Source organism: Mytilus trossulus, chromosome 1, assembly GCF_036588685.1.
Source record: "Mytilus trossulus isolate FHL-02 chromosome 1, PNRI_Mtr1.1.1.hap1, whole genome shotgun sequence".
In the NCBI taxonomy this organism is placed as follows: domain Eukaryota; kingdom Metazoa; phylum Mollusca; class Bivalvia; order Mytilida; family Mytilidae; genus Mytilus; species Mytilus trossulus.
The window spans coordinates 61,759,087-61,893,208 of NC_086373.1; the positions used below are offsets into that span (position 1 = coordinate 61,759,087).

The 134,122-nt window shown below is 31.5% G+C and overlaps 2 protein-coding genes across 2 annotated transcripts; both read left to right on the forward strand.

Annotated features, from left to right (window-relative positions):
• The first annotated feature begins 62,483 nt into the window (after nucleotides 1–62,483).
• LOC134684756 (G-protein coupled receptor GRL101-like) lies at nucleotides 62,484–99,093 on the forward strand. The gene is made up of 7 exons (XM_063544097.1): nucleotides 62,484–63,153; nucleotides 64,772–64,896; nucleotides 65,595–65,655; nucleotides 67,041–67,103; nucleotides 95,782–95,880; nucleotides 97,297–97,404; nucleotides 98,798–99,093. The coding sequence occupies exons 1-7, from the start codon at nucleotides 62,580–62,582 to the stop codon at nucleotides 99,091–99,093; spliced, it is 1,326 nt and encodes a 441-aa protein (XP_063400167.1). The 5' UTR covers nucleotides 62,484–62,579.
• A 5,517-nt stretch (nucleotides 99,094–104,610) lies between these two features.
• Nucleotides 104,611–106,998, forward strand: LOC134684858 (protein kinase 4-like). The gene is made up of 2 exons (XM_063544206.1): nucleotides 104,611–105,365; nucleotides 106,134–106,998. The coding sequence occupies exons 1-2, from the start codon at nucleotides 104,611–104,613 to the stop codon at nucleotides 106,996–106,998; spliced, it is 1,620 nt and encodes a 539-aa protein (XP_063400276.1).
• Nucleotides 106,999–134,122: the final 27,124 nt, after the last annotated feature.

A 134,122-nucleotide genomic window follows, 5' to 3' on the forward strand; every position in this document is an offset into this window, starting at 1 on the left:
TTTTCATCTGTAATAAGCAACTACATTCGACGGTTTCCAATAGCGAATCATGAAAATACTAATTCTTTATTATAAAAGAAATGTGGTAGGGTTTCGTAAAATATTAATCCTCAAAACAGTTGTTTAGAAGTAACTGTAGTTGCTATTAAGTTATTTTCAAAGCACTGCATATTTGATATGAATGATGGAACGTTAATTTCAAAAGTTCCGCTATCACAACAACTGTAAATGTGTGAAGATCATGATCATAATTAAAATGTTATTGTTGAAGAAGATAATAACCTTCAGGAATACAATGTATACCATTGTGTGTGTATGGACTGTTGAACATTGCTTAATTCAAATTGCCAGTTATGTTATTAGTGCGTCGTTTCTTTTATAAGTTTTTGATCAATTATAAATATGAATTGAGATGCAATTAAAAAATCACTGAGTACAGATGTTGAATTTACGACTTCACTCAAAAGAAACTTGTCGATATGATCGATTTACTATTAATAAAAAATGTTCCTTTTGTAAGTTGAATTAGAAAATCAAATTTGTTAGTATGAACCTGGGATATTATATATTTTCTTTTGATCGCCGATATGCATGTTGCCTTAAATAAGCGATCATAACAAAAATGCATATTGCTTCGATTTCATTTTAAATAGCTGCACCGTAGATACTAAAGTTCGTTATCAAAAGGAATGAAAGTACCAAAATATATCACAAATGACAACAATATACACCCAACCAATAAATTCACACTTGAGGTACCTTATAATTATAAATGTATGCCCGTGTTAAATTTATATTATAATTAAAAAAATATAAATATTATTTATAAAATAAGGTTGTTGTTGTTATTGGTTTTGGAAGGCGGCTTACTTATGTAGTAATTGCGCCTTTAATTCATATAACATAAATATTATGTATATATACTTTCAGTCTTTAATTTATTTTTAGGATACGTTTTGGCGAGTAATTATATGAAACTTTGACGATCATTGTTGACTGAACTACTAGGAAATATATATATGTTGAGAAACAAACAAATAAAGTCAAAGTAGACAAAGTTGTCTTTTCTCTTACAGTTTGTTTTGTTATATCGCTCCTAATGTGTCTGTGTATTAACACATCTCTGGCTATCAATTGTTTGAGTTTTGGACGCATAGCAAGAAGGCACATCGAACAATCGAAATTTTTAAAACTATTTAAGAAATGACTGTAATTATTTGTCTGTCTATGAAAAAAATAACGTATGAACTGCGGCGCACACTAAAAGCGTGGCAGGTCATTTTAAATTGTGCACTACATTTTTAAGTTATTTCGAATAGACAGAAAAATATTAAAGCCATTCCTTATAATATCTTTAATAAAATGTTGAATCTGAATCTATAATTCGATTCTAAAATCAATTTTAATCCTGATAAAATCATGAAAAAATGTTGATGAGGTCGTTGATCACATGACAAAACTATGTCTATGAGCTGATACACGAAACACTGTCATCCAATTACACGACGTGTTACATCAAAAATTAATTTATTATTATTTATGAAAAAATACAATCCTCGATTAATTCATCTCAATAACAGAGGGTAACCTTTGCGTCAAAGACGTCAACAAACTGTCTAGTCTGATAAACATGGATACAAAATAAATCAACTTTTAAAACATATTTAATCTTAGAAAATAAATGTTTGTTTTGTTCGTTTGTTTCAATTTTTTTATTTATTTTTTAGTCATAACAACAACATATAAGATAGAATAGCATTATTTCGTTTTACATATTGATATAAAAATATGTTTTTGCTACATGTATGGACGATATCTTAAACTTTTATTAATATAATTAGGTGACTGCCTTCACGTATTCGACATATATACATATCATATAACTCATATTTGCATTCATATGTTACCTTGTAAACTAATCCATCAATAAATTAACATTGATGAGTTTAATAAGCAAGCTTACAAACACGCAACTTTTCTTTGTTAGCTTTTAATAAAAAGAAGTATTAGCAGGCTGCTATATATTTATATGTTCATTTTGTCGTCTAACAACCGGTTAACACCCAAAAATGTACAGTTCAAACTAATCATCGTGCAATTAAAATTTCTAATATGTCATGAACCACAAATTTTCAGGGGATAAAAAGTTGTAAATGCTTTGATCTTTTATATTGAATTAGGGTATATAACTTCAATAAAAGAGAAGCGATGGAAATGAGTATTAAGATTCATAAGTCGGACAAAAAACACAACAAATACAAAATGAACGCAAGACAACAACAAAAAATAAGAAATAATTCCGTCATGTCATGCTCTATGCTCATTTTAACATGGGTAGGCATTATATTTGTCGATATTTTACACTGAGCGATACAAAACACAACATAGAAAATAAAATCTGAGCAAACTCAAACTCTACCACACTTGATGCTTCATATGTGGCAACTTTCGTCTTATTACTATAAAAATTCATATGAAAATATGCTGTTAAGTCTACTTCAATAGATCACTTTCGAGTAGAAAGGGATGGATTTTCTCTAAGCTTGTTACTTTCAATGTAAGCATATATGCATCAAGATTGTTACGTTCAATGTAAGCATATATGCATCAACCCTCTATCAACATAAAAATCACTCATAATTTTAAGTTCATTGAAATAGGTAGGTTCAACCAAGTGCCTAAAATTGAAATGATTAAGGGAACAGATATAATTCATAAATAGGAGAACACAAACTAAAAAGCTAATACGATGTTCTTTTACTCGTCCTAAGAATTTTCTTTGTGTAGTCCGCCGCATGTAAATATTTTCCTTTATGTAGTCAGCCGCGTGTAAATAAAGGAACAAATCGAAATGAAGAAGAGCAATTGTTTGCTGTAAAACACATCCTTACTACTGATAAATATATTATCAATCGATTTGACAAGAATTCAATGATATAAAGATAAACAACTATCAACCAAAGTTAAAATGAAGTTGATGTAGGCAATAAAAGATAACCGTAATGCCTGCGATAATGCAAGTTTTAGAGAATATTTTTTTTGAATCATAGTTACGTTTTTTATAGTCTGATTTTCCCTCCTCTAACATGACGCTTTTTTCTACGTTTGAATTTCTTTTCATATGAAACAAAAATAATGGACAATTCTTTCAATTTGTCTTTTAGTGTTGAACTGGAAATATTCGTGTAAAGGGTACATGCACATATAGAACAGTAAAAATGTTCATAAATGTTGAGGTACTTGGATGACCCTGCAATATCACATTGTTTGTTAGAACACGTTCGGTTTATCTCAAATTTACGTATGCTTGACATATTCTTAGTTCATGCCGCGATGCTTAAATAAGTACAAATTGTCTGATTTAAAAAAAAATTCATTCAAACAAATCATATAATTGATGACGACAAAAATACCTGAATTAACAATGAATCTTTACGAATAATAAACTGATCTTATTTTTCCATAGAAAGGTATCGTACATGTACATGTAGCTATATGATTGTGTTAGTTTTGAAAAAAATATGTACAAGTCCTGAAGCTTGTTTAAGAAATATTGTGTGGACTTTAAGGGTTGTGAATCATTATTGACAGAATTTTGACGTGACGTAACGTATGAAGTTTGGTGGTAAATTGACAGTACTAATTTAGAAAGTCCTACTTTTGATGAAAAACAACATTACATAAAACAGCATTGCTCATATTTTATAATATTGAAACGAGGTATCCACACAGTAGACGATAGAGTATTAAATCCCTTTACGAAATGGATGTAGGAGCCTTTATGACACATTTTTAGAAGAAGAAAAGAAAGATAAAAAAGCAAACAAATGAATTAACTATATAAACAAGTAAAATATATTTATATTGATTAAAAAAGTTAATTCAATAAAGGTTTGCACAAAAAAAGACATAGTTTTGCTTTTGTGCATCCAATTGGCTGTTTAATATGTGTTTTCAAATGATAGAAACTTATATTACATAAAAGTGCAACAGCTTCCATCTAATATCAGATAACATAATATATCTATTTAGAATAATTTTATTAAGATATCAAATGCCCTTCAATTGATGCTTCAACAATGATCAAAGCACCTACTGCATAGTCATAAACATGTTTGTTTGCGCGCAACAAACACATCCCTGCCTCTACCCAAACAATCCCTCCTCCTTTCCTCCTTCACTGTTACAGTGGTGTACCAACACAACAATTTATCACATAAAATAATAACACAATGACACACATCACAAAATGTCTCAAAACTTAAGTTTACATTTTAATGTTTGATAAAACAGAACTTTGAAAGTGTGCAGTGAATATTGTGCTCACAACAGTTATTGTCATAATAATGTTTACATAAGACTTATAAAGAAATTAAGAAGGTACCAAGACATATTTTACAGTTCAATTTAATAATCATGAAGGGATGGAAATAGCACGGAAGTTAACATAGGATAAACAGAAATTGATAGTTTTTTTGGCGAAAGACTTTAACGCTTCTTTGCATTATAGTTCTTCTATTAAAGCATACAACACAAAACTTTGATCGTCTTGCTTGCTATGATTGCTTGAATGTTTTCAAACAATAGGAAGGCGGAGTTTCAATAAATACTGGGATTTGATTGCACAATAAAAACTGACATGAATTGAAGTTAATGTTTATTGTCCAAACTAATTCTAGTATATAGTAAAGAGACTACTTACCTATTATTATTTGCAACAGCCACAAATTTATAGCAAGCAAGTTGAACAATGGTTTGCCTTGCATGCTTTTATAGAGAGCTGTAAATTCTAAAAAAAAAAATCTTGTTGTCGTAAATGGTTAAATCCTCAACAAAATCTCGATAACTTTGTTTGAACGAATAAAGGTTTAAAATCAAATGTTCTTGGACTTTGATCCATTTATTAGCTTCCACCCTGAAAAGGCATGTAAGATGTTCGTATGCCGTTGCACCTTACGCACGTAAACTTTCACATTTCTCTTTTCTGAAGTTTTTTACCCAATTCATACGTGACTACCACAACACTATATTCATTTTGTGTGTCAATTTGTTCGACAAAATTCGATAAGTAGCGATTCTCTTTAATGTCAAGATAATCTGTCGCTTTCTAGATATATGCTTAGTATGTATTTCAGATGACATGGACTTCTTAACGTTGTGAACCTGCTGTCTTTCATAACTTTATTCATATACATATATTAATATATAAACAAAAAGCTGCAACTGGTATTTTTGCATTTAAAATGATATTCGTTGTAACAGTAATATTTGTGCCGAATGGAAACTGTGATTGTCAAAATCTTAAATTGCTTATAAATGTTGCTGAACCAAGTTTCGTAATCTGATCTCAATTTTCTGAAATGTGCAAGGTAGATAGACATTGATCTTTTGTTTTTTTTTAACTCCGTAAGTTTTAGCCAAATTGCTTGAACTTTTGCAATATTACAGCCGATTTCAATGAGTGTGTAGGCAAAGGTAATATCTTTGGTTATCTTGCTTGCTTGCTGAACCGAAAAGTAATTGTTAGGTTATGTAAACTACCATTCTTTAAGAGTAGTTTAGTCCGACATAAACATCTATTTGTCTGTAGGACAAGGCTTCTTTGAATAGAAGCTGGTAAACCTTACTTAACAATGACTCCACGGTTCAGCTAACAAGCTAGCTAACAAGCAAGCTAACCGAGGATATCATCTGTGCCTGCATACTCAATGGAACCGGCTGTAACTAAAAACTTGAATACATTTAAACCGACAGTGTTCATGTTTTTTTATGAATATTGTTTTTCCTATATATACTCTTGAAAATCATTTGGTAACATTTTGCCAAATAGTTTCAGAAAAGATGTTTTTGTAATTGCGGACGCCAAGTCAATTCATTTACCTCACACGGCCCCTCGACACCGGTCTGGATTGTTTTTAACTGGTATGGCCTTTTAAATTGAAATGTAGGTGTATAATTATTTTTTTTTAAACTTATATACTTGTTTTATACTCAATTGGTAGTATGAAGCTACGAGATATTTTAAAATTGAAACACAATTAAAAAAACAAACAGTAGTTGCAAATACTTTTAAATAGATTTTTATGGATAATGTACCCTTGTGTTACATAACAAAAATTAAAATTTTGCAGTTTCTCAATTTATTCGTGGACTGATTTTACCTTTGACATTTTTCTTCTTCAACTAATATATCCAAAACATATTAAAACAAAATAAGTATGCAATGCAATCTATAAAACGGTTTTCATTTGGTATATTATTTTGGTAACGGCGTTATCATATTAACCTCTTCGAATTCGTCTATTCAATCCAAAATTATAACTAGAATACACCCGCGAAATCGCAGTCATGTATTAAGTGATGATGTATATAAATTTATAACTGGAGGAAATTTAGGCAAGGTATCAAAAGTCTTAGCCTGGGGGTACCGTGTTGACAGAACAATTTTTGTAGCATTCCCCTTTTTTCTAAAGTCCGTTATTTTTCCGCCTGTGTTTCTGTATACTATGAATATACATTTACGCTAAAATAAAGTGTATTTTCTGTTTACTACCAATTCCAAATTTACTTACTATCCACGGAAGTCACCGCCATGGATAAACTTGGATTTGATTGTAATTAGCAAATACAAATGTACGCTTTGTTCAAATTATAAGGATGATAAAAGAATACAGAAAACGTGAACAAAATTGTCCCCAAAAACTAAGAAAATTTTAAAACAACGCTGAACGGAAGTATTAAATATGACTTAAAAGTCTGTCCGATGACGGAAACAATACCCGAACGTAATTATTTTCGTTTTCAACCCAAAATAACTCCAACTGAATAATGATAAGCGAGGGTGACACATGCGACTATGCATGGTACCCATACAACACAGCGTCATAATGTGGATGGAAGAGAAGCGACATACAAAATGAGGTCTTGTCATTCAATTGTACAGATGATACGGACATTTCAACAAATGTAGACCGAGGACTATGGTCCTTCTGTGGCCGACCAACGGCACAGGGTGTACTTTATTGTCGAAGGCCGTGCAGTGGTTTATATTTGCTAACATCAATTGTATATAGAGTGTGGTGGATAGTTGTCTCTGTTGCAATCATATCACATCTCAATAATTTTATACATTGTACAACTCACTTTAAAAATTAGATGATGCCAAGCAATAGTAACCAATATCCTAAATCAGTTATGACAAACCATTTTATTACTTATTATAACTTCAATATATCTTAAAAACTGTAAAGATATCTTATATATTTTATAAGATTTCTTAAATAATTGATTATGTATTATGTGTAACTCATATAGTGTATACAATATATGTCATAGTTTTAAAGAAATCGAATAGAGTTTATAACATATCTTATAGGAAAATAAAACGAGACATCTTATAAAATATATTAACTATGTTTGAAATATTTAAAAAAAATCTTATAAGTATAAGTTTTCATTTATCAAAATATCTATATACTTTAGCTAATGTCTTTCAACTTGAGGATGCATCTTATAAATTAAAGTAGATAAGATATCTAATAAAAAAAGTATGAGATCTATAATATATTGTTAAAAATGTCTTTTAAGATATATAAGATATCATTATGTTTATAAGTTATCTTATACACTATATGAGATATATCTTACACTATATGCGATTTCGAGCCTAGCGTAAAATTTTCTGTCATGTAGTTTAAATGATCACGTGTTTGTCATTATATATAAATTAGATCAGATCTTAAAAAATCATAGGCAAGATGGGTCGATGTTACTTTGTGTTGAACTGAATCAAAGATGCACGGGATCATTTCTGTTTTAATTTCTTGTGGGCTGTTAACGTTTTGCGATGCTGTAATTATGCCAGCATCACTCTTCAACGGTAAGATACATGTCTTTACTATTTATTAATTGAATGTTTATCAAAATAAGATTCAAGCCACTTTCTTTTATTTTCTGTGTATTCTAAAATACCACTGAATTAATTTGTATTGCTTAGTTTTGTGTTTTGTAACACATCTGAACTAAGATGGATATCAGTAAACATAGAAATAAAATGAGGGATGATTGCCATGGAGAAAACTCTAAACCAGAGACCAAATGACATAAAAAATTAAATCACAAAAATACTGAACTCCAGGGAAAAGTCAAAACGGAAAGTCCCTTATCAAATGGCAAAACTAAATGATAAAGCATATCAAACGAATGGACACCAACCTTAATGTTTCTGATTGGTGCAAGCGTTTTCAAATGTAGAAATGGTGGATTGAACCTAGTTTTATAGCGCGAACAAAAGTTTTAAATTTTCAACATAGATTCTTTTTTTCATCGTATCTTATAACTAAGATCATATGTATTTTACTGAAAAATTCAAGGTTTACCAACGGTAACTTTCATTTATTTATATTCGGAAATACGGAGTAAAAGTCATCTTTCATACATCTTGAATGGCTTTAAAAAAAGGTAAACATAAATGTGTAAAGCATTAATCAGTTATTGTATTGGCTTCATAATTCATTTGCGTGAAGCTTAAAGGTAGCAATCTTATTACAATTGAAAGTCTACAAACCCCACAATAGACTACCGAATAAATTATATCTTAGCACTATCGCTACAAAAGGATAGGGTCCCCCACCCCAAATTATTAACATCTACCTTCTAGTTCTGTTAACAAAATCTGTATTTGAAGTGATTATCACCATCGTACCTTTCGGCCGTTCAATTTCATTACCTGACTTACACGAAAATTTATTGGTTTTCTCGTATGACATTTGAGTTCGATATTTTTTGTTATTTTACTTTTTTCGTAATATAACAAATATCATTTTTTATTAGGCCCATCCTTAGACCAATGTAAACTATTCAAATGAAAACAAACATACAAATTTCTTTTAAGAAAACATTATATACATCAAAACTCATGGTTTTCATGTTCGAATGCATGTGTGTATACACCAATGAGATTAGAATACAACTACTAAAAAAACATAGTATAGAATTAATGCTCCAATTGAAAAACGCTGTTGATGAAAAATTTAGGCTTATATACACCAATTAAAAATACCACAGGTAATTTTTGTCTGACCTTTAGCATGGTTTATATAAAAGAAATATTATTGTTTGATAGTTGCTTAACGCCCTCTGTAAATAATTTTAAAAAGAACATGTCATATGAGCGCCAATGAGATTATCCATCCAAATCACAATGTATAGAAAATTAACCGTTATAGGTAAAATTGTGGCCTCCGACAAGTACCCTTAGTTAACACCGAACTGCAAGCTATGAAGTGACACATAATGACTAGTGACGAACAGTACAAACAAGAGAACTAACGTTCTTGTTTATATTAAAACAAATAGGAATGAGAAACACATATGACCCACACCAACAAAGGAAAACCACTAAACAGGAGGTTCTTGACTTATAAGGACAGGTGCTTAGACTATTTTTGTCTGTTTAATTATTTTTCAACTTATTGTTTGATCTTTGGTATGCATTTTGAGAATGACTGAATTAAGAACTAATAAATGTAATACCTGTTTTCCGCTAAAAAAAAATTGAAAAAGAGGGTTTTTCACTAGTCAATCGTTTCAAATGTAGGCTTAGTGGGACCATAGTATTTTATTTTGACCTTTTATTAGTATTGAATGCTGTTAATGAATGTTGCTTTATATTACAGTATAGGTTTACAAAAGTAATGTTGACACTGATATATTTTGACAGATAATAACTGCAAGTCTGATCTGTTTGGTGCTACGTATAAAGGCACGATCAACTCTACCATAAACGGTTTGACTTGTCAGAAATGGTCAGCCATCACTCCTCACAATCACAGTTATACATGGGTTGGAGACCATAACTATTGCCGAAGTCCAATGCTGGCTGATGAAGGACCTTGGTGTTTTACTACAGATAAAAATAAACGTCAGGAGTTTTGCAATGTCCCGCTTTGTGGTAATGTCAAAGATATTATGTTTATCTCGTGAATAATAGAAATCTCCCGCCGCGATATAGCGTGGGTCGGATTTAAAGTGCCTTATTTGTAGTCTTTTTAGTATTCGTATTATCATCTTTTTTAATCATGCCTATTACATGTTTAAATAGTTATCAAAGGTACCAGGATTATAATTTAGTACGCCAGGTGCACACTCATCAAAATATTACTGCTTTTTCTGTTTTTTATTATCTTAAAACAACTGGAAGCTCAATGCGACACATATTATCGGTATCAGATTCGACCCGAAAATTGTTAATAATTGTTTATATTACAACACAAAAGGTCCTGAAGTGATATACTTTTTGATAGACGCCATTGTTTTATATAAGTTATAAATTACCGGTTATCGTATTGGACCTGGTTCATTTAGATATATAGATAATCAGGTCTACTGCATACATTCAATAGGTTCAAACATTGTTCAATTTAAATATCAAACATATATACCACTTCCTACTATCGGAGATATAGCCACTTTTCAATATTTCATTTTCTAAAGGATTAAATTAGCCTGTCAATGAACACCGTTCAGAATTAAAACGTCAGCACTTTGAGAACATACTCACCCCTTCTCGTCCAATGAAAAGTCAGTGTTTTTCCCGCTCTAATTTTCATAGTACATGGCTTTCCATGCACTATGAAATGCTATACATGAATGACTTTTCATTGTAGGTTAATTATGAAAGTGAACTCTTAATATCTGCACTAACGAAGTGTACAATCACCTGAGGTATTCCTTGTGAAAAAAGCCTACTGATTAAAGATGAGATAAAAGATTATAACAAAAACATTTTGAATTTTAAAATTTCCATACATTTTCTAATGGTTCACATAATAATATACGGGTAGAATAAACAAAAAAATGAAATGGGGGTAACGATGTAGGTAAAATGATATTTATTTAATTTATATACCTAACATTTTAGTGAACTATTATTTTTTTTCTTTCAAGAAACAATGCCAGACTGCTGATACATAAAGCAAAGGATTTTTTTTTCGAAAAACACAATACATGTAAATTTATCAATAAAAAGTAAGCATCTAATGTTAAGTGGTCTGAATTCAAATATCTATACAGTCAGTTTTAAAATAATAAAAAAATCAAATTTAAAAAAGGGGATTTATATAGCATTGTGTGCTTTTTATAAATCAAAATATCTCAAGCTATGCGAGTATCAAATTTTACCTGAAGCATAAGAAAAACAATTGGTCCTCATAGATTATGTCAGAGCTATTTCATTCAATCCATTGAACTGATCATTACCTATGTTTTACATTCACTTCATTATAAAAAGTGAACTCTTATTTAGGTTTGGATATAACAATAAGAAAGGGTAATTTTGTAAGGTCACTCGAAAGTGTGAATAAGTTCTAAATTGGTCAGACAATACTTGGTAATGTTTTATGAAGATTTAAGCCATCGGCTCGATGAGATAATCTGATTTTTTTATAATCTTTTATTGCATTGTTTCAAGAACTTAAAAGGTTTAAACTAATTCATTATTTTAATTTATTTCGCTTAACTGTTATTTTGTTTTTCTTAACATTGTAGTTGGAAGTCCGTTTGAAGAAAGGAAATGTAAGTAGTATAATGAATATACAGCTTGATAATATTTGATATAAGAAAAAACAAATGTTGTGTAATGGCCAATGATACAAATCTCCTCCAGAGACCAAGATAACATAGAAGTTCACTAATATAGGTCATTGTACGGCCTTCTTTTATTTTGTTGACTTGTCTCAAGCTTATCAGACGAAAATTACAAAACCGTTTACCACCCTATAACATACTAGAATAACACTATCTCTTAATTATTACTTAACTTCCAACTTCAGTAGTTTATAGCTATTGCTTTATATATATTTATTTTTGACTTTTGTGGTTTTTTTTAAACTTTTTTGAAAAAATTTAACTTTTGAACAGTATTTTATTTTAATCCACAAACGTTGAGAAACATAATCGACAAAACGATACAAATGGTCAAATACACGAAAAGAAACCCACAGAAGACAAGTTACTTTCTGTTGACATCCTTCTTTCCTAAATTGAAATCGTTCAGCTTTGATTTGATAAAATGGGAATGATAAAATGTCAACTTCTGAGACAGACTTTAATTCTATCGCACAATTCATTGAATACAAATATGCCAGGCAAAAGCAGTATAGTCAATATGTTTGACCCCGTCTCTTTATCGTGTTCTTCTTTATTTAAGACCACCATTCATTATATTAACATGCAAAAAAAGTTTCTCACATACGAAATTTGATTAGTCCCTTCATGAAACAATGAAAGAAGTACTGGAATATTTTAAGCTGTGTATACAGCAAAAATAATTACTAATTACTATTTAAACTAACGTCGGAAATTAAAATGTGATATTAAAGCAGATGCGTCGTATTAATGAAAAGTAAATGTGTTTAAGCAGTTTGCATATGCAAATTAGTGAATCCTCAATTGCATATTAGAGCTGTAATATACGGATGCAAAATGCTAGGATGGATACTTAAAGTGTACGAATCGGATTAAGAGGGAAAGTCAAAATTATTGCACGTCATTTTGTACACATTGACAATCATAGCCGTTCTTTTTATTTTGATATTAAGATGAATTTTACGTTGACATTACAAAACTGCACAAAGACTGAAAAGTTTGAAATGAATTCTTGAAAATCCATGTTGTATTGTAATAGTCATAAAATCAAATTCAAGGTGACAATCTGAATTTAGTCCGAACTGAAAATTCCTTTTTTTTCCTTTAAATCAAATTCTTTAACTTGACAGCAAAACAACAAACTACTACAAATTAACCTGACATAATGTTATATATATATATATATATATTTGCATTAATGAAATAGCTGGTAAATTTGATGAAAATACAAGTTGATTTGAAAAAGTAATAACATAGTGTAAAAGTGACAATCCGAAATTAATCCAATATGGAAAAAAATCTAGCTTTTTTACCTCTTAATTAAATCCTTAAATTTGACAACAATACACTGACATTTCACATCAATATATAACTCAAATAGCTCTACAGTTTAATGAAAATCCAAGTCGATTTGAAAAAGTAATGAAATAATTTAAAAGTGTAACTTCAGTCGAACTGATAATTCTAGCTTTTTTTTTACCTATTCATTAAATCTCTTAATTTGACAGCAATAATCCCAACTACAAATTATCTAGCATTCCATCAATCATCAATGTATAATTGAGATCTGTAGAATTTTATGAACATCCAATTTTATCTGAAAAAATAATTGAAGGTGACTATCTGAATTTAATCAAAAACTAAAAATTCTAACTTTTTTCTACCTATTTATTAAATACCTTTAATTTGACAGCAATGAATCAAACTAAATGATAACCTAAAATTTTATAAGATCAACACATAATTGAGTTATATGGGCTGAATCATGATCAGACCAGTCGATAATTAATTTGAAGGTCAAGACTGAGCTTAGATCAAACAGGTCGAGATTGATTGAAACTGGAATGATATTGGTGGAAACAGGTGGAGACTTGTCGAACATTTGGCGAGACAATTTCAGACAATAAAAAAATCACCAAGTACTGAATCAGATCATAACGCTAAACAAGACCAAACTCGGGTACAATTAAGAACAGTTAAATACTGTCGAGATTATGTCTTATCAAGTAAATTATGTGATCAAACCTTTTTGTAGAACACTGAATAAGGCCTTAAGACACTGGGCAGTTTGTAGTGGCATTTACAGACACATTATATGCTATTCAGGTCTCAGACAGGGTATATACTGTGACATTCCCGGATTAGAGTTTATATCCCCTGAGCCGAAGGCGAAGGGGATATAAGCCCTAAGCCGGGAATGACACAGTATATACCCTTTCTGAGACCTGAATTACACATATATTACGGATTACCCCTGACCCTGACTTAATATTATTTTCCAGTGCAGGTATTTGTTGACAACACATATATAAGTTGAAAAACCCAACCTGATATGTTAGGCATACGTGAAGGATTTTCTAATTTGCTGTGAACATAATTTTATCGTGTATGTAATAATTTATAATAACACTTTTAACATTAGATTTAAGTATTAAACGTGTTAATTGCGTGATTTTGTATCAAAAATGTATTTTTGACTGAAGCACGTCATTATTTTCCCTCTGTGAGCCTCTGACAGTCTGATAGCTTTTGACTACGTCACATAGTAACCAGTGTTATGATGACGTTTTTGAGGTTCCAATTGGGGATAAAAACGTCGTATATTCCCCGACAGTTTCCTGAATATATACTGACATCTCTGTGTTTTTATCCAATCACAAACCTCGACACATTTGTAATCCGTAATATATTTTGATATCATTTCGCGAAAGTACTTATAATTTCGAAGAGATTCTGAACCTATAAGGATAATATGTATTCTCATCATGCGAAGATTTTAGGAAATCGCCATTTGCGTGTCTTTTTAATTTTAATTTTAAATCTTATTTTATAGGAAGAAGAAATTTTTAATCATAATGTTTATAAATAAGCATTTTTAATCATAATATTTATACATAATCAATTTTAATCATAATGTTTATAAATAAGCATTTTTAATTATAATGTTTATAAATAAGCATTTTTAATCATAATGTTTATAAATTAACATGATGTTGTTGAAAGTGTCATATTAAAATTATTGGTATTTAATTATATTCTTTTCAGGCAGAAGATTTGTTTTAAACCCACAGATTCACATAAAAAGGGATGGGCCTTCGATTCATTACTTACAACTAATATAGCATGTATACCCACTGTCAATTTAGACGTTATATACCTATTTCATGAACCTGTATACTTTCTCCTTTATTTTGCTTTTTATTGTTTGTAGTTCAAAACTTGCACCAAGACGTTTAGTTTATGCGTAAGACATAATTTGTTGATAGAATGAATTTCGTAAGATACGCTCATTACAAAATGTTTCAAGATAGCGACTTGTATAGACAGCAAAGAAACTTAAAAAAAATGGCCATCGACTAGACATAGCCAAATGAATATTGCTCGATTCTTTGTACACTGTACAAGTATACACCGAATGTATAAAAGCGTAACTCTTTATCTACTGCCAAAAAAATCCAGTTCACTGTCAGATAATAGAATAATGTGGAATTCCAAAGGGTTCCTTGGCGATGACAGTTTATTTAAGAATTTTGAGTTTGCATGAACCTATTGTATCGTCCGTTTTTCTTTAAAGGGGTATTAACTGTCAAATTATTGTTCAGCGGCTTGACTTAAATTCTCATAATTGATTTATAACCATGTAAAACATTTATTCAAATTATAAAATAAAACTGAAATAAAACACTTTCAGGGCATGGGCTGGATTAAATGTAGCCTCGTTTTGTGTGTTTTTTAGTATTGGCGGTATCTGATTAACTATCAAGTTGACATTCAAAGACCTTAGATCGCGCAATTGGATTATTCTATGTCTGTTTAATATCATATTATAGATAAAAGATATATGTTAATTATCCTTTTCACCTGTATAAGAATGACTTTTATTTGGATCGAATCATTGAATCAAATTTGTTACACTTTCACTGTTTACATTCTGTTCCTTTAAAAATCCGAACACCCACAATGTATGCCTAATCTATCTCTAGCTAAGGGGTTAAATTGAAGTTCGAACGAATACGAATCCAATGAGGTCTTAATTTGACAGATATAAACATATTAGCTGCTAAAAGTGAATTATTATTTCACTATTTCACTTTCATACATGATTGAACAAAAACAAATAATCATACTTTAGATTTTTTTTATATATCTCGTAGCTAGTGCAACTTTAAAAAATAACTTCGAGTTATGATTCGAATTATGCGGAAATGTTCTTACAATAGTCGTTCTTGTGTATTGTATACGTCAAAGCTGTATCATGTTATTAGTTATTTTAATGAAATATTTTGCGGAAGAAGAACGTTTTGTTATATATTCTCGATTTTGTGTTTTCAGTAGAAATAAGATATCTAATAAATATTGAAAAAGATTATTAATCCAAATATTAAATAAAGGCATCAGCAATTTTCAGTCATACTTAGCTTTATAAAAGCTACGATAACATGTTTATCTTCCTTTCTCAATATAACAGTTTTTAACTTTCCCAATCAAAGTATGAAAAAAGAGAAAGTCTTCAAAGTAACCAGTTCATGAATATTAAATAATGTTTCAGTTAGATATATAAAAAAATAACCAAATGTTATCATAATATCAATAAGGGGTACACAATAAATTATTGAAAATGAATATTTATACTCTCAATAAAAAATTATAGACAATTTCACAGCAAATTATCATCTAGCAGGATAATCACTCAGAGCTACCTGTGAACTGACTTTATCAGAATCTTTTATAATTGAAAAAAATATTAAACATATCTTTCATGGTATACATGTTTCTCAAAAATGCCTACCAACTGGCACAATAAAACAATACTTCAAATTCCAATAATGATTAAAAAAAATCAAAATCATGATTGCATTTGCAAAACATCAGAAAAGAAAATGGAATGTTATCTACATGTACACATAACATATATAAAATTATGTGTTCTTTTGTATTTTATGAAACACTTTTATATAAAACAGTCATATTCAAAATTGAGATCTTTACAAAATACACCAACCTTAAATCTTCAAATAATTATTCTTGTTCACTTTTGATAGTAAAATTCATACAATTGAAGTGAGCAGTTTTGACCTGTACACTAATTACAAGAATGAAGTAAATACTATTGTGTGATATCTGTATTAAATATTTGGGCATAATGATCAAACTGTATCATAAATATGATTTGATAAAATATACAAATGCTATTATAAAAATTCTCTTTTTTTAACTCTATTTTATAATTATCTTTCAATTTCACTTCATTTACTGAACTCTATCATGTCTGTACATAGAGAGACAATTGAAAAGTAAAAAATGTTATTTTTGACACGTTAAATTTAAAAAAAACTAAATATATTGAATGGAAGCAACACGTTATAAATGTTAAACGTCCAGAGCGATTACTGGTTTTAACTTCACCATGCATGCACTCCTAAAGCCGAATATCTGATCGTCAAGGATTACAAGAAACCAAATAGTTGAAGGGCTTTATCAACAAAAAGGAGCTATATCAATCTCAGACAAACTTTGGAGGATGGAGTTAAAACCCAAGATTCTTATAAATTCCAAATTTCTTAAAGGAAACTTTTAGAAAGATTTGTGATAATCATGTCAGACCAAAGAACTGTCTACTGACTGATGATTCCCTCGGGGACTGATAAATTTACATATAATAAGAATGTTTAGTAAGCTTATTTATGTTTGTTGAAGTATACCAGTTGCTGTGAGACTTATATTGTAGTCACTCCACAGTTAAAACTCCACATAGGAATATTGCGAACATTATACTTTTCTTATGGTGTTCACTTAAAGAAGTATACCTTGATTGTTTTCAAGAGTAAATCTATAAAGATTTTGTTGTTCTCCTCATCATGTGTATGTTAGAACTTTATAAAATGTATTGAAAATTAATTGCTTTTCATCTAAATTTCGCTATACATATTATAAATAGTCATTATATTTATTATGAATATTCATAACCATAAGGCAACGTGTTTCAGGTAAAAACAGATTCAAATATTTCGTACTATCAAAGTTTGCCTTTGGTGCCTGTGATCAACCTCATTAAAGTTTAGATCTCAAATTTCATTATGCTGAATTGTCACAAGAGCGGAAGTTCCGATTGAACTGACTTTTAATCATTATATTTAGGTATTTGACATTATTTTTTTTAATTAAAAACCATTTACAAGAGACATGAACAACACGAAAAAAACTAAATAGTAAATAACAACCCGTTTTTGTTAATTTAAATTCAATTTGTGTTACCATTTCAAATGCCAAGATAGATCCATACTATTTTATGTGTTTTTAGGTGAATGATGTTATGCACATTGGACTTCCTTATCTTTTCTCAATTCTCGTTTAAAAAGTTTACAACTTCTTAATTTTAATTTGACAAAACTTTTATTCATTTAGACTGTCCTGCTGCAAAATGCTTTAATAATGGGTCGTTAATACTGCAAACGTGTACCTGTCGTTGTCCCACTATGTTTACTGGAATATTCTGTGAAACAGGTATGGAAACTTTAATTGATTTATTTGTGGGGAACGTGTATTCTACTTGTGGATCATAACGGGTATCCAGGATAATTACAATTCAGTTTGATATCAAAATTTATTATATAAAACATTGAGATAATGTCAGGGATACAGATTATTGTAATATTTAAATATAATTACTGTTAAACAATAGATATATACATAGCTTGTGTTTAAACTATACACGTAAAATGTGTTCGTTATTAAATCGGTATGATTGAAATATGTAAACATATCTTTAAAATAAATAAACTAATCTGATAATTAATTTTGCAGAAATAAAGTTGACGCAATGGCCAGAGGGAACATATGCCCTTCATTCTTCGATGTTTGGATGTCCAGAGAGTAACGAATACGGATGGTCTACAGGATATATCAATTTAACACTGGTCGAAAAGTCAAGGAACTTCATTTGGAACGACGATGACCTGTTTACATTTGAGCCACATATTCTTGGTCCATACACACAACATGCTATGCAGATGAACTTTTGTGTTATGACGTCGAACGTGACAATATTATATGATAAAGATGATGATGATGATGGAGTCAACCGAACATGGCCTTCTGGAAATTACTGTATATACAGGACTGGTGGGAAGTGTCCTTTTGGTAAGGGTATCTTTAAATTAGACACATAATTTGCGTCGTTTTGTTTTGAATATAATCCCTTTAAAAACCCGACTTTAAGGCTTTGTATCTTTAAAACAGTGTACTTGTAGTTTCAATCCATATTAAGACCATAAATTCTGAAACCATGATTCCTCTTTACATTACCTTTATTAAATAAACTACAACAGCGACTAGGCATCAAGATGATATATTCCTACTTTGAATTTGTATTTTAAGTAAATTTAATATTGATTCCTAGTACTTGTTCTGTTGATACTTATTTAGAAAGTTTCGATAACAATTTACAATCAATGAGAACAACACAACTAAGAAAAAACTAAATTGTATAGTTAGGTTATATCATCAATAATTTTAGGCATAGCAAGCGACGCTGGGTGGCAACTCTGGTCTTTCGCAGTTCACAGTTCATCATCTTAATTAAGTGTTACATCAATCTTTTGTTTGTCTTTGTTATTTGTTACTTTTATTGTTTCGTGTGTATTTTTTTGCTAATATCCATTTGACATGGCTTACTACATATAATTCCCGACATTGTGCTACCTTGCTACGGTAAATTTTTGTATTCTTGTCTTTCGTTTTTGATTATGTGACTTCTCTATATGCCTTTTTGTTTATCGTTATAGAATTATTTATTTGTTTTTAAAATTATTAAGATAATAACACAATGTTGACTGCTGCTTTTTTTTGCCTATAATGTCTGTTTGTTTTGTTCATACATTGTTGTCAAAAAAAGGAATTTTAGTGAGAGATTGAGCTAATTATAAATCATTTTGTAAATCCAGGTTTGTGATACTGGAATATAGCAGTGGTTATTCATTAATTTGATGTGTTTGATTTTTTTTTTATTTTTCGATCTTTCCGTTTGAAATTTTATGGACGTTTGTTATATATGTTATTTTGCCTATTAGATGTTTCTGTCTTGTCACAGTCCCTGAAAACTTGCTTGTATTAAATAAGAACATCGGTTTATTTTCTTTGTACTTTAACACAATATTGACACTATTTCCCTGCATATAAGTGCTTAAACATGCAACAGGCAATTGTTTTCGTCTTTTTTATAAACGGTTTATTTGGTGCAAATAGTTATCAAAGGTACCAGGATTATAATTTAGTACGCCAGACGCGCGTTTCGTCTACATAAGACTCATCAGTGACGCTCATATCAAAATATTTATAAAGCCAAAATAAGTACAAAGTTGAAGAGCATTGATGATCTAAAATTCCCAAAAGTAGTGCCAAATACGGCTAAGGTAATCTATGCCTGGGATAAGAAAATCCTTAGTTTTTCGAAATATTCAAAGTTTTGTAAACAGGAAATTTATAAAAATGAACACATTATTGATATTCATGTCAACACCGAAGTGTTGACTACTGGGCTGGTGATACCCTCGGGGACGAAACGTCCACCAGCAGTGGTATCGACCCAGTGGTCTAAATAGTTATCAAAGGTACCAGGATTATAATTTAGTACGCCAGACGCGCGTTACGTCTACATAAGACTCATCAGTGACGCTCATATCAAAATATTTTTAAAGCCAAAATAAGTACACAGTTGAAGAGCATTGATGATCTAAAATTCCCAAAAGTAGTGCCAAATACGGCTAAGGTAATCTATGCCTGGGATAAGAAAATCCTTAGTTTTTCGAAAAAATCAAAGTTTTGTAAACAGGAAATTTATAAAAATGACCACATTATTGATATTCATGTCAACACCGAAGTATTGACTACTGGGCTGGTGATACCCCCGGGGACGAAACGTCCACCAGCAGTGGCATCAACCCAGTGGTGTAAATAGTTATCAAAGGTACCAGGATTATAATTTAGTACGCCAGACACGCAAGTCCCAGCATTACTGTACCGTTCACACATAATGAATTGCAGACAGACAAGAACTGTTTAGTAGCTCTTTAGACAACTCAGTTTGTTGATGTTTTGTACATGTGATAACAAGTTAAGAACAGTTAAAAATGAACTGAACAGATAGTCATTGACGTCTAGCCAATCGACTAAATAGCACTGAATTTACTGCAGATAGTTCGTATGAAAATTGACTGCAATTTAAGACTAAAGAATAAAAAAAAAGCAATTTTAGACTTAAAATAATTTCATAATTTACAAGTCTGTCTTTTTGGTTAACTTATGTTTGTTTTACTCTTATATTATAATCTAAAAAGTACTTTTAATATTGCGTTATAGAAATCATCATTGATGAATTCGCTCTTTGTGTAGTATTTTTGTATTTTTGTAGGTTTTAAAGAAGGAAGTTTAACCATCCGTGGTTATAATCATAGTTTGGGCGGCAACCTACCATACATAGTATTTGATTCTTTCTCGAACTTCGCGCTTGGTTATTGCTGTAGGGAAGATGGAAATGTCGATCAGTCAGTAGATCTTCCTAGTGAATTTCCTTTTATCTTATATCTGGTAGGTATATTGGAACTGAAAAAAACCCAGGTTTTACCATTGCACTACTTTTAAATTGTTTCAGCAATATGTATAATTTCTTACATAATCACGATTATTGCTGATATTTACATGTTTAACGGACGCAATTTACGTTGCAGAAATATTGAAAGATGATCAACTTGTACAATGTACAAAGGGTAGACTAATACAAACAGAAATTATGGATTCCGATATCAATATATAGAAAATATGAATTACGAAACACATTACAAAAAGAGAGGTGGAAGATCATAAAGGGATTTTAAAACTCAAAAGTCGCAAAAATTGGTAATGCCGTTGTAACAACAAAAAGATATCACAAGACTAACAACGGTTTACAAAACAAAACACAGAAAAACAAGGACTGACCGACACGGACCACACCTCGTACCTTGAGTGATTTCATTTTCTCCGAAATGGTACACATATCTACCTCTACATTTGGAACATTTGACAGACCAACAGAACCGAACCCAAAACTATGTGAAATTAGATTTTTCTAAAATAAAAAGAGACATTTAAGAAGTGAGTAACATGATTAAGACCCGGCTTAGTATATTTCAAGGATTACATTTTGATTGGTTAACGCACGTCGTAACAAAACCCATAGCCCCTGCGTGTTGCTAACCCATATACCCAGACCCAAACGAAACGGACGAGTACCGTACAAAACAGACGCTACTGGACGTTCGACGGACATTTCATCCGTTGGACGTCCGTTCAAAGTTTTGAACATGCTCTAAATTTTCCAACTCACAGAACGGACGTCGACGGATAAAACGTACGCAAAACTGACATGCAACGGATATGGACGCACGTCTATAGCTAACGGATAAGAACGGACGTCTAACGGACATGAATGGATTGAAAAAAAGTTGTCTGTTCGGCATTCGTTCGAGCTATCTATTAAGGTGTGACCGAGGCTTTAGGCTGCCATGATGATCAACGTCGACGCCATACCGTTTATGACGTAGCTCTATAATCATTAAGCGTCAAATTTGAGCCATTCCAGTTTCACGGTCTCTGGATAAACAACGTCTTATATTTGACTACCATACACTCCGGTAAAAAATTGTCATATTCCGAAATTTCAATATAACCTCATTTTAATAATGAAAAAAAAACGTTGCTTTCAAATTACACTGTGTGGTTCTTTAACAATCGTCGCAAATGACTAGGACCGGGAATAAATTCGTTATATACGTTAATATCTGCAGATATTAATATTTTCACACCCGTTGGTACCCTGCAGTACACCCTTAGTTTTGCCTCACGGTGAAATTGGTCTAGTCAAGGGAAGGTATAGTAATGCAAAAGAATGTTCTTTAAATTGAGTTCGTTAAGAGATTTCTTATAGTTTGTCTCATGACTTGATACACAATAGCCTTGCTATCGCTATACATATGTAAAAGTTATGTTTTTACAAATCTATGTTCCACACAAGCAGATTTCATATATTCTATGTCTGTTTTATTTGGATAATATTTTTATTGATTTAATTTGTTTATTTTTTAGGGGCCTTCCTCCGAAAAATGTCAAGAAATCGATAAAATGGACTGGACATTAGACGAAGTTTACCTCCCTTACGACAATGATTCTCTGCTTCATGGATTGCTCCCTAATTTTCTATCACATCCTACTCATACTTCTCATATTGGTTTACCTTTATGTTACTATCAACCAACAAGTAAGTATTTTTATGTAACCGTTTATGAGGGTCAGCATGGGAGTCCTTTATATCTTTAATTTTCGACCAAATTTTTCTTCATTTTTTTTTATCTAGCCAGTTAATTACTATACTTGAAACATATGCTCCCCCCACTTTTTAGTCATTATTCATTGTCATGTTTTCTCTATTTTATTATTTCTCTATTTTATTATTTTCTATTTTATTTTTCTACCTGTTTTGCCTTTTGCCTATAATTATAATTCCAATCTTTAAACCCAAATTCTCTTGTATCGAATGTAATCATACAAATGATAAAATGCAGTATATTTTTTTCATAAAATAAATAACCTGGCAAAGGACATGTTATGAAAATATGTGTGTTTCATGTAGTATACATTTTATTTTCATAATAAAAGAGTTTATGGAACAAATAACACATATTTGATTTTGATACTATATAATAACACAAATTCGATCAGAGAATCCATATGTCAGTCGTATTCGAAAACATTTGACCATGGCTTCAGATTATCTATTTATGGCTTTAACTTTTTTGTGTATAGCGTAAGAAGGGTGTAGAACATTGAATGATAATTAAGAATGTCCTAGAATGTAATGCAATCTAGATTTATCTATTTTGTTTGCTCTAATTGTCAGTTATAATTTGCAATTTGCCTTTGGCAGGCTTTTATTGTGCATACGAACATTATTTTAAGAATAAAATAACAAAAATAAGAAGGGTTATAATCATATTTTGTAAAATGGCTTTGTTGGAAAACTTGCATGATGATATGTTTAGTTGTTTACATATTGCGTCAAACATTTGTCAAATATGACTTTCAAAAGATCAGTAACTTTTAATGAAAACCAGACAAAGTCAAATATAGAAACCGAGTCTGCATTTAACATTTTTGACAAGAATATAAAAGTTTATAATAGTTTGAAAAACAAATACTAGCGCTGGTGCATGTCATGTAGAAAATTGCTTTCATTTCTTAATCTGATTTCTGAGAGAAATATACACTCGAATTAGATTCGTAGCAACCTCAGAAATTGTTTCTTTAGACACAAAATTTTACAATTCACATTTTGATTTAAATATATATGTATCTTAATATTATATTCATTTCGTGATATACTGTATTAAAACTTAAAACGCGTCTCGGCAAATAGTAACATAGTATATGTTAGTTAAATTTCCATCTTTTATGATGATCGTCGAAGATAGAAAATTTATGAATATATAGACGGTACCACATTTATCTTATTTTTATGTTTTATTTAAAACATAGGCAAACGAGAATGTATGTATAAAACTGACAATGGTGCCTCTTATAATGGCCATCTAAATATCTCAAAATATAGAAAATCCTGCGATTTATGGACAGATGTAGAGTTGACCTTTGCCACGAATACACAATGGGTTGGAGAATTTGAAAACAACTTTTGTAGAAAAACAAGAATAAATCCTCCGAGTTGTTATATTAATAATAACCGATCGACATGTGATATTCCAGAATGTGGTGAGTATTTCGAAGAAATAGTTCGTATTAATATGTACAACAATATACAAAATTTAGAAAAACGAATATATCAAATATTCAATAAATTGTATCAGCCCTGCATGTATATAAGAAAAAGAGTAGGTCAGAATTAAACAATCTGCATCTTTAGAATAGTTGTTTTAGTATTTTATCTACAATGATCACAAGCATTGTCAACCTTGACGTTTAAACCCCTAGTGGATATTTAGCGCTCGAACCCAATCTAAAATGTCTAATTTGACTAAACGTTTATTCCGAAACTCATTAATTGTTTTTGTAAACCTTTCTGTTCTAACGCAAACAAACAATTAGTTTATTTAAAAATAGTAATTTCAAGTTTGCAGCTGTTACTAAAAGAGGAGGCATGTATCAATTTTGTTTAATCTTTGTATGTATTGCAAATTAAATTTTTATAAAGAGCAGCAAAATATATGTATACATGAAATGTGTTTCCAGGAAAGAAAAAAAGGCTTTCAAAAATCTACAGGTCTAACATTTTATACTATACTAATCAAAACGTAAGTTCTGTGACTGCATTTTACAAAACTTTACGACATATAAATTTGCTAATAAGGTACCAATGCTTCTGTAATATGATACTATATATATATTCATATATAAAATGACTGAATAAAGAGTCAACGATTAATATTACAGGGCGATGAATCATGTAATTATGATACAGTACACTACAAAATATAATATATAACAAGTCAAAAAGGGTACAACATCACCATAAAATATCAATAAAATGATCAAATATTTAATTTTTCGGATAACAAATACATGTATCCTTCTTCAGTAATACCACGATGTAAAATGAATCAGGTCAATCTGTTCTATTCATAACACTATCACAACCTTGAAATTTATACAAATAAAAACAGTTTAAGCGAACATCAGAGACGCTGGTCTAATTTTAAAATTTCCAAACACGGCGCAAAGACTGCAAAAATATGCCAAAATAGAAATAGTTATTTACGATGTGAACTGTCACAACTCTTAATTTCCAAAGGTGATGACAGATAAGATGTTACGACAACTGCATGGATAGCACATGTATACAATTATACGAACTTTCTGACGGAAAGTTCACAATATTAAAAAGCATTGTTAAAGGTACGTTGTGTGTCAGAAAATATAAAGAAGTGAATTACATAAGAAACATACATGACTGGGAAAAACTTTTGCAGTATGTCGTATATTTAACTAGTTTACCATTACTTACAACAAGATATAATTGAATATTATTAAGAGCTACTGCATGTACAACTGTGCTTTACTTCGAAAATTGTTGAACGACTATCCACTCATTAAACACTTTCACTATCATTTTGAATGCAATCTCACCAACTTGCTGATATCATGAACTAGGTCTTTTAATACATTTGATTTGATAATTGTCATGTATAAATCTGCATGCAGATAAGCTTTGGTATGGAGCCAAGACCTACAAGATCATGTTAAATTCTATATGAATAGAACTTGCAGTTAATCTATTTATCTTTGTTTTCAGAGAAAGTCAACTTGCAAATATTTGGGAAAGGAAGAAGTTATAATGCAGCCAAACATAATGAAAGAAATATGCCGTCATATGTATTGGATGGCTTAATTCGTATGTTATGAAGTGACAGTTTTAAGTAGCAGAACAAATGAAAGAAATCATCAGAACACCTAAAACAACCCCCAAACAGCATGAAAAAACAAACTTGAAAAAGAATTGATTTACGAACCACTTCATTGAAAAATAATGACTACTCAATATGGAACCCTAGAAAAACGGTTGATCCTCCCATGTGCTTAGGAACAGGAAGCAGATCCTGATCCGCATATGGCACCGTTTTGATCCTTTATTCAAGAAGCGTCATTGTAATCAGCAACACTCTAACAATGAAAGCATGATTGTGAAATCAAGCTTTGGCATATCTCAATATCTTGAGAAATATACTCAGTATACTAGAGAAGCTTTAATTCTCCTTACATACATATAGAATGCTGAAGTAACGTCTTTTGTGGTAAACTTTAGTTCTCATCCAACTGTCATTGTCAGTTTGTTAAAGTGGGTCACAATAGGAGACATATTAGACTGTAACTGTGTATCCTTTATTTCAAGTTCCATACCATAGATGCGTGCAGCGGAGTATTGCAACTTTAGATTACTTATAAGGAAGACATTATTTTTGTAGTGAAACATGGAAAAGGTTCAGAACAATTTTTTTTTTACCTGCCAAAATCAGCTCTTACATACAATCTCATTCGTATGAAAAAGATACAAGAACGAGGATACAGATATTTTCCATAATAATATCAATTATCCTGATTAACAATAATTTCTCGCAATTTGTTTGTCTAATATTGTCCTTTTAAATTTCAGTACAATTTTTATAACGTCAATTGGAATTATCTCCCTTATTTATTACGTCAATTGGAATTATCTCCCTTATATCATTGACCTAATAAAAAAAACAATATTTGAGTTGCTTTATAGTCCTAATATTTTTAATCTTTCACAGTGTTACATTTAATATCTAAAATATATGTTGCTACTTGCATTGTCCTTATATTGAATTTGATGTAATATAAAATCAAATCAGGATGAATTGGTTACACAGTGTTCAATTGTCCTCATACGGAATTTATCAGCTGAATGAAATTCAATTCGGGTCTGGCTTCGCCTCAAACATCTTGGTGATGGCATTTAAATAAATATTTTAACGAGAATCAAAGTGATTTTTACAAAATATTGGTATGATTTATTTATTTCGCTCTTAATTCTAAACATCTTATATTGAAATAAACAGGTCATGGACCATCATATGTATCCGAGAGACCATCTTCTAAACCATGGTTCTTACTTAACCTTGAACAGTATATTGAAGTGCATGCAATAGTTATTCACCGACAGAAAGGTAAGCTTATTTACATAAACGTGAAACGAAAAAGATCAATTTGAAATCGTTCGACTTAGATACCATGATTCCCACAGATACTGCTCCAGTTGCATTTCAACAATTATTTTCCAATTACAAAATGTATGATCGAAAAGTTAGAAAAAAAATAATAATATGAAAACCGAGACAAGAAACATTAGAGTTGTGCATGAGGAAAAACATTAATAAATATGAGGCTTCAAATGCTATATAAACGTCACATTTCAATAAAACACAACCTTCAAATGCTATATCAACGTCACATTTCAATAAAACACAACCTTCAAATGCTATATCAACGTCACATTTCAATAAAACACAACCTTCAAATGCTATATCAACGTCATATTTCAATAAAACACAACCTTCAAATGCTATATCAACGTCACATTTCAATAAAACACAACCTTCAAATGCTATATCAACGTCACATTTCAATAAAACACAACCATCTCGGTATGCAAGTACTGATGTATCGTGAAATATCGATCAAAAGCACTTGTCTTTGAGTTTACTTTGCCATATATATGTTCTTTCAATTTTGTTCTGTGCTCATCGATTCCAATAAAACTTAATATGCTGTTAATGTTTATGAATATATCTACACAACACGCTTGCGTTTGCTTTCAGTCCTTTCTATTGACCAACCCTAAGCCATGCTCTTATCACACAATGGAAAAATGATGTTTGAATATGAAAATATAAGAATTCGATAATTCCGACAAATGCAAAGAAATAAATATTGGAAATGGCTCCATTTGGGAAGCTACTCGCTAGGGGAAAATATAATATGTGTTAATGAAAATTACTACGACAGTTCCTGTTAATTGTGAGAAACGTATTCCCGTCTGCAGTAAGGAAAAACATGCATATTTGTTTTTTATATAAAAGAAAATGTTCAAATTAAAGATTAGATTATTACCAATCAAAATCCAACCGTTTTGTATTAAATATTATTTATGAACAGATACAAATTAATTATTTTTTTATTGCAGTATGGTACCCTTTAAACAACAGATATGTGGGGACGTATGTTAGTAAACACCGATGGGACTTCCTGACATATGGAGCATACAGATGTGACGATAATAGAAACCCCTGGAAACACAAAATATTTCGCTTTCAGTGTAAACGTCCAATTATAGGACAATATGTAGGCGTAAAGAACTATGACATTACTGACCCTGGTCATGAAGAAGGCTTCTACCATTACTTTGAAATAGACGAAATACAAGTTCTTGGAAGATGTAAGTAACGCTTTGCTATTTTAATAGGTTTAACACGAATTAAATGCAGTATATATGTTAGACTCAGATCGACGTCCGGCCTATAATCGACGTCTGTTCCTCAAATCGACGTCCGTCATCAAATCGACGTCCAAACCTGACATCACATTCTCAAATCGACGTCCAATATATTAATACTCTAATCAGACGTCATGTATTACCATAACCACGTTTGGTTGATTTTAGTCGTATTTAATCCATGTTCAATATCGCTAAATAATAAATTACTGGACCTAATTTACACTTATATATGTACAAAAATGTACATGTTTTGTAGGGTACTGATGACAACTAAAATTTCAATCATTTATACATACTTTCTAAAAAAGGTTTTTTCCACCAGAAATAGGTTACATGCATATTAATGTTTATCTTGTTTAAAAGTTAATCCATTGGATATTCAGACTAGTGAGTCATTCCTATTCATAATAATAATAAATGATAGGCATGTATGTGTATGTCAATGAGAAAGCAACCCAAAGACACATCAAACGACATCTAGGAGCATTATGCAGGCTTCCACAATAGAGAAAATAAAGAAGTACACCCAATTGGTTTGACAGTGTTATAATTTGGACTCTGTGAGTATTTTTCAGCAAATTTCTGAGTTTTACACCTGGAATCGTATATGCAAGAAATTGACATTATGTTTTTATGTTGTGCTGTTAAACCACTGTTCTGGGTTTTCGATGGTTTATGTCTGTCATATTTGGTTTTCGGAATTGTTTTTTATGCCCCGTTTATGGGTATTATATTTCTGTGCGTCCATTCTTCCGAACATCTGTCCGTTCGTCCGTCCGTCTGTTCCGCTTCATTAAAGTTTTTGGTCCAGGTAGTTTTTCATGAGGTTGAAGTTCGATCAACTTGAAACTCGGTACACATGTTCCCTATAGTATGACCTTCCTTATTTTAATGCCAGATTAGACATTTTATCCCATTTTCACGGTCTACTGAATATAGAAAATTATAATGCGGATGCGTCATCCGTGTATTATGGACACATTCTTGTAATTATTAATAAGACGGTTATAAATTTATTTGAATTGTTTACATTATTCATGTCATACCCTTTTATAGACTTTGTGGTATGTCTTTTTTTATTGTTGAAACTGTACGGTTGCCTAAAATTGCTCAAATCCACTTTATTTGAATTTTGGTGGGTAGCTGTCCCATTGGAAATCATACTGTGACATCTCTTTATTTTTATTTTATCTCAAAAATTCTAAATTTGATATTACATCCTGTTTACATACTTAGTTTCGTTTTAAATAAATTTAGAAAAATACTTTTTTTTAAATAGGTCTTATTTGTAACACATAAAGGTCTAGTGGTTACAGCTGCTATCGGTCTAGTTCGATTTTGTAATCTGTGTCCAGAACGGACGATGATTAGAGAAGCAATACATGGGATGTCGATTAGATAGGCATAAATTTGGAATGTTAATATATTATGACGTCAGATTTGGACTTCAACTTGAGGAATGGACGTCGATCTAAGTATCACATATATAATGAGACAAGGCATCAAATTCACTTATTATTTAGTGGCGCATGCAGAACGCTAACAGGACGCGATGAACGTTTCGACACACTCGTTCTTGGTGTTTCGAGAGTTGACGTGAAAATAATTTTTGTCACTTGAATCAAGTTTTTGTCTGTTTACCTTCAATTGTACCTTCTTAATGAAGGAACGATTTTTTATTATCGGTAAATATTGTTGCCTCGTATTTACCATGTTTACCGCAAAATCAACGCATGTGATACAATAATAGTTTACAGTTGTTACCAGTGACAAATTAATGGCTGTCAGAAGTAGTACTAGTCTCTTCGACTGACTTCAATAAACGTGTGTCTTTGCGGTTTTTTTTTCATTTTTTTTTTTTTTGCTTTTCTTCCTTATATATATCTTATTTTTTCATAAATAGATCTCAAGAAGACTTTAGATTTGAAAGAAGAGTGGTTTGGTATAGTTAAACAAGAGAGCTTTCTAAATGATATTTATTCATGAATTAATAACTTACACTGCAGCTTATGAATAAGTTACAAATAAAGAACAAATAACTATAAAATAAAGAACAGTCTTTATTATTTCCATTCACAAACCTACGACACTACAGTATTTGTACAAGTATTTTCCTTTTTCAGTTCGTCTTACTTATTGTTCATGTTCTGCATCAAAGCATCAATAGTTCTTTGCTGTACTGTTCTTATAAGTAATTAGAAAAAGAAATATACGCCGGCATTTACAAAATATTATAAAGCAGTAAAGCAGTTGTAAATGTTGCTTTTACAAATTAATAATGAAAGACAACTTTGAACAACTTCATCTAGAAAACAATATCATTGCATCGTGATGAAAAGTTACTTATATATTTGTAGAGTAGCTTTATCTTTTCGCCAAGTATATTCAAAATCATTGTCTATTATAACGATCATGGAATCGTTTGACAGCAAATTAAAGTAGTTTAACTCAATGGAAAACTCATATAATGAAATAATTTGAAGATATTTGTAATAATCAAGATAATTGGTAAACATAAATATAAATCTTAGTTGCTGAGATTTAAAACAACGTCAAATAGATATTTAAACAAAATAGTTTACCAGTATCTTTATCATCTGGAACACAAACACTGGCCATCATTTTCGTAAAGTAATGACATTTCATCTCCTTATGCAAACAATCACAATCCGCAATTGCCGCTATTCTTCTGTCATTTTAATCATGAGATCGACATTCTTTTGATAAAATGTTCAATGTTTTAATTTGTTGATTATAATTTTAATATTTTCTTAATAACATTAGCAACAATGTGCGGACGGCGACTTGGACTAATTACTGGTGACGTCTATGATTATCAGATTGAATCTTCATCACATAAGGACCATGAACATCAATTTACCTTTGGTCGTCTATTCCGTCCTGAAAATGGTTGGTGTGCAAGATCTATTGATAATGCCCCATGGTTTATGGTAAGAAACATACATTATTTCATATCGGTTAAGAATTAGCTTCTCTTATTGAAAAGGGATTATATGATATTCTTTATTCCTCAACAATAAGTTCCATCGATCTTTAACAGAACAAAACGGCCCAGAAAATTGGTTGTTAAAGCTAGGTTGACACACTGCCGATCAGATCAACTTGATGATCCCGATTGTCCAAATTTCCACGACCAAGCTCAACCAAATTCTTGATCGGGCCTGTTAACGACTTCTACCCGACCGCCATCTGACTGTACACGATCTTAACTCCACCATTCACGATTCCTAAATGATCCCATCACGAATTCATCCCGACAACAAAATGAATACATATTCGATCATTTCGATCAATTCCAATCTTTACACTATCTTTACTCGACTATATAGACCAAATCAACTATTCATGATCTCAGCCTGATCTCGACCATACCAGATCGTATATGGATATTTAATTTTATTGGCAGTTCTTCATCTTAATCAGATGACTCTATGACGATAGTGATGATAAAGCCTTTTTTTAAAAGAGGTATGTACTTGCTTGTCATTACTCAAATTTTCTTTCATAGCTATTATTTCAATGAAAGAAAGCAATGTGATACCTAAATTTGAGTAATTTTAAACATTTTTTTGAGTTATTACAAGCAAGAAAACGTTTAGATAATTGATTTAATGTTAAAGTTAGAAAGGAATGCATCGTTTCAACTAACAAACGACGAACGACAAACTGTAAACGCATTAGAAGCGAGTTATTAATAATTTCTGTGTTATTTGGTGTTCTGTGACGAGCTGTCTCATTGGCAATTGTACCACATCTTCTTTTGAAACCAACTTTGAAATATAACTTAGTCATCAGCAGTCTAATAATGAATGTTATTGCACAATTACTTTGAAATTCATATTTGAAAAATCCACCGCTGCCAAAATTGCAGGATTTTCTTCCCTTCCAGAACACTTGAAATCTTCCCAGGTTTTGTTGGGTTACGTTTTGCTAAGTTTTTATTGTTCTATGTTATGTGGGCTGCTGTTTGTCTTCTCGTCGGTTTTCGTTTTTTGCTATGGCTGTGTCAGTTTGTTTTCTACCTTTGAGTTTGATTGGTCCTTTGGTGTCTTTTGCCTCTCTTTTAAAATGTTACCTCTCCTTGCAAAAGTTAAGACACGTACTGTACATGGAGGGATTTTTGTACAGTTAAAAAAAAATGTTGCTTATATACTTTAGCGGAAGCAGAGTTATGAGAGTTAATCAGATCTGCACATAATTTTAGTCATGTGTTCTTGTGTATGGCCGAGTAGAGATCGAAGAGTGGTCGAATGTGGTCGCGAAAGGATCGAGTATTGGTCGAATTGGTCTGGGATAAAATAAATATAGAAGTCGAAGTGATCTGGAAGTGATCGGGCATTGGTCGAGTTAATCTGGAAATGATCGGAAATTAGTCGAGCAAAGGTCGAAATGATCGAGTACTGATCGGTAAAATTTGTGTATTCCGTCCAAAGTCGATCTTTACACGATCCTTTCCCGATCAATTCGACCGTAAGTCGACGAATTCTCGATCTCTTCTCGAGCGAATTGCTTCTCGATCTTTACTCGAATGTTTTTGAAATGTCAAAAACTCTCGGGTAGAAAGTCAGATCGATGAAGGGCAAGGTAGACTATCCCGAGCATGCTTGTCGATTGAGTCAGACCAGTCTCCCGATCACGTAATTTGTCTTGATCGAGTTGATGTGATCGGCAGTGTGAACCTAGCTTAACAGACGTGCACATGCTAATGACCAGTAGAGCGTGTTTCTCTCTTTAGAAGGATTTCCCTTTAATCATACTTAACTGAAGAACTGGTCAATATCGTGATACATAGACTGTCTGTAGGCTCAGTCCTTATACTGGCTTAGTCAATACCAGTCTTGTTTGCTGTCAATATATTACGATAATGACCAGTTTTTCAATAACTTTTATGTTATTATCTCCTGCTATATACATGTACTCATCACCCATCATACGATATTACACTCACTTAAAATGTCGTTAGCACATAATTGCTAAATTAAAGATCAGACGTTTATATTGGTATCTAATTAATTATCTTAGATGGCGATAACTTCCAAAAATATATTTATTTTTTCTAGGTTGATTTGATAGTGCCCTTAAAAATACAAGGCGTTGAGCTACAAGGGATAAAAGCCGGGCAAAATGTTAAACTTATAAGTACCTTCAATATTTTACACGGAATTGATAGGAACAGTCTTGCTACCTACGAGGACCCAAAGGGAACAATAAAGGTTAGTTGTGTCATCTAAAGTTACATGACCGTTTATTGGGTGAAAAGATGGCATACCCTTTTATTCATTTATACCGTTTAGAATACGGTAAACATGGTCAATTTCTATAATTTCAATCAAATGTAGAAAAAACAATCATATATACTAGGATTACTATTATGTACGCGGAGCGTCTAAAAGACTTTTCAGTGGCCCTAGATTCAATGAAGAAAAAAAGACCCAAAAAAGTACGAAGACCTGAGCATTTAGGACCAAGAAATCTGAAAAGGTTTTTCAAATACAGCTAATGTAATTGATTCATAATGATTGTATAGAAAAACAAAATCAAATTTTTGTTAACATTTAATTTTTAATATAACCATATTAATGATTATTGATGTTATCAAAGACTTGCTGAACTCTGATAAGAAACCTTAAGCTTGTCAGCATGATCAATAATAATAAACCAGAATTTCTTTCTGAAACGTGGTTTATAAATGGAAATGGATAATATGTCAAAGAGACAACAACCCGGTCAAAGAGCAGAAAACAGCCGAAGGCCACCAATGAATCTTCAATACAGCACCCGGAGGCTTGATTCAGGTGGCCCCTAATCAATATTGTGAACTAGTTTGTAAAACAAAACTTAGAAATATATAAAATAAACTAATGAATGATTTTTGTGGTTTCTAGTTATTTTTGAAAGCCAAATACATAATATATTAAGGAGAATAACAGTTTACAGGAGGATAAACAAACAGTTACACCAAATTATCGTAGATTCAATTTATATGAGAAAGTTGTTATACAATAACAACAAAAAATACAAACTTGATATAGGTAGGATTCCACGACTGGTAATTGATAGTAACGAGAAGTTGCGTCGTTCTTGTAGTATAAAGAGTCATAACTAGTATCGGTGTGGGGAAGACGCTTCACCTGGCAGGCTAAAAATTACCAAACAATTTGAAGCCAAATATTATATAGGTACAAGTGAGACGATCAAAGTCCACAATCGCTGCTTAATAAAATAAACAAAATTGAAAAATATGTGAACATTGTTATAGTAGTATAAGGAATTGCAAATAATATCAAAAATGTCATTGAAGATAAAAGGAAACAACCAGACTTTAGTTTGCTCCATTTGAAATGAATGTTATGCAGAGACACTATACCGTGAACCGAATAATATAAAATAGGGAGGTAGGAATGGTATGCTTGAGAATGTGACAACTATTCAGCAGAGTCCAAATAGCAATTCAGTAATTATAGGTCACTGTACAGCATTCAACATGTGCAAAAGTTTACACTATACTTCAACATGACAAAATGTACAAAACTTCAAACGAAAAATCAATGACGGCCTGATTTATGAAAAAAAACACTAACGAAAAACGTTATAACCGATATACCAAACATTTAACAACATCAACAATCGTGCAGCGAGTCACAGTCTTGGCAAGAAAATATTAAGAATGGGGTTCATAAAAAATTATGAGTGCTCAATCAATTCTTTAACTACAACAACAGTGCACCATACAAACAACTGTCAAAATCCGATGTACTTATAACATATAGATCGATACAAGGAAAATTAAATCAACTGAAATAAAACAGAAATATACAAAATAGCACGAGCCAATGTTTTACACTGAACCCAATTTAGTTAATTATAATCATTTTCTTTTCTCTATTCAAACAGGCGTTCAAAACTGATCCCTCAATAGGAGTATCAATTCAGCAGTTTGTATTTCACACAGAGATTTACAGCCGGTACATAAAAATTGTCCCAATTGAATACACAGATGCCTGTTTAAAGCTAGAAATAATTGGCTGTCCAAAACAAGGTAAGAGCACAATAATTAATGTGTAAAACAATGCAAATGTGTGGTAAAATATACTTATTTAAACATAAATGAATTAAACTTTTTTTCAAATGATACTATTTAATCATTGCATATTGAAAGTCTATAAATTCACATTGTAAAAACCAGACGTATAACATCTTTAGTAATCGGAGATCAAACTTTTATGCCGTTTCTTTTGATACACGAGAATGAAAGGGATACTTTAATTAAACAAAATAAGGGAAATGTCTACTAGTGAACAACCGAACGAAGACAAAAGCCAAAAGGATAATTTAGGCATGTACGTCTCCCAAAAGCTGTCAGTATGTAAATTTATTGTTCAACCTTTTGATCAAGCTATTTTGTATGTAGTTAAATTATAAAAAGTTACAGATCAAGTCTGACAATTGTTACGTTTGACAATTTTGACAGAAGAAATTGCTACTAATAGTCACACTAATATTTCATTAAAATATCTGTTTTCCGAACGATTGTTTTTACACAGCAGAATTATTGGCAACATATTTTAAGTACGTTATCATGTAATGTTTCTGTTTGGGCAGAATTTGTTTCCCTAGAATGTGAAATGTGTCAAAATAACGTAAAATTATCTGTTGTTCCAAATTTTAGATGTAATGCCTGAATTAATTGGTATGTACGTGATATATACTCGAATCATGCAGAGTTATCAATAAAATCAGAGTTTCGTTTTCCAGTTGGACTAAGCTAATCTTCCAGTTAAATTAACAATATCCTCGAAATTTCTCACCATTGTCATGGGCAAGAGCTGTCAATATTTACAGATAAACGGTCCAAAAGCATTTATGAACAAATTGAAATTTGCAATGAACTCAATGTAAAGGAGACAAACAACACAGAATAATTTATGTGTTAAGTCATACAATCTTTTTGCTGGTATATAATATTGCATATCCAATAAGTTATCAAGTATTTGTTACTTGTCGCTGATACCTATTGAATATTATTATTTATTCATATCAATGACTTAAATAATCATATTTTAAACTTTTATCACTTTACAAAAAGGTTGTCCTTGTGGTGAATAGAAACTTCGTCATTAATTTGAATGTTTTAACATTTTTTCATAATTCTTATTTACAAATATTAGTCATTATCTGTCATTTTTTAGCAAGACGTGATCTTTGGTGCAAAAGTTACAAATACGATTTAGGCTTTGAGGTTCTGCCATACCATGCGTTTTGGATGGAGGAACACCATGATGCTCGTATGTGGAAACAAGTTGTCGATATACAGCAATGTTTTGGACACTGCCAAAATATAACATGCCTATCCTTTACATTTAATGACCACGATAAATCATGCTTAATGCATTTTGGTCAAAGATACTCACGACAATTTCAAAAGTGGTGGGTTGATAAACTCAATATCGATAACGTCTTTTACCAAAGATTGTGCTTTAAAGGTAAGATTTATTCTTTTACATTCAAATTCTAACTTAGAAAGAATATTTAAAAATTCGGAAACGATACGAGGCGGAATAAAAATCAAATCTATAAACTGAATACAATCTGGCATAATTTTGGTCTAAAGACACGAAAAGATATCCAATCATAAAAAAAAATGTAACTATGCAAATAAGCTTGACTGTTAGAAAGTTTAGCTGTTTTTATTTGAGAGCCACTGCTGCGTCTTGTGAAGATAAAAATAAAAATTGTATACAAGTAAGATAAAATACTTTTCAATCATTCCACAAAACATTAGAAATTAAGCCATAATAAAACGATCACAAAATTCATTTTAGATAGCAATTAACAGTGGTCCCACAATTTGGAAGATTTTTCAAATGTCAAAGATATGGTGCATTAAAGTTCTGTATAGACGGATGATGACTTATTCAGCTTTCACAGTTTATTTATAAGATCATCAATAAAATTGAGAATGGAAATGGGGAATGTGTCAAAGAGACAACAACCCGACCAAATAAAAAACAACAGCAGAAGGTCACCAACAGGTCTTCAATGTAGCGAGAAATTCCCGCACCCGGAGGCGTCCTTCAGCTGGCCCATAAACAAATATATACTAGTTCAGTGATAATGAACGCCATACTAATTTCCAAATTGTACACAAGAAACTAATATAAAAATAATACAAGACTAACAAAGGCCAGAGGCTCCTGACTTGGGACAGGCGCAAAAATGCGGCGGGGTTAAACATGTTTGTGAGATCAAGTTTATTTTCATATGTTCTGTGGCATATTTTATTTGTTTAACTGTCCATTTATTCTTATTTGGTTTTGTTTACAAACGCATTATCACATGAACTTTCTATGCAATTTTTGGAAAAAATGACCTGATTTAATTTCTTGATACTCTCCACATCCTATATAGCAAAACTTGATACAAAATTATTGCAGATTGTTGCCATGGATCCGCCTCCAAATTACATTGAACCATTTTTTCTACTGAATATCAAATCTATGAATGATACTGCTTTTATACTTATGCTAAAACATACGACACAAACAGTAAGCTTAATGTGTAAGAAAGTAAGTAGAAGGGATGGGTATTTTTTGATTTTATCTGTACAATGCTGGTGTATTCATGTTATTTAGAAAGGTCAGGATGTCTGTTCTACATGTTCCATTTTGTAAAACGTCGAGCTGCGCACGTCAGAAAACGTCCATAACGTCATGTATCTTTGATATTCATACAGCACCACATCTTATTTATTATGAGCAGGTGATAAATCATTTTACTATATAATTAACGCATGGTAAAATTGGTAGATATTATTTCAAATTCATTCTAGGATAAACATTAATGTCGATGAGTCGTAAAATCAATGATGAAACTGTTGTACTTGATTTTTGTTTTAATTGTTTATTGCACATGTACAGAGACGTTATTTTTTTAAACTCGTAGTAGTTTTACTCATTTTTCACTAGATTTGACTTTTGAAAATATTTACAAAAAAAAGAAAAATACTAAAATACTTAACTCCGAGAAAAGAGGTAGGGCCAATTTGTCGGGAATTTTTTTCACAGAAGAGCCAATTTCAAAAAGTGCCGACAGAATAAAAATTTACTATAAAAACAAAAATAGAAGTGATTTTGAATCAATATCTCGATTTACATATATTATCATATGTGTGATCAATAGTTAATTTAACCCTCAAAAAGTATGAAAGTCCAGTATGCGGAATTTCGGGTGTTTTTAGATGGGAAAAACAGGGAATCCACCCAGAACGACATTTCAAACCAATTTTTTTTTATGACTGTTGTAATTCATACTACTTGTTCCCTCAAAAATATAATTGGTTTAGTGTGTCCTTATTACATAAAAAAACATTTTTTTAAGAAAAAATTGTAACATCGCTAAAGTGTAGCATATCGCTCCTTAATAAAAAAAAATATATGTGTAAGCATCGCCGTGGCTCAATCAGTAGCGCACAGAAATATACAGGTAAAGAATGTTCGGTGTCATTGAACTGTGAAATTGATAACAATGTAAATAAAAACAAACGTGGATTATCAATTGACAGAATTGAAAAGGATAAATGTAATACAAAAGGAAATGTACTTTCAGAATTTACTTTTAGTAAACCGAATTACAATGATATCTTATCTGATACATCTAAATGTGTACAATCATGTGATAGTATGAAAGAAAATAATGACAAAAGTAAACAAATATTTCGGAAAAAACTTGCAAGTGATATAAAATTAATTCCAAAATTTGTTTTGAAACAAACATGTAGTCGTAATGAAATATTGATCGGGAAAACATTGCGAAACCGTCTGATATTGTTTCATTTTGATGTTAAAGAGTTTGAAGTAATCGATTACGGTGATCGAGGTTACTACAAATTTAACAAAATGCTGACAGAAGATTTTCGTGATGTAAGAACTATAACAAAACTGATGACTGATGATGTGAGAAAAGGACTAGATGAGATGATAGAATTTGCGACAAATAAAAAACTGTAATTGTTTTATTATTTTATTATATGTTGATTTGTTAGAGAGATAGTTTGTATGGTGTTTGTGAGAATGTTTGTATGACTTAAAATAGCTGATGATTGACTCGATATTTAATACTTCGAATTTTTTATTGCGTTGTGGAATGGAATATCCAGCCCAGTGCGAACTACATTTTCTATTGTATTATGCCTTGTCCTCTGTCGGAAAATAAGAAGTCATAAACATTTTTCACTCTTATTTTTCTTTGTATTCTGTGTAAGCTTTTTATCAATTTGAATGTATGTGCTGAATAGTAGATGAGCATGATAAGAGTGAGTTAGAATATAAGTATATGACTATTTTTCTATAGGATATGATATGATATATATATATATGAGTCTATTACCAGAAAATTGTGTTCGTGACAAATATTTCACGCATATGTATCGTAAATGTAAAACATTGAATATGATTCTTTTTCAAAGAAAGGACAATAATTGATAGTAGTGTTTTCATTGATGTGTAAATAACTGTATTCTGTGATATGTATATATAAATTGTGAATATAATAAAGATAAAAAAAAACGCACAGAACTACTAATGAATGATGATTTTCAAGAAAGGGTTCGAATCTCGCTAAGAATATTTGCATTTTTTGTGTTGTTATACTAAATTTTAATGTCTCTATCATACTTTTCGTTTGTTTGCCTAATTCATAGAGTCATTCTGGTTCATTTTGACTATATAATTTATTAGTATATCATTTTTCATGTATTAAAGAAAAGAATATTGTATCGCTTATTGTGCGCATTCATATGACTGACCATACTTTTGAGATACTTTCTATTCATGTGTTTGCATTTATTACATATATTCAAGGAACAACTGCCGTCATACTGATGTAGGTGCCTGTAAATAACCAATAACACGAGAATAAGCAATGAAGCCCAAATGTTGTGGGTGTAATATACACATAACTTAAAATAAGGTCATTGTATACAAGTTTCAAAACAACATAAACAGTTTTTCGAAACCTTTTTTGAACATGGTATTATATGTAACAAATGTAGTCAACAGCGATTTTGTCGCCAATTCACAAACTGTGTAGATACTAGCACTGAATTTTTTACCACCGTCCCTACACCGTTACCAAAGTCATTAGAAAATAAAACAACACAAAAGAAAAAATCAATTACACTACAAATCGTGGTTGTAGGTAAAACATCAAGAAGCTGTAGCATCTGTATCACAACGAAGGGCCGATTTATTAAAATCCCAGAAAAGCCAATATAACATGTGTTTGTAACACAGGGTGATCTATCACCAACTGATGTAAGATATTCTCCGGTTAAAATATATACATGTATTATCTTATCTTATCTTATAGACGATAAAACCTTAAAAGACTAGGATAAATACAGATATACATATATTCAGAATGAGAAAAATACGATTTGAATTTGTTCGATATAATTTGGCTCCTTAACAAGATACGTGATATGGTACCTTGCATAAAGGATGTTAACAATAAAATAAATCAATATTAAAAAATCAATAGTCTTGGCCTTTTTTTTGAAGGAATACCTGTTCAAGGTATGAAAATAGTTGATGTGACGTTTCTTCATGTACTATAATTAGCATCTATCGGGCTATTTTAAAATATGATTTACCTATCTTATCGAATTGAAAAGTTTCGGACAAATTGGCCCTACCTCTTTTAATTACATATACAATGTCTTTATCTTCTCTTTCAGAATTCTTAGAATTTAACGAATGTGGCTCAAAAATATTTCTGAAAAACAAGAACGAAACAACAATTTTCTCTCCGAGTTTTCCATTGAATTATGGTCAGGGAATAAATTGTGTTTGGTCTATTGAGTCTGACAACTATGTGGAGATTGAAATTGTCTACATCAAATTACAAGAGAAAATTTTGGTGAATGATCTGCAAAAGGTCAGTATGACACATGTATGACACATGTATGACACACACACAAAATTTTACCAAAACTCCATAGCATTAAAAATAAATTGTACGATTTCAGACAGAAAAGAAGCAGCGCTGTTTCAGCAGACAATAAAATATACCTCATTGCTACTAGTTACCAATAATGTGGCTTACAGTATGTTTGTTTCATGGCACGATATACACATGTAAATTTAGCCATCAGGAAATTTTTAGAGTCGAGTATACCTTTTTTAATTAGAGTTAGATATCCCAAATTTATAGTTTGACAACTAGCTGTTGTTCTCATAATAGATCGATTCGTTTATTTTGTGTTTGTTTATTTCGATTTGTTCGTGTGCTAAACATATCGTCCTCTCATAAAATATATAAGCCTCTGTTTTAAATGCACAATTCTGCAATTTAAGTGGGTAGTGTTCCAAATATAGAGATGTATGTTGACTATAGGATCATTTAATGTATATAGAAAAAATGAATTTCCGATAGCAGTTTGAATATTCACCCCTGAGGCCGTTTTGCACCTAAAACGAACGCAGAACTTCCACAGAAGTATTGTACCATAATATAAAATCAAATATGTTGCAAAAGTTACAACTTAAAAATGAGCCGTCAGAAATTTAGATACCAAACGGCAAAGGCCAAAAGAAAATAGAAAAACGTGTTACTCTTGTTGTAAAACTGAACTTATTGTGCATATTGACCAATATAAATATGTCAGTGATGAAAAATACAAAAAAAAACATCTAGCAGTTACCTTAATTAATTAACAGAAAATAGTGTTGATAACATGTATAATATCCTATCTGTACACCACCCTCATATAAGTCTGGAAAGATTTTAACATAAACTATTCAATATCAGCTGTCAAAGATATATTTTCTGCCTGCAAAAAACGCGTACAAAACTACACAAACAGGAATAATTGTTTAACGTTACAATCATCATGTTCATTGTCGTGTCGAATTTCCTGTTCCATATATAATAACGACACTCTGGTTTAATCTAACAAGTAGACAACAATAGCAAAATATTACACAAAAACACACGACACCACACCTTCTGGTTTGGAAAAGTCCTTGTCTCACTCTTTCGTGTTGTTCATAAAAAAAAATGACAACGCCATAACGAAAAAATACAAAACACAATATAGAAAATCAAAGGCTAATCAATGCTAACCCCAACTCAAACTGAGGGGTGTACCTCAGGTGCTCCAAAACTGTACATCGCATCTTTTATTTCTTATATAGTAAGAATTTTTTTAGTCTGAAAAGGGCATTCGTATATTAACTGGATCTGAAAAGTCCAAAGAATAAATCATTCAGTCGTGTTTAGCTTTTCAGAAAATAAATTTAATGCGGTAGAATCAGGACTGCTAAGTAGCATTTTAGACGAATCAATATGATATTGATCTGTCCAAGTAAATATAACCCCCTAATCAGTTAAATAACTGATATTAATTGACGGTTAGCAACCAATCTGAACAGTGCTGAATATACTGCAGTGGTTAAGTATGAAAAATAAGTCAAAACATGAAAACGACTTGATAATTTATAGATCGGTCTTTCAAGAGCTATTCAGATCTTAATAACCGTTTAAGATCAAAATTATCTTACAAAATTTATAATTTAGAATACCAGACGCGCGTTTTATCTACAATAGACTCGCCATTGATTCTAACCAACAACCTCGCTGTCTTTACCAAGCTGGATGGAGTATCCACATCTTCACTCAATGTTTTAACCATTGTCTGGAATAATAAAGTCAATTAATTTTCGTTAACGTTTTTGGTCGTTTGCATTACCTTATACATTTTGTATACGCAAATGGTAATGTCTACAGTTAAAACGTTAATAAACATATTTGAATAAGCAAATTGCAAAAGTGCAATTTATTAGTTTATACTTTTCGTTGTAAATATTGCGATCATGCAACACTAGTTTATAAGTCGCAAATTACACAGGTTGATGAATCTGAAATCTTGTTTTTGCATTTAAGATGGGTGTGTATGACATAAATCCAGGAGAATGTGAAGACACCTTGAGTATCAGAGACAAGAGTGGCTACACAAAGAATATTCTTCCATCCGATACGAAATTAAATGGAGTCAAACTAATATCGGTATCAAATGAAATGACGATACAGCTCACCACTTGTTTTCATTTAGAAAGAATTGATGCAAAAGGTTTTGAACTGAAAGTAGATATGATAGGTATGTGCCATTTTGTTTAATAGGTTAAGAAGGTAGGACAAAAAAAATATTCAAAAATAAAACAAATTAAAACATCTCCCCAAAAAAACGACAAAAGAGGGACAAAAGACACCAGAGGGACAGTCATTAATCGAAAATAAATTGACAACGCCGTCGATAAAAATGAAAAAGACAAACAGGCAAACACTAATGTACATGATACACCATATAAAACTAAAGAGTAAGCAACACGAACCCCTCCAAACACTAGAAGTGATCTTAGGTGCTCCGGAAGGGTAAGCAGATTCTGCTCCAAATGTCACACCTGTCGTATTGCCAATGTTATAACAAGTCCGGTAAATGGACTTTTTTGGCAGGTAAAATTCATGAAAGGAGAGGGGTTTGTAGTTACGACGTCAGGAACATATCCGATATCATTTGTGAAACGGTAATTCCATAACGGTCAACCAACTCGTGATGGCGTCCGTAAGATTTCAGAAGGGATGGTTTCAACCTCACCATTTAGAACTCTCGGTTTTATAGATATATACCTCGTATGCAGGTGCTGCTGGAATGTTGCTACTTAGATATGGAAAGTTCACATTAGGAATGCTGAAAACATCTCTTTTGTCGTAAATTTTGCTTTTCAACCGACCATCATATTCAATTTATATATGAAAGTCAATATATGAGGCCGACTTCATTGTATCTGTAGTATCCTTCATCTGTAGTTCGATGGGATAGATGCGTTCAAAAAAGTCACCAAATTTTCAATTATTTAGTGAAAGAACATAATTTATATCGCGGAAAGTAGAGTTAACGGATATTGCTAACTTCCTATCTTTCTTCCTAAGAAGTTCCTGTATTTAATCAGCCTCATAAAATCACTGAACAAGTCGGCAAGAAAAGGGCACAGTTGGATGCTGTGAGAATGCCGACGTTCTGTTGAAAACACATCCACCGAACGTAATGAAATGACAAAAATTGAAGAAAAAAGGAACAACAGTTCACAAAACGTTACATAAAATATTAACAAGAGTGCATACGCCGAAATGTCTCGCCTTCTTTACTTATCATTGATATTATGTTGATAGACCTAAAAATTAAGCTTAAATACAACTGTCACAAAAACTCAACATTATACCAAGAAAACGTAACATTGATCAATGAACCATTAAAATGAGCTCAAGTTCAGATGAACCATGCCAGGCAGACATATACAGCTAACAATTCTTCAATACAACAAATACAGTTTGACTTATTGCTTATAAATTAAGAAAAAGAAACCAAAACACTTAACACTTAACAATTAGCAATGGACTGTGAAAATGAGGTCAAGGTCAAATAAAACCTGCGTAACAGACATACATGTAAAGATCATGAAATATTTCCATACACCAAATATAGTTGACTTAATAAAGTATTAGAAAAATAGACCAACACTCAAAAACTTAACTTTGACCACTAAACCATGAAAATGAGGTCAAGGTTAGATGACACATGTCAGCTAGACATGAACACCTTACAATCATTCCATACACCAAATATAGTAGACCTATTGCATATAGTATCAGAAAAATAGACCAAAACACAAAAACTTAACTATAACCACTGAACCATGAAAATGAGGTCAAGGTCAGAGGACACATGCCAGTTGGACATGTACACCTTACAGTCCTTCCATACACGGAATATACAAGACCTATTGCTTATAGTATCTGAGATATGGACTTGGCCACCAAAACTTAACCTTGTTCACTGATCCATGAAATGCGGTCGAGGTCGAGGTCAAGTGAAAACTGTCCGATGGGCAGGAGGACCTTGCAAGGTACGCACATACCAATATAGTTATCCAGTTACTTATTATTAGAGAGAATTTAACATTTCAAAAAATCTTAACTTTTTTTCAAGTAGTCACTGAACCATGAAAAATGAGGTCAAGTACATTGGACGTGTGACTGACGGAAAGTTCGTAACATGAGGCATCTATAAACAAAGTATGAAGCATCCAGGTCTCTTACCTTCTTAAATATAAAGCTTTTAAGAAGTTAGCTAGCGCCGCCGCCGCCGCCGGATCACTATCCCTATGTCGAGCTTTCTGCAACAAAAGTTGCAGGCTCGACAAAAATTGGGAAATATCAACACACCAAATAGCGAATGCTCCAAAGGTTTAATTTGAATTGGTCTACTAATGACATTTTGTAGTTTATCCCTATTCCTGTTAAAATACATTGATAAGTTCTATCGAGGTTCGAATTTATGAATGTTTCATAAATGATTAAAAATGATAAATGTTTAAACAAAAACGGCACAAATGTAGTTCATTAACCCAGGCAAATATCAAACGTTTGATTATATCAACCTTTAAGACGACCTGATTTGGTACAAACATCTATATTTTAAATACATGGTGAGTCAGACACAGGTTTGACCAGCTGACGAAGTTGTATTTTAAACACATTGTACATTTTGTACAACTAAAGACACAATTAGATGACTTAAAGTATCTTACACTTGACGGTTTTTGTTAGATCCTGGTCCTATTGAGACGTAAATTATGATTTGTAAGTGTTGATTTCCAAAATGATTTCACATGGAATATTGTTGATGTTTTAGGGTTAAATATGTATTAATTATGATGAATGTATATACACTCATCAGACATACATTTTCCCTGATATTGTCAGTTAAAAGAATGATTTTTGGTACATATATTGGATTTCGGAACTTATGTTAACAGATGAGATGGTCTCAGTATTGTTATTTTCTCTTTCGTTATAAACACGGATATATGTAAATATGGTACCTCTAAAGGACAGAAGACTGTCAGAAATGTTGCATCTACCCATAAGTGCTGTTGACGCATAACACTCAATAGACATCTTGTAAATGTTGATAATTCTTTTTTTTAGATTTACCTGCATGCGGCGGAATAGATAGTTGTTTTCAGACATGTGACCAGCATTCGGCTTACATATTTACGCCAGGGTTCCCAATAGCTTATCAACCGGGAGACGCTTGTTTTTGGAAAATAGAGGGAGCATATGGTCAATATATAACATTCTACATTATAAATCTAGATGTGTCGGATGATTCCTCATGCGAAAAGTCCTTCATTTCTGTTAATGACATTGACCTTCAAGGACGTAGTAAAAGTTTAGGAAAGTTTTGTAAGAGCAGTCGGCCTTACAAGGTATTGATATCAAGCTGGGAGAAACTATATATTGAATTTAAAGCTGCAACTGATTTACAAGGAAATGGTGGATTTCTCGGGAAATATGAATTTAAGTCCTTTATACAGGAAAAATTTGATTTAGGAAATACTAGTAAGCACACATTGTCGTAAAAATATATTCAATTCTGTTTATTTATTATCAAATCTAAATCAGTTCTTGTATAATTGGTCTAGTCAGTGCTTGTTTGTGATATTGTGTTATACACATCAAACGAAGGTCATGTTCTTCCTGAAAAAAACTTGATAGTGATTATAATTCAAAAATAAGAATCTCGAATTAAAGAAAATAACTTTTCAAACATTTTTCGAATCATTCATGATATACCTTTCAACAAGAATTCAATATTCAAAAAGAAAAATAAACAATTGAACTTGAAAAAATAATTTAGAAGATGCCTTGCATTCAACCTCAAATATAACCACAATGTCCTAAATATAAATTTTTATAAACGGCTGCTAACCTAGTGATAATTACGTGGCTGCGTTAAACGTGAGTAAAAATGATGTTGACTATGCACTGCTTTTTTATTTTTCGTCAAATGTTATTTTTTTAAGGTTGTGAAGAAAATTGGTATATGTTTAAAAACAGTTGCTACGGGATGCAGAGGAAGACGTTTGGGATAACATGGATCGAAGCGGAGAGTGAATGCGTGGTTCAGGGAGGACATCTTGTCAGCATAGCCGACCAATCAGAAATGGAATTTATTCATTACCTTGTAACAGTCCTTAGCAACGACGCGAGTGAAAATCGTGCATATATAGGTTTTTTATATGTTGCTCTTTATGGTTAAAAGTGCCAACATGCTTTAATTAACATAAACAAAAATTCTTTGACTCTTTAAAATTAATAGTTTTAAACTTTGTGATGTAACGTGTGTAATGTTGTTCAAGTAAATATTGTGACTCGAAGAATATTGTATTTTCTTTAGATTATATTGAAATGAAAATGTGAGCGGTTTTTGAAAACAATTTATAAATTACATCTTCTGTTTGAAGCTGTTAATAAATTCCAAAATTTTTCTATATAACTAAATTGTTCGATAAAAAGATGGGTTCTTATTGTGTGAGAAAAAAACAAAGGCATAAATATATAAATTGTTCATCCGACTGCAACTAAATGTGTTCATTCAGTTTTGCAACTATTTCCTTACGTATATATACTCATATTAGCTATCAAGTCTTCATATTCGCCATTTAAAAATTATATTTGAAGTTTCAAGAAAATATGAATATTTTAACATTATCAATAATATCAGTACCATCCATTTGATTAAAGAAGCTAAAGAGGCTAAGGGATGTCATCATAAAGCAAGTATTTCACTTATGTACATTATTTGCATTTTCTTTATAATAAAGGGTTAAGAAAGAAGACGAACGGATATAATATTAATGATTACATTTGGTCTGATGGTAGGCCAATGACATTTACATCATGGTAAGTTTATTTGCATTTATCTCTTTAAATCATCAAAATTCTACTAAAACTTCCTAGGTGAGGTAGTTTGGCCTGACCATACCACTAACACAGAGGATGTTTAATACAATAGCCCTAACGAACCCTGTCAAGTAAATAGTTATGTCCAAAAAAGAAAACATCGGCAGAGGTTGTCTTTTGTCATATCTTACTTTTTTCACATCAACCTTTTCACACATTTTACAAAAATATTAGTCGATTTTTTTTCATACGGGTAAAATCGATTTATTTGCTTTTGAAAAAATATATGACAGATACAAAGAACATTCAAATGGCATTTTTGTCACTTATTAATATATATATTAAAATGCAAAAAAAAAATATTGATTAAATATTGAAGCACAAAATTACAGGTGAGCGATTCAAGCTCTTGAGAGCCTCTTGTTGGTAAATGTCGTCAAAAAAATACAATTGAATTTGCTAGAAAAAATTTATATCTGTTATACCCTTTTGATGAGATTTTTCTTGTCATCGTTGTAAAAATTATAAATTCGAAGACACCGAGGAATACTTTCCGGCAAACAGTCGTTCATTACAAGGATAACCTGCAATTGTCGATAATAAACATAGTAATGTGATTGAAAGTAAGAAAAGTTAACTTAAACTTGTTAAAAAAAGTAAAAAAATATATACATGGAAAAAAGATAAGAAAATACCGTACTCCAAGGAAAATTCAAAACGACAAGTCCACAAAAGCACACAAAATCATCAAATGAATTGAAAACAAGTGTCATAATTCAGACTTGATTTTAGGTATATGACCATGTATGAAGAACAAGAAGTGTCATTTTATATAAATTAATCTTTTGTACAATAATCTAAAAGCTTTCGTGATAACATCAGGATTATAATAAATATGATGCTTAGTTTAATTTGTATATAATGACACTATGGTAAACGTTTAATAACATTAATAAATATATCTTGTTCAGACCATCTTGGTTCCCATTCTACCATACTTGTATAGATATTTACTATTTTCTTTTCCCATTCGACTAGGTACTATGATCCTACTTCAGGGATGCAACAGCCGGATGGTTTAGAAAATGAAAAATGCTCAATAATTGAGTTGTTTAGTATTCATAACATGAACGACTGGCATGATGTTGCTTGTGCTTATGATAAAATATCCAATTTCATATGTGAAATAAGTCAGGACTTCGAAGTTCAAGGTAAGATTTCTTATACTTTTAAAATAAAAAAAAATAAAAAAAGCGAGAACATGTTCTCTATACTATAGCATGTTTTCAACTTTAGATAACACAATAGACAGAAGCCATTTAGATAGGCTGAATGTATGTGAATTAATTATTTATTTGATTTATTTCCTTCTAAACATCGATCGAAAATACTGTATTTGAATTTAGAATGTGAAGCATAATATATGTACTCATATATATTCTAGACGTGTATAATACTTGTATTTCGACTTTAAACCATTAATGAATGTAGACATTGAAATAAGGAGATATTGGAAAAGATCAGAAACATTTGTCTGAAGCCTTATATAGGTTCTGTACTTGCGGAGAAAATGATTTTACCTTTAAACGTACAGAGCATGGTATTAAATGTCCCTTTCGTCAAAACATAACTACGTAATAACCTATCCAATATAACCAAATGGTTGCACACATTAGTCAGGGTTTTACTGCCAAATGGCGGAAATATAAGTATAAACATTTCGCTATTCCCCAGTTGACTCTTAATGAAAATTTAAAAAAAAAGATATTCAATTACTGGTTAACATCAAACATGCATTTTATCGTGTGTTTTTTTTTTTATTTTGTGATGTTATACTTTTGTCTCGAAAAAAGGGAAAAGGTTTGGTACCATTAAAACATATTATCCCGCTGTAAATGTTTGCACTTGTCCTATGTCAGGAATCTGATGTAAAGTTGTTGTTTGTTTATGTAATATATACGTGTTTCTAGTTTTTATATAGATTAAACCGTTGGTTTTCCCGTTGAATGGTTTTACACTAGTAATGTTGGGGCCCTTTATAGCTTATTGTTCGGTATGAGTCAATGCTCCGTATTGAAGGCCGTACATTGACCTATAATTTTGTACTTTTATAAATTGTTATAAGAATGGAGAGATGTCTCATTGGCATTCACACCACATCTTCTTTTATCTTTACAGCATTTTATTTGAAAAACAATGCTTCTTAAACTGTTTTCTATTTGATAATATTTTATTGATAATCAAAATGTGGGGTGTTTTTTTCGCATGTCTTTAGATGACATAAGAAGCACGTGGAGACATGTCCCAACACAACAAGCAGATGCTTTGTACATATGCGAATCTGGTGAATACATCTTAAATGCGTTTCTATGTGACTCTGTGGAGGACTGTATATCTGGTGATGATGAGCGGAACTGTTGTAAGTATTCGCTTGAATCTTTCTAACAAAGATAATGTTTGAAACAAACACTTAAGACACAATTTTGTCGAAAATTGAGATCCAAATGACAAAATTAGAACATAGTTAAACATGTTAAATGCACAACTTTTAGTTATTGCCAACATGCATGATTACCTTCATAAAAAGAACCCTGAACATAATTAGATAACACCTCCTGAATTTTATTTCAGCATCAATGGATATTGGGGACCAGTTTACCTGTGATGATGGCAGCCGTATATCAATAAGTCTTTATTGTGACTTCATACATCATTGCAAGGACGGGTCAGATGAAAATGCTTGTGGTAAAAAGAATTAATTGTATGCATGCAGTCTGTTTATTAAATTAAAAAAAAAATAGATTTTTGGAATTATAGGTACTTTTGGTTATTTGTTCATCATACTGTATAAAGTCAATTGTCGTGAATGTAAATTACGGATTTTAATATTTACGGAAGGAAAAATGTTATAAATGCATTTATGCAGACTTTGGCAGATCCAAGAAATCAAATATAAAAAAAAAGAAAAAAAAATCCCTCGAAAAATAAATTCAAATTGAGTACATCGGAAATAAAATTGTTAGCGTCAATTCCTTAGTATTACAAATGTTAATCTATTTAAACGAGAACATGAACGACCTAATATATTAACTACATTGTAAACAAACAAAAAATGCAGTGGTATCAAAAAATGGTTACGGAATGACAAATAATTTGGCAATCCCAAAAATAAAAAAAAAGAAAATGAATATCAACAATTATGTTAGTACCGAAACACCGTGTATTAAAATAAGATATTTTATTTATGACTGAAAATTCTATACTTTTATGACTAACTGATTATTTTCGACTAAACTTTGGTCATTTATTTTTAGAGAGACGAGCATGTTCACCTCGTGAATGGCAATGTACCAACAGACAATGTGTAACCAACCAACAAAGATGCGACTTTGTGGAAAATTGTTTTGACAAAACAGATGAAATTGAATGTGGTAAATGCATGCATAATTTATTTTGAAAATCAATTATTAATCGAATGTGTTGACCAGTTGAAGCCTGCATGTGGGTGTGAGATGTTCTTGCTGAGTCGGAGTGCCATTGATGGCGTTATTTTGTGTTTCTAAATTTTGGTTGGGTTTTATAGCTCGTTTATACAGTCTCCGTTCCCATTCTTAAGTTGATTTTGTTCAGAACAGATATGCGAAATCCAAAAGACTTAATTCAATACAATTTCTTCACGAATAGTCCCAAATGGAGTCGTTTTAAAAAACTTAAAAACATTATGGTTTGCTTTGCGACTTTATCGTCGATATTATTAACCTTAAAGCTTATGATTGTTTTTAAAGGTCATACATAAATGTTTTAGAAACCTGTAGATTGGACAGTTTTCAATGTTATGATCAGCAATGTATACCCTCAACAAGAGTTTGTGACGGAATGGTTGATTGTAGTGGACTTTTTCACGAAGACGAATCTGAAGACTGTCTACAAAAAAGACAACATACTTGCAAAGATTGGTGGGCCGGCGGGGAAAAAAGGAATGGAGCATACCTTATCGATTTATATCTTAATGGTAAGTTAGTATACTAGTAGTTGTTTTGTCTTTTAGGAGACCAACCACTAGTCAATGATCATTACAGTAATAGAGATTTTCATTTCCGATTGTTGATTATCCGTATTTTAGATGGTTCCTCATATTCGATGCCACCATCTTATGGTGTTTATATGATTTCATTATTTTCGATTCGATCGTATATGTGACAACGAATTTGATGGTAACGACATAAATCTGTGAAACATTATTACACTTGGTATTTTTTTGAATCGCAAACGTTTTACTGAATCTAATTATCGGTAGGAGGAAATTATTTGTAAATACGAATGATTTAATTTTCAATGTAACACGTCTTCTGATTGGCTGACGTTATTTTGTTATCAGCCCATAGACATAATTTAGTCATGTGACTGTCACGTCGTCGACGTTTTTTCATGGTTTTCTAAGGTTTAAAATTACGAAATAATTCCTTAGTGTCATGCTCTATGCTCATTTTAACATGGGTAGGCATTATATTCGTCGATATGTTACACTGAGCGTTAGCGAGGTGTAAAATGTAGTCAAATATAATGCATACCCATGTTAAAATGAGCATAGAGCATGACACGAAGGAATTATTTCGATTCTAATAGGACAAATACAGTTTTTTTATAGGTCGAAGCGTACGAAAATACCGTAAAAATGTTTGGCTTTTCCCGTTTCCTCCCCGAGGAGTCTGTGCATTACATTTCATAATTGATAACTACGAGCAGGGTAAGTATATGTTGTTTTATGAAAATATATGATAAAAGTTTATGCTAGCTGCTTAAATGTATAAATTTAAAAGGATACCGATGGACATAACGTTAATATACACAGTAAGTTCGTGCGCATGTGTCAAACATATTTTTTTATGCTAATTATAGCACGGATTTGTTTACAAAGCGTAATAAGGACATCATATTAGAATGGAACTTAGAATTAAATGATAAGAAACGACTGTGATATTTTTTGTCTATTCGAAATAACATACAAATATGGTGCACGCTGTTAAATAACACGCTACGCGCGTTATTCAATTTGAAATAAATGTTTTATGTTATTTCTTCATAGACAGAAAAGATATTACAATCATTTCTTGAATAAACATGCAGGCGTCATATTCTTTAAGGTATGGAACATCCAATTTGCTATGATGATGTTGTATAAAATGCACTCAAAAATGTCGTCATTCAGCTAAATGCTAACCAAACGTTTAAACAAAATTAATCAAAAGGGATTTTGCTATGCTACTATTGTCAACGAATATAATCTACCGAATAAGACTATTTACCGGGTTTGAAAAAAACACGAGACACACGACGGGCGCACAATGTAGAGTATGATCTTCTTACCATCCTTGAGTACATGTACCTGAGGTTATCCCCAGATTTTGGTAGTACCGTGTTGTTAAGTCTTTATGTTTGAATGTCCCTCGCGTATATTTGTCCCTCTTTTATAAAAAAAAAAGTATGTATACTTGTATTCAACGCTTCAGTAACTCAGTAATTCATACAGCTTTTGCTCCCCTCTATCATCATTCAATGAAATATCCCGAGATAGTCCGAAAGGTCGATTATTTAGAGTAATGTCATTCTATGTGATATATCTTTTGCACGACCGATGCGTTAAATAATATATGTTGCCTTTCCTTTAGATAAGACAAAAATAATATGAATTTGATATTTAATAAAACAATCGATTTTTTTTCTACTTTAAATAGATTAAATCCTGGTTTTAATGGCGTTCAAAAAGTATTTGAGTCAATTGAATCTTCTTTATTGATAGGAGCATTAATCATTCAAAGTAAAAAAAAAATGCATTTTCGATACATATGTTTCATAGAATTGAGATGTATCGCTGATTAAGAATTGAAACAATAAAATTTGAGAATCCTTATGATTTATTTAAATTTCCAATATCTCAATTCAAATACTAATTATAAGCACTTAGGATAATATCTACCAATTATTTTACTTTCCATTTGACAAGTGATCCGTCAGTACGACTTATGATAGGACGAACAACAATTTTAAAAATGGCAACGAAAACAAGGAAAAGAGACAAGAGATCGGCGCGTCATCTGAACATGTGTTACTTTTTAGTAATTTTAAATTTTCATTTTCATTTGCATTCAAAATTAGTTAAAATACATAAATATAAGATTAAAACTTATTTTCGCTATGCATCGAAAAGCAGCTGGTTTTATCAAGTTTGCAACCAGTCTACCAATTTCAAAGGGAACAGATTTGTGTTCCAATTGAGTAACACCAAAATAGTATTACAGATAGGCATATAAAATATATGCCATATTTCAACAATGTTAAATTTAGAACCAGACGTAATACTAAAAGTTTTAATGAAAGTCCAACACAAACAAAAGTAATATTACGACCCCTTACAATAAGTTATCATGACGTCACACGCCGTCCACTTTAAGACTTTGAAATAGTCTTCTTTTAGTTTACAAAAATCCCCAAGTTTGGCTATATTTATTTGTGGACTGGACCAGATTTATAGGACTGATGATATATTTTTTTACCTTTCAAGTAAGGGATAAGGAAACGTAATATAAGGCATTGTCAACTCTGAAATAATGCTAGCACCCTAAAATTTCCTTTGTTTAATCAGTACTAATCCAAGAACACTTTTTGTGTAAACTGTAATTAACCTATTGAGGATTATCAATATTTCTTTTTGATTTGCCCTTAGTGCAATGCTTTAAGACAGATCTTGATTTGCCCTTAGTACAATGCTTTAAGACAGATCCTACTTAATTCCATTTACTTCATTCCTGATAATGTTGACATGAATATTGAATTATTCGTTTTTTTAGAAACAGATTATTTTCATATGATATTAATAAAATCTGTTTTCAAAATCTGTTCAGAAATATATCAGTGACACTCAACGTTTTGTTCGGAATTTTTCTCCTCGACTTCGACATTAATTCATTTTACGCTTAGCAAGCTTACATGTAGTATCTTTTTCGAGCCATATATATATATATATTTCTAATAACTTCTAAAGGATATGTGCATGTTTGACGGCACTTGAATAAATGATGAATAATTGTCTATTATCTTAAATGTACCTTAGATTTAGTAAGTTACACTGTAAACATATATTTACTCATAAGTAGCATGCTCGTTCCACTATACTTCATTATTTCCAATACAGTTGACATAATTGAATTATACCTTGTACATGACCTATAGAGAAAGCTGTTATAGGCTGTGCCTGTTGCTCAATCCTTTTCATATCTTAATGAATAAAATATGTTTAAAATCAAGTCACTTGTGGTATAGTCAGAATTATAGTTTGTTCCAACAATAGGTCAAAGTCATTGTGTTGATAAAAAAAAAAACTCTTACTCATAAAGTATTAAATTGAATATTATTAGTTACATAGTGTGTTAGTGACCTCATAAGGTATATATGAGGTCATTAAATTCCATATGGGATTTCGCTCTCCGAATTCCAATAACCACTTGTTAGCTTTAAATGTGTTATATGAATTTATTTCAATCTTTCGTTGTCTGTTAAAACCTTTAAGATATTTTTTCTCTCAGTACAGTTGTGCATTTCGAAAGGGACGTTACATCTATATTAACTGTGTATTGAAAAGCCGGGCCTACCTACTAACCTAATATGGAATATACACGGTCTCTACACGGTTGCTTTTAACCAATCATTTTTCTAGAAATGTACAGGAGGTAAGATAAACATACTTTCATATCATTATTGCTGGAGATACAGTTCGTATTGAAAATTAACTGTCTTCTATGATTGTAACTATTTACACTTAACCATTTATTATTTTAGAAAGTGCTTTGGTAGAATGCATATTCCAAGAGTCAAACGATCAGATTCATATAACAACAGTAGTCCACCATGATAATGAGGAAACGGTTACTTTAAGGAAAGATTTAAAAATAACGCCTAAATATTTTGCTAGTGATGCCCATATCATTAAGCTAAAGCAATTAGAAAAATGCCAACAGGCCATTGAAGTCAAATGTCATTTCTCACAAAGCAAGATGTACAGATCATCGCTAGATGGAGTAGAAATACACAATAAACAAAATCAAAGCAACTGTGGATGTCCGTTTGTCGGAAACTGTAATTATCAGACCAACAAGTAAGATAAATTTGTATAGTATAAGATTAGGAAATAAAGAGACAAACCCATTCACGGGTTAATCGCTATATCTTTTTCAAAGGACAACATGATGATAAAAAAATAGTCGGAGATACGACCAACCAAAACACCGTTCAAACCTATGATTGCGTGGGATAAATACCGCTATTTTTATAAGAGTGCATGTAACAAATTTCGTTGTAGAAGGGTCTAAATACAGCACAATCAACATTTTCCAAAGACCTTAAGAGTGAAAAAATATATATTTTAACAAAACGTATTAGACTAGCAGGTCGAACAACTGATGTTCCTAAATCCTCCGGAAAATGTTGTTTGTGATGTATTTAGACTCTTCTACAACGATGTTTTTACAGCAGTTTTAATCTAAAGGAGCTATTTTGTGGTGTTTTCCTTTATGTCGGAATCGAGAGAAAAAAGGAGGCAGGAACACCACCAAAAACTAGGGGTGATCTCAGGTGCTCCGGAAGGGTAAGCAGATCCTGATCCACATGTGTAAAATAGGGACAAAAGATACAAATTATTAGGGTATAGTAAAAACCATTGTTTATAAAAAAAAAACATTTATAAAAAACAACTTCATTAAGGCGACACCATTAGGCAATTAATAAAACGAAGTAAAGCAGAACAAGCTTCAGACATTCGTCTTACACAGAAATAAAGACTGAGTAAAACGAACCCAGTCTAAATCGAAAAAAATCATATGTGTCGAAAGTGTCAGGAAATATTTCCTTACTATTCACATCCGTCATAATGTTCATGACAATCAGTGAAATGTATTATTCTGCAGTGTCAAAATAATGCAAATAGGTCTGGATTACGATTTGAACATTTCTCAACAAGCAAAACAAACAGGGATTATGTTTTCTTTATCAAGCCAACAATGATATCTATACTGAGAAAATTAACAATAATATTATTATCTGTAAGTGTATTTCTATGCTCATCAACTCAATGCTCTTCAACTTCGTACTTTGTTTGACCTTTTTGACTTTCTTGGATTCGAACGTCACCGATGAGTCTTTTGTAGACGAAACGCGCATCTGGCGTATATACAAAATTAAGTTCTGGTATCTATGATGAGTTTATCTATCATTAAGTACTCATGGTACTGTAAACTCAACTTATTTTCAAAAAATACCATCCACTTGTGACATTTAATTGTTTTTGTAACAATGTACCATTTTGCGTAAACAGTATCTACGTTCTGTTGATATATTTTTCTATCCTGACTATAATGTATTTGTATTTTGTAGTTGTTTTATAGACAGCACATGCAATATGTTTACTTTTGAAGGTGCTATTGTGATAATGAACCACATTCCTGGTACTTAGCTGATGATAACGAAATAAGATCAGATATTGGTGTTCTAATAAACAATACTGATCTACCTGTTAAAACAATACAGATACTTGATGAATGGAAATCAAATGTCGATTCCTACTCTCAAGTTCATCTAGGGCCATTAAAATGTGAAAAAGGTATCTTAAAATCTAAATGAAATATTATCAACATTATCATGAAATGGTTTGTCTTATCAGTATCATTAATAAATTACAATTGCAAATAAATTCCAATTTAGAATAAAATTACTGTATATGAATATTAAGCGAAACTATGATATAAGCACATAAGAGCTCAACATAATGACACATAAACCGCCATAAGTTCATACACAGGTGTTCAGCATCAATGCAATACGTCAAACCGTAAATACTGTCATGTATAGAATCAGCTTTAAAATTATTTGCTGAAACTATGAGAAATAAATCGTCAACACTTGCCAAGCCTTGGATATAAGTTAATATGATTTTCATTTGTTTGGACAGTCGAATACATTAATGTTTAAGACAAAAAATATAATACATTTCAAATATTTTTGTGATACAAAGAGCTACATGTAAGGCCATTTTCCCTGGTGTTCTTTTTTTCGATTAGATAGGTAAATCATGTATAAATAGTACATGAATATACATCACATCATTTTTTGTAATACCTTGAACAGGTATTCCTACATAAAACAATGCCAAGACTATTGGTTTTTTTAATCGATTTTCGATTTTGTTTACAAGCCCTATGCGCATAAGGTACCATTTCACGTATGAGCATGAATTGTCACATCATTTTTATTCTTTTATTAACAACAACAACACATGTAAATGACCAACAGATTCATTCGCTTTCTGGTTGTTTTTTTAAGAACCCGTCTGTTTTATTGATTCGTGACAATAATGTGTCAGTTGATCAATCTTTATTTCTTCTTTTTCGAGGATTACAATTATTTCTATAACTTCTCATACACACTATCTTATATTATTTGATACATCAAGGCACTCATGAAAGATAGTGTAGTATTCAATAACCATTTACACTATTGATAAACATGCATGTACTGCGAGTACTCTCAAATCGTATTTTCTTGTTAATTCGACCTGTTGATACTGTTTATAATGCTTTTTTGTTATTTTATATTTATATAGATCTTGTCTGTACACCAGCTTTGATTATTTGTAAAATCTTCAATTTTTCACTTATTCTTACAACATTTGTATAAACTTCAAGATTATATAAAAACGGTTTTTTTTCTAAAGTGAACATTGATTGGTTAAATATTTCTCAGTGATGTCCTGTGTTTGAATTTGTTTGTTAGCTTTTGGGTCATGAATGTTTGTCTCTAATATTTAATTAACTGTGCATTTGTATTCAGATATCGCAGATCAAATTTATTCGTTAATTGAGTAATCATACGTTTTTTGATTGAGTTAAGTCTGCCAATTGATATTTTATCGTATATTTTTTTCTATGATGTGATGTTATGCTATTGTTTTAGAAAAAGAGAGAAGGTTTGGATCCATTAAAACGTTTAATCCCGCTTCAAATGTTTGCGCCTGTCCTAAGTCAGGAATCTGATGTACAGTAGTTGTCGTTTGTTTATGTAATATATACGTCTTTCTCGTTTCTCGTTTCTCGTTTTGTTTATATAGATTAGACCGTTGGTTTTCCCGTTTGAATGGTTTTACACTAGTAATTTTGGGGCCCTTTATAGCTTGTTGTTCGGTGTGAGCCAGGGCTCCGTGTTGAAGGCCGTACTTTAACCTATAATGGTTTACTTTTTAAATTGTTATTTGGATGGAGATTTGTCTCATTGGCACACACACCACATCTTCCTATATCTATGATACGGTTTTAAATACCTCAACAATTTTCAATACATTTTAGATGTTGCAATAGTGTCAACTGTTTATTTATGCAGTAGAGGTCAGAGTGTACCATCAAATGTACTTTGTCTGTTAGATTATGACGAAAGAGGAGAAATTATTGGCTGTAGAGACCTGTCTCATCTATCTAACTGTGGTAAATTAACAAGTTCCGCATTTCAACTACACGTAGAAAGTTTCTTTAAAATATGTTTCAAGCAAATATCAAAAAGGACAACAAGGTTTCTAACATAAGGTCGGTTACTGCTGGTCAAGAATTAGACTAGTAGGCTATCCATCATCTCATCAATAAGCCATTGCTTCAGTTTTAGCATAATTAAAAAGATACATGATGTTTGTAAACTTTTATTTCAGAAATCATGTACTACCTAAATTACAGAATTCAATCCACAAATATGACACAAAATCAAACCTAAACAACAAATGAAAAATCGTGAATAAACAAATGAACGCTGAATATACAAACCCTGAGATACGTCTCATAGCAATACAAATTCACACTCGTCAAAACAGTTCGGGAATGGGACGCATTCGGAACTAAGAAGATATCTCATGACTTAGGTGTTTAGCCGTACATTAAGACGTGGTAAAATGTCGTTAGTTTAGATATAGACGTATCATATAAGCTCGACCAATTCGTGAAGGGAATTGTCATTAGTACATTGTAGTATTCCTATTGATAGCCATACATTTGTGGAGTGTCATTAGTCGGTATTAATATTTAAGCCTTATGAATTGTTCAGCTAAGTTCTATATTACCTTAACTGGTTATAAGTATGTTTATAACTCTAATATATTTAACCATAACACGCGTTGTAGTATATCAATTTTTATTTTATAATTGATAGGTATTTTTATACCAATGACGTCATTGTCTTTTTCATTTGCAAATAAACCATGACAGTAACATGGATGGCTTTTTTTCCAAACACGTAAAATGTACATATCAACGAAAACCATCTGAAAGAAATTTTGATCAATGTATAATGTACTACTCACCAACTTATGTCAGGAAAAAGTATGACTTTCACGCTTTTAATTCTTGTATGTGGTATGGGTTTTCAGCATCGTTAAATGTTACAAGGTAACCTATAATTGATCTCTTCAACGTCATTTTGTCTCTCGTGGAGAGTTTTTTCATTGATAATCATACATTGCACCAGATCTTTCTTTTGTATATTGTTTAATCATAGGAGGAATTTTCTTCCAAAAAAAATTACAGTAGAAACATTGTAAAGGTCCTTTTCCGGAGTATCTTTATTGTCAAATTATGTGTCATTGAGAGGACGTTCGTTACTATTTGTCTATATATAAAACAAAATACAAAAGGTTATTTTTCAGAAAAGTTCCTTTGTCCTCCAGGATACTTTAAGTGTCAAAATAGTTACTGCATTCCTCCAAAGCTGTTTTGCAATGGAATTCAGGATTGCCCACGAGGCGAAGAGGAATATAATTGTAGTAAGTTAAGACAATATAGAAAAAATGAACTGACAAGATCTTATTTTCTTTGTTAAAAAACTATATTGGTTGAGTAGCAAAATATAAAGATTTAATATAAGTTTTTTTTATTTGAATCTTTGACAAACAAGTTAAAGGAAGATAATTCAGTATTTAATACCAAAAATCGTATTGCACTTTTCCACACTGATACGATAAAACTTTATATATTTTCTATTTTTCACAGGCAAACCATTGTGTAGTGGTCTTTTTAGATGTCACAGTAGTAATTTGTGTTTAAATCCAGACAAACGTTGTAATGGATTTGCTGATTGCCCACAATTTGATGACGAACTACTCTGTCATACAGAATGTACAGGAACTTGTAAATGTCACGGATTGTCAAGAAAGTGTATATTTGAAAATATCTCTGAAATTTCATTTTTTTCTGAAATTCGAAAAATTGACTTGAGCCTGTCAAATTTATCATCTTCTAGTTTAAAACTGAAAGAAAATATCCTTTTGGCAGAATTGAATGTATCTTCGACGGAGCTAAACGATCTGAAACGATTAGAGTTTGGTGAATTTCATAACCTCCTTTTATTGGACATATCTTTTAATCAGTTGACAGCTATCCCAAAACATGTTTTCAGAGGATTAACCCATTTAAAAAGTATTCTTCTATTAGGAAATCATTTCCTTGAAAATATTTATCCCGAATCGTTTTCTGGATTAAACAGTTTGCCGATGATATCGCTTCGCGAAAATAATCTTTATCTGTTGATGGAGCATACTTTTTTTGGTTTAACAAATTTACAATCACTTAATATCACTGACAATAAAATAAAAAGGGTGGAGGATCGCAGTTTTGCAGGTTTAGGAAAGTTGAAAATTCTAGATATAAGACGAAATAAAATTACAACATTTCAAAAAAGTATTTTTGAAGGTCTAATCAATCTTAATAAGTTATACTCAGATGCCTTCGTATTTTGTTGCCTTAGACCGGAATCTGTAAAAGAGATAGATTGTTTACCAGCCAGAGACGAGTTCTCGTCATGCTCCGACATGATGAGAAACGATATACTTAGAACGTGCTTATGGATTATCGGTATATGTGGTTTGTTTGGAAACTTATTTGTTCTTGCTTACCGCATTATTTACGACCGAAAATCGTTGTCAAAGAGTTATGGCATTTTCATAACTAGTCTAGGAACTTCAGACTGTTTGATGGGTATATATATGTTGACAATAGCATCAGCCGATGTAATGTTTCGTGGAAATTACGTTTGGAACGACCTGTCATGGCGGTATGGAGTCTCTTGTAAAATAGCTGGAATATTATCTACAGTGTCTAGTGAAAGTTCGGTGGTATTTCTCTTTCTAATAACTATCGATAGATTTATCGCGGTCAAATATCCATTTGGGGAAATAAGATTTGGAAAAACATCAGCAATACGCATATCTGTTGTTGTTTTCCTTACGTCCTTTATAATATCCATTATCCCATTATTTCCTGGATCATATTTCGACGGAAATTTCTATTCACGGTCTGCAGTTTGTCTTGCGCTACCACTTACCAGAGATAAACCAAATGGTTGGGAATATTCATTTGGAATTTTCATTGTGTTCAATTTTATCTTATTCTTGATAATTGCTGTTACGCAGTTAGTGATATATAAAGAAGTTACAAATCCGATTCAGATTAGATCCACCAAGAAAAACCAGGACTTAACCATTGCAAGAAAACTATTCCTTGTTGTATTCAGCGACTTTTTGTGTTGGTTTCCAGTTGGCGTAATGGGTAAGAAATGATATATGCTAAGTAGCATAATCTTTAACATTCAATTTTCGTTATGTCAAGCTGAGTGTACATTAAGGGAACAAATGTCTAGCCTAGTATCCAGAGTACACTAATTAAATGAGAAACAAGAAAGATAACTGGACAAACAGTAATAGAAGTTAACGAATACCCACCATAAACGATATCTATGGACACTAAAAATTCAATAAAAAATCCAGATATTCATATTTTCCTAAGCGGTAAAAATAACGCAATGTAACAATAAACATTTTACGTATAATGACATGCGAATAAAAACTATATTCAAGATTAAATATCTGGAAAAGGATTTGAGTATATAACGAAAGGTGAAATAGACTAACGATTATCGTTTCTTTTCGAACATGTACTTAGTATACTTATAGAATAAGAAAATACTATTTCAGACGTATGTATAACGCAACCTATAGAACTTTAGATGTCAATAACTCTCTTTCAATAGATATAAATTCATTTTTGGTTTATCATCATGAAACAAATCACAGTTTCCCAAGTTGACGTTTGTTAATACTTTTACTTAAGGGCATACGATACAGTTACAGGGGAGGTAATGACGTTGCTAACGTAAAATGTTATTTTCGCGACGTCAAACTGTGACATATCGGGAAAAGATGCATTTTTCGACTGACTTTTATCATTCAAACTGATTTAATTTGAAAACGAGTTCATGGACCCCTATTTTTCAACACAGCAATTTGTTTCATTTTGCAGGGATATTATGTGACCCAAATTTTATAAAACTGTAAATAAAGGATTTTTTTAAATTTTGATAAACATGTAGCAAAAAATGACGAATTTTCCTCAATTCATGAACATTTGATAAATATGAGTTATTTCTGAATAAAAATACCTAATTTTAGGATACTTATAAAATACAGAAATTACCGATTATTTAACGAAAAACAATTTGTGTATATCTTATATAACAAAAAAAATATGTCTTTCTTTCGAAAAAGAAATTACGGCCAAAAATCAGAATTGTGAGCAAATATACAAAATGTCGACCTTATTTTACTCAAAAAGTAGCACATGAAGGTATATTTTTTATTACATATTTGATTTAATCAGGTAAAAAATAGCCTATATGCTAATTTTCACGAACTTGTAAATACAGGATCAAAACTATATCGTATGCCCTTAATATAAAGTGTACCAATCTAAAAAAAAATAATACCTATTGGTAGGTGTTAGCATAAGAGTTTTTTATTTATTTTTACTTTTTTGCTTTTCGTGTCGAATATACCATGCTGTTAATTTTGGAAATAACGGATGTGTCTCTGTTTAAGAAAAAATGTATTATTTCAACTTCTTTGTTATGAGTGATTGACAAAATACATATCTAAAATTTAAAAAGTAACACAAAATTGATATCGGATGTTCAGATTTCATGTACCCAAATCCAATTTTCTCATAATTTGGCTAATCATACTGACTTGATTGGTTATAAAATTGGAAAATATTATTATGCCACGGCGTTGTCAGTTTATTTTCGATTAATGAGTTTGACTGTCCCTTTGGTATCTTTCGTTCCTCTTTCATAATTTGAATAATAAAGACTTATTTTATGCTACACTTGCAGGATTAATGGCATTACGTGGGTATTCTATTCCTGCCGAAGTTTATGCCTGGACTGCTGTATTTATCTTGCCAATCAACTCTGCTTTAAATCCTTTCCTGTATACATTTGCATCTATCAGAGGAAACGTAAGTATCTAATACTTGTTTCGCTTATATTTTTCCTTTTCTATCTTCAGTTCCTTTAAAGAAGCCAGCGCTTCCGTGTTGACATGAATGATCATCATAAATAAACTGTTCACAAAATTTATTTGCTATGGAAGTCTAATTGTCAAGAGCATGAATACAAATACATTAGCCGTCTATGGCCGACCCTTTAGGCATTGCATGCTCTAATTGCTCTTCAACATGTTCAACTTTGTTCTTTATTTATTATTCTGATTTTTTTTAATTCGAGTGTTACTAGTGATAATTTTTAGGTAGAAAAGTGCGTCTTATTACAGCAGTTTTAATCCTGATATAAACGTTGAGTTTATCTAATAATCTGGGGATTTATAAATGGTGACATTTCTGTGTACTTTTACTGATTTAATATGGAAAGTCAGACACAGACAAGACGAATATGTACCTACCTAAACATGCTAAATGTAGTACTTATGCAGAAAGAAAAAAATATATTAAAAAGGATTGATTCAAAGCTTGACAATGCAAATTAAAAATACGTGGAAACCATTTAACTATCAAAGTGATCAACTTGCATAAACATTTCACCTATATTGTACGAATATTCCATAACAAACTCCAACAAAATACATTTGACATATAAATCCCTACTAAACCCACCTTTACGCACAAACAATATTGCATTTATATCTTTTTTTTTCCAGAGGAGTTTGCAGCAAAAGAATACATACCTAACTGGAAATGTGAATTCGAAAGAATCAAACGGTAACATTTGAAACTTTAAGGGGCCGTAATATACAATTCATATGACCAAAGTGATGCTTTGTTGAATATAACCCAGTAGCTGTTATATGCGTCAACAGATAAAAAAAAAATAAAGGAGTTTTGCAAAATATTTCCCTGCATACTAGAATTGAATATTGTCAATTATCAGTTGTTAAACATAAGTTGTACAAAATAATAGGCAAGCAAAGAATAATGAAACAATTCAATATACGACTGTTTTGCAGACGTTATGATTTGTATAAAGTTTGTAGTAAGCGCTTTTCCAAGTTTTTTTTATTTTTTGCAAGTCAATTACAATGTCTCAATCATGAAATAAATAGCTTATTTCCGCAATGCAATTACGCTGCATCTATAACTGACGACAAAGGACCAGCCTTTCTAGTTAAAAACAATTCTAGTTATGTTGATTAAGGTACATTAATATATATTTACATTAGATGATTTTTCAATTCCTATCATTAATTATCCATTTTTGGATGGTGACGTTCCCTTGTCACAATCTTACGGTGTTTAACCTTTAAATAGACTTATCAAGAAGGGATATAGTTACGATACTGATGTCAGGTCATTACAGATTGCTTATGTTGGCGTTAATATTGATTCACTTATAGGGTCTTTGCATCGGAACTAAACACATTTATTACAAAAACAGTTGTTGGCATGACACGGGTTATGTTCTTCTCATATATGTTATGCTGGTATGATACTAAACCCCTAACGGGAAGGATTATGCCTGATATTCATATGATAAAATCATAATCTTTCAATCAGTTTAATTGAAGTTTGGAGCTGGCATGTCAGTTAACTGCTAGTAGTCTGTTGTTATTTATGTTTTATTGTCATTTTGTTTATTTTCTTTGGAAACATATTCTGACATCAGACACGGACTTCTCTTGAAGTGAATTTTAAATGTACGTATTGTGATGTATTTACTGTTCTACATTGGATAGAGGTAAAGGGGGAGGGTTTAGATCTCATAAACATGTTTAACCCCGCCGCATTTTTGCGCCTGGTCCAAGTCAGGAGCCTCTGGCCTTTGTTAGTCTTGTATTTTTGTAATTTTAGTTTCTTGTGTACAAGTTTGTAATTAGTATGGCGTTCATTATCACTGAACTAGTATATATTGTTTAGGGGCAAGTTGAAGGATGCCTCCGGGTGCGGGAATTTCTCGCTACATTGAAGACCTGTTGGTGACCTTCTGCTGTTATTTTTGCTATGGCCGAGTTGTTGTCTCTTTGACACATTCCCCATTTCCATTTCTCAATTTTATTATCCTAAAACTGATATTAAGATCGCTTAATTTTGTTATTAATAACCGTAACACTTGTTTGATTGTCATTTATCACCTACTGACACAATTGCAGCTTCCAGAAGAACAGAACAAGGCAAAGGCAAAGTTATTTACGATGAAAATACTGAAGATGATGGTATGGCGGATAAAATCGCGATAACAGTTGAAAAATTACTTCATGAGAAAAAAATCAAGGAAGACGAAGCGCACTTTATAATAAGCAAACTGACCAATACCACAGACAACAATAGCATAACTAGGAATAGGGTAATAACATATCTGCACAGACATAGATTACCTGAGCCGTATTTGGCACAAATTTTTGGAATTTTGGATCCTCAATGCTCCTTAACTTTGTACTTTGTTTGGCTTCATAATTTTTTTGATTTGAGCGTCACTGATGAGTCTTATGTAAACGAAACGCGCATCTGGCGTACTAAATTATAATATTATAATAAATGTTTTGCATGTGTAGTTTATGATCTATGTCATTAAAAAATTGGAAAAGATTCTTGTACCTATTAGTGTTTCAGTTATATATTTGAATTTTAAAAACATTTTTCGGAAGGTTAAACCAAATGTCGTCAAATAGAACTTGATTTATTCCTTATTGTTCATGACATTGTGTAAAAAAAAATACAGTTATTATTATCAGAAAACAAATCAAAAATCAGTAACAAACAGTTAAAGGGATAACTATTGAATACATGAAAATAAAACATCAAAGTCGGACACAATTTGTATTTGCTACCAAATTGTGTACAAATATTAAAGAATTTATCAAGTTGTTCTTGAATTATCATTTAAAACACAAACTTTCAAGGACGATTTGACAAACTTTCTAGGACGATTTGACACACTTTCAAGGACGAAATGACAAACTTTTAAGGACGAATTGTCAAATATTTGACAGATTTATGTTTCTCTAAAAGGGGTTATCAGTAGTTTAATCTTATGTCTCAATACTAACAAGATTAATTACTGTGGATTTATTATTATTCGTTGGAGACCAATTTCGTGGGTTTCATGGGTACAGGTGAACCACGAAATCAAATGCTTAACGAAATGCATATGTTTAATAGGCTTTGTATACAGAGAAGGTCAAAATTACGAAATCAAATATCCACGAATATGCAAATTTTCAACCATCCACGAAAATTGATACCCACGAAAATAAATGAATCCACAGTACATAACTGTCTCTCCTTAGTAAAGAAATTTCATATGTGGCGTTCTTGTGACGTTAAACTGTCTTAGTTTATATTTTTAAACCCTAAGGCAATTAGCAATAATTCATGAGTGTTATACAAAGTCATTGAAGAATGATTCGGAAATTTATAAACTAAAAAAAAACAATTAGAGGCAATCATAATATCATATCGATGGAAAACTCTTGATCCATTCAAGTTTATAACATTTTGAACTGTGAACTCTCGAGGCACAAATCTGGTTGAGTTATTGGTCTTCTAGAAACGTTTTATAGTCATATCGCATAACTATTTATTTTCTTGATATGCGTGTGTTAGATGCCACACACGTTGAAATCAATAACCTAACCATTATCATCATATGAATTACATTTTACTTTCAGTTAAGCACAGTATGTAAACGAATTCCGAGTATTCAAAAGAAGGAAGAAAACAGATGTTAATTAGCATGAAATTCATGACAATAGATATTTCCATTGTATAATGAATACATAATTTAGTTAGATGTTGTAAACTCACGCGATAGCCTAGAATTATAAATACATGTTGTTAATTTTTCATTTTGACTTGAAAACTGGTTGAAAAGAATTATATTGTCTCCTGTACGCTATACATTAATCCACAAGATTGGTGTTCATTATTGAAACAAAAAAAAACAGGTATTTTTATTTAAGAAAATGATAACGGAAAAAAAAATATTTTCTGTAAAAAATGCATCCAACGATCGATATTAGATAGTAATCAAATATTATACATAATATCCAATATCATTTAATATTGTGATCCAATATAAAAAATATCGTTTAATTTTACACCAAAAACTCTAAAATTTACATACACAAATGAAGCATCTCATAAAGAATTCATTGTTCCATTAGCATACTTTCTGAGTTTTGTCTAAAGGATTATTCTAAGTGATCTGTTCTATATCATGTATATGTTGTACATTTATGTCGCGTTGTAAACATTTAAAACAGAACAATATGATTGTGTTGTTAATTGTAGATTAAAAATTGTAGATTGTAAATTGTAAATTGTTGATTGTAAATTGTCGATTGTAAATTGTAAATTGTAGAACGTTTCATAAGAAATGAATTGTTAGATTGAAGAAAATTCAAAACGGAGAGTCCCTTATCAAATGGCAAAATTGTATGGGTTGATCTTCTAGAAAGAGGTTCAATAAAAACAAAATAGTTTTACTACTTTTTTCCACAAATGTTTTTTTCATGCAATCTGGAAAGAAACTATTTAAAAAAAACGCCCTTTTACAAAATTGAAAACAACACGTTAAATAATTTCTAACTTCCGAAGCGCTTTTCTGGATTTACTTTTTTTACAAATTATAAAAGTATGAACTTTTTGCAGTAATAGTTGTATCTTTCAAATAATGTTGTTTAATAAACTGTATTAAACGATATCTGTGTTATACTGTGATATGACTTTTGTATAGCTTATCATTATGTTTGACTGTAACACCTATGTCCTAGATTAGAGAGAGAGACTGACCCTAGCAAACATGTTTTACCCTGCAACCTTATTTATAAGGAGTACCCAGATCTAGAGCCTATCGTTCAGTGGTTTTCCATTGTTTATGTCTTTTATAAGGGTTATTTAGTAATAAAAAAATATTTTGTTATAAATAAGGACGTTTTTTTAATTGAAAGAATGGTTTCAGTCGTGACTCTTCAAACTCTTCCTTTAATAGCTTCAATGTTAGGATCAGCATTGTATCATATTATAATCGCTCGTTATTGTAAGTTCGATGAAACAGGAGGGTTCAAGATATGTCTCAAATTTTGAATCTTTTTGTCAGTGGACGTCATCTGATAATTTGAATTTGGACAGAAATATTTGGTCACATGCATAAAGCAAATATCAAGGTTAACTGCTACGTCTCGTGTTGACTCACATTTAATTATTTTCAAAAAAGGTTAACAATTTATCAATTGGAAATTTAAAACCAGACGCGCGCTTCGTCTACAAAAGACTCACCAGTGACGCTCGAATCAAAACATATGTAAAAGGCCAAATAAATTAAGTTGAAGAGCATTGAGGACCAAAAATACCTACACGTTTTATCAAATACCGCTAAGGTAATCTCTTCCTGAAAAGCTTTAGTATTTCAAAATTTCAAAGTTTTGTTAACAGTTAATTCATTATTATTAACTTATCAATGATAACTCAGGTCAAGACAGAAGTGCTGACTACTGGGCTGGTGATACTCTCGGGGAAATAAATATCCACCACCAGTGGCATCGATCCAGTGGATGTAAAGGAACTCACCATAGATACCAGAACTTAAATTTTACACTTTTATCTTTAGACGCGCGGTGCGTCTTTAAAAGACTCATCAGTGACGTTTGAATAAATTAAATGTTTAAAAGGCCAAAAAACATACGACGTTGAAGAGCATTGAGGACCAAAATACCTAGACGTTTTGCCAAAAACAGCTAAGGTAATCTATTTCAGAGGTAGAAAAGCCTTAGAGTCGACTGAAAATGCCACCATCTCTACAGATGAAAATGTAAAATTTTAATCGATCTATACTACCAATAAGGGACTTCAACAGTCGACCATAGATCGATAGAAGACTTACAATAACATTGCGCCATTAATGAAGACAAAATGTCAACTTTAAGCAAATATTTTATTGGTATTGTACATTCCCTGTTCTCTACCCTGGTTAAGCAACTTACCAGTACCTATCATGTGAATTTGTAATCATCTCATTCCCTTGTTCATGAAAGATTTGCTTTAAGAAGTCATCTAAACGTAAACAACAGACATTGCAATTAGGTAGATCAATCAAAGTCTTTAGCGACGTCAGAATACTGAAAATATAAGCATTTTACGGGAAAAAACATGCTTGTGACACCGAAAATAATCACAACAAGGCAGCGTAAACAATCAATGATAAAATAAGTGACATATGCCATTTTTGTATTTAAGTACCAGTATCATTTATATACATCAAAACCTATCTAAATATATTATTGTACATAGTTTCAGTATGTCACTTATGTCATTGGGGCTTGAATATATCGTGATTTAACCACGGGTTGTCCCTTTATGTCGATAAGTTATCCCTCGCTATCGATCAGGGTAAAATATTTGTCATTAAGGGATGTGTAATGGTTTATGGTGTAAGTGGGAAGTTTACACCATCCAAGGACTGTATGAGCCTGTTTTTATGAATAATCTAAAAACCTAAAGCCATAAAATGTTTGTTGTTTTGGTACTATAAAATGGAACTTCTTTTCCTAAAATTACAAAAGTTATGAATATGTTTTTTTTTACAAATCCATGCAAGAGATCAACGTAATCGATAAAGAAATAAATACCAGGTCCATTAATCAAGATGATAGATTAGTATATTGTTTTTTCATTGGCTATCAACACTGTTGTATGACTAATCATGTTACAGTAGGATGAACATGTACTCAAAAAAAGACTTTTAAAATCAGAGCTAGTTTCTGTGTTATTTTGTAAAAAGAAAGTCAAATGTTTAACAATGTTTTGATCCTTATACAGTGTAAATATAAAAAAGAAGATGTGGTATGATTGCCAATGAGACAACTATCTACAAAAGACCAAAATGACACAAACAGTTCATTTGCTTGTGTTGATTTTTGTCTTTTCTAAGTTGTATATAATAACTGTTGGCTTAATGAAAAGTGAAATTGAAAAGTACAATTACATATTCCGGATGGACATATGGTAACTAAGTAAACATATGAACCTTGCTTAGACGTAAGCCGACATATCAAAAGCAACCGTGTCATTCGAGATAGAGCTGTCTCATTAAGGTAAATTAACAATACATCACATATATCTCTTGGTGCTGCAGTGCTACAGAATTTATTTTTTTAATCTTGCATTACACCAAGTTGTAAAAATTCTAATTGAGAATATAACTTTGTATCCTGTGTGCGCTTTAAAAATAATGTGTTATATCACGGTATTTTATCCCCATTACAACAAAAAAATCATAACGTGTTATCTTCAAATTAATCATTGTTATTAGCAATATGTAAAATAAAAGTTTTGAGGCTTTCTCTAATGTTATTGACTGATCTGTTTTTTTTAAATTAATGTTTTGAATTGTTCGTGATTTTTATAATTGTTGAAAATACCAAACAAATGTGAAAATGATATACCTAGAGTACATGAAAAAATGATAAAAGGCGAAAAAAGCATACTCACAATTTAATAAGTCGCTGACAATCTGGTAAAAGCAAGAACAAAACATATGTATCAAGATACAGAATCAACAAACAAATACAAAAAAATACAAGAATTGGGGGTGATCTCAGATTCTTCATCTCTATAAGCAGAATCTGATTAACAAGAAGCATAATATTTGTTGCCAGGACGATAAAGAGTTGTGATATACAGTACTATTCACAGATACGGTTACTTGATTAAATATGAACAAGGGAATATATCGTTGGTGCTCATTTCCGGATTGGTATTCCGGTTTGAAAGAAAGACAAAAACTTTTTTGTTTTAAAAGATAACCACAAATTGTTTTTTTTTGTTAAATGATTTGTAATTTCTATATTTTATAAGTATTCAAAAAATGTATACATTTTTTATTCAGAAGTAACTCATTGAATCAAATATATGTAGAAAAAAACACCATTTTTTGCTGTATATTTATTTAAGTAAAAAAAAGTGCACTATTTACGTTATCATAAAAATTGGCACACACAATCTTTTCACGTTATCAAACCAAATGGCATTTTATAAAAAAAAAAGAGGGGTCTATGAACTCGTTTTCAGGTAAAATAAGTAAAAATGATACAAATCAGTCGAAAACTGAATCTTTTCCCGATAAGTCATAGTTTGACGTCGCGAAAATTACAATTTACGTTAGCAACCTCATTGCCAACCTTGTAACTGTATCACATGCCCTTAAAGTGCTGTATAAACAATAAAACAAAACATTGTGTGTATGATGGTTTTGAATGAATAACGATAAGTAATGAAAGCAGCTTTACCTAAAAACACATATTCAAGATTTGAACCTTTTTGATATGCAAGTCTTTAAAAGAACGAGTTGCTCCAATGTTGTACTAAAAATTTGATATATTCCCCAAAGATTTTCAAATTGCTTAATGAATGACTTCCGTTCAATGTTTTCGTGCCAAATGTGAAATTATCTGATTATTGAGTTTGAAATAAATATTAATTAATCACGTGTTTGTCATCAGATCTAAAACGACTATTAGAGAATTCTCGATATCTGACCTTACTAACGTCATACATAAAGTATACGTAAGAAATCACAATTAAGACTATATTTGAGATTGAATTGTCTCCCTTTTTCCGAAATGCATTCAGCCTTTATCTTCATATTTTTCCTTAATCTAATTAGGATATTTGAATTAAGACAACATTTATTTTCAGTTAGGGAACCATGAATACATTGGACAATTAAACAATCTTTTGTTGGTTGATACTGTACGTGTAAGTCTTTTTTGTTTGATAGAAACAAACCGATCAAAAAAACAGATACAGCCCAATGCCATTAATCGGCTGAATTCTGCGTTATGGTCTGGTGTTGTCTTTTTGAAATGCTTTTTCTTTCATTTTTTTTATACTTCGTCATCCCGAGCTTTACTTTCTCAGATCGTTAATCTATGTCATAGCTTAGACTATTTCTTACGAGTTATTTATTGTGAATTGTTGCAACTGTCTTTTTAAACTGATTTTTACCGACTGCTTTCTAAACTAAGGAGAGAATTTTGAGTCGGTAAACATGTTTGTCCACCGCCATAATTTATGCTCGGTCATATGCTACTCAGTGCTTGACTAAGTTGCTGCTTATAGATCCTTATAATATTTGTGTTTGGTTTGCACATGTTTGCTTTCTCGTTGTAATTCCCTTTCCAAAAAAGAGATTTCGTCAGTGCACAATTAGTCGTCTTAAACTTGAAAAAGCCGTTTTGATTGTTTTAGTATTTAGTGATTGTGGTAACTTAAAATTATTGACCATTAAATCGCAAGAAAAATAATCGTAATTAATGGAAGCAAAGGAAGATATAAAGAGCTGGGGTGGTGTTCTCGAAGCTATCTTAGGATTAGGATGTGTCCTAAGTCTATCTTATGACAAGTCTTTGTCCTAAGTCGTGTTCTCGAAGCTCTCTTAACTTATGATATATCTCATTTTTCGTCCTAACTTTAGGACACCCAATAAGGTGTCTTAAGAGCATCCTATCTTCATCCTAGTGTAATTATGTTTGGATTTCGCTTTTTGCTCATTATTTTACGTAAAAATGAACATAAAATGAAACGCACCATCGGTTATTAACTCGTATATAAAGAAATTGTGCATGATTTTAAACTTTGAACTTCGTGTTTCACGATACGATTACACTACAAATTTAATTCTCATTTCAAAACAAATTGTTTTCAAGTTTAAATAACAATCCTTTTCGATATAATTACATTGGTAATTATGCATTTAATTCTGTACATGTTATAATAAAATTTGTAAACAATTTTGTTAAATAATTTCGTCATTAATAAATGTTTCATCACAAAATTACTTTAAATATTTAAAATTTCGACTTAGGAAATGTTTAGGACGTCCTAACATAAGATTCGTCTGAGAGAGCTTCGAGACACAACTTAAGAGTGTCCCAAGTCGATCCTAAGTCCATCCTAAAATCGGTCTTATCTATGACTTAGGACGAATCTTAGGATACCTTCGAGAACACCACCCCAAAAATATTATAAGAAAAATAATCGTAATTAATGGAAGCAAATGAAGATATAAAGATCTGATATCCAGTTTAGGATTCAATAACTGGAGACACTGCTATACATCTGTTATACTTTGTTTTAAATATCAAGGGTTAATAATTAAGTCAAAGTATACTATCATTATAATATTATAATTGAAATAAAAAATCTCAACATACAAATATCATCTCACTTTGTTGACGATATTCACACCAAAATAGTTTGTATCACTAATTTAAAGTTGTGTTTGACGTAAAGTTGTGTTTGTCGTATTTTATCATAACTAGTATTTTGAAGGGTTTTTTTTAACCCCGTCTGATAGACCTTATAGTCAAGTCAGAATCACCATACATGTGTGAAATTATAAAAAAATATCTAAAGATGAATATTTATGGTTGATGCAAAACTTCACGCCAACATATACATGTGTCGTATATCTTATATCAAGATAGTTCTTTTTTGTTTATTGTCGTCAGTACATAATTAAGGCAATCTAAAATTGAGCCCTGGGTCTGGACTAAAGCTCAATAATGAAGGTCATACGGTAACCAATAGTTGCTTAAAATCAACATTATTCCCCCTTGTAATTAGATATCTGATTGTTTATATCGTTAGATATCGACCATTCATCTTTTGTGGTTAAACAAAGGATTTTTTAAAAGTTTTATTCTTTATGCTTCATATATACTTCATCAAATTGTCTGTATGAAATAAGATGCCCCTCCGAAACAAATTTTCAAACAAATAAAAAGATTGTGCGTTCCTTCTATGATGTCAAAATTAGAAAGAAAATTAACGGAACATCTGAGTGGCAATCTCCTGGTTATATTGTATCAATCATCTCTTTAAACAAGTATCTACAGTAATGTTGAACACATAAGTAACGAAGTTTTTTTGCGGAAGAACTTCTTGCAAACATGTTTATGAAATATCGAATGAAACAAGTGTTGACACAGACTAGCGTGGATTGTATCCAGCATATAAAGAATAACACGGTCAAACTCATAAGACCCAAACAAATTCGAACTTGATCTGGATTTAATCATGGACATTTGCCAACCCGACAATACCACCAGAAAGACAGATATACAGACAGATAAGACCATCAGACCAACAAGACCACCAAAGAGATACAGACAGACAGACAAGACCACCAGACAGACAGACACACCAGATAAACAGACAGACGGACAACAACACCAGATAAACTGACAGATAGACAAGATCACCAGACATACAGGACCACCAGACAGACAAGACAACCAGACATGACAACCAGACAGACAGACAGACAGACAGACAGACAGACAGACAGACAGACAGACAGACAGACAGACAGACAGAATAGTCTCCTACAGCTCCACTTCACAGGTCAGGAACTTGTATAACCAGTTAACACTTAGTCTAGATGAGTAACGATCTATATCAATCAACAAAATGTTTTTTAGATAATTAAGCACAAGTCCCACACAAATCAATTTAGTTTAATTAACTCAAGTTAAACTTGAGGATGTTTACTACTCTATTTTAAAAAAACAATTTTTTTTTAAAAACTGTTATAAATTGATAGTATACAATGAAAGAAACTATAAAAGCAGAAAAATGGAGGGTCCGTGTGCATGTTTTCGAGATATAAGTCGTTGAAAATTTGGCGGGAAACAATTTTTTCTAGACTTTTCATTTATTTAAAATTGGCCACTATCTATTTCAAAAATAACAAGGATTTTATAAGATTATAATAACATTAGATGTATGTGTCATTATAATACTTTATTTTGATTGGCTAACGGCACATCACTTGTTATTCCGTAAGCAATTGCATCACTCAATAAAACATTTCATTCATGATAGCACGTGGTCCCACAATAAAGTGCACAGGTGAACAATATACAAAATTTATAAAATTCGTGTTTTCATGATCATAGTTAAAAAATGTAATTATAAGTATTGAAGTAATGTAATTACAAATTTATTATGGTGTAAAAGCGTTGACCGAAGTACATTTTGTATGAAGCGCGGAAGCTTTTCATACTAAAAATGTGCGCACGGTCAACGCTTTTACAACCCTATAAAGTTACAAAAAGAAGCATTCAATTCTAAATTGAAAAATGGCTTATTTAAATATATGGAAGGAAAATATAAATAAAAAAAGGGGGTTAATTTGCCAAAAAAATCGAGGCACATTGAATGATAAACCAGAGGATTCCGAAAATCTGACAAAAGTCTAAAAACTGAGTAGCAAACCTCCTTAATCAGCCTATATTTGCGTCTTGGCATTAAACATCATATATGAATATGTAACATAACGTTGCTACGAAATAAAGAGAAAAGCAAATATATTTGCGGGTTCCCAAAAGGTACAAGAAATACTGTGGAGACCGAATATCTACAGATAAGCCTTTTTCAAATGATTTTTACATTTCGTTCTTGTAATTTAACACCACTGTTCCAGTTTAGGGGGATGATTGGGACTCCGCTAACATGTTTAACCCCGTTTTACGTACATATGTGCCTGTACCCAAGTCTAGAGCCTGTAATTCAGTGGTTGTCGTTTGGTGCCGTGTTACATATTTGTTTTTCGTTCATTTTTTTGTACATTAATTAGGATTTTAATATTTTATTGTTAATCTTTAAAAAATGAGTCTATCACAATTTTTGGTCTCTTCAAAACTGAGTCGATCCAGAGCTTTACATTTTGTGTAGAAAATGCATATTACTATATTGCAGATAAAAGACCTAGACTACAATTCATTGACGGTTCATGTAATTGTTGTCGTAACTTTTATAGCTACGACTGGATTATGAACTTGACAGATAAGAATGAATTGGAAACTAGTGATACGAAGCAAGAATGTAATTTGTTTTTAAACAACAATTTCCTATAAGAAATAGTTTTCTGTGATATATATGATTTTTTGTTTTATTTATATCCCTCTTTTGACGCTTTTATACCCCCTTGTTGACACCATATAAACGGATTTAACCTATGAGATTAAAACGTTTGTTTCATCAAAGAGCTTAAAACATTTGTTTCATCAAAGAGCTTAAAATATTTGTTTCATCAAAGAGCTTAAAACATTTGTTTCATTCAAGAGCTTAAAACATTTGTTTCATCAAAGAGCTTAAAACATTTGTTTCATCATTAGATTTATTTAGATAAGGTTGTACAAGTTCGGTTAGATGAAATTTAATAAAAATAGGCAGGACAGAAATTTTGATTTAAAAAAATACAGTATACATGTTTCGATTGAAAATTCGAATTAAAAAAGGCAGGATGAGCAACTGGGCAAAAAAAACAGGACCATATAAAATAAAAATGCAGGACAGAAATTACAACTTAAAAAAAGTGCAGGACACATTTTTTTTATCGTAGCCCCCCCCCCCCCCCCCCCCCCCCCCCTTAAATCAAAAGGTAGCTTCCTGAAATATCAGATGTATGACATTTGCTGATGTGAATATACCCCTTACATTGTTATGCGGCAACTGGTTTACCATGATAGGAATACTAACCGTATCATTTAATTTCAAAAGGTTTTTCGAGAAATCATGCATTGCATTTGGGCTTCAGAATTGTGCAACATTTCGCGAAACTAAATTGAATCTGTAGGAAAAAAAGACTTCATCTTATCTGTGAGAAGATATATTTAAACTTCAATGTTGGATTACGTTATACAGCCGATGTTAGTTTCTTTATCGTCCCTGGAGTGCCGATAGGGAGTCTCAACATTTTTCCGCCTTTTTGGTTCTAAACTTCTCGGATGGGTAGATGTTTATAGAAATAGTTCTAGGTGTTTTTATTGTTTGTTTTTTTATCTTGGGTTACAATGCAAAGTCACTGCCAGTTCCAGCTCAGGCTAACTCTTCACTAGAAGATGGCGTAAATTAAAATAGTTCCTGAACAGAATCGATCAATGTTGGGCGTTATAACGTTGCAACTACGAGACAGGGCTTTACGGGTTGGAGTGCTTTCTGTAAAGTCCGCGTTCTCAAATGTATATATGGACTTGACTAGGATGTAAAATTGTCTCATTGGCACTCACACCATATCTTTTTATTTACATTGATAGGTTAAAATTCTAATTTGGGTGCTTTCTGTGACGTTTTCAAGTTGTGTTATTAAATATTGGCCTAGTGTACTAGTGCTCATTTCACACTTTAAAGTATTGCCGCTGCTGCTGTTGCTTCATGTTAAGTCATATACAAGGTGTTTCCATGTAATGCTTTTAATTCCTCTACAGCTCTGGTGCTCACTACCTTCTTGTGTGTGTTTTGATGCTGCCGCTAGTCGAGGAAAGAGAGTTGTTGTTGCTGCTGCTTAAAATACTCATAATAAGATTTTTTTTTAATATCATGTTTTCAATGCTCCTGAAACTTTTGTCTGACTTAGGAATATATGCAGCGGATTTGAACGTGTTAACAGGGGCCAACCTTCACCCTAAATCTGATACAACAGTATATTAACATTACAAACATAAAAGACGCACAGTAAAATATTAATTGAAAACGGCTTTACTCAGACTATAAAATAAACGAATGTAATATGAAATCGTGTGTACCAGTGTATGACTGAAATTTCCTCAAATTTACTTAACATATGTTGTAATGGCTCTTGCTCTTTCTGCATAAAAAAAAACTTTCAAAGAGGGAAAACAAATTGCAGCCATCAGCTACATTTTCTTTTATCTGTTTTCACTCCTTATAATTTTATAATCTTGATTTATTCAAGTTTGTTCGATATCCTGTTGTATGCGCTGCAACGCATTTATGGAATTAATGACTTGGGACTCTACAAAGATCTTCTAGTAAACTTAATAAGTGTCCATCGGTTGATAAATAACATTGCGCATTAACATTACAACTGTAAAGATACAAATGTCGTCTTCACCGAAAACTTAAATTAATCAATTTGGAAAAAAAAAGATATCAAATATGACAACTTAAATTAAAAGATACTGAAATATTTCATTTTATCTATAAAAATCGTATTTTTTAGCTTACTGTCAAAAAATTATGAATCTATAAAAACAATCACGGACTAACCATCTTACGTATGCAAAGTCAGTGATTAAAACATGAACGTTTTCACCTGTTTCACGGCCTAAAAATTATTTTGGGAAAAGAAAGACAATCCAAATTAAAAATTTTCCATCTCATATGTGTAATGTATGTTGAAATGACGCTTGGAAGGTATAAATAACATGGAGTTGACACTTCCTATGTACAAATACCATTGTTAAGTAGCATTTAACGTATAAAGTAGATACTTATGTCGCTTGTGTTGTTTTCTCTATTGACAAGATGGGTTGATGTTACTGGGAGTTAAACTGAATAGAAGATGCAAACGATCATTTCACTTCTAATTCCTTGGAGGCTGTTCAGTTTTGTTCATGCTGTAATAATACCGGCTTTGGACTTTAACGTTAAGATACAATAACTTACTATAAAAGAAGCCTTAAACCACTTCGTTTTATTTTCTGTTTATTCTTAAATGTTTCGCGAATAATTTTGATCTTTTGAGTTTTGTGTTACCAGTTAGATTGAAATCAATAAATATAAAATGTGGAATGATTACTAAAGAGACAATTGTCCACTAGAGACCAAATGACATGAAAGTTTAATTTGTTTTGATACAGCTCATGTGTTTGGCACTGAAACAATCCGTCGTCAAGATTTACCAACGTTAACTTTCATTTGTTTGGATGGACAACTTACATATTCCCAACAGACACGAAATTTAAAATTGTTGTGCTTGATACATTGACAATAAATTCATTTATTTGGGCCATTATATATAACTACTAGATAAATTTAAACTAATGAATTGTAAATTAATTTACGTAATGCTTGTTATAATTAAGAAAATCTAAAATTCGCACAATTCATGGTTTTGATGTACGAATGAATGTGGTTATACACCGATGAGATTGAAATACAACAACACTTAATCCATCAAAGAGGGTGAATCGTAGAATTGCTCAAAATTACAAAACACAGTTGATGAACAAAGGCCGTAAATGTGGAGCACAAATTCCTTAAAGTTTTGCCGAATATTAGGGAACATATTGACAATATCACGGATAATTGTTTCGATTGCCATTTAACGTGGCTAACATAAATAATATTAATTAGAAGATGAGTGTCAATGTAAAAACACTCCATCGAAGTCATAATGTTTAAAAGTTTACAATTACAGGTCAAAGTACGGCCTTCAACATAGACCGTTGGTTCTTACAAACTGCAAGCTACAAAGAGCACCAAATGATTAGTGTAAAACGATTCAAAGAGAAACCCAAAAAGTATATTCTATATAAAAAAACGAAAAACGAGAACACCTATGAATCTCAACAACATACGACAACCACTGAACAACAGGCCCCTGACATAGGACAGGTGCATAGAATAGTTTTACCTATTCAATTACTTTGCAACACAATTGGTCATGTTTACTTATTTGTTATGCATTTAAAGTTTAGTATGACGTCCATACTCATTGAACAAGTACACATTTTACTTACGTAACCAGCTGAGAACCGCCTCAGGGTGAGGAATTTGCTCGCTGTGTTGAAGACCTATCTATGGGTCCTCCCCGGCTGATGTCTGCTTTTTGGTCAGGTGTTGCCTCTTTGATACATTCCCCATTTCCATTCTCATTTTAATGTTAGGTTGCTGTATATTACAGTATATGTTTACAAATGTAATTTTGACCTTAATATATTTTACCAGATAGTAACTGCATGTCTGATTTATTTGGTACTACGTATAAAGGCACGATCAACTATACCATTAACGGTTTCACTTGTCAGAGATGGTCAGATACCACTCCTAACAATCACAAATATACCTGGGCTGGAGACCATAACTACTGTCGAAATCCAGACATTCATAAGGGAGGACCTTGGTGTTATACTACAGATGTAAACAAACGTTGGGAGTCTTGTAATGTCCCTCTTTGTGGTAATATCAATTTGTTCATTACTTTTGAAATACCAGTGGTCACCTGTGACTGAAATAAAGTACAGATGCCTTATAGTAAGCAATGTATTACTCGTATTGTCATCTGATTAAGTCATGCCGATTTAAAGGTGCACAGTTTCTTTGTTTTTTTCCATCTATGTGAACATGGTTTTCTAAATACAACTGGAAATATAGTATTGGTATCTGTATCGGATTCACCCGTAAATTGTTAACTATTGTTAATATCAAGAAAACAAAAAAGCGTGATATGGTTTAATATTTTATCAACATTATGTATTTGTTATACAGAAAAAAAGTATTTATGTATTCGTCTTTTTTATTACTTGCCGGCTAACAAACTGGATATCCCTATTTATATAAAATAGATTATCAGATCTACTGCATAAATATGTATCATTCATACATTATAAACTGAATATATGCAAACACTTCCTATCTGGGATAGAGCTGCGTTTCAATTTTCATTATTTAAAGAATTAAGGAACCTGTCAATGAATTCGAACTTAGTTATAAAATTGAAACGTAAGAGCTTGTATACTCTAGATATGAACAAATATACATTCCGAAATAAAACATGAAATAAAAAAGTGATATGATAGTCTGGCTTTTTATTAAAAAAAAATCTATTTTTAAGTTCTCAAACGTTCACAACGAATGTATCGTTTCAATTTATTTGTATATTGATTTTCTTAACTTTTATAGTTGGAAGGCCTTTTGAAGAAAGGAAATGTAAGTAGTTATATGTCATGTATGTATGTTAGGCGCAGACCTATGTGTATATCTTTTCTTATTTTTAAAATTATTGGTTTGTTTTTCACAAACACGATTTTTTCAGAAAATTGACAAAATACAGTTATAACCTGGTTATTTTATTGATCTAAATTATGCAAATTTAAGTATAAAAATCATTTATCAAACACGTTCTTTTTTTTAAAGTATCCAATTTTCTGGATATGAAATTAAAATTTTCTGGAAGTTGCGGCAAATAGGCCGAATTGATAATATAACAAGAATGTGTCCATAGTACACGAATGCCCCACTCGCACTATCATTTTCCATGTTCAGTGGACCGTGAAATTGGGGTGAAAACTCTAATTTGGCATTAAAATTAGAAAGATCATATCATAGGAAACATGTGTACTAAGTTTTAAGTTGATTGGACTTCAACTTCATCAAAAACTACCTTGACCAAAAAACTTTAACCTGAATCGGGACAGACGGACGAACGAACGGACGGACGAACGAACGGACGGATGAACGGACGCACAGACCAGAAAACATAATGCTCCTCTACTATCGTAGGTGGGGCATAAAATATGTAAGATAGAAAAGAAGCTCAACTCGGAAGTTTCAATAAAGGTTTAATCTTTTACTACACATGGTGATAAAAGTACTAAATCATTTGAAGATGTGTATATATTTGACAATAGTGAATTCAAAAATAATACATTCAGCAAGATATTGACACATTACTATTTTAACTAACGTAGGAAATTGAAATTTGCTATTATAACAAATACATTGAATTAAGAAAAGGTTAATGCGTTTAACATGTTTAAGCAGTTTGTACATGCAATCTTAAAAAAAATATTAGAAAATTAATTTTATATACTGCATCCGATGTAAAATATTACTTTTCATTCAATTATTTAATAAATTTCACGAATCTGATTAAAAAGGAAAATCAAACAGACTGGTACGTCATTTGTACTCTCATTGAAGATCATTCCAGATGTATAATTGATATGTAGATTTTTTAATCATACAAAGATACTCCCTTTTGACTTTGATATGATAACAAAACACAGGTTCCAGCTGCCTTTTCGCAAGTTTTCAAATATTATATCATATAATAAATAAAAGGGAAAATATATTCTCACCATACAAAGAAAACATCATTTTCATTTTTCCAAAATTTTTACTTAAGAAATAATTGATGCAAGCTATACTTTATTGTAGTTTTAACATGGGTAGGTTATATATTCGTGATAATTTTTGCCCGAGCGGTAGTGAGGGCTAACATAACACGAATATAAGTTTGCTATTAATCATGCAAAACTCGTTTAGTACTAACTACTGACCTGATGATACCCTCGGGGCCTGATAAATTAATATATAATAGCAATGTTTGTTAAGCTTTAAATGCGCTGTTCAATAAACAAATTGCTCTGAGACTTTTTTTAAAGTGACAAATCAAGAACAATATCGCCAATTTTAATAGCTTAACATGTGTAATGGACCTCACGGCTGCAAATTCACAGAAGGATGAGATAACCATGATAACATGTTTACATTTTCTTTGATGCGCATTCACAATTATACACTTTTCCTACAGTGCACATGTTTGTAAAATCGGGATGACATGTGATTTTTGATGTATGGTAAAAGGTAATTATAGACCTACTGTGAAGAAAGTTCAAAAAGTAAATCTCTTATCAGATGGCAACATAAACAGTTCAAAAACATCAAATGAATCGAAAAACAACTGTCGTATACCTGACTTTGTTCAGGTATTTTCAGGAAAATTGGAAATAACACTGGATAAGACATTTGTTTTTAGTCTATACGTGTATAAAAGGAGGTGCATGGTTCATCAATTGGACTAAAATGAACGATATAATAAAAATCAAAAGACAACCAGATATTAACTGTGGTCTTTATAATTTGAAGTACTAAAGGATGCAACATATTTCATATTGAAAAAGTCTTCCTCGTTAATATAGAAATGACTGTATTGTCCTTCCGTTTGAGTTGAATAAAGTTTTTAAGGTTTCTATCTTTTTCTTCCTGTTGTATATATTGATATTATTTTTAAACCAGCTAGATATAATAAATATGAATTATATAAATTCACATGAAGTTCTATTCAAATGGCCAGCACTGTATAGTAATACAGTTATAATTCTGACATTCTTTTATAAAATAAAAAAGACATAAGATCGAACAGAATAACTAAAATGAAAATTTAACAACAATCCTTTTTCGTTAATTAAATTTATTTTTTCAAATACGAAGATAGGTCCATATTATCGTACGTATGACTTATCTAATAAACAAGGGACTTCCTTATCATTTAACACTTCTAGTTTAATAAAAGAGTGGGGTTGTTTTTGCTGATTTTTAATATTACAAAACGTATATTTATTTAGACAAAATGCTGAAATAATGGGACGTTGATACTGCAATTTTGTACCTGCCGCTGTCCCACTATGTTTACTGGAATATTCTGTGAAACAGGTATGGAAACTTTAATTGATCATATGTGCTACATGTTCGTGGATTCTACAAGTTGATTATAAGTTTTACGGGAGATAAGACTTACTGTTACATGTACTACATACATATTTAATATAAAATATTGGTATAATTTAAGAAATATATAAATTACTGTTAATTAATAAATAATAGAAATCGATAGTTTATCGATGCTTAAATTCACGAATCAGGTATCAGGTGCTTCAACACAGTTAGTGAATCAGTAAAACTATGATTTTAAAGAATGTATTTCTCACATATTAAATACAAAGACCTAACGACAGTAATCATATTTTGGAGTAGATCGAAGACCAAGAAACATGCACCTTTTTCTTGTAATATTTTCGAATGTTAACCGTTTTGAAATTATGTGATGGATGAGCGATATTCGAGATATTCTGCTTTGTTTTTAGATTTTTCATTTAACAAGAAGCTGCCTTGAAACTGAAACCATCACCATTAAATGAACAATACTCTACTGCAATGCAAGTCATGGCTGACACAACTTGTTGTAGCAATATTGATATAACAATTTCAAAGTAAGAGCACATATAATTTCTGTAATTAAAATCAGAAGTTCATAATCCAATATTTTTTCGTTGCTTCATCAAACCTCTCCTGTTAAAGAAAATATCTAAATTCAAAGCAAGATTACACGGATAAAATTGAGTACTTTTATAACAAAAAGAAATATAACATCTGTTTCAACGACATACGTTATTAAAAGTTAGTAAACTGAAATGTTTTTGTTGTAAAATCAAAATATGTTTAATTCTATTTAAAATAGATAAACTGATTTAAGGGATTTATCTTTTAGAAATAAAGTCGACGCAATGGCCAGAAGGAACATATGCACTTCATTCTTCGATGTTTGGATGCCCAGAAGGTAATGAGTACGGATGGTCTAGTGGATATATCAACTTGACACTGTTTGATAACTCAATGAACTTCATCTGGAACGATGATGAACTGTTTACATTTGAGCCACACATTCTTGGTCCATATACTTAACATGCTATGCAGATGAATTTTTGTGTCATGAAATTAAACAGAACAATATTCGATGATGATAATCAAGTCAACAGAACATGGCCTTCTGGAAATTACTGTATATACAGATCTGGTGAAAAGTGTCCTTTCGGTAAGTGTATCAAGAAACTCTAAGCAGGGACTCATACATGTAGTTTACATTTTTTGTAATTCGTTTTGTTCTGAATTCAAACCCTAGCCAAAACGATAGCTGTTCATGCTAGTATAGATATTTGTTTAGGGGCCAGCTGGAGGACGCCTCCAGGTGCGGGAACTTCTCGTTGCATTGAAGACCTATTGGTGACCTTCTGCTGTTGTCTTTTCTATGGTCAGTCGTGTCTCTTTGACACATTCCCCATTTCCATTCTCAATTTTAATAATACCTTCAAAGTATGGTATTCTTTGTTTAAGTCAATATTGTGATCATAGAAACTGTGCCACTAAATTGTATTTGTAATATCAACTACAATTACTTCTAGACATCAATTTGTTCATATTTGTACATTAAAATTTCATTCGAATATCACTTTACTTTTAATTATTTATTTTGATTATACTAATGAATGCAGAAAGTTTCAATTCCAATTATAATTGGGACAACGCAATTTTAAAAGTACTGAACTGTTTAGTAAGGTTATTTAAATCAGCATTCTTAGGGACTATTTTACGGGTGACAAATCTGGTTTCTTTTAAGTCTTTTACTTTGACGGTTTAGTCTTTTTTTAATTTCATTTTTGGTTAACATCCATTTGACATGACTCGGTCCTAGTACATCCCGTTAATGTGTTATTGTGCTATCGTAAATATTTCTATGTTTGTCTTTAGGTTTTCTTTATGTCCCTTGTTTTTTGTTGTTTAATATTTGTTTTTTTATAGTTTAATATCATGATTATAACATTATGTTGGCTGCTGTACCCATATTTATTACAATTTTACCTATTATGTCTGTTTCTTTTGTTCCCATATGATGTCAACATAATGGAATTGTATGCGACTATTATACATTTGAGAGGTTTATTTAGCTATAAAATCAGATTTATTCAACTGCATTAGAAAATTACTGTACCATGTCAGGAATATGAAAATTGTTTGCCGTTAATTTAGTGTGTTTTGCCATTTAATAGGCGTCTTTCCGTGTTGGAATTTTACTCGGAAGTTCGGTACTTTTTATATTTGAGATGTATCAGGTTTGCTGATTTACAAACTCTGAAATATTTCTTGTACGAAAAAAGAACATCATTTACTTACTTTGAACTATATTACAATATTAACACTATGAAAGCTAAAAAATGCATCGATACATTTCCTTTTATAAGCAGTGTGTGTTGTTTTATTCGTGTAAGTCTCGGTTTTCACGAAATGTTATACTGATTTAATCCTACCAAAGAAAGTACAATCTTTATTCATTATTCCGTTGTCTTCAGAGTAACAACTCAAATGTAGATAATATATGTAGGTCTAAAATGGCCATGTTAATCATAAAATAATTTGAAAACTAAGCAGTACCGTTCAGAACCAAAATGTCGAGCAGTCAGTAAAATACTGTTCAGTAGCTTTTCAGTATGTTGACGTCTTGTACAAGTAAATTTCAAGTTCAAAACGATCAGAAACAAACTAAACAGATGATCTTTGACTACGACCAAAGTGTTTAAATTGTACTTTACTACATACAGTAGATACTTATGAAAACTGTCTGAAAATTCAGACTGAAAATTACTTTATAATTTATAATTCTTATCAACATTATAAAAGAGGGACGAAAGATTACAGAGAGACAGTCAATGTGATAAAGTGATACTCGTTATACTCTAATGTAATACTTAAAAGTATTTTTGATATTTTGTACTTTTTTTTGTAACTTTTTACTTAAGGTTTTGACGAAGGAAGATTAATCATCAGTGGTTACAAGTATAGTTTGGGGGGTAAACTACCACACATAATACTAGATGATTCCTCGGACGTCGCGCTTGTGTATTGCTGTAGAGAAGATGGAAGTGTCAATCAGTCAATGCATCTGCCAAGTGAATTTCCTTTCATTTTATATTTGGTAGGTATTATTGGAACTGAATAGAAACCAGGTCTTATTATCCCATTGTTTATCAAATAGAATAATTACTTACATTCAAGCAGTTTTATGGACGCAACTTACTCTTTAGAAATATAAAAAAAATTATCAACGTTTGCAATGTATAAAGGTTCGTCCAACAACAAAATAATAAATAATGCAGGCAGATTTTATATATTCAGTTAATAATATGGGAACAGGAACACAAAAATTTAAAAAAAAAAGAGAGAGATGCGAAAAATAATCATAGGATTTTCAAACTCATAAGTTGAAATGCCATTTCAAAAACAAAAAAACGATAAAAAGACAAACAACATTTTCAAAACAAAAAAACGATAAAAAGACAAACAACATTTTTAAAACAAAACGTAAAAGAACCAAAGACTGACCAACACAGACCCCATCGCAAACCTTGGATAATCTAAAGTGCTTCGAATTGGTACGAATAGTTATCAAAAGTACTATGATTATAATTTTATACGTCTACATAAGACTCATCAGTGACACTCAGATCAAAATAGTTAAAAAAGCCAAATTGGTACAAAGATCTTTCTTTTCATGTGTAACATTAACAAACAAATAGTTTTTTTTCAAAGAAAACTAGACGTACAAGAAGTGAGGGATTCATATATTTTGGGCAGGTCTAGCTTATGATTTCGTGTTTTAATATGATACACACTAGACTAATTTTCAAAATACAATAAAACAACAGACATAAAAAAAAAACGTGTCACAAACGCAGATTTCATATATTCTATGTTTCTATTGTTTTAATACAATAATGTTTTAGGGACCTTCCACCGACAAATGTCAAGAAATAGATAAAATGGACTGGAAATTAGACGCAGTTTACCTCCCTTACGACAATCATTCTCTGCTTAATGGAATGCTCCCTAAATTTCTATCACATCCCACGCATACTGCCCATATTGGTTTACCTTTATGTTACTACCAACCAACAAGTACGTATTTTTTTTATATACAAAAGTTTACAAATATTTCATCAGGATCAAGATGGGAGGTCCTTTATGTCCTCAATATGGGACTATGTTAACATGTATCTATCCTTTTTGTATAATTCTAATTGTTCACTATTCTTGAAGCCAATGCACATACACCCATAAGTATTCTAGTCCTTATTTTTGCCATTTATTTTCATTTTATTATATGTCATTTATTCTGTACACTATATTAACCACATCCTGACTCTGCTGTATCGAATGGTATCTGATTAATTGCCAAATATAGTATGTTTGCATGCGTACATTACGGTTTGTTTAAACGAAACAATGTGCATATTTTAGTGAGTATTTCGGACGACTTAAATAAGTGGTGAGAAAAAGTTGTCTTCGAAATAAAGCCAGCTTCTTTAATTTAATTTCAAATTCAGTTATATTGGTTTGGAATGTTCCATCTGATATAAAATTGTACAATTCATTATCATTTTGATTTTAATATATATGCATCTGAATATCATATTTGTGATGTTTAATGTAATAATTTATAGTCAGATGTCACCACATAAAGACACGTAGTACACGTGAGGTGAATTTTCATTTATTGATATTTGATGGAAGAAAATTAAATGATCATATGGATGGTACCTAATTAAGACATTTTATTTGTTTTATTCAAAAATAGAAAAACGAGAATGTATGTATAAAACTGATAATGGTGCCTCATATAATGGCCAACTAAATATTTCAAAATATGGAAAACCCTGCGATTTATGGTCAGATGTGAAGTTAGACTTTGCCACCAGTACACTGTGGATTGGAGAATTCGAAAACAACTTTTGTAGAAAAACAAGATGGAAACCGCCAAGTTGCTATTCTAATTATAAAAGAGCAAGTTGTAATATTCCAGAATGCGGTTAGTATTTTTAAGTAACAGTTAGAGAAATGTTACCACAATTGCTTTTCCCCTATTTTTTTTTTACAAATTTGCACTTTTCTAAACATTGGGCAGAATTTATCTTTGTTACGTAAACAAAAATACTGGGACTGAGTAACGTTTTAATTTGTTCAGTACAACAGACAAAATGTTATTGTATATAAGAAAATATTTATTACTAGAAGTTTACAATTTGAATATTCGCTCGTTTTCCCCTGCTTTATTAATCATGTAACTGGTTCAAAAATAAATCTATAGAAACACAAGATAAAAAAATGTAATTGGGTTTTTGAACATCCACGATATATATTTATGACTCGCACGTTTATTACTGTACCGAAATGTATGATTAATTTCCTACAGCCATCAAATTCCAAGGTTTTTTTTCGACTTTTTTTCGTATGCAACCGAATGTGACGTACCATGATTTCGTGGTTTAAACCTATAATAAAATGTTTGGAAAACTGTATCGGTGATCGAGTGGTATAAGTATGTACAGTGATCACTAGAATTGTTAACACTGCGGTCGGGAGTTCTAATCCCTCTTCGACAAATAACGTTCGAGTTCCATCGAAATTGACAAAATTTTTATGCAGAAACTCGGTGATTATTTTTGGAAACTATTTCGTTCTTTATTAAAAAGTTGTTTGATCTTATTGGTATTTGACAGTTTCAAGGAAAGCCGAGAGAGAAGAATGCAGGAATTTAAATAGATCACCCTTGGTACTTATTGCAAAGTAAAATTCTTATCATAACATATAGCAGCAGAATACATGTCTATATAAATATTACAAATTGAAATATTGTACACAAATGATTAGATGCAAATAAGCTACCCTATTAAAATGATGTATAAGAATTATATTTTTTATAATTAGGTAGTCTATACTCAAATTGCTATCTAAGTACATTTGTATCTTAAATAGTTGAAGTTCCTGCTAGTTTCAAATAAAAAAAAAATAATTAAAGAATCTTTATCAAATTTTAAGATTTAAATAAACGATTTCTTACATTAATTGTTTTTATATACTTCGAAATAATTCACCTTGTGACCAAAAGTTGATTAAGGGTATTTGACCTATAGTTTCACAATTGTATGATTTATAATTTTGTGTTTGCTCTTCTATACTCATGATACTTGGCCACTTCAGTTAAATCCTATTTGAGTTTGCTAATGGCATTTTAACTCAAACTTATCTATATTCAAATCAAATTATTATAATTTTTAAATTCAATAATCTTTGATAAAAGGTTTATGAACAGATGCGATTCGAGCATTCCATTATTCACATGCATGTTTATTTGTTTTAAGGATTTGGCCTTGTGTTAATGGTCTTTCTGTTCACTAAATTACAGCCAAATGTTATTGGAAATGCTGACATCTACAAGACACTGATTTCAAATATATATAATAAACATAAAATGGTTATTCAATTAGTTTGTGATGATGGAACGTTAAAAACTAAATAAGTGATTGCAAAATCAAAATATTTGCTTTATCACAATAAGGTTTGCATTATTTCGCAAATGTTTGAGTTTTTCCACAATGGTTTGCTTCACATTTGTGGTTTCTTTTTTGTAAAGATTTACGTTTTAAATGTTATAACGCAAAGGTTTACAATAAAAACGTACTGTTGTTGTTTTGTTTTTCTAAATAACGACAACATACTTGTCTTAAAAAAACAGATCTATTTCAAGTAAGATCAATATGCATTCAACATATATATTAAGAGGAGATTTTTTATTTTTTATTTTAAGGTAAAGTTACAGTAAATGGGCTATGTCACAGATTTCAGTAAAATTTGGCATACAACTCTGGCTCGACGAACTTCAACTGAAAATCGAAAAAATATTGCATTTATCTCATTTATCATTTGAAATATTACTGATTGAATTCTTACAAAATGGGTGAGCATTTGTATAGAAAGCACATAAAATCGGCGAAAATCCTTCTACAATTTGTCTTAAAATCGCCAAATCTCTAATTCTACTCCATAGATTTTTCATAAAAAACTATATGTTGTTGATACATACATTTCCGTTATAATGATGCAAAATAAAGATAGGGTCACCGACTTCGTTTTTACGGTATACATCATTCAAAGCTGCGTTCTTTGTGAAAAAACCCAACAAAACGTCGAATTAATCGTAACGTTATCGCGTTGCAGGCCGTAAAACGTTGATTTTTGACGTTTTTCACTACCAACAAGGTAGCAAATTGATTATTAGACAAAAAACGAAGTCGGTGACCCTACGATTATTTTAAATCATTAAAACAGAAATTTTTTTGTCAACATTATATAGTTTTTTAAGAAAACTCTATGGAGTAGAATTAGAGATTTGGCGATTTTAAGACAAATTTTAGAAGCTTTTTCGCCGATTTTATGTGCTTTCTATACAAATATTCACCCATATTAAAAGAAATCAATCTGCATTTTTTTAGATAATAAAAGAAATAAATATATTATTTTTTCGATTTTCAGTTGTAGTTTAACGAGTCAAAGTTGTATCCATATTTTTAGTAAATTCTGCGACATAGCCTATTTACTGTTCCTTGACCTTAAGAACCATTTGAATGAAACTTATACAAACATAATGAAGATGTTGTCGCATCTACGTCGTGGGTCAGAAAACTTAAATAATTAAATACGTAAGAGAAAAATTTAAAGGACTCATCAAACCTGCTGCATTGTGTCGAATAATTTACTAGTATCGCATAACTTACAACAAAAATAAATTGATCGTACTCAAAAAGGGCCAAATAATACATTTACCAGAGAAACAGCCAAACTCATTATTCCACAATAAACTAACAACGCCATGACTAAACAAGCAATAAAAACCAGACAAATAATAGTACACACGACACAACATAGAAAATTCAAGTACTTTTTAGTATAAGCAACACGAACCCCACCAAAAACCTGGGGCGATCTAAGTGTTCCGGAACGGGTAATACAATCTGCTTCATATCGTCGCTGGGCTTCTAAAATGTAGTATATGACTTTTTTGGCTACAAATACTTGTTGACACCAATGCTCTGGGCGGGGGGAAATCTTCGGTATTACAAAATAGCAAAAAAAGTTTGCTTCCAAAATGTTGTATGAAAACTTGAAAATCGTTATAGAATGGCTTTGGGGAAAAGTAATTGTATATTTCTTTATTTCAGTGAAAATAATTTAAGTTCTTGGATTATCCAGAAATGTCAAAGTTTTTATTTCACTGCTATTCACAAAAATGTTCAAGTTCGCATACGACATTTTGGAAGCATGCATTTTGCCAAAATTTTCAAAGCCTTTTTGTGAGATATTTTTTTCTTGAAAAAAATTATAATTGACAACGTTTTAGAAGCCCAGCGACGATATGTGTCACTCGAATGTTATTGCAAACCCGATAAAAGTCTAATTCGGTAGGTCACATTCGTGAAAAAAAAAGGAAAAGGCAATGTAGCTACGACATAAAGAAAATATCCGACATCATCTGTGAAACGGATATTTCATAATAGTCAACCAACTCGTGAAGGCTCCGTAAAATACACGAAGGTATGATTTCAACTTCATCACTTGTAACTCTTGATTTAATAGCTTCCTTGTGAGCAGCAACCCTCTATGAAGTATATCATAATAGACATATGCACCATAAGCCAATACCGAAACCGAAACCGATACCGAAACCAAAAAAAGGAGGGAATGGTAAATGTTTATAATGTTAATTAGAGCAAAGTTCTAAAACAGATGCAATAACTTTCCGACTATGTCTATAAGGAGATGTTTGTATATTCGTCTTATGGAATGTTCTACATAAAATTTTTTGCACGAATCTTTTCATCGACAAGTTTGCGTTCATCGTAGATAACTGAATGTTGATTGCGTAGCTGCCTTACAGTATATGGTAATGCAATAGTATGTTCTAATGAATATATGATATCGTCAAGTAAGTAACAATCACGAGAAAATGTTAAATATAGTGTGGACCGATCGCATCGTGTAATTGTTATCACCTAGAAACCATATTTGATAACAGTTCTTGTCCATTCGTTTTTTATGTGTTTCGTCATTTGATGTTTCCATGTGATTATGGACTTTCCGATTGTATTTTCCTCTGAGTTCAGTACTTTTGTGATTTTACTTTTTATTTTGTTTCCTGGGTCTCTTATTACTTAAACGTACATAAATAAAGTGTATACGACGATGACCACTATAAAACCATGCCTCGTTTTTGGTGGACGATTTATTTTATGATAGGTACTTTCAAATGATCCAACAGTCTCTTTAAAATTTGGCCAATCACACTTCGTAGATTCCTATTTTTCAGCTGACGGATATTTTATCAATGATCTGAGAGCTTGATGAAGAATTGACCAAATTTCATGGATAGCTTTACGAATTAAAGTTTTGCTAACAACAAGAACAAATAGTTATAAGCCATTCTTTGAAAAATATAAAAGGCTACTGTAAATAGTATGTCCATCACAAACGTATTAAAGTCAAATTTTATTTTCTTGGTAGCAATTTAAATAATAACATAATTTGCTAAAAGGCTGAGGATGAATATTGAAAAACATAGCACACCAAGAGGGGGGTAATCAAGCGTGTTCCAGAAAAAAAGAAAAGAAAAAGGAGAGAGAAAACATGAATATGTATAACATACGGTTGAAAACAATTATTCCAAAAGCACCATCAAGCTTTTGGACCCCCTTCTTCTGATACAGATTAAAAGTAGTTATACAATTATAATTTAATAAAAAAATGTTTGCCTTGATAAGTTTTTGTGTTGGTTCATTTGTTAATTAAAGGTTCCCTTTATATATAGTTTTTCGGAACGATATTGCATATATTGTAGAACTATTTACAGATCATTCCCTAAGACGAAACTTGAGTCATAATTAATGTACATCATCAATAATAAATTTACATCCAAATCTTAATTGTGAATAACTTACTTAAGTGTATGTTATACTCGTTAAATTCACTTTTGCTTTTTTTGATAAATTCATGTGAATTTTTAATTGAAAATACTCCATCTAGTGTTTTAAATTTCAAACAATAAAATGGAGTAAAAGGGTTGAGTTAATTAAATATTATTAACATTTACCATTTACCTTACTTCTATTTTTAGTGTCGGTTTCGGTTTCGTTATCAGTTTCGGTATCGGTATCGGCTTATGGTGAACATGTGTAATAGGAAATAAAGCTGGTGAATATTGTAGCAATTGCGAGATTTATACTCCGTATCCAGTCGCTGCTAGAATGTTTCTATTTAAAATCTGAAAGTAAATAAGTTGGGAGCAGAATTCATCTCTTTTGTCGTAATGGGGTTTTTTAAACATCATTGTAAATTTTTAGATGTAAGTCAAGATATGAGGCAGATCGTATGCATTACTATTTTACCACACAATTTGATCACATTGTTAAATAACCACTCCTTCATAATTCAGAAGAATTACCCTGAAGTAATAACTTCTCCTCTTGGTCTGATGATCTAGCTAGGACTTGTAGTAAATCCTGTTTAATTACTATCATATAATAATCGGATAATATGCAGATCAGCTTTAGCAAATTTTGTATAAGCCGAGATTCCCAATATTATTTTAAGAGCTATATATATAGAGCTTGCAGTTAACTTGTATCTCTGTTTTTACAGAGAAAGACAACCTGGAAGTGTTTGGAAAAGGAAAAAGCTATAATGCAGTCCAACACAGTGATGGAAGTCCGCCTGCAAATGCATTGGATGGTTTAATTGGTATGTTACTTAACCATGTAAACATCACTTGTCTAGAAAAGAAGTTGGTTCTATCGGTATGAAAGAATCCTAGGTTGCTGACAAAAACGCATTCTCGAATTTGTTGTCGTTATGTTTCCACTTACCTAATGCAAAAATACATTGCTACAATGAGTTTTGGATTTCCTGAATACATAGAAATTTTGTATGTTTACCTAAATACCTTAATGAAGATTCATTAGATGCAAGTGCCTGTGTTTGACAATAGCTGGTATTACCTGTAAATTGATAAAATATGCAAATGATGTGTTGTTGGTCCTAACTATTCCTTAATTTCTAATGTACTGGTAAGTAATTGACAAGTGTTTTCTAAATAAGATAAAAACTATCTGATTATATCCATTAAGTGTCTAACATTTGACTATTCTGATGTGTGTGCATGAAACAAAATTTTGAAGATTTAACATACGACAGCGAAAACGAAGGAGAGAACATAATTAACTTATGATAACGCTGATTAGCTTTGATCATTAGCTAATATAGGCAAAATATATGTAAAGGGCAATGTAGACGCCGAAGATGACAAAAATAAATACCAACAACATGAAAAAGTAACTCTCAGAAAAAACATATTTTACAAACACTACATTAAGAAATAATGACTAATCAATATGTTACCTACTAACACCGGAGACAATATCATGTGCTCAGGAAGAGGACACATATCATGTTCCTCGTGTAGCACTATTTCGATCCTTGATCCGAAAACCTCATTGTAAGTAGTAGAATTCGTTTATTGGTAGCATAAAAGTAACTATAATGGAATATCATACATGTAGCATATAGGAGGAATTTACTCAGGAAATAGGAGACGCCCGAATTTCCCTTACATGAATGAAAAGATCACAACAAGAAAGCTGAGGTTATATATGTTGTTGATTTTTTTTTGTTTACAACAGACCGTCATTCTTATCATTGTCAATGTTTTATAGTAAGACAATTACGACATAAAGCATTTAAGACTGTAATAGTGAATCCTTTATTTGAAGCTTTATACCAAATTGCATGCAGCCGAGTATCACAACTTTGAACTACTTATGAGGAGATCATTATCTCTCTGTTGGAAAGTTGATGAAGTTCAAAAGACGGATTCTGATTTTACTTGGCAAAATAAATGCTTCCTTATAATCGTTTTTGACTGTAAAAAGGAATCAAGTCGACAAAACGAAGGGAACAGTTGTGTCACATTGAAATTAACATTTTCATGACCTGCTCAACCGTGATGCACATGGTATAGATTTACACATGAATAGAATCCAAGCGTCTTCGTGATAAGTTCAAGAAATGTTTTTATTTGAATTAGAGAGGTTTGAAAGCAGGTTGTGTATGATAACTCGATTTGGCCCTTAATCTTAAACATATTATGTTGAATTACAGCTAATGGAGCATCATATGTATCAGAGAGGCCATATGTTAAGCCATGGTACTTACTTAACTTAGAAAAGTGTATTGAAGTTCATGCAATTGTTCTTTACCGAAAACAAGGTAAGAGTAATAATATTAACGTGAAATGGACAAAATGTTCTACCTAACCAACCGAATTAGACCATTTACCGGATTTTTATCACATAAGCAACACGACAGGTGCCACATGTGGAGCAGGATCTGCTTACCTCTCAGGAGCACCTGAGATCACCCCTAGTTTTTGGTGGGGTTCGTGATGCTTATTCTATAGTTTTCTATGTTGTGGCATGTGAACTATTGTTTGTTTGTTTGTCTTTTCCATTGATAGTCATGGCGTTGTCAGTTTATTTTCGATTTATGAGTTTGGCTGTCCCTCTGGTATCTTTTCAGAGGCGCATTTCATCAATAACTTATTCTTCAGCTGAACTAATACCACACTATATCTTGCTTCCATAACCAATTATATGTATAAAATGTCTGATCATTAAGAAAAGTAAAACTAGTATGCTTTTTAAAATGTCCATACACACATTTTTCATGGCATGGCAACTATATGTCTTTCCTGAAACTAAGTCCGTTTAATTGCTTAATTCTATAGAATGTATGCAGCGTTTCGGGGTTTTTGGGGGAATAATCCCATGAAAACCCTCATACGATGCCGTTTATTTATGTTTCATCCCTGTTTGTACTAGTAGAGAGCTGTGTTTCAGTTTCATAATAATTTTTTGTTATTTACCACATAAGCATATAGGTCAACCTTGTAGCAAATATCTTAAGCAGATCATCAATTCTGTTTAATTATTCGTATACATCTATAATGAAAAGAATTATCAAACAACAGTGAAAATAAACATGCAATCAAAGTTATGTTTGAGAAAAATACACATTAGCAAAAAAGAGAACTCATAATTTCATTAGATTTGAGCCATTGGTTAATGGACCCAGATTTCATTTTAAGAGGTTTTTATCAAAGGTAATAGTTTTGAATTTATTTCTCCATATATCTTTTTATGCAATTAAGTACTTTTTTTATGAACATCTCAGATGGCAGTAAATTTTTACTCTAATTCTTGTGTGCTCATTTATCCGAATTGAACGTTCTATGACGTAAATGTATATGAATATATTTACCAACACGCCTACTTTTTGTTTTCAAGCCTTTCATGTTGGCCATCCTAAAGATAAGTCTCTTCACACATTAAAATGGTTATGTTTGAATATACAAATGATGATTCGGATTTGTCAATGTAGCCTGTGTTTTGCGTTCATCATTTTGTGTTATCCCATTACCTTTGAGACAAATATAAAGAGCTGAAATCTCACAATGATTCAAATATGAAGCAACTTTGGAGGATAAAAAGGATATTTCCATCGACCGAAAGAAAATGTTCAAGTTCAGGAATAAGATATAACCAACCAATCATTGTATATTGAATATTGCCAATGACACACAATTTGTTTCGTTATATTCCAGTATGGTACCCAATAAACAACAGATATGTTGGAACTTATGTAAGTAAACATCGATGGGACTTCCTGACATATGGAGCCTACAGATGTGACGATAACAGAAACCCCTGGAAACACAAAATATTTCGGTTCCAGTGTAAACGTCCAATTATAGGACAATATATAAGCGTAAAGAACTTTGACTTTACAGACCCTGACGAAAAGCAAGGATACTTCCATTACTTTGAAATAGACGAAATACAGGTTGTTGGAAGATGTAAGTATCACATTGTTTATCTAGGTGTGCCAGATATTCCATAACGATCAACTAACTCGTGATAACGTCTGTAAACTGAACAATGGGACTTTAACTTCATGACTTTGATCTCTTGGTAAAACAACTATGATGCGAGCAGCAACCCTCTAACAAAGAAATCATTATTAAATATACAAATCCTTGAATATTTTTTTTCAAACTGAGAGTTAAATACTCTTTATGCAAGCACTAAATAAAATTTTTATAATAAAATTGAGAATGAAAATGGGAAATTTGTCAAAAAGACAACAACCGAGCAGACAACAGAAAAGAGTCACCAATAGGTCTTGAATGCAGCAATAAATTCCCGCACCCGGAGGCGTTTTTCAGCTGGTCCCTAAACAAATATATATATACTACTTCAGTGATAATAAACGACATACTTAACTCCAAATTCTACACAAGAAACTAAAATTAAAAATAATACAAGACTAACAAAGGCCAGAGGCTCCTGGCTTTGAACAACTTTTATAGTTTAACGCACACTTGAGGATGAGTTTAATCGATTATGTCTAAAAACAAACATACATTTGTTGTACCATTGCATCTGGATGAAAAGTTACAATTATATTTGTGTAGAGGAGCTCGATGTCCTATCAAGAACATTAAAAAATATTGATTATTACAACCACTAGTATCAAAAATATATCATTCTATAGCAAAGTAGTGTAACTCAATGAAATGAGATAACGGATATTTGTAACACATAATATTGCTTCATTGGAACTTTAAAAATGAAGAAAAATCGGTGCTGTTCAGATTTAAGACTTCTGTGACATTCATACGTCGTAAAGTAATATCATGTCATGTCTCACTCCAAACAATAAAAGCACCAAAATAGCTGATTTTCATCATTTTTTTTTACTTTTTTAGCTCACCTGGCCCGAAGGGCCAAGTGAGCTTTTCTCATCACTTTGCGTCCGGCGTCCGTCGTCGTCGTCCGTCGTCGTCGTCCGTCGTCGTTGTCCGGCGTTAACTTTTACAAAAATCTTCTCCTCTGAAACTACTGGGCCAAATTTAACCAAACTTGGCCACAATCATCATTAGGGTATGTAGTTTAAAAATTGTGTCCGGTGACCACGCCAACCAACAAAGATGGCCACCATGGCTAAAAATAGAACATAGGGGTAAAATGCAGTTTTTGGCTTTTATCTCAAAAACAAAAGCATTTAGAGCAAATCTGACAAGTGATATTATTGTTTATAAGGTCAAAATCTATCTGCCCTGAAATTGTCAGATGAATAAGACAACCCGTTGTTAGGTTGCTGCTCCTGAATTGGTAATTTTAAGGAATTATTGCTGTTTTTGGTTATTATCTTGAATATTATTATAGATAAAGATAAACTGTAAACAGCAATAATGTTTAGCAAAGTAAGATTTACAAATAAGTCAACATGACCAAAATGGTCAGTTGACCCCTCAAGGAGTTATTGCCCTTTATAGTCAATTTTAACCAATTTTAGTAAATCTTAGTAATCTTTTACAAAAATCTTATCCTCTGAAACCCAATATAACGTATTGGTGTTGAATTGGTATTTAAGAAATATTTGAACCATACCATTTACTTTACAAGAATAAAGACCATGTTTTCAGTGTCATGAGTTTTAGTTTGTTGTACTTTGTTGTTTAAAATTTTCTTTGTGGTAATAAGATATAGCAAAAAGAAACTCTTCAATGAAAAGTTAAAATTATACTTCATTTCCTGTTTGAACAGTCTGGAAGGTACAGGAATATATGTTTTGGAAGAGTTTGCAATAGTTTAAAAATATAATGAGTACACACAAACTACTTAGTATTTTTAGATATGTAATTATATGAACAATCTGATTAGCTAGCATTCTAAATTTAGAATGTAAAATTAAGGTATAAAATAATAATGATGACAGGGAAGAATACAGATAAAGGACAGCAAATAATATTAACATAATTAAAATAGTTAAGGGAGCTACCATTTGATTTTTATGGGGGGGCTAGGATGAAGTTTGAAAAAAATAGGCAGGACAGGAGTTTTGAGTAAAAAAAAAGGCAGGATGAGCAACTTGGTAAAAAAAAAGCAGGATGACAATTTGTGTAAAAAAAGTCAGGATAAACTAGTAAAAAAAAGGCAGGACCAAATAGAGTAAAAAATAAAAAGGCAGGACAGAGATTACAACTTAAAAAAAAAAACAGGACAAAATTTTTCATCCTAGCCCCCCCATAAAAATAAAATGGAAGCTCCCTAAGTGATTATTTTGCTGTTTATATCTATTTCACTGTGTTGTGCAGTTGAAAATAAAGTAGCATACAATTAAAAGTAAATGTATCTAATTAACAAACACATGTAAATTTAGCATTTTTTGCATGTTCCAAACATTGGCAACAAATTATGTCAACGTTGTTGATGAGAAAACATTCTTGTAAAAGAGAAGGATGAAGTTAAAACAAGTTTTCAATGGATTTAAATGTTTAATGAATTATCATTATAATTGCATTTAAAGAAATTAAAAAATATTTTAAGCATTTGTGTTCTGTTGTAACTTGTGAACTGATATATATTGTAGCTCTATAAATTGAAAATTAAAAGATTTTCTTGCTATTATTTTTATAATTTCTAAAAATATTTGACTATGTAAAAATAGGATCTATTAGTGATAGATCAATGAAATTGTGTACAAAACGGATTGCTGTGATTTCTTATCGGTCATCCCACTGTCTATATTACTCTGTTCAGCTCTTAATATTATTCTATATCATGTCTTTGTGACGTCAAATAAGTTGACCCAGCCCTAATAACTTTGGCTCGGACATATCAGCAATGTCATAATGTTTGAACCGACGTTAATCACTTTGACCCGAACTTATCAAGTCATCTTTTGTGTGCTGGTGAAGCAAAGAAAACACTTCTGAAACACGCAAATATAGTCTAATAAATCGATGATCAAACCAACAAAGACGTGGGGGCCATATATTTTTACCATTGTCCGTCATTCCATCCACAACAAACCTTTCATACACAATTATACTCCCGCTTTAAAAAAGGGGGGGAGGGTATACTGTTTTACCTCTGTCTGTCCGTCAGTCCGTCCGTCCGATGAATATTTAAGTCGCCTTCTTCTCAGGAACTACAATACAAGGATTTCTGAAATTTGGTTTCAGGGTTTATCTGAGTCAGCTTTACTGTGTGATGCGTTTACAGATTGATCACTTGACAACTTCCTGTTTACCGAACACTTGTATGATTTTACTCATGATAACCATGGAATTTCGCATGGAATTTCTTACCACAAAAAGTGATTTGTTCACCCCAGGATTTAAAAGAAACAATTATTTCTTTAGATTTGAATTGCAACAAGATATGTTCGTCTGTCAGTTTATATCAAAAAATGAAACTGAACAAAAAATGCTTTCAAAATTTAGTTTAAATAATAAAATCAATCATATAAAAGATTTGGCCAAAGTTTCTTAAAATTCGATGCAGATTTGACAAATTAGTTCACGTGTAACCAACTTTATCCCTAGACTGTATACCTGCTAGTCAATCTACTAGTAATTTAAATGTTGACGCCTCTGACAAAATCTAGCATTTCTATGTATCACTTTCGCGACAATACTGTTGCAGGCTCATCAAAAATGCAAACCACATATTGAATCTCGGCAGATATTGATTGCTTCAAACAAATGGAAGTAGAACTAACAGTAGATTAAGACTTTGACAAAAAGTGAATAAACATTTAAAACCCTTTTTTTTAAAGCAAATTTTTTACAGTTAGTTACAATTAATAATCTTCCCTGAGGCCCTCATATACATGGATACAATACAAGTAAAAAATAAATAATAATAATAATAAGAGAAAAAGCAAACATACTGTACAACATTTAAACACAATTGTATAGACATAATAGTTCAATGTACATGTACCATGATTAAAAGATATAAAATTGTTACAGATTGCATGTAGTAAATGGATATAATATACACATCATTTAATCATACATTTTAAGAGTAATATTTTTGACTGATTTCATATGTCAAAGTTCAAACTTCTGTACTCATACATATGAATGAAGTAAACATGTATTGTTTAAAACGTTTAAGGGGGCTCACGGGTCTAAATCAATTTTTTAATTTAATATAGGATTTCTCTATATTTTTCTATAAATGGACTTTATCTTATACTTAATAGAAAAATGAAATTAAAAAATGGGGTCACTGTTCATTTACGCTCACAATCTGTCTTCGAAAGAAGCCTACATTTTTAATAATATCCTATTTTTCTGTTGAACTAATAGGAGAAATAGCGGTGATATCAAAAGAAATTAATTACAGAAATCGCTTAAATTTTACAATTATTTAGTTTATTTAGTTTATGTACAGCTTATTCAAAAACAACAAAAAATTTATGTACAGCTTATTTGAAAAAAACAATAAATTTATTTATGTACAGCTTATTTAAAAACAACAATAAAAAATATAGGTCACCGATTGGTTAAAAAGATATTTCAATTTTATTGACAAAAAATGAAATTTTTGCTTTAAAGGGAGATAATTTGGAGCTTTTTCAATGATATCTACATTTCAAAAGTCACCTGGGGCCTTCATGAAATGATTTTTTGGAATGATTTTTGTACCATGTGATAAAGTAACAACTACTTTAACATGTTTAAGTAATGAATAAAGTTTGTAATAAAAATTTAATGTTTATTTTTTTTCTAAAAATCTTATACCCGCGAGCCTCCTTAAAACTAAATTTTACTCTATATGAACATTGGTGCATTAATGTTATCACCTTTATATGCCTTATAATTACTTGATTTAGGAAGTCTGTTATAATGAATATATAGATATTTTTAACAATACTGTTTAAATATGTACAAATGCACCAGCAGTACCAATTTCATAAAGCTATACATTTTTTTTACATTAAAAAAAATCCAACATAATATTGATCATTATTAAAAAAAGGACATAACATAACTTTTCCTTTCTAGCCAAAGGCAACATGTTTAGCAACTATAATTGCACTTTGATATTTTATTTTATTCCAATACATGAAGCATATCATGCTGAGTTCAAACGTATTTCAAATTGGTTTACTGGCACTCCAAACATTTTAGTTCTAACCTCATTTCTCATTGAAATTGCAATACATGTCAAATTTGCCTTACTGTCTTAATGGTGTTATCTTTTAATTCCTATTAACAAAATAGTATTTCTAATGCGAATTGGATAAAATGAATTAAAAAAGAAGAGTGGGTGAATGTGATTAGCGAATTAGATTCGAATTGAATGTACATGTGAACAAGGCATCAGTGTTCTAGATACATGTATAGGTATATCTAGTATGTCTTAACAAGTGACAAATCTTTGGCAGAAAACACATATTATATTCATGATATATTTAGAATTACTACTTATATTAGCTCTCATTATGCAATTGTTCATCCAGCCTTTCTTTTATTGCATGAAGCACTTGTAAAATTTTGTCCTCATTATTGTACATTATTTGAAAATTTTGCATATATGTATTTATAGATTTTTAAAGATGCCAAGAAGAAAAAATTGGAGGGTAGCAGAGGCTAAACGTGGTGTGAAAAACCCACAGCAACAGAGACTGACAGACTTGACTGGGGATACTGGCCCCATAAACAGTACTAGAATTGACCTTGACCTGGGTGATACTGACACCCTCAACAACAGTTACTCAAAAAATATGGGGGATGCTGACCTCCACACAAATATAAACAACAGTAACTCAAATAACATGGGGGATACTGACCTCCACTCAAATATAAACAACAGTAACTTGAAACTACTTGAAAAATCTGAATTGAATAAACTTGAAATATCTGAACCACATATACTTGAAATATCAGAATTAAATGAACTTGAAATATCTGAATTAGATAAACTTGAACTATCTGAGTTGAATCAAAACAGTAACAATAACTGTGCAAAAGAATTGAATCAAAACAGTAACAATAACTGTGCAAAGGAATTGAATCAAAACAGTAACAACAACTGTGCAAAAGAATTGAAACAAAACAGTAACAATAACTGTGCAAAAGAATTGAATCAAAACAGTAACAATAACTGTGCAAAAGAAACTTATCATATACAAACAGATTTTCTGTTAAATGAATTTAACAATAGTTATGCAAGAAAAGATTATCATAGTAATATCCAAACTGATCTGTTGCAAGACCAAAATGAACAACCTAGAAATAATTCAGAAGAGGTGCTATCAAAATTTGTCAATTCTTCTAATGCAAACTTTATTAAATTTGGAACTTTTGACCAGTATGCCACAAAATTTGCTGATCAAAGCAGGGGAAACCAATGTACTTGTAATTGCTTAGTTTTCTTATCACTCTCTACTTTAAATTTTGATTCAAACACACTGAACCTGGATTACATTTTAAATAAAGGAGATGAAATTTACAGGAAGCATGTTCAAGAATTACCAACACAGGGATTATTTAAAAATATGCTATTGAATTTTGATGAAATTCCTGTTAAAATTGAAATTCCTGAAGGGATTTTTATAATTAACAAACAAAATATTCTGTTTGGTATAGCTTTACAGTACCAAGAATTGACTGGATTTCTCACATTACAAGAAGCAATTCAAAATTGTATTAAGCAGTCAAACACATTTCTTATAATGATTGGAGCCATATGTTCGGCAGTTTATTATTATAATCATATATACTATTTTTTTGACACTCATTCTCATTCAGAATGTACACTGAATAATCCATTAGATTCCTCTGGCAAAAGTATTTTGATTGGATTTGCTGACTTACATGACCTCCTCAGTTATTTGTATGCTTTTTACACAAGTTTACAAATTGATTTAGACTCTCAATATGAAATTTTACCTATATGTATCACTATCAGTAGTAAAGATGCTGAGAAAGATGTGACCAAGCAGATTAAGAATTATTTCGATGATCAGAAACTAAGGAACATAAAACAAAAAAATAATTCTTACCAGTATATAAAGGTACCCAAATTTGTATATATGAAAAAGTACATGCAAAATAAAAGAAAAGATAAAAATTATAGAAAGACTGAAGCGGATAGAAAGAAGTCTCAAAGAAATAATTCTGATTTAAGACAGATAGAAAGACAAAGAGAACTTGTTGCTAAAAGAGATGCTAGAAAGAATAAATATTTCAATCAAAGAGAACTTGCTACTAAAAGAGAGGCTAGAAAGAATGAAGATTTCAATAAAAGAGAACTTGCTGCTAAAAGAGAAGTAAGAAAGGATACAAATTATAGAAGGACTGAAGCTGAAAGTAAAAAGTCTCAAAGAAATAATTCTGATTTAAGACAGATAGAAAGACAAAGAGAACTTGTTGCTAAAAGAGATGCTAGAAAGAATAAAGATTTCAATCAAAGAGAACTTGCTGCTAAAAGAGAGGCTAGAAAGAATGAAGATTTCAATAAAAGAGAACTTGCTGCTAAAAGAGAAGTAAGAAAGGATACAAATTATAGAAGAGCTGAAGCTGAAAGTAAAAAGTCTCATAGAGATAATTCTGATTTAAGACAGATAGAAAGACAAAGAGAACTTGTTGCTAAAAGAGATGCTAGAAAGAATGAAGATTTCATTCAAAGAGAACTTGCTGCTAAAAGAGATGCTAGAAAGAATGAAGATTTCAATCAAAGAGAACTTGCTGCTAAAAGAGAGGCTAGAAAGAATGATGTTTTCAAAAGAAATGAAACAGAAAAGAAAAAAATTGCCAGACAAGATGAAGACTACAGAAAACATGAGTCCGAACGGGACTCTCATAGAAAACAAGAATATAGATCACATCCGGAAAATATAGAACATGAGCGATTGAAAAAACAGAGTTCTAGACAGAACAAATTAGATATAGACAGATGTTATGATAAGACAATTAAAAGTACTAAAAGAAAAAAACATTGATTTCACAGATCATGAAAAAAAACTAAAAAAGAAAAGAGTTCAAGGTATAACTCTTAATGCTTGCATAAGAAATTTTAAAACAAAAATTAATGATGGTCCTACATATATATGTACTTCATGTGAACAAACTTGGTTTTGTGATTCTGTAGTTAATTCTAAAACTGTCAAAATGACCACTCCTGCTAACATGTCACATGTCTTTACTAATTTTAAATCTGTACAAGACATAGGATGGATATGTCATACTTGTCTCAATGCAATAAAAAAACAAAGAATTCCTCGATTTTCGATAGCCAATAAAATGGGATTTCCCCAAAGACCAAAAGAACTAAATTTGTATCCTTTAGAAGAGAGACTGTTATCATTAAGAATTCCTTTTATGCAGATTCGACAGTTGCCAAGAGGTGGACAGTTATCAGTTAAAGGCAATGTTGTAAATGTGCCTGTTGAAGTTCAACCTACAATAAATTCTCTTCCACATACAATAGAGAAATCAGGTACAATATCAGTTAAAATGAAGAAGAAGCTGGAATTCAAAAAGTGTGATTTTAGTGAAAATGTGAGACCTTTTGCTGTCATTTGTGCATTACATTATTTGATGAGAACAAGTGACTTGTACAAGTCTTCTGGCATAGAAATAAATGAGGATTGGATTACCGAAATCGCTAAAATAAATGAAGAAACACATGAAAATGAAAACAATAGTGCAGAAAAAGAGAATGACCAAGATCAGAATGATTCAGATAATGACTCCGATCATTTCAGTGAAGTAGATGAAAGTGAAACGCATGTTGGAAACACAGATACACTGTTAGATCACATTCCAGACGACAATCCACTATGTGATGCAGGTTTAACTTTTGCTCATGGTGAAGGTCAACGACCAATTAGTCTCTACAGTGATCCTGATGCAGAGTACTTATCTTTTCCAACTATATTCTGTGGTCAACGAAGGCCAGATAACAAAGACAGGTCTGTCTCTGTTCACTTTACTGATATTGTCAAATGGGAACTAAGGTCCATGGATAGGAGAGTAGCACAGTCTGTACCAAATATATTTTTCAAGTTAAAAAAAATTCAGTTAAAAAACATAAGTGATAAGGTCAATCTTGCTCTAAGAAGGTGTCAATCAGAAGGAAAAAAATGGACAGCAAAAGATGTACTCAATCCTAACACTGTAAATGATCTTGTAAGATTAGATGAAGGTTATTATATCTTTAGAAGTTTAAGAAATTCTCCAGTATACCTTGAAAAGAGGAAGAAAGATTTGTTTGCAATGATCAGACAGTTGGGTCTTCCAACATGGTTTGGCTCTCTTTCATCTGCAGACACTAATTGGAAAGATTTGTTACGAATTCTTGGCAAATTAAATGATGGCAAAGAATATACTGACAATGAATTGGAAGGAATGGATTGGCATCAGAAATCTAAACTTGTTCAGAAAGACCCTGTGACATGCTCTAGATATTTTGATTATCGTGTCCAACAGTTTATTAACTTGGTGTTGAAAAGTGATCATGATCCTATTGGAAAATTGACAGATTTTTTTTATAGAGTTGAATTTCAACAGAGAGGTTCACCCCATATTCATATCTTGATCTGGATTGAAAATGCACCAGTTTATGAAAGTGATTCAAATGAAGATGTTGTAGCATTTATTGATAAATATGTCTCCTGTTCACTTTTAGAAAATAATACTAATTTAGTCAATTTGCAGATTCATAAACATTCAAAAACATGCAGAAAAAAAGGTCACCCAATTTGTCGTTTTGGTTTCCCCCTTCCACCTATGAAAGCAACAGTAATCTTAGAGCCTTTAAAAGAAAATGATGACATAGAAAAGTACAAAGCTATATATAAAGAAATACAAAACGAAATTAATACACTTCACAATTCTGAAGATATAGACCAGATGACATATGACATGTTTTTAGATGATGTGTTACAAATGGATGATGAAAATTATATTAAGGCCATAAGAAGCAACTTGAGTGGTCCAAAAGTTTTTCTCAAACGAAAACCATCTGAAGTCCGTGTTAATGGTTACATGAAAACTGTGTTGATAGCCTGGCAAGCAAATCATGATTTACAGTATGTTTTAGATGCATTTGCATGTGCAGTGTATATTGTTTCATATATAAGCAAGTCACAAAAAGGTATGAGTGCATTGCTAGACCAAGCAGCAAAAGAAGCACGACAGGGAAATTTAGACTTGAAGCATCAAGTAAGGCACATTGGGAATTACTTTTCAAATTCTGTTGAAACAAGCGCACAAGAAGCAACATACTTAACACTACAGATGCCTTTAACAAAAGCTACAAGACAAGTCGTATTCATTAACACGTCTCCACAACACAAAAGAACTTTTCTCCTCAAGCAATCATCGGTTCTAGAAAAACTAGGCCCAGACTCTACTGAAATAGAATCAGACAATGATATTAAATGGTACTCGCGTAGACCAAAACAACTGGAGAACTGGTGTTTAGCAGATTATGTATCTCAGCTTGAATTGCAGTATCCTAAAACTGAGTCCTCAGATGATCACGAAACAGAAGAAAAAGATCATGAATCTGATAATGAAAATGAAGCGGCAAATGCAGATATTATAGAAGAAATCAATAACAAAATCGACATAACCCTGAAGAATGGTATTCGAATATATCAAAGAAAAACACCTAAGGTTATAAGATATGTTAAATACAATTACAAAACTGACTCTGAAAACTTCTACAGAGAACGCTTAATGTTATTTTATCCATGGAGAAATGAACTTTCAGATTTGCAATGCGACCATGAAACATTCGAAAACATGTACTTGACCGTTGCAAGAATTTTAGAAAAAAAAGCTAAGCAATATGAAGGAAAAGTGATAGACCTAGAGAAAGCTATAGAAGAGGCAGAAAACGATTGTAATGAGAATGATCAAATAGCACCTGCCACACAGCAAGTAGAAATGGAAGATGCTGAAATAGGCCCAACAGAATCTGAACAGTATGTACATTTCAATCCAGATAGACCAACAGAACATAGACTGTATGATATGTCCCGTGAAGTTGGAATAGAAGCAAGAACAGTAGAATTGACAAATCATGCAAACAGAATAAGTGAGAGGGATTATTTTGATTTGATAAGATCCTTGAATAAGAAACAGTGGGAATTTTTCCAACATGTTGTCACATGGGTTAAAACAAAACATGAACCATTTTATACATTTTTGACAGGTGGAGCAGGATGTGGAAAATCTGTAGTTGTAAGAACAATATTTCAAGCTTTACACAGACACTTATGTTCTATTGAAGGTGAGGACCCTGACGATATTAGAATTCTTCTTTGTGCTCCTACTGGAAAGGCAGCTTACAATATAAATGGTCTGACCATTCACAATGCTTTCCAGATACAACCATATAAAGGACTTGACCAGTCATTGTCATGCGATGTTCTCAATACACTCAGAATGAAATACAGAAATTTGTCTCTGATTTTGATTGATGAAATTTCAATGGTTGGAAATAAAATGTTCTCTTTACTGGAGAGAAGGCTGAAAAAAATCAAGGGAAGCAACTGTTCATTTGGTGGCGTGAGTATCAAAGCTATTGGTGACTTTTTCCAACTCCAACCTGTATTTGACAGCTGGATTTTCAATGATCTAAGCAAAGGATTAACAGCATTAGCTCCTAATTACTGGAAATTATTATTTTCCTTTCATGAACTAACTGAAATAATGAGACAAAAAGATGATTTGGAATTTGCTCAATTACTAAATAGGTTGAGACAAAATCAGCTGACTGAAAATGATTTTGCAGTTTTAAATACAAGAACTGTTTCAATCAGTAATCCAACATACAGAACTAATGCTACTCATTTGTTTGTTGAAAATGCTTTAGTGGATAATTTTAATTTGCAATACATATCTAAATTAGGCTCACAAAAGGTTAAAGTTACAGCAGTTGACAAAGTTTGTGGGGATTTACCAGCATCTGTAAAAACAAAATTACTTAGTTCTTTACCAGAAAAGCAGTCTGATACAGCAAACCTTGCAAAGGAAGTAGTATTAGCAATTGGGGTGAAATATGATCTTACAGCTAATATTGAAGTCACTGATGGTCTCACAAATGGTTCAACTTGTGAACTTAAATTGATAGAGTGCAAAACGAAATCTATAAGACCAAGTATCATATGGGTTAAGTTTGAGGATGCCAGAATTGGTGCTAACAATAGAAGAAAATATTCACACTTGTTTGGAAAAGATGTTGAAATTACATGGACTCCAATGTTTGACATTAAAAGGTCATTTACTTATAAATATAAGACCTTTGAAAGAATTCAATTTCCTCTTCGTCCAGCAGCTGGAAAAACAATTCATAAATCGCAAGGAGATACATTACAAGAAGTTGTTGTTAGTCTGAAATCAAAACGTAAAGGAAAAATTCCACATATTATTTATGTTGCACTAAGCAGAGTCACATCTTTAACTGGATTACAGATATTAGATCTCAATCAACAAGCAATAGCTGTAGCAGAGTGTGTTCGACAAGAATTACACAGACTAAGGACAGATGCAACTCTACAGTTGTGCTTTAAGCCATTGTATAATTTATCAAGAAACTATTTTAAAGTCGTTTTCAACAACTCAAGGTCATTGCATGCTCACTTTAATGATATAAAATCAGACCCTAACATCTTGGATGCTGATGTTATTGGTATTGCTGAATCAAGACTTATATCAATAGATGAAAATGGGGATTTTCATTTACCTGGTTTTGAACCACCAGTTCGGTTAGACCAAAAGCAAACAAACTTTAATACAAGACCACCTCATGGATTGGTATTATATTATCGAAATAATTGTATTCTTCACAATACAGTCACTTTCTCAACTCCATCGTTAGAGTTTGTTATAGCAGACATAATATCACCTAGCAAAGGTGTTTTTCAGATTGTCTTTGTTTACAAGGCACCAAACTGCAAATTGCAACAACTCAAAGATACTTTCCTTGCAAATCTTCTTCCTGATGTGTATTTAAGACTTCCAAAAATTATCATAATGGGAGACTTTAATATTGATTTAAACACTGGGAACACTTCTTTTTTAAAGTTCATAGAGATTCATTTTGCTGTTCACAAATTGTGTCTAAACCTACTACATCTTCTGGTACACTGTTGGACTTAATTTTCCTAAATTTTGATAGTAAGATAAACTTTGAAACAGATGTTCTTGATTCCTATTGGTCAGATCATAAAGTTATATATGTAGCCATTGAAACACAATGATTCAGTATAATGATTATTTTATATGCCAAAACCAGCTTTGTTTGTAACAATGAAAATTAAACCCGCTTAAAAACATGACACATTTGGGGTTGCTGAAAATGCAACCTCAAATGTGCAGGAGTGGTTTTAAAGGAAAATGGGTTTCCACTCCAACAGATTTGCCTTTTCACAAGTAGGAATAGAAATGAGATGGCTTCAAGACTCCTGATATCCAGTTTTACCTGTATAAAAGAAAGCTTATTTACAAAGCCTTCTTCTTTATAGGTACACTGGATTAACGGTAGCAGAGGTAAATAAATTTGAAACTGTGTTGCTTTGACTTCCATAAAGCAGAAAGGTCCTTGGTGATTGATCAACCATTTTGCTATGGAGGAAAAGTAGAATTCCATTCATTTCAAGTCAGTAATGATTGGAGACATCAAATTTTAGATCCTCTACTACCTGAATGCTCATTGTATCAGTAGAGAGTTGTGTGCACTTTGCATGTGAACACTCCTGATATTTACCTGTTATTAACATGATTAATGTATATGTATATAATTCTTGAAATATTTGTTTTTGAATACAATCAAAAGCCATTGCTTTAATTTAGATATAAAAGGGAGTTTTGAAGACCACAAGTTCCATGCCTCATTTCTCTTCCTACAAAAAAATTAGATTTAACTGGCTGTTTGATGAACTATGATTAAATAATCAAAATGTTTATGAATGTTGAGATCCTTGCTGTTATTTCAATTATGTCTTATTCTAAGTACAGGTCTACCAAAATGTGTAAATCATTAATTTATGCAAAGGGTTAAATTTTGGAAAAAAATATCAAATATTGCATTAATTTGTCATTCTACTCAACTATGTGGTTGCTTATACATTTGATAAATATGTAGAAGTCATTTATAAAACAGAAACTAATGAACAATTTATGATAACATTTGCTTCATAGAGATGAAATTTGTGAACATTTGATTAATAGAGAAAAAAATTGTGACATTTGCCTATTAGAGAAGAATTTGTGAACATTTGCTTAATAGAGCAGAAATTTGTGACATTTGTCTGTAAGAGAAGAATTTGTGAACATTTGCTTAATAGAGCAGAAATTTGTGAAAATTGCCTATTAGAAAAGAACTTGTGAACATTTGCTTAATAGAGCAGAAATTTGTGATAATTGCCTATTAGAGAGAATTTGTGAACACTTGCATAATAGAGCAGAAATTTGTGAACATTTGCTTAATAGAGCAAAAATTTGTGAACATTTGCTTAAAATAGAAGAAATTTGAGAACATTTATTGATGGTTTTATAATAAGCCAATGTAAAGAAATTCAGTAAACTAACTGCTGAAGAAAGAATCATATACATCCTGGTACCTTTGATAACTATATATAGATTGTTTCAGTTGGTCTTATATTAACATCATACAACAATTGATAAACATATGGAGTAAACTCTAGAATCTTACATTAAAGCAAATCCACCAGAACTAATCTGAATAAAGTTTAAAACAGAAATACTATGGACTATAACTCAGTATACCATGAATAGAAAGGAAACATAAATGACAATTACTTATAGTTGTTAAATGCTCAAGAGAAAATAAATTATATATAGAATCTAGACTCTTAAATTGAAAAAAAAATGGTGAATATTCTTCTTGACAAGTCTTTACAAATTAACTTCAAGTCATTTTGAAGGTTAAGCTATGGAAACAATAATCATATCATGATATAATTGCTGTGTTGCTTTTTATTATTTATACTGTTTTTACTGTCATATTATTATTTTGACTTTGAAAATGTGTTGTTATAGAATGTAAATAGTGTGCTATAAGTGAACTGTTTTAATGCACAAACATATATAAAAAAATGTATAAGACAATGAATATTATAATGCATTATTTGAAGTATTTCATGTGTTCAAATTTTTCATAATAAAAAATTAAATTTGATGTCTTTCAATATTTTTCACACCCCATTCATTTTATAAATTGATAAGAACAAAACCTTCAGTCAAAAAGAGAGAAAAAAATGAGTTGGAGACAAACATGGTCACAACCCAAAATGACAAACAAATAGCAGCTTCACACATGATATAACTACTATAAAGGTATTCTCTATTTAAGCTAACAAAAACTTAATTCTCTGAGTCTACCTTCTTGTTCAATTCAAGTAATACCTATTCATTTTGAATCTTAATTTAAAGGTCGGGTCACCACTCATTAAAGAATTAGATTATAATCTTGGGTCCAGTAAAAAGATTGATCTGTTGTCCTTCTACATAATGATAAGTAACTTTGCTGTCATAACCAATTGAACAACTTATATATGATGAACATATCAAAATCAATTCAAGTTTCCTTGATGATTCTTGACCAGTAATGATAGCGTCTGGCGTATATACAAAATGTAGTCCTGGTATCGATGACGAGTTTATATAGAACAAATATATAGATATGTTTGTCAATGAGCATGATGAGAAAACAACACAATACTTGAAAAGTATGTTTTAGACTTCAAAACTGAAAATAATAAACTAGTTGAAAGTAGTTCAATCACAAAAAAGATTAGATATTGGTTCACAACGTTTCCGTTAACAAAAAGTTATTTCATGCAACAATTGTCAACAACAAATTTAAGGTGAGCGACACAGGGTCCTTGGACCCTCTAGTTTGATAATGTTGTTGATCTTTTCTAAATTAAATAAGCAACACTGTGCGGACGGCGAATTGGACTAATTACTGGTGACGTCTATGATTATCAAATTGAATCTTCATCACACAAGGACAGTGATCATCAATTTACCTATGGTCGAATATTTCGACCTGAAAATGGCTGGTGTGCACGTTCTACTGATGATACCCCATGGTTTATGGTAAGAAACATACATGGTTGTGTGTGTATTTGTTAGGGGTTATCAAGGTAACATGCTACAATGTAGTCTACGGTAAACGGTAACGAAATCATTTAATTTAAAATATATTTATTGCTGAATAACTTAGCTTAAAATCGAACAAAATCAATTATGAACTTCATATAATATACAAATATGCCTTTCTTGTTAAATTGACCTGGTCATACAATTTGTAATGGGTTTTTTATATTTAAAATGTAGTATTATATTTTGTCTCTCTACTTTTAATATATAACCAGCTTTAATAAGTGTTTGGTATGACTATGAATTTTTATTTCTGTTCTATGAACAACATAGTTATTTGTTTTGTAAAACATATTTCCGTTTTCCATTCTGTATACCTTACCTTATTTTCATTTTCCTCTGTTAATTCTTTTATTTTGCGTCATTTTGTTCAAGATTATGGTTGTTTTACTGAAATTTTTCAACATCTCATCCCTTACTGTATTGATTTCGTATTTACATTGTTTCATAAATCAAATGTATTTGTACATTTGTTTATGTTAGTATGTCTTCTGATTGAGCTAAACTATTTTAATTGATATGTTATATTGCGTCTTTCTATGTTGGGATGTTACACTATTGTTTTATGTAGGGTTGAATGTTGGTATATATCAACATGATTAAATCGTTTAAACTGGCTGCATTTGATTGCAACAGTCCTTTGTCAGTAACCTGATGTTCAATGGTTGTCGTTTGTTGATGTTGGTTCATCAGTTTTTCTTGGGTTTTTAATATAGATTAGACGCGTTTGAATGTGTTTACACTAGTCATGTTGGGACCTTCATAGCTTGCTGTTCGGTGTGAGCCAAGGCTCCGTGTTTCAGGGCGTACTTTGAACTATGATTGTGTTCTTTAACAGATTGTGACTTGGATGTATAGTTGTCTCATTGTCTCCCATTCCTCTTATTCTTTATATATTACCACATGGTATTGATAAATTGAAAAAAGGTCGGTTGTTAGTTCATTATTTCTGTTAAGAATATTTTAGCGACAACAGTTTAAAATCTCATAAATCGATTTGGAATAGACAAATCACGAAAACAATAAATATCTTTGGGGCTTGCTGTAAAATAGCGAAACCAAATTATTTGACAAAAAAGTATCTCTCACTAAACATACATCATTCGCCATGTTATATCACATTCAGTAAAAAAAAGACGTTACACATAGTCGCTTAAATTACAGATAAGACGGCCATACTAGTACTGGTATCTAAATACCCAAGATCGTGAGTGCTCAAACCCTAATTTTTGCTTTTAGGTTGATTTGATAGTGGCCCTGAAAGTACAAGGCGTAGAGTTACAAGGAATTAAAGACGGACAAAATCTAAAACTTATAAATTCATTCAATATTGTTCACGGGATTGATAGAAACAATCTTGCTACCTACGAGGATCCAAAGGGAACAATAAAGGGTAGTTGTCTAATCTAAAGATCACTTGATCGTTTATTGATGTTTTGATTTTTTTTAAATAAGCACATATGTTATTTATGTTTATATTAGACAGAAAAATAAGTTTATATACTATGAAATACGGTAAACGTGGTCAATCTCGGTAACTTTAATTATATATCAATATACTAAATAAATAAATGATTGAGAATACGCTAAAGTAATAAAAAGTCAAGAGAATTTCAGAACGCAATTTGGTTCCGAACAATATCTATCACGCTTTGTGCATGCAGACTCCACGCGGCCTTCACGTGATTTTACTATTTTTAGAATAATTGCATAGTAACCAAATGCACTTGATTCAACCTTTACTAATTATGCAACATTTTTGACCTGATCGTGATTAATGTCCTATAATAAGAACCCATGCAGCTTTCACCTGATTCTCTATTTATAGAAAAATGTCAGAGTAACCTGTCCATATGAACTTGATTGATTCTTAGCATGTTATTTATACGGAGCGCCTAAATAAATATCTTATTAACAGAATTTGTAGTGTCAGAAGTTATATTAATTTATTTATGGCATCTTAAACTGTAAATGAATACTATACGCTTGTATACCCGAATATAAAAAAATAGAGGCTAATAGGGTGGTAAAGTATAAAGAAATTTAAACAAAATAATTAAACAAAAATAAAGAATACAGACCAATGACAGGATAATGGGAAAAGTACAGAAATTCGCGACTTCCATCGAAACACTCTTTAAGCAACAGTTGCGATTAGCTCATTGGTGAAGGTCGTAAATGCTTTATTTTTACATATTTTTTAAAGCAACTTCTAAATATAATGCATTTGGTTTCGCTCATTGTTGAAGGCCGTAAATGCTTCACTTTTCATATTTTTTAAACAAATTCTAACTAAATATAATGCATTTGATTTTTCTCATTGTTGAAGGCCGTAAATGCTTCACTTTTCAAATTTTGCTGTGTCCATATCAACGGCTGCCATTTTGATCTTTTTCCAAAGAGATGTCAAAAACATTTCACTTAAGTCTAATATTCTGTCAGAACATGCTACTTTTACGTTGTTCCCCCAAAGGTTTCACTTTGTTTGCTGCATGCAAACTTTAAGCAGCCTTGACTTGATTTTCAGAATTTTGAAATTGAAAAATCCCGATGTATCCGAATATTTAAGAACAATCCCAAAACAACCGAATGAACTTTCGTCAGGCTTTATTATATATCAATATACTAAATAAATAAATGATTGAGAATACGCTAAAGTAATAAAAAGTCAAGAGAATTTCAGAACGCAATTTGGTTCCGAACAATATCTATCACGCTTTGTGCATGCAGACTCCACGCGGCCTTCACGTGATTTTACTATTTTTAGAATAATTGCATAGTAACCAAATGCACTTGATTCAACCTTTACTAATTATGCAACATTTTTGACCTGGTCGTGATTAATGTCCTATAATAAGAACCCATGCAGCTTTCACCTGATTCTCTATTTATAGAAAAATGTCAGAGTAACCTGTCCATATGAACTTGATTGATTCTTAGCATGTTATTTATACGGAGCGCCTAAATAAATATCTTATTAACAGAATTTGTAGTGTCAGAAGTTATATTAATTTATTTATGGCATCTTAAACTGTAAATGCATACTATACGCTTGTATACCCGAATATAAAAAAAATAGAGGCTAATAGGGTGGTAAAGTATAAAGAAATTTAAACAAAATAATTAAACAAAAATAAAGAATACAGACCAATGACAGGATAATGGGAAAAATACAGAAATTCGCGACTTCCATCGAAACACTCTTTAAGCAACAGTTGCGATTAGCTCATTGGTGAAGGTCGTAAATGCTTTATTTTTACATATTTTTTAAAGCAACTTCTAAATATAATGCATTTGGTTTCGCTCATTGTTGAAGGCCGTAAATGCTTCACTTTTCATATTTTTTAAACAAATTCTAACTAAATATAATGCATTTGATTTTTCTCATTGTTGAAGGCCGTAAATGCTTCACTTTTCAAATTTTGCTGTGTCCATATCAACGGCTGCCATTTTGATCTTTTTCAAAAGAGATGTCAAAAACATTTCACTTAAGTCTAATATTCTGTCAGAACATGCTACTTTTACGTTGTTCCCCCAAAGGTTTCACTTTGTTTGCTGCATGCAAACTTTAAGCAGCCTTGACTTGATTTTCAGAATTTTGAAATTGAAAAATTCCGATGTATCCGAATATTTAAGAACAATCCCAAAACAACCGAATGAACTTTCGTCAGGCTTTATTATATATCAATATACTAAATAAATAAATGATTGAGAATACGCTAAAGTAATAAAAAGTCAAGAGAATTTCAGAACGCAATTTGGTTCCGAACAATATCTATCACGCTTTGTGCATGCAGACTCCACGCGGCCTTCACGTGATTTTACTATTTTTAGAATAATTGCATAGTAACCAAATGCACTTGATTCAACCTTTACTAATTATGCAACATTTTTGACCTGGTCGTGATTAATGTCCTATAATAAGAACCCATGCAGCTTTCACCTGATTCTCTATTTATAGAAAAATGTCAGAGTAACCTGTCCATATGAACTTGATTGATTCTTAGCATGTTATTTATACGGAGCGCCTAAATAAATATCTTATTAACAGAATTTGTAGTGTCAGAAGTTATATTAATTTATTTATGGCATCTTAAACTGTAAATGCATACTATACGCTTGTATACCCGAATATAAAAAAATAGAGGCTAATAGGGTGGTAAAGTATAAAGAAATTTAAACAAAATAATTAAACAAAAATAAAGAATACAGACCAATGACAGGATAATGGGAAAAATACAGAAATTCGCGACTTCCATCGAAACACTCTTTAAGCAACAGTTGCGATTAGCTCATTGGTGAAGGTCGTAAATGCTTTATTTTTACATATTTTTTAAAGCAACTTCTAAATATAATGCATTTGGTTTCGCTCATTGTTGAAGGCCGTAAATGCTTCACTTTTCATATTTTTTAAACAAATTCTAACTAAATATAATGCATTTGATTTTTCTCATTGTTGAAGGCCGTAAATGCTTCACTTTTAAATTTTGCTGTGTCCATATCAACGGCTGCCATTTTGATCTTTTTCAAAAGAGATGTCAAAAACATTTCACTTAAGTCTAATATTCTGTCAGAACATGCTACTTTTACGTTGTTCCCCCAAAGGTTTCACTATGTTTGATGCATGCAAACTTTAAGCAGCCTTGACTTGATTTTCAGAATTTTGAAATTGAAAAATCCCGATGTATCCGAATATTTAAGAACAATCCCAAAACAACCGAATGAACTTTCGTCAGGCTTTATTATATATCAATATACTAAATAAATAAATGATTGAGAATACGCTAAAGTAATAAAAAGTCAAGAGAATTTCAGAACGCAATTTGGTTCCGAACAATATCTATCACGCTTTGTGCATGCAGACTCCGCGCGGCCTTCACGTGATTTTACTATTTTTAGAATAATTGCATAGTAACCAAATGCACTTGATTCAACCTTTACTAATTATGCAACATTTTCGAATAATTCTCTAGAAAATATTTCAATAAGTTCTAAAATTTATATTGTAAATATACACACTGCAGTTATTAATAGATAAATAAAAAAATAACTTGTACCCTTTAATACATCCAATCACAGCGTTCTTAAGTTGACTTCCTACGCCCTGTCTTGGGTACACAAAAGGCCAACCTAATGCTGGGAAAATGTAATACTACCGTTTTCCCTATACATCAAACATCATGAAATTGAATATTTTGTCCAGAACTATACGAATGAAAATTATGATAGATCCAAATTTTATTCAGATTGTACTATAAAGAAACCGAAGTTTTTTTTTCAATTTATTTACATAAACTTATAAAAACAACTGCAGCATTACTATTATATGTAGACCTTCATTGCATAAAACAATGGAAATAACATTGTATATTGATATAAACGATCAAACTTGTAAAATGTAAATAAACTTTTTTTTCATAGACGCGGATTACAATTTTGTTCTCCAGACTCACTTCTATAAAATACTCAGGAACCTCGAACCTAGTTCAAAACAAATCAAATGTCCAAATCAAGTACGACATTGAAGAGCATTGCGGACCACACAAATCTGAAAAAAATTGCCAACAGCTACGGTTGGTTAAAAAAAACTAAATATTTCGAAACATTCAGATGACTTTAAACAGTAAATTTATGAGTAGAACCATATTAGTGGTCAGTTATGTTAAGTTTTTCCTGATATATTTCGGTGGATTCTTGTAATGTGTTATAGCTATATACTTAAGTATTAACCGATCATGATTAAGGAACACTAAACCCTAAAAGATAAGTAATATAATATCAACAAAGAAAAACGCATTGATTTACGGCTGATTCTTTGATACGCAATTCCCACTTTGCCAGTGACTTGATGCTGCGTCGATCTAGAAGAATAGACATGAAAAAAAATTAGTCGAAATGGCTAGACTCATAAAATGTAGACCGACAGTAGGCAAACAAAAAAATCAACTAAAAAAAATACCAATCTGAAAGTACTTGCTATTTTTTACAACCGTCCGAATAAAGAATAATTCCATTTAATTTGTTTAATATTCCAACAGGTGTTCAGAACCGATCTCTCAATAGGAGTATCAATACAGCAGTTTATATTCGCCACAGAAATTTACAGCAGGTACATAAAAGTTGTCCCACTTGAATACACAGATGCATGTTTAAAGCTTGAAATAATTGGATGTCCTAAACAAGGTAAGAGCACAATGATGTATGTGTAATATTTTATCTACACTTACTTAGAAAAAAATCCAAACCCTTTTTATGTAAGGTAAAAAGATGAATACACAATGAAATAAATATTTATTTTTATTTATAAGTTTTGTTTTATATTTAATTGGTTGTTTAATGAATACGTTAAACAGGTACATGTACCATGCACATATAAAAAATAATACGGGGCACATCATTTCAATATTAAAGTCTGTATTAAGGTAATGAATCTGCTATAGATTTGGGATGGCATGACGTCACTGTTGCCATATATTATGAATCTTCCATTTCACTAAATAATTCAAAATTTGGTAACTATGTGGAACGCATATATCCCAGCGAACTAGCGATAAAGGATACTACAGATACAGTATAGCCGGCCTCATATCTTGACTTACATCTAGAGATTACAATGAGGGTCGGTTGAAAACAAAACTTTAAGACAAAAGAGATAATTTTTGCTTTCCAATTTTGAACTTTCCATTTCTAAGTAGCAACATTCCAGCAGCACCTGCATACGGGAATATATCACCCAATTGATCGATATTTTTGTGCTCGCATTTCCTATCATGGTTTTCTTGATAGAAGGTTGCTGCTTACAAGGAAGCTATTAAAACCAAGAGTTCCAAATGGTGTAGTTGAAATCATCCCTTCGTAAATTTTACGGACGCCATCACGATTTGGTTGACCGTTACGAAATAACCATTTCACAGATGATATCGGGTATGTTCCTTACGTCGTAACTACAATCCCCTTCCCTTTCATGAATATGACCTACCGAATTAGACTATTTACCGGATTTGTTATAACATAAGCAACGCGACGGGTGTCACATGGGGAGCAGGATCTGCTTACCCTTCCGGAGCACCTGAGATCACCCCTAGTTTTTGGTGGGGTTCATGTTGTTTATTTAAGGAATAACAGTACTGTAGTTAAAGAGTTGCCACCGTCAATTGTAGATTTGACGGTCGCAAATGATGTTTTCCTGGCGACGAGTAGCGGAGACAGAAAACGGAGATTTGCGACCGTCAATTCAAAATTGACGGTGGCAACTCTTCAACTACAGTACTGTTATTCCGATTCTCATGCATTTAAAAAAAAAATGATAAAACTTGGAAAAATGTCTAAATTTGACAAATAAAACAAAATCTGCGAAACTTCAAAAATGATTTTGGCGCAAAGACGTCATGGGTGAACGTGACGTCATACAAATGAAAACTTACAAACTGGGGGTTATTACGTTACCTGTTCGCTTCAAATTCGGATAAATTAACATTAAAACGGCGAATTCGAGGTAGGTGTTGTTTTATTTAGGATTATAAAGTAGTAATCAAACATTTGTTGATTCAAAATTAGAAATGGTTGTTCCTCCTTAGTTACGCCTGGTCAGCTGTGGATTTGACGGCAACTTTTAGCCAATGAAATAAATTGTTACATACAAATTGCATTAAAATCGTTAGTTTACTATGTTGTGTCATGTGTACTATTGTTTGACTGTCTTTTTTTACTTTTAACCATGGCGTTGTCAGTTTATTTTAAATTTATGAGTTTGGTGTCTTTCGTCCCTTTTTTGGAACCCACCATAGATTTGAGTCCTACAAATATATATCAGAAGGTATTTGTTTCTTGCCTCCTATCAACGTTGGCTCATGGAACTTAACTCTTTTTCTATATCATTTCAACTTTAAGCACTCCAAACAAAAAAGATTATTCTAGTGCTGAATTGAAACTTCGTTACTAAGATGAATATGAAGCTGCTTGGCACTACTCTTCTTAAACATTATTAATCATTATATATCCTTTTTCAGCAAGACGTGATTTGTGGTGCAGAAATTACAACTACGATTTAGGCTTTGAGGTTCTACCATACCATGCGTTTTGGATGAGCGAAGATCATGATGTTATCCGTATGATAAAAAAAGATGTCGATATAAAGCAATGTATTGGACACTGTCAAAATATTACATGCATTTCTTTTTCATTTAATTACCGTGAAAATTATTGCGTTTTGCATATGGGTCATAAATACACACGGCAATTTCGAAAGTGGTGGGTAAATACAGTCAACATATTTAACGTCTATTACCAAAGATTGTGTTTTGAAGGTAAGATATTTTCTGTTACATTTAAATTCCAACTTAAAAAGAATATTTGAAACTTTGAATACGAAACAAGGAGGAATAAAAATCTATGAACTGAAGATAATCTGGTATAACTATAGTCCAAAGACAAGAATATATCTCCAATAATAAAACAAAGATAAAATCTGAATACAAGCTTGACTGTTAATACATAGGTATTTCAACATGATGAACTGGTGTTGTAATGAGATTACTAGAACGTCAGGTGTAGACAAAACAAAAATGAATGAAGGTAAAACTGCTCTTCAAATTAACTGCTAAACACTACACAGCTACAAATTAGGCACCATAAAAACGAAAATAAAACAATCCGGGAAGATCCAATGCTAGGTAGCAATACACAGTGAGAAGCGTAGTTCTGCAATTTTGGTCCAGATGATGGTAAACACATGAAAGTTCTTCTGCAATAATGTTTAATGATGACAAATTAAGGCTTCGACGTGGGTTTATATAAACACAAATATTATGTTCATATGTTTAATGAGCTATCTTTTTTATTATATTTTTTTGGACCTGTTCGTATTTTCCTAGTACATAGACGTTTATTTAAAAGATTCGTCATAGTTTTACTCATATGTCATCAAATGTGACTGCTGGGGACATTAAGATTTTATCTTTCCTTCAGATTTCTTAGAAATTGACAAATGTGGTTCAAAAATATTCCTGAAAGAGGAAAACGAAAGAACAATTTTATCCCCAAGTTTTCCAATGAGTTATGGACAGGGAATAAATTGTGTTTGGTCTATTCAGTCGGAAATGTATGTGCAAATTGAAATTGTCTACATCAAACTACAAGAGAACATGCTGGTGAATGATCTTCAAAAGGTTAGTATGACACACACACACAAACACAACATGCGTTACAACAACTCTATTGTATTTTAAGTAATTGCACCAATGAGAGACAGAATGTAAACAGTGAAGTTTCAATGCTCTACAATGTTCGTACTTATTTGGCTTTATAACTATTTTGATCAGAGCTTCACTGATGAATTTTACGTAGACGAAACGCGCCTCCGGCATATGAAATTATAGGACTGGTACCTTCGATAAATATTAACACCACTGCTAATGGACGTTTAGTCAACAGCCAAGTAGTCAGCACTTCGGTGTTGACATTGATATCGATTATATTGTCCTTTTTATAAAATTTCTGTTTTTAAAAGTATGAATTTACCGAAATAAATTAATACTAAGGAATTTCTTATCCTAAGCTTAGATTACATAAGCCTTAATTGGCACAGCTTTGTCTGAATTTTCGGTCCTCAATGTTCTACAACTTTGTACTTGTTTGACCTTATTAATATTTTGAATTTGGCGTCACTGATGAGTCTTATGTAGACGAGAAACGCGCGTCTGGCGTATCAAACTATAAGCCTGCTACCTTCGATATGTTTTCAACGGACAATACGAATATTGCTATTCGTTACCTTTTTACATTAATTTGTACCTTTTTGTTTTATAATAGTTAGGTATCTCAAATGTCTTATTTGTCGTCTAACTGATGTGCTAAACATAACTCTTCCTCTCAGGTTATCAAATCTAACACCTTTTTTCTTGTACTTCAGATGGGTGTGTACGACATTAATCCAGGAGATTGTGAAGACACCTTGAGTATCAGAGACAAGAGTGGCTATACAAAGAATATTCTTCCATCTGATAAGAAATTGGATGGGGTCAAACTAATATCGGAATCAAATGGAATGACGATACAGCTCTCCACTTGTTTTCATTTTGAAAGAAATAATGCAAATACTTTTGAGTTGAAAGTATCTATGATAGGTTTGTGCCATTTTGTATCAAATGTCAACAAGTTAGTCTTTAATCGCTGGCAAAAATAAAACACTTGGCTATATTAACCAACAGGACGACTGACAAACGAGTGTCATGTCCCTATCTTGGTTCAGAGATATTTTTCTAAAAAAATGTTGGGTACAGCGCATGAAATTGTATTTTGGAAATATTGTACAATCAAACACAATATAGGGTCGGTAGACGTCTCTTGAATTAGAAGATTTCATATCATTGTCTTGATGACTGATAATGTTTTAATTTGAACAATTCTATTCGACCGATCTCTGAAAAAAAATTGTAAGGGTTCCGCGGAACCCAGTGTCTCGCCTACTTTTGCTGTAAATCGCAGGCTCAACAAAAATGAAGAAAAATATCAATAAAAATATTCCTCTTGATACAATCTTTTGATTGTAAGAAGCTTCTGTCCAAGTTTGGTAAAAATCCAGCATAGTTTATGAATCTAATAAATGTCTCAAAAACTTTAACTGCAGATTTTACACATATGTAATGTTAACTGGAAGAAAATCTAAGTCCACTCAAAAGTAAAATACGGAAAAAGTGGATTTATTTTTTTTACAAAATTTACTTCTGAATACTATCTTATGATCATAAATAAGCTTGTATCCAATTTTGGTACAAACCCAGGGTAGTTTAAGAAAGTTATTAAAATTTTAAAAACTTTAATCACATAGTGAATGTAATGTTTCCCCGCAGAAAAACTAAGTCCATTTAAAAGTAAAATATGGAAAAAATGGATTTATTTTTTTACAAAATTTACTTCTGGATACTATCTTATGATCATAAACAAGCTTCTGTCAAAGTTTGGTAGAAATCCAGTATAGTTTAAGAAAGTTATTAAAATTTCAAAAACTTTAACCGCAGAGTGAACATTTGGGGACGCCGCCGACGACGACACCGACGACGGAATGTAGGATCGCTTAGTCTCGCTTTTTCGACTAAAGTCGAAGGCTCGACAAAAAGTAAATCCCAGAACTACTGAACTCCGGGGAAAATTCAAAAAAGGTTGTCTCTGATCAATGACAAAATCAAAAGCTCAAACACATCAAACGAATGGATAACAACTGTCCTATTCCTAACTTTGTACAGACATTTTCTAATGAAACTGTCTTAGGAATAACAGAATACCATAACTGCAAAAGGAAGACTGCTGTTTGTAAAAATTACAATTCTACAAAGAACCAAGACCGTCAGAAATGTTCCAACCATGCAGGATGTCTATGTAGCAAAACTCTAATAGCACTTCTCTCAAATGTTGATGCTGTTTTTCTTCAGATTTACCAGCATGTAGCGGAATAGATAGTTGTTTCCAGACATGTGACCAGCAATCGGCTTACATATTTACACCAGGGTTCCCAATATCTTACCAACCTGGAGACTCATGTTTTTGGAAAATAGAGGGTACATACGGTCAATATGTAACATTTTACATTATAAATCTAGATGTTACTGATGATTCCTCGTGCGAAAGGTCGTTTATTTCTGTTAATGACATCGACCTCCAAGGACGTAGTAAAAGCTTGGGAAAGTTTTGTAAGGGCAGTCGGCCTTACAATGTGTTGATATCAAGCTGGGAGAAACTCTATATAGAATTTAAAGCTGCAACTGATTTACCAGAAATTGGCGGATTTCTCGGGAAATATGAATTTAAGTTCTTTATACAAGAAAAAATTGATTTAGGAAATCGAAGTAAGTACACATTGTCGTAAAAAATATATTATATAATTCAATTCATTGATAAAATCGATATAAGTTTCTTGATATAGTCAGGGCTTAGTTGTGAAATAGCGCAATATGCACCTGTTGATGACCATTTTCTTTCTAAAATAACGCAAGTATACATCTGCCTACGAATCATGCAGTGGTGAAAACCTAACAAATTGAGAAAGGAAATGGGGAATATGTCAAAGAAAAATAACTAGACCAAAGAGCAGATAACATCCGAAGGCAATCAATGGGTCTTCAATGTAGAAAATCTCATACCTTAAGTTGGACATCAGTTAGCTCTAAATAAAACTGTGAAATAGTTCAGTGAAAGTTATAAAACTCAAGTTGACATAAATTCGTGTTCATAATGTATAATAGTACATCAAAATAACATTCGGGTTCTTTTTCTGTTCTGGTAATTCAAGACATAATTTTGTTAAAATGCACTCCGTAATTTGATATCATTCTAATCAAACGTTATCGAGATATTTCTTGATTTAACAGAAACGCAGAAATGAAACTTTTCATATTCAGGCTAAGTGCAACTTTGAAATAAGATAGTATTGTCCATGTTGTCGAAATTGCCTGAGTTTTTCAATGTACTGGATATTAATGAACAAAACAAAGATAAGAACAACTAGCAACAAAACATTTATATTTACACAATTTTCAAATGATTGATAATATACCTATGAAAAATGAGTAAATATTAGGGGGAAAAATATTAAGAACCAATGGTATATTATAACAACAGAGAAGTTTTTGTGCGTTCTAGCCTAAATGTTCTTATTTAGAAGTAGTACTAAATGAAAAAAAAAGAATTTTTGCCCATGACCTGCTTTTTAATTGTATTGCCACATGCTATATATTGAAGGTTGTCAAGAAAATTGGTATGGATATAAAAACAGTTGCTACGGGATGCAGAGGAAGATTTTTGGGATAACATGGATTGACGCTGAGAGTGAATGCGAAGTTCAAGGAGGACATCTTGTCAGCATAGCCGACCAATCAGAAATGGAATTTATTCATTTCCTTGTAACAGTCCTTAGCAACGACTCGAATGAAAATCGTGCATATATTGGTATTTAGCACATCACTATAATTCAAGGCGTCGACATACTCTTTTTAACATAAAATTTACAATTTTGGCGCTTTAGTGTTTCTCTAGTGAAAACTGTCCGGAAGATTATTGTGTTCTCGTAAAGACAATATTGATATGATAACGTGATAGATATTTATAAACATAACAAAGTGACTTGGTTAAATGAGAAGGTACGACCTTCTTTTCGAAGCTGTTTATAATTTACACAATTTTATTTTGATAAAACAATACAAACAAACAATAGTTCAACTTTTGATTGATTTTTTTTATCGCTAGTATGAGGAAATTGCAGAAGCATTTAGAAACATATTTGTTTCTATTCTCACATTAGAAATCAATCCTTAATCATCGCCATTCAGATTAAAGAATTTTAAGATCGAGAGAGTATGATTTTGATAAACAATTGAAAATATAAATCACATTTGAATAAAAACGTCAAGGGATGTCACAACACTGCATGTATGTATCATATGTACAACATTTGCATTTTCTTTATAATAAAGGATTAAGGAAGAAAAATAATGGATATAGTATTAATGACTACATTTGGTCTGATGGTAAACCGATGACATTTACATCGTGGTAAGTTAAATCAACAAAATTATACTAAACATTGTCAAATTAAGGCTAGGGTGTGGACTGCAATTTCGTGTCCTCACCACTGAACGTTATGTATGCGTATTTAAAATACAAAAGCCTCGACTAATCAGCCAAGTAGGTAAGGAAGATGTTGTATGAGTGCCAAACTCTCCATCCAAATAACAATTTATAAAGGTAAACCATTATAGGTTAAGGTACGGCCTTCAACACGGAGCCTTGGCTCACACCGAACAACAAGCTATAAAGGGCCCCAAAATTACAAGTGTTAAACCATTCAAACAGGAAAACCAACGGTTACAGTTATCAATGAAAAAACAGAAACCTCGCTTGTCGTTGTCTTTTGTCACTTCGTTTTTGTCTATTCCATGTCGACTGATTGGATTTTTATAGGGTTTTTTTTATTTCCTAATTTTACAACTTTAATTTCATCCTTCAAAGTCTTTTAAAAGGGACATCAAGATATATTGTATGGCACATGATATATGTGCTGTATTCTGCCCTATTACAAAATTGACAACGTATATATACCCGAGTTAAAAAAAAGTCCGTACGAGAGGATGTCAAAGGGTAAATGTTATCATTTTGGTCAACACATCCTTCTGAGAAATAAAATGAACAAAGCTGACCATCTCTACCCATGTACTTCATCAATGTCAAGTAATGGATGCCTTTCTAAACAACGATCAATTTACATTTTATCAATATCTTGTTTATACTATTTTTTTTCAAATTCTACCAGATTTTTTTAGAGACTTACCATTTTCATTTCCTCATTTCATTAGGTACTATGATCCGACTTCAGGAGTGCAACAGCGGGATGGTTTAGAAAATGAAAAATGCTCAATAATTGAGTTGTTTAGTATTCATAACATGAACGACTGGCATGATGTTGCTTGTGCTCATGATAAAATATCTAATTTCATATGCGAAATCAGTCAGGACTTCCAAACTCAAGGTAAGATTGTTGTTACCTAGCTAAGGAATAAAACACAAGAACAAGTTCAATAACTACATGTATTGCATGTTTTGAAACATACATATATAAAGAAAAGGCAGTAGTCATTTAAATCGACTGAGTGTTTGTAAAACTGCAAGATAGTGTATAGATTGATGTTGGCAATCATACCACATCTTCTTATTTCAACTGGAAATTACGGTACCTCACATATGTTTAAAAAAAATATATGCCGTAAATATTGCCACCTTTTAATCCCTGAGTGTTTCAACGTGTAGAGAAAATAATAACACCTTTATACCGGTCAATGAATGTAAAGTTCCCTTCCTTTTCAATTCTTATCCCTCAAGGTCAAATGCTAGACAAAACGGCCCTGATTTATTGTCAAATGAGAAAAATCCGTTTATGAACATATTTATAAACCCAAATCGTCTACATATTTATATACCCAAATCGTCTACATATTTCCATACCCAAATCGTCTACTCTCAAAGAAAAAAATAAGAATGAGAAGAGCCTGATTGCTAATAGACTAAACATTGTGTTAGACATTGTGTGTGATACATGATAGACACTGTCAAAACATGCTTTTGGACATGTTGAAACGGTGTTCTACATGATAACATTTTATAAATAATCAAGATTATTTTGACCATAGTCGTTTTATATGTATGTCTTTAGATGACATAAGAAGCACATTGAGCCGTGTCCCAACACAACACGCAGATGCTTTGTACATGTGTGAATCTGGTGAATATATCTTAAATGCTTTTCTATGTGATTCTGTAATGGACTGTATCGCTGGTGATGATGAGCAGAACTGTTGTGAGTATATGTTTGATACTAAATAACAATCATAATGTTTGAAACCAATACAAAAGACGAAGTTACCATCATCGCCATATAAGTAGGAGGTTTTGACTATCGATAACACCAGGTTCATCTTAAAATTTCTTGCACCAAGTCAGAAATATGGCAGCTGTTTTCAAATAGTGTTTTTTCTATATTAACTTTGGCGTTTGCTTTAGTTTGGTTTTAGTTGTTGCTTTATATTCCTCCAACGGTTGATGTGATCTCCTCAGATTAAGTTGGGACCCAAACTCAGTACAATTGATATTTTATAGTGTGTCTTTCTATGTTGGGATGATACACTATTGTGTCTGATAAAAGAGTGACGAAAGATACCAGAGGGACAGTCAAACTCATAAATCGAAAATAAACTGACAACGCCATAGCTCTGATAAAGGTGCAGGTTGGTAACTATTTAAACGTTTAAATCTGCTGCAACTGCACCTTTCCCAAGTCAGTAATATGATGTTCAGTAGTTTGTTGATGTGGTTCATTAGTGTTTCTCTTTTATCGTTTTAATATAGAATAGACCGTTGGTTTTCCAGATGAATTGTTTTATAATAGCTAATTAGATGCCCTTTATAGCTTGCAATTTGTTGAATGCTGTACTTTGACCTCTAATAGTTTACTTTAAAATAAATTGTGATTTGGATTGAGATTTGTGTCATTGGCACTCGTACTACATCTTCTTAAAAGTATATCTTATTCATAAGACAAAACATGACGTCAAATTCAAAAGGTTGACCAAGACATTTTCAGTTTTTTGAATGCCTGTTCTGTTAGACCTTTGCCGAATAATAGTCGCCACAATAAAACTTGCAAAAATTGGTAGAAAATACAAAAAAGAATGTATATTTAGCATCATAGTCTTAAAAAAGTCGATACAAATCTAACATGCATACGACAACAACACAAAATTCAACAGAAAGACCAACAGAAACAAATAGAGATAAGCCATACCAGACAAATATGATTAAGCCACATCAGACAAATAAAACATCAGTGATTCCAGTTTCCAGGTATGAGTAAAAGGGTTTTTATTCCCACTTTCATTTGATAAACCATGTTCTATAACATATCGAACAGTTACATATATACAATGATAATAATTGTATTCATTTTATTTAAAGGCTATAGATAGAGTATAAATTTATTTTTTAAATTTCTGGAACTAGATTGCATACTTTTACTAGTTAACAAATTTTGATTAAAGTGAACAGATATTATTTCAAAAAAAAATTAAGTGAAGTTTGAGGTCAAAGTTGTGAGAAAAGCAAGACCCAAATGATACAACCAATACATAGTTATATAGAGGTCAATGTACAATCTCTAATAAAAGTTATTACTACCAGATTTTGCAGATTTTATATATATTTTTTAACAATGAAAAGAACTTAAATAATGTAATAACACACCTTCTGAAATCTTTTTTTAGCATCAATAGATACCATGGACCAGTTTACCTGTGATGATGACAGTCATATATCAATAAGTCTTTATTGTGACTTTATATCTCATTGTAAGGATGGGTCGGATGAAAATACTTGTGGTAAAATATTTTACATGTAGTATGTGTTTTAAAATGAAAACCTCAAATTTTAATAAATGAAAGTACTTTTGATTATCAATGAGATACAAATTAGCTACTAGGATAAATGAAGAGTGTACATGTTCCGCGAAGTGCACATTTTCTAAATGCTTGTATTAAGGCGTTAACAAAACTACTAAATCGGTAGTCCAAACTACATTTCTGTCTCTGCAATTTTAATAAACTTATCCACAAGTGTCAATTCTTCTTGTCAGTATTCAAACGAAGAGGAAGAAATTTGCATATTGTGATTGATTATATGGCTTGAACCAAGGCTCCGTGTTAAAGGCCGTACTTTAACCTATAATGGTTTACTTTTTAAATTGTTATTTGGATGGAGAGTTGTCTCATTGGCACTCACACCACATCTTCCTATATCTATTTCTCTTTCAAACATCAACACAAACTATCGGTAAAGGGATTAAAAAGACAGTAGCGTCAACAAACAACTGCAAAGAAAACTACATACTTTGCAATCCGAATCCCGTCAAAACCAGGGTATTCAATTTATACGTTTGAAACATTTACAGTAGTAATAACACGTGATTTCTGAATGAACTTGATTAAGAAATCGGAAAATGAAATTGATTTAGAAATCGAAAAATGAATTTGATTTGGAAATCGCTAAATAAACCGTTGTCTCATTTTATTGATTTATAAACTAGAAATGAATATAAACAATTACATCTAAGTATGTAAAGAATCAAAATCCCGGATATCAGATGGTGGTACCTGGCACTATCGGCACTATGGGAGAAACTTTCATTCGGAATTGATTAATTCTATAAAATTCATGAAAAACTGTTTATTTTCAAAGTTTTCATTTAGAGAGACGAGCCTGTTTACCTGATGAATGGCAATGTACCAACAGACAGTGTATAACTACCCAACAAAGATGCGACTTTGTAGTTAATTGTTTTGACAAGTCCGATGAAAGTGAATGCGGTAAATGCATGATTGGTTTATGTCTCAATATTAATAATGAATTGATTGGGATGTATAAAAACAAATATTTCAAATTTTCGAAAATGCAATAAGACCTGTGCCAGCCTAAACAAACGATTGACAAATTCCCAGTCTTGTCACATACGTATTATACGGTCATCGTTTTCTTTTACTCACAATATCGAAGGAATATCATCATTTAAACATCTTAATGCCCTTAAATCAATACATTTTATTGACGCAGAAGCCCTCTTTTAAAGACATAATGAGACAGCATTGACAATCCATTAAAGATCGTACATATTGAGAGAAATATACTCAATATGTAGGCACAGGTACTGCTAGAACATTGATACTTAAACATGGAAAGTTAAGATTTCAAAACCTAGTAAATTCTAGTATATGATACATTGGTATGATAACTATGTGAACATTCTACATGTCATAAACAACATACCAAACTATATTATGCAATTTTCAAGTTGACTTTTATTGTCAACATTTATTTTTTGAAAAAAGTAACACATTATGCTTTTCTTTCTTATATACATGTAACTAAATAGATTACCTTGTGTATGATTAACCCTTTGATTTTTTTTAAAACTAAATGTGAAATTATAAATGAATATTTCAGAAACATGTAGGTTTGAAAGTTTTCAATGTTACGATCAGCAATGTATACCCTCAACTAGAGTATGTGACGGAATGATTGATTGTAGTGGACTTTTTTATGAGGACGAATCTGAAGACTGTCTCCAAAAAAGACAACATACTTGCAAAGATTGGTACGCTAGTGGAGAAAAAAGAAGTGGAGAATATCTTATTGATTTATATCTAAATGGTAAGATATTTGTACATATAAAAGTTTCAAATAACGTTCAAGGAATTACTGATGATAGTTCTCATATTTAATTTGTTAATTACGTGGCCATTCACTATGTCACTAATGTTAATTTACTCTAATTCAGATTGATTATAACTGTATCTTTACCTTTGAACGTTAAATCAGTATCTTTCTCGTTGAAAC

Coding starts and splice junctions, on each gene's coding strand:
- LOC134684858 (XM_063544206.1), top strand. CDS start 104,611: ATGCCAAGAAGAAAAAATTGGAGGGTAGCAGAGGCTAAACGTGGTGTG. Junction 105,366..106,133: donor AAATTTGGAACTTTTGACCA/GTATGCCACAAA, acceptor TAAAAATTATAG/AAAGACTGAAGCGGATAGAA.
- LOC134684756 (XM_063544097.1), top strand. CDS start 62,580: ATGGGTATATATATGTTGACAATAGCATCAGCCGATGTAATGTTTCGT. Junction 64,897..65,594: donor TTGCATCTATCAGAGGAAAC/GTAAGTATCTAA, acceptor TTTTTTTTCCAG/AGGAGTTTGCAGCAAAAGAA. Junction 95,881..97,296: donor TGCATTGGATGGTTTAATTG/GTATGTTACTTA, acceptor GTTGAATTACAG/CTAATGGAGCATCATATGTA.